Below are 125,036 nucleotides of genomic sequence, written 5' to 3' on the forward strand. Positions count from 1 at the left end.
TCATTCTGCCTTCTATTAGGCTTTTATTTTCCTTCCATAAAACTCAAAAGTGAGAAAAATACTGTGATCTTGGTGGGGGATTTAGAAAGTGTAGGATATAAATGATGACATGCAGCATATGGCTTTGTTCTCACTATCTAGTCAACTCTGCAATCCCTGCAAATACACATGGGAATTTTCACACCTACCATGGAGTGAGGACACCTGAAAGAAAACAGGGAGATTCCTCTCGTGGAAGGTTAGTGGGGTCTAAGCTTTCCTTGAGCTGATGTTCTCACAGCTCTTGCACTTCCCTGACCTCGCTGTGCATGGCAGACACCACATTTCCCCTTGCAAGTCTGCAGGTGTTGGAGCCGTCCTTGCATAAAGCAGCTGGGTTGGGGAAAGAGACTCGTGTTCAGCATCTTCCTAGTTTCTAGTGCACTCCTCTGCAAACATTTGTTCTATTCCCCAGTCCGTGCCTTGGTTTTCCCTTCACTGGCAGCTCAGGCATGTGACGTGTGCTAATTTTGTTCAGACAAAATCCAAAAATCAAGTCAGTAGATTTACCAGAAACATTACGCTGTGGGGAAGAGACACTTGATAGGCAGCCTCCACTCCAGGGGATGGGAAACGCAAAAGATCTTCCTGACAGGCAATGACATTTGCAAGTGTTGCCAAACTTGAGTAGCTGAAGGAGAAGCAATAATCCTTGGTATTTCAAGGGAATATTTAGACACCTTCAGTCCAGTCCCATTCGCTGCCAAGACCAAAATCCAAACGCTCAAAGGAGCATGGAGGTGGGCACCAGCAAAGTGGCCGGTGGCTCCCAGCACCCCAGTTTCTGTATATTTGCCCCATTGCTTATAAATTGGGAACTGCAATGCACTGATCCAAGCATGAGTGTACACACGGATGGGTGTGCAAACAGTGTGCATACACATCGTCATCTAGTCCTGCCAGACCTGATGGACAGGGCATGTTTCGCTCCCTGCATTCCTCGTTGACTTTCCTGCCCAAATCCCATACACCTTCTTTTAAGGAAGTTCATCATTGTACCCAGGTGTCTTCCACATAACTCTAACAGTCAAATCTGGTAGCTGGGGGTGTGTAGGAAACTTTTATTTCTAGCATTGAGATCTACTGGGCTTAATGGTTTTGCCTGATGAATATATTTGGGAAGTTTTTAGCTCCTTTCATTTTCCTTCCTCTGAGGATTTAGTTCAGTTGAAGTGCACTGATTTCTCTGAAAACACATACATCATGAGGATACGAACAGAACAAAGAAAGACCCCAAGTTCAAAGAGAATTATCACGTCTCCTTTTCATGCCTTGGTCAATCGTAGATGAATTCTACCCAAATTTATATGCAGTTTCAGTCAAATTTACGTAGCCTTTTTCCTAGAAAGACATTTTCTTGAAAGCTCCAACTAATAAGAGCTAAAACCCTGGGTAAGAGACACGGTGACCTTGATGGAAAGCAAACAAAAGAAACGTGAAACGGAAACACCCAAAGTCCTCTGTGGCATCCTTCGGTGACGTTGGCTATCTCAGGTGTGGAAAGTGTCACCTCTGGCAAGCAGGTGGCATGATGGAAAACTGGTTTCTAGGAAAGAGGGAAAGGAAAGGAAAGGAAAGGAAAGGAAAGGAAAGGAAAGGAAAGGAAAGGAAAGGAAAGGAAAGGAAAGGAAAGGAAAGGAAAGGAAAGGAAAGGAAAGGAAAGGAAAGGAAAGGAAAGGAAAGGAAAGGAAAGGAAAGGAAAGGAAAGGAAAGGAAAGGAAAGGAAAGGAAAGGAAAGGAAAGGAAAGGAAAGGAAAGGAAAGGAAAGGAAAGGAAAGGAAAGGAAAGGAAAGGAAAGGAAAGGAAAGGAAAGGGAGAGACAAAGAAAGAATGAAAGAACAAAAGAACGAACAAAAGAAAGAAAAAGAAAGAAAGAAAGAAAGAAAGAAAGAAAGAAAGAAAGAAAGAAAGAAAGAAAGAAAGAAAGAAAGAAAGAAAGAAAGAAAGAAAGAAAGAGAAAGAAAGAAAGAAAGAAAGAAAGAAAGAAAGAAAGAAAGAAAGAAAGAAAGAAAGAAAGAAAGAAAGAAAGAAAGAAAGAAAGAAAGAAAGAAAGAAAGAAAGAAAGAAAGAAAGAAAGAAAGAAAGAAAGAAGGAAAGAAAGAAAGAAAGAAGGAAAGAAGGAAAAAAGAAAGAATACCATGGCCCTGCATGATGAGAGCTCTCGAGAGGCAGCCACAGATTTGGGAGTGCTCAAACCATTTCTGGCAGCTGCAGAGGCCAGCAGTAAACACGTGCTGTGTTAAAAATGAGCCCTGCTAGCACTGCAATAAACACGCACAGCAGTGACCTCCAGCTTCTTCCCCCTGCACGTCTACACTCATCCACCTCTTCCCAGCCCACGTGCAGCCACCGCTCGCTTTGTGCAGCGGGGTTCTCCCTCTGTGCGGGTCTGCCAGCGCCGTCCTGCCTCTTCCTCCCACCCCAAAATGACACAAGGGAGCTTCGTCATCCTCAGCAGTCCCCCTGCCACTCCTGAGCCTCCGCCAGGGGTGCACCCACGTGCCAGGCGGCTCTCTGCTTCTTCACAGCTCTCGGTGTATTTAAAAGGTACGGAAGACCCTGAGGAAGGCAAATCGGTAATACACAACCACGAGCCCTCTCGTTGAGTCATTCTCACCCCTTCTGACATCCTTGAGCCTGCCCTAAGAAGCCAGCCCCAAGCCTTGGAGCTCCCCGTTAAAATTTTGCAAGGGCAGAATCTACTCATTAGCCCCAATTTGCCACCCTGGAGCTCACCTACCCCTAGAGAAGAGCACCGATTTACCTGGGACTCCTCCGAGGGCTTCAGACAGGGATGCAGATGCCCAGAATCACATCTTGGGGTCACACACTGCCCCCAGCCCTCCTGAGGGACATCTCCAAGCTTTTCCCACCCCAGCCAGGTAGCCGCTGCTTTCCCTCACCTTGTTATCCTTCCCCTCAAGGGCATTTTGTGCCTGAAAAGTGCCATGCATCTTTTTTTTTTTTTCCCTTTCTTTTTTTCTGGGTAACTCCATTTTTTTTCTTTTATGTGTGAAGTGAATCTCGCCCAGCTCTGAATCATAGCCTCCTGCTCTCCCTCCCAGATTCCTGTCTTTCAGCAAGAGCAGCGCACAAGTCTCAAGGTTATTCTTCACATCACGCATTCGTTTGGCTATGGGCTGAATATTTAGATGGACTGTTCAGAGGATTTCATCCTGAGATGTTTACATGCAAGTGCATAAATACAGCTCCTAATTTTTCTTCTTTTTTTGTTTTCTTTTAATGAAAACCGTAATTTCTGGGGACAGCTGTTGTCCCCACGACTGACCCATTTTGAGAGTACAGCTGTATTTTCCTGGCCTGTGTTCTTTCTTTTTCCTCCCCATGCAATATTTGTTTCCTGAGAGAAAACAACAGATCAATTTTGCTTCATTATGCTCACTGCACATTTTTAGAGATTTCTTACAAAATTCACCACACTGTTCCACCCTGTTTATCCGAGAGGTTGCAGGAACTTTAAGCATCATTAGGTCCTTGACAGGAATTATTTTTTGCCTGCAATTTACCAGCCCTGCTTGGAGAAAAGCCTGGAATCAAAGGCAGATGAGCTGCCCTGGAGCTTGTTAGCGGTGTGAGCCTAAGCCCTCTGTGCACATCACATCACCGAGGGCTCCTGAACCCTCCTGGTGTGCTGTGAAAGAAGCCCCCAGCCCAAGCCATGCTACAGGACAGTCCTTGCTTTGCTGCCCACGGTCTTCTCCAGACCATTTCCTCCCAGCTCACAGCTCTTGGTGCTTTTTTTTCCAGCACCAAAGTCCTGGTGGGAAAATCTTTCTTTTACCTCTTGGCACGCTCCATTTTTCACATAAAAGCTCCCCAAAACCAACTGGATGTGAGCACGGCCAATACCATTGCTGAAAAACGAGTCCTATTTTGCATCGATTCCTCCTTTTCCCAATCCTCTCCCTTTTGCTTTAATTTCAGCCTCTTTGAGGCACGTCCTGCTGCTCAGTTTGTCTTTGTGCAGCATCCTTCATGGGGTGGCTGGGGATGGCCTTCTGAGTGCTGCCACACCACAAAAAAACACTGGGAGCTGTGTCCCAGCACCTTGGCTTCCCGCACCACTTCACCCTTCCCTTCAAGGGGAACAGCTCGAAAACACCACGCTTGGTAATTCCTTCTGCTTGGCCAGAGCATGTCACTGAAACAAGTTTCCCTTTTCTTTGTAATATGTTCTTAACAGAGAGCACTCAGGCATTAAAATCATCAGCTACCATGGACTAAAATATCTCCTGTTTGTCATCTTGGAAGAAATGACCTTAAAAGACTCGTTCATTGATTCACTCCTACTATCACTGGGTCACTGCCAAAACAGCATTTAACCTGAAATAACGTTACATGGGAAACCGGAGGGAAGATAAACCAGACAACTTTTTTTTACATTATGCTATAACTAGGTTTAACTTGAGAAATTAATTAAGATCCTTGAAAACCTACAGAAATGTCACAAGCACTTGGTTGCACACCCAGAAGGGTCAATGCCTGCTCCCCAGTCCCAGCTCCTCTTGGCATGGGTCTCTTCACCTTCTGCCCTTATCTTCCTCTCCCCATCTTTATGGCCAGGACATGAAGGGCTTCTCCACTCTTTAGGGACAGCCCCAAAAAATTCAGGCGAGGTCTCTGATGGCCAGCTGAAGAGCGTTGGCCAACTTCTTGCTATCATTGAGCTTGTGGGACACGAGCAGCTCCACCGTGGGGTGGTGTGTCCTGAGCTGAGCACCTCCAAGGTGGCTCCTGCCTCTCTGGGCCACCCCCAGTGGGAATAACAAACCCTCAGGTGTTTCAGGCCTGCCTAATAACCATGACTAAGCTAACGAATTCAGACTTCTAAAGACCCATGTCTCACAGACCCATTAGCTTTATTCCTAGCTTTGAATTGTTCATCAATTGAATTCGCTTTCACCTGTCCTATTATTTTGTCCATGATTACTAGCCTGTAGTTATCTGGGTCATAATAACAGCCTTTTTTAAATATAAACTAGCCTTTTCCCAGCTTTTCTGTTGTTGATTAAAAATGAACATCTGCAGACCTCAATCTTCTGAGCCAGCTCTTCTGAGACTCTCAAATACAAGTTATATAGACACTGATTTCTAAGTGTACCCCCTGACAACACAGATATAATTTACTACTCTGCTGATTAAGGATAGAATGGGAAAGATTTTATTGCCCATTAGAGATATAAAGCACTTTGTTCTGTCTTTCCAAATGCCACAAAGAAATACTGACCGAATATTATTGCACTGATTGAACTGTGTCATCCAGTGATAAACCCACCAAATGGTACCTTTTTTTTTTTTTAATCTTCAAGGGTATTTAAAGTTTTTGTCCTTACCCTTGATAGCCAGTTTCCATGTTCTTTTAATAATTGTCCTTCATCAGCTGGCTAAGCTTCATAATTTCTGATACACATCATTTGCTCTCTAGTCCCTTTTTCACACCACTGCTTTTCTCTTATCTTTTTAATACCTGCTCTGACTTGGCTCCTGAATCTGGGAGATCTCTAGGCAAAGACTTCTTTGTGATGAAGTCCAAGGGCTTGCACACATGATGATCTCTGCCTAAAAATTCCCAATATTCGCCCACCCTTCCTGCCCAGATCTTTGCTCCCACCCAGCTCCAAGCAGAGTTTCCTCAGCCCTGCAGATTTGTCCCTTTGGAAGCAGCCGTAGGACCATATGGCTGTAACAATGACGATATTGATGAAAATGCACACGAAGCTGCCCTTTGTCAGCCTGTATTGGATGTAATCAGGCTCCGATCAGCAGTTCCTAGGCAACCACAAAATTCCTGTCCAACACCGAGGTCCAGAACAGGCTTGGGGCTTGTTTTGGTCAAAATACCTTTTGTGTTAGAAAATTATTAGCTATTGTTATGAGAAATACCGACGGTGTTTTAATTACTGGATGCATAGGGCTTCCAGAATAAGTCACCCTCAGCACCCCCGCAATGATGCTTTATTTCTTTCTGCAGATCAGCAGCCAGACCAGCAGAGCCTCCACATCTCTGGGGCACAGGACCCCTCACTCGGGGGTCCTCGCTGGGTTCATTAGGCAGCACATGGATGCATGTTCATTCTTCAGTCCCCCAGCATAATGCTGGGGATCTCACAAAGCCACAGCAAAAGCAACCCCTGCTGCTGGATGTGGCAATCTCCATTCCCAAGCAAGTGGTTCCCAAATTTCCTGCTTCCCAGCATTTCCCATCACTTTTCTGAGCAAACAGTTCTTCACAGGGGTTGGATCTCCGGAGGTTTCTGCACCACTCTGCCTGTCTTAAGCCATTCGTAATTTCTCCCCAGATAGAAATTAAATCTGAATAAGGAATTTTTCAGTGCTTGCTGCTTTTTCAGCCCAGCAGGCAAAAAGCAGGACAAAATATCCCTGCTATAGCCCCATTGAACCAAAACTCTGTGTGATATTCCAGGTCGGTGACAAGCCCCGAAGTCCTTCGCACTGAACACCCCAAAGCTTTGTCTGTTTGTAAAGGACTCAGTCCCAAAGTGGAGATGTGAAGATTTTTCTGCGACGCCTGAGAGCACTTCCCACTATTAGAGCCGTGCGTTTGGAAGGCAAAAGCCTGTGCGCTTTTGAATTCAGCACAATGTTATTTATCTAAGCAGAGAGCAGTAATAACACGGCAGAGATTTCATTTCCTTTCAGCACATAAGAACGCTGCTGAGCGAAGGTGAGATTAAATAATACAACAGAAAGAAAGAGAGCTAGGCAAAGGGAGGTTTTAAAGGTGTTTTTTTTTTTTTCTCCTTTGCCAGGAGTTATGAAAACCTTGCAGCAGCCTTCACAGCTGGGCTCAAGGCAGGACCTTGCCTCACACCTAATGGAGCTAATAAAATGCAATATGGACTGCTTGGGGTTTTGCCACCCAAACCGTTCACCCAGCTTCTTCATTATCCTGAAAAGTTGCTTTTTTTTTTAAATTTTCTTGTCTTATAAAGGATTCCAAATCCTTCATGCTGTTCCCTGCTGCCATGGGCTTTGTGGGCGCAGGACATGGCCCATGAGCCTCAAGGAATTTGAGTTGAACAAAGCACTTAGATATGTGCTGAAGCACATTTCTATGCAGAAAAAAAAAAAAAAAAAAAAAAAAAAAAGTGAGATTTAAGCATGTTTAAGCAAGCTTTGCCAGAGAGGGCGGGCAGCTGAGTCCACGCAGGGCTGACAAACCACGAAGCAACTGATGCACACAGAAGGGGAAGGAATATGCAAGCAAGAAGCACAGAAGGAGGAGTGACATTTTGGCACTTCATTGCAATCAGAAAGCTGGGTTTTGGCTGTGCATCACGGCTTTACTTTCAGCCAATACAACAGAAAATGCCATGCCTCCTGTGCGAGCTGTGGCAAGGGCCCATCAGTCTTATTTGAAGCCAAAATGCTCCTTATCGCCAAAGACTTCTTGAGATCTGAATGCGAGCCAAGAGCTGCAATGAAATGTAGGACTTAATTATGTCTGACAAAAGCAAATCAATTAAAGGCTGCTTCACATCTGTGTCATTTGATCAGGGCTTCTGCTTTGTCATTTCTTCTCTGCTCCCTTGCAGAAATCTGAATATTTATGGCCAGGAATTAGGTCAAAACCCAGGAATGAGTAAATGTTTGTTGCTCTGTGCAGGAGACAAGGAAAAATTTGGATTGCTAAACATGAAGCAAATAACACTTTCTCTCTCCAAATGGGCAGGTAAAACCTCCACCAGTAAAGAAAGCAGCTGAGCAGAGTGTGTGCAGTACCTGGGTGGGCTGAGCTCTGTGGAAGCAGTGGGACCAAGCCAGAAAACCCCCAGAGGAAAGCTGTTTTAATGCACAGAGCCATTGCCTGTCTTTGGGTGTTTTATTTCTCCGCCATCCATTCGATTTGTTTTTAAAACTGCTGTTAGAAATGGCCCTCCTAGAGGAGCCCGGGGACTCTGCAATTCTCTGGTTTGGAAGTTCCCAGCTTCAGAGCTCAGGAAGCTGCGTTTTGGTTTGGGCAGTGAGAGCTCTTCCCTGCTGCAGGGCTTGTGTGCAACGAAATCCCTCTGCTCCCATCTCTCCGTCCTTCCCGAGAGCTCCTCTCACTTCAGCATCCTTTGACCCCCATCGTCCAGACAAAGGAATAGAAAACTGCACAACTCAATGAGCAGTTTTTTTACTGGGCCCTGAAACAACCAGAATTGGTTTAATGTACAGCAGTGGTAAAATTTGGGTGTTTAGGGCAGGAGCTCATCCAGCACATGGCCCTGACCACGTGCAAGGTGTCGTGGGGATCAGGATCGTGTCTTCAGCCCCCACCTGCTATGTTCCCTATTGATCCACATCCAGACCTCCTCGCTACTTTTGCAAATTCAGAGGTAAAAAGTGAAAAAACAACTTTTTTTTTGATGACTTGCAGCTATTATTTCCCTACATACCTAACCACAGGTGCTGAATTAAATTTGGCAGAATCCTTTTAAATGAATGTATTGAAATATAATATTTATTACTCCTCATACCATTCAGGGACTGTCTTTCTCATATGCTTTTGCTTGACACTTCAATATTTACGCTTGCATTAAACTATTTACACTGCTTTTATGGGATCTTCTGCCATCACTCAATCTTTAATAACTTGCTCGCAACAAAATTGTTTCCAGTGCAGTTTTTAATCCTACAGCATGGACTCCAGTGCAAAGTACTAAAAGCTGACACTAACAGTTGAAACTTCGGACCCATAAGTCCAGCAGGAAGGATCATCATGCCCTGAAGGAATTTTAGGACCTCACATAAATACAGATCAAACCCAAATCACACTCTGTCTCCTGGCTTTTATCTTCAGCGAGGAGCTGATGGCAGGAACCCTGTGGTCATGCTGCTGCCAAGACACTCTCAAAGGAAAGGAGAGCAGCATCTTGCAACACCCCAGCCCCGTGTCCCAAATATACCGCCAAAATCACCCAGCGAAGGCGGTATTTTCTGCCTTGTTAGGGGTTGTAATGCACAGAAGATGCTGGCTTTTTGAAGCCATCTCCTTGCTAAGGTTATTCTTTCACGTTACATAAGGAAAAAGCAGCCGAAACTTCAGAAAACCTACCTTTGTAAATGAACCTCAAATGAAATTAGCACTCAGTCCTTCTGGAGCCACACATAAAGTCGGGAAAAAATCAATTTTTCGTGTGGCTTTAATTCCAGCTCCTCCGAGCTGAGGTCACCTTATATTAATCACAAATGGTCCCTGCATTACACAATGGGCTAAGAAGTAAAAGCTATGTTGCCTGCTACTTTTTCTGTCGTCCTTTGGAAAAAGCAAAGATAAACAAAACCCTTTTAGTACCCCTGGCTGTAAGAGCAGCTGTGTCCTGCCTGACAGCCCGCAGCAGCCTGGGGGGAGATGCTCCAGGCTCTCCAAAATCGGCCACTTCAGAGCTGTCTCTCTCTGCTCAGCGCATGTTTCTGACCACCTGCCTTAAAGCACATCCATTTTGTAATATTCTTTTTAAATTACATTTCTCTTCTCAGTAAATAGCTCAAGTCACGGCAGGAGAAAGAAGGAAACTAAGTGCTGGGGGCTCAGTTAGAAACGCCGCTGGCTGGAGCCTCTGGTGTAAATCAGAGCCACTTCCCTGGCTGTTCCCATGCTGGGAGATGCCTGATTGCTGGGTTTAGCTTGTATTTTTGTGATTATTTCAAGAGTTTTCCATTCACCCGGCTATTCATTCCTGATGCTCCTGGGGGACAAGATCCCCGCAGGACGCATCATCCCCGTAAGTGCCACCTCCATCGAGGTCCTGCTGCCAGGCACCACCAGCCCCTGGGGTGCTGGCCCCCCACTGACAGCCCCCATGGACATGGGGGAAATAAACACACCAAATGTCCCAGACACAGCAAACAGAGCTGAGATACCTTGGCAGATCCCAGCTCCACAGGTGACTGCATCCCCTCTGCCCTACTGCCCCCTGGAAGCCCCTTTTTGTGCCCACTTTGCTCTTTCTTGATTTTTTTTTTTAGCAAATGATTTCATCAAAAAGCTGTGGCCGATGCATGAGCTAATGCTGAGGAGGAGGCAGTGGAACGCGTTACACCAAAAAGGAACCAGGAGTGGGGAAATAAAGGCAAAGGTTTTTCTCTTTCTCAGGTGTACATCAGCGATAAGGGGTGCCTGCTTTATTTGTGCCAACAGCAAGTGAGCAGTCACGGAATACAAGTAAGGTGGTTGGTCCTTTTTTAGCTCCAAGCTAAAAGGTCTCTTTTATATCACTCGAAATCTTTCAAGGGAAGAAACCAATTTTTTCCCCTCTATTCATCTCTCTATTGTGGCATTTTCCAGCCCTCGTAATTTACAGCTTTCTCCATCCCAGCGGGATCGAAAATTAGCTCTGCCACCTTGTCCGTCCGAAAGCATTGTGCAGCTGGCAGCAACACCAATTGCCCAATTTTCTTCAATAGTTAACTCCTCTGCCAAGAGGAGCAGAGTGATTTGTGGCCGTGCTGCCTATGTATTTTCTGAGTTTATGTGTTTCTCTGTCCTTGTCTAGCACTGTCCTGAACAAATGGGAGCTGGTCCCTAACTGGTGGTGCTGTCTCCTGCAAGAAAGGCTCCGCAGCCCCACGGTGACACCGGGGGGAAATGTTTGTGAAAAGGGTTAGGCAGGAGTATGTCAAGGTTTTGGAAGGGGACCAAAGAGTAGCTCATAGGGGCTGGGAAAGGAAAGGCTGAACAGGCTTAACCCTAGAAAAAAATATAGCAAGGAGGAGCCAAATAGCCATGGGTACCAACGTGCTGCTATTTCGGGCTCCTTCCTGCTCCCAAAGCCATCTGCAGCCTGAAGCACTGCACCCAGAAGGCCATTTTAAGCTTGCATACAGTAAGGCCATTTCAGCTAATTAATCCCCTTTAGAATCTGAATTAACAGCCTTTAGTAAAAACGAATCACTTCTGATTCCTGCTCGCTGATAAACAACCTGCCAGGGACCCCAAGAGTGCTGCGGCCCCACCGAGCCTCCAGCTTCTCCTGGGATTTGCCTGCCCCGGACACGAGACAGCTTTAGGAAACTGCTGCTGCTGGCAGGAGGGAAATCAGACCCATTTTAATCCCCAGGAGGCAAGAGGCAATATTTATGGCACTACCCGTAATTAAACTCTTCGTGATTTATCCCAGCTTCCCCTTCCATAGATCTGACAGATCTTTACAGACACGTTTAAGGGATGCACCAGCACCAGGAGGACCAAGGGTCTCCGCTGCCCCCAGCCTCCTGGGCAGGAACGGGCACCCAGCTCCAGCCCCGTGCAGCCGCTGCCTCCCTCTTCACAGCATCTGATGCCTTTTTGTCTAAACCTTTTAATCTCTCCTCCCTGCTGCTCTAATCTAATTGCCTCACTCTTATTTAATTCTGAAAATTGCTTTCGGAAGTCTTTGTATGTAAAAACCCGAAGTTACGTTCCCTTCTGCTCAGCGAGCTGTTTCCCTGCACAAAACCTGCTCCTGCTCCCACGTCGGGAACATCGAGGGGCTGCTCCTACCCCACAAAGGGCTGGGCAGCAGCGAGCTTACAGGGCTCTGCTGTGCTGGGCACCAGAAAAAGCATCCTTTAAAGCTTTTGTTTCTATTTAGCCATCCCTGGCACCAAATCATCACGTAAATGGACATTTCTGAGGCTGTAGACCCTCTCCAAGCCCTGCTTTCCCCATCACATCACAGGGCTGAGCTCTACCTGGATGTCCTCTCTGCCTCCCCACCACCGGTGGATTTTTTAAGTAAACCAGTCCCTGCGACTGGATTTTTTTCTGTTTTCGAAAACGGCAACAAACAGTGCCACAAAACCCAGCTCTGTAATTACAGCAACACTTGACTGTTAATCACAGCTTAATTGTTTTGTACCTTTTGTTAAGTCCTGAACTACTCAGATGGTGATAATTCTTGTCATTAATGTACGAACCTCGGGGCAATATTATTCTAACATCTTAACATTTGCGCGCTCTCGGTTGAGAACAGCATCAAATATGCAGAAGAGAAGCCAGGGTGGAAATGAAAAGCCTCATTGGAATAGCAAATGTCCTAATCAGGGCTAACGATCTCCCTCCCACCGCAGCACGAGGACAACTCCGGAGCCGGGGCTGGCACCGCTTTGCCCAGGGCGCTCAGCCAAGCAACATCTGCACATCTCCTTCCCCAAAATCCCACAACCAACACCCTCTAACACCAGCACCATCCTCCAGCACCCATGGGGAAAGGTGAGCCCCCCACCAGTCACCCCACGGGGGGAATATCACTGCCCCGGGCTTTGCTTCGCCTGCTGGAGTGGTGTTCACAGGCTGTGGCTCAGAGCAATTTGCAGCCAGAGGGAAAATAACAACGCCAGGCTTTGGTGCAGAGCATCCAGCAGCCCTCTGGAAAGGTGCCGGAGCTTTTTAACCCAGCTCTTGTTACGTTTTTGGGATGATCGGGTAGCACAGCTCAGCCCACGGGGCCGCACGGACCACACCATCTGCAGAAACCCAACGCAGGGATCCAGCAGGATTTCTCTCTGTTAAAACGTGCAAACAGCAATGCCCTTGAACTACAGCTGGCAGCAGCTTGCTTTAAGTCTGCGGGCTGAGCAGGCAACTCTGGGCCCCTGCATCTGATCCGAAAATGTGCTCCCGATGCTCTCCTGTGCGTCTGTTGGAGTCCGAGCAGGCTGCGAGCCTGCCTCCTGTTATCGGGGGCATTTCAGCAGCCCTCATGCCAGGGCAGGACAGCATCCAGGAGTTGTTTACTTGGTCTTCCATCAGCAAGGACCAGCTGCACCACAAAATTTGGGTTGGAAGCAATGAAGGAGGAAAGCCAAGCTACAAAACACCCAGCAAGGAGGTGGGACGGGGACGTCTGCCAGCAGGACAGCTCTGTGGTCACCACATCACGCCCTCTTCCCTTTTAAGATGGAAAAAAAAAAAAAACAGAAAGATCCAGGTGAGACATCTTTTTGCCCTCAATCCAGCCGTTTTCCCTCCCCACGTGAGTCGCTCAAAAGCTTCGAGGCCGCAATGTTCTCCCCCAGCCCCACCACCCACAGACAAGAGCCACCTACAAGCCAGAGATCCCCGCGGGCACCGGTGTCCCTGCAGGTCTCCAGCATCGTGCCAAACAGATGACACTGCCAGACCAAAGGCCTTTCCTTCAGCAACTTCCCTCGCCCTTGCTGGGGATGTATTTTCAGCTGCCCTTGTACTCGCTCTCCCTTTCTGCAAAGCAATCGGCGGCCGCTTTTATCGGAAAAATCTGCAGGGCATGTATGGTCAATGGCTCCTTAATAACATTTTTAGCATTATGTTCCCAAAGGCTCGTGTAAAAAAAATAATAAATAAATAAAATAAAAAGAGTGGGGAAAAAAATAGAGCAAAACAAATGGCTTGTGCATGGGCTGCTTGGATTGCTTAATAATTCCCCCGGTGAAAGGCACCGCGGGGGAGAGGCAGGAGCAGCGCTCCCAATTACACCCCGCCTGTCCTAATAAACCTGAAAAATGAGGCTGTTGCTGGTAGTCGCCAATCCTAATGCTGCTCAACTACCTGTATTTGCTCTCGGTGGTTGTTATCGTGGTTTCAAAGGCCGGCCCCTGGCTCAGGTGAAGGCACACGGGAGGGTGAAGTCCTTCCCATGCCGCTGTTTCCATTGGGGCTTTCGGTTGCTTCCAGAAACCAAGCAGCCGACTCTGCCTCCCGAGGTTTTGCCAAGGGGAAGCCTGGATCTGTCCCAAATCAGCAAAACCTGCAGCTGACCCTGTGTTGGCTCCCTTCAGCCGCAGGGAAAGCTGGCACGTTGGGATGTTTCCAAGCAAAAAGTGAAACCTCTCCAACCCGCTGATGCAGCACCAGGACACGGCTGCTTCTGGCCACCAAATCTCCGTCCCTGGCCCCAAAATGTCCCAGCTCGGGCAGAAACATCGTGGTGGGCTCTTGGCAGCCTGTCCCAGCGGGACCTGACAGCTTTGATCCCGTTTGGCAGGACCTGAAGGGGAGACACCGACATTTTCATTGCTCTTTTGATTCATGCCATGGTCTCCGTGGGAAGGCCACACAGCAGTGCACAAATAAAGTTTATTGCAGCTGATTTCTCCCCCGATTACCATAAAAATCCTGCAGATGTGGCTCTCTGCACCTCACATCTTGGGGCTCATTCACGCAAATTTTAGTGCTCCAAATATTTTTAGTTTGCAATCCCTTAGCCTGGGTCCGGAGATATGAGAGGGGATAATGAAGAAAAAATGTCAGTTTGTTGGAAAATAACTTCAAGCTTCCCTTGGAAAGGAGTTATCGATCATTTGTAGTGGACTAAGCGAGCAAGGCTTTGTGTTACACGGACCTTTTAGGAAAATTAAAGTGCTTTTGCTCCTCCAGCCCTCTGCAGTGAAAGCTGACACCGTTACTTGCTAATAAGCTTAAGGGATTTCACAATTGCGTTGCAGCTCCCTCAATACCTGGATGTTTCCCCAGTCTCAGTCCCAGGTACATGCCAGAGTTACTTCACGCAACCGAGAAGGGGAAAATTAATTTGCAAATTGAATGAAAGCCCAGAAAGCTGCCAGGAAGAGCTCCCCTGGGCCCGGCTGCTGGTGGTGCTGAGCAGAGGAGCTCCCCAGCCTGCCCTAATCCTGCTCCCCGTGCTGCCCACTTTGTCAGCCCTTCAGCTGCTTATTCAAACAGGAATATATATTTTTATTTAAAAAAAAAAAAAAGGTTATTTTTGTTCCGTGCTGCTCCAGCACTGGGAAAAAAAAAAAAAAGGGCACGGGGGAACTGATTTGCCACGGCACATCACTTGTTTTAAAGCAGCTCGTGGTGTGTCTCAGTCTTACCCCAGCCAGGGAGAAAACCCCTTCCTTCAGCAAAAAGCACTTGGAAAAGAAGCGTAAAGGATCTGCACCAAAGCAGGACCGTTTGCTGCATTTGTTGGGCTTTTTTTTTTTTTTTGGAAGCAAGGACACATCGTGCCCTGCACGGCCCCTGGCATCTGCCAAGCATCTCTCGCTGTCACCCCCAAGGCTCCTGCAGCAAATCCTGCCGCCTGCTCCCACCCCACAGCCTGGGGGCTGCTAATTGCAGGGCGGCAGGGAGCTCGCCCAATTAGCTAATTCTGTTAATTCAAAACATCTCAGCAAGGGGAGCCATACCGTATAATTCGACCTGCCCTCACTTTGGCGACTTTTATGGATTCACTGATTTGTTTTCCAGGGAGATTGGAAGCAAGAACCACCCAAGAAAACCAACAATTGCCTCCCCCTCGCCAGGGTGCGTGTGCTTCGCTGCCTTAAACACTTGTGAAGTCCAAGAAGTTAGAAAAATAGGTGAGACTGGCAAAAAACTCTTGAGTGGCAGCTTGTTTTTGGTGCCTCTCCGCTATGCATTTTGGGCCGTCCTTATTTATATCTCACAGATCCGTGCAGTGCTATAAATAGTAATTTTTTCCCATTATGTCCCTGCAACACGCAGGTATTTGGCAGAAGGACCCCGTGTATGTGTCAGGTACTAATGGGAGGGATGGTTAATGCTGGCCAGGCTGCAGACCTCAGGACAGAGCTTCTACATCCCAACTAAAAGAGGATTTTTTAAATTGAAATAGAATATTTTTTCTATAGAAAGAAGAAAAAAGAAAAAAGAAAAAAAGAAAAAAGAAAAAAAGAAAAAAAGAAAAAAGAAAAATGCAGCCTTGAGCTGGGAGGCTGGGAGTGTGGCACTGTTGCCCAGCCAAGGAGCAAATCTGAGATCCTGCGCTGATAGCAGAGACAAAACTTGGGAGCCGGCAGCTCTCCGAGTGGCTGCTTTCATCTGTCTCGCAGTAGGCCTGGAATTTAAATCAGGTATTGCAGCCCGCTCCTGCTTTGGAGCTGTAATTGCATCAGAGAGCATCTCACGCCTGCTACATCAAACGCCAAGCGAGAAGAATTGCCAAAAGAGAATTAAGGTGGAATTAGAGCCGTAAGCCAGCACACGGACGAGTAGCTCAGGCAAAGATCTCTTTCCCAGACCCATTTCTCACCCCGGAGCCACACCTCACCCGTGCATGAGCCAGGGCTCCAGGGGTGGAAAACGTCCCTAAAACCTCTCCTCCCCAGCATCAGCTCTTCCCATTTATTCACACAGTCCCCAGCTCAGAAAAGCAACAGGTGGGACAGACTCATCCTCCCCCCATGGGAATTTGCCAGCCAGGTCCACACGACTGGCTCTTTTTTTGCCCTATTTCAGCTATTTCAGGTCTTTTGGACTTTGCTCAAGTAATACCCAGCGACTTCCTTACTGCCTAAACAGGAACATGAGATTCGTGCTGTTGGGTCACTTGGTTTGATGTTTTTTTCCCCCGATTCTTGTCGCTTTGGAGAAATGCTATTTCATTTACAGATCCACGTTAAAATAACCTTTTGGAAGGCTGTGATTTACTTGGATGCGTGAAGCTATTGGCATCACAGGCTATTTATCAGCTCTTGGCAAGAAAATACTTTCCGTGTGATGAATTCATCCCTTCCATATGAGCCAGGACAGCTCGGTGCCACTTCACTCACATTCCTAAGAAAACCCTGTTTAAAGTAAATTCATTTCATTAAGCCTGAAGGAAAAAAAGCTGAGGAATGGCCACGGTGTCCCCTCCAGGCCCCAGGTGAGGAGCAGGATCTGGCTCGCCCCACCAGCACCTCCCTGCCTGGGGCTGGGAGCACGGAGAGCTAGGAACAACATTTCCACGCAGCACCAACGGAGGAGATAAAATATTAATGCCAGGCAGCAGATTCCATCACTTTTAAGTGCTTTCCCTTCCCAACTGCTGCTGCTGGCAGAGGGGAGCGTTTGGGGATGTTCCCAGCTCGCTCATAGTAAATAAATCCCTCGCCTCTCCATCTGCCGTGCTGCCACCGAGCCCCCCCCCCCCTTGCAAGAAGCCCCCGTGGGCAGGACACGGAGCCAGCTCACGGTGAGCACAGGGCTGGCAGGGGTTAGGGCATCCCCAACGCCCTATATCCAATATCCAGACACATTTGGGGACGCACAGCCACGTCCTCCTTCAGCAGGGACATCAATCTGCCCTGTGCCCCAGCCTGGCTCTGAGAGCGATGTCACGATCTCAGAAACATGAATATGCAAAAAAATAAGCAGACAACCCAAACGTCAGTCCCTTACACGCCTCTTTGGTAGGTGCACTGCTCTCCATCCCATCCCTCCTAGCTCTCAGCCTACGCTGCAGCCTTGGAGCTCTCTGCCCAGACCTCCCCGAATTTCAGACCTGCCTTCTGCAGCCACCATCTGCTCCCTGGCTGCAGCACAGGCTGTGCTGCTCTAGCCACAGGAATTAATTTCTAGGAGATAACGGGGTGGTCAGAGAGGCCAGGGCCCCAATTTGGGCAGCTGCACCCAGCCACCAGCTCCCTGTGTCTTCTCTCGGTCCCAGCAGCGCGTCCCCATGTCCCTAAGGCAGCCAGAAGCAGGGTGGTGATTCCCACATCCCCAGCCATAAACTTCAGGATTTCACAGCCATTTTCCTGCGTTGGTCTATTCTGGAGAAACTAGGATATTTTTCTCCTCTGGAGGAATTTTTGAGCCCATCTGCAGCAAGTTTCCAAGCCCTGCTGAGCCGTGAGCAGTGCAGGTGTACCCGCAGCACGGCTTGGCAGGGGGACGCACGAGCTGCTCACCACAGCTCCTTTCCTAACGCTTACAGAACACTTGGAGGCTCCTCCAGATGCAGAAAACAACCCCTGAGAGGGCCAAAAACAGCTCAGCCCCAAGCCCAGCATTGCTGGCAGCAGGGGTGGGTGTCTGGCAGCTGGCATCCCCTGCACACAGCGCAGAGGAAGACTTCTGCTGCTCACTTCATCATCACAACGGGAAAACAGAGGAAAGGCAGCATGGAAAGTGCCCACAGAATCACCAGAAGCAGCTCTGGGTGCCAGAAGCCTCCTTTCTGCAGAGCTCTTTCTCCCAGGGAGAGCTCCTCTCTGCACCCTGCTTTTGGTGCGGAGGGCACCGCAGGGCTCCACGTGGGCGCTCAGCCTCCGATCCGGGCAGCAGGTGCACGGGGGCAATTACCTGTCCCCGTCTGAGAGCAACCCTCCTTGCTAATTGGTCTGGGAGAAGAATTTCAATTAAAAAAAAATCAAGTCCGAGAAGGTTTAAGCGTGGTGTCTCTGAAGTACAAGGCAGGAGACCTTTATCCAGCAGAAAACACGGTGTTTGTGCAGCATCCCTGGGAGCCACGGGCTGCCTGGTGGAAATTAAAGGTCATCCTTTTTTATATGTTTTTTTTTTTTTATATAGGTGCAGCAGAAATATAGGATTTTGAGAACAGAGGAGTGATAAAACCACAAAACTACACAAGCTGCAGTGCTCAAAACACACCTTGTTCCTCGGTGCTCCTCCTCACCATAAATACAGGGAGGCAGCACAGCTCGTGCAGGGGCTGGAAAGGGACCGAGACCCAGGAGCTTCATCTCGGTGGCCCTGGGGACCACAAGGTCTATTTTTCAGGGCCAGGATTTCCAAGGCCATGGAAGCAACAGGGCAGTGCTGGGGGCTGGGGGCAACCCTGCCCCGCGCCCCCCTGCTCTCCCCACGTGCCCGCTGCATCTCCTCGCCTCCTCCGCCGGCTCCCACCTGCGCTGTGTTTGCAGGAAAACTATTTTCTGCAATCCGTCTGCCACTCCAGGGCCATTAGCATCCTCCCACAATTTGGGCTGTCATTTTCCCTAATGATGTATTTAAAGGAAATGATACCGCAGGCACAGCATTTCTCGCTGCTCACAACACATGGCAAGTAACAGCACCAGGCGTGAGTCAGCCGCCGCGGCTCTGTTTCACTGCTGGCTGCTCCTCCTGGAAGGCATTGCAGGGCACAGCCGTGCTCACCACGCCACAGCAATCAGCCCAGGGCAGCCCGTGCAGGGATTCTCCCCAAAACCCACAGATTTGGGTGGATCCAGCCCCGTGCAGGGCTCCCACAGGTGCACCCAGCCCGAATTTCTGCACCAACAGGAGATACAGCTCGAGCCTGGGTGGGATGGGTGCTGCAGGGAAACTGCTGCCTGGTTAAACGAGGGCAGGGCTTATGTGCAGTGACGTCTGGTGAGGGTTTTATATACGGCACAGCTACGGCTGGTGCGTTTGCTAGATAGTTTTTTTTTATTTTATTTCTCCCTTTATGGCTAAGCTATAGCAATTGCACGGTGAAGCCCAGGGACTGGATTGCGCATCGAACCCATCCATCCTCGGAGCTGCAGGGCAAACAGAGGCTATTTTAAACCTGAACGCCAAGAAAAAAAAATAAAAAAATAAAAAGAGAAGATAACTCCAGCTCCCCAAATAGCTCCCAAGCAGAAATACATCCCAGAGACGCCGTTAAAAACACCTGGGAGTTCATTTATTGCCATTAAGTTGATGAGCAGCAGCATGAAAAGCAGAGACAGACAGCTGTCATGCGCACCTCTCATTCAAAACCGGCTTTTCTCAATGGCAGCTCCCCTCCAGAGAGCTGCCAAACGCTCCGTGCTTGTCGTGAGCATTTCATGTAAAATACAGGGAAGGACAAAACGCTGCCTCGCGTCCCAGCGGCAGCAGGGAGCCCACCGGAGCAGACAGCTCCATGTGGAAAGCTCAGCACATCCCCTGCCTTCAAGCTCACAGCTTCCCAGGCTGCTTCACCACCTCCTGCCATGCACATTCCTGCAGCTCCAAGGATGGCATCCTCTTCGATGGCACGGTTTTTGTCCCTGCAGGTGAATCCTGGTGCAATTTGCTGCTGAGCTCGATGCACCGGGCAAGACCAGAGCCAAGCTTTTGTGAGCACACCTTGTAGTTCCTCACAGCTCGCCCATTTGGGTGAAAAACCTCACCATTGATTAGAAAAGAGGAAAAACCTCTCCAGTTCCTCGTGGCATTTCTCACCAAGAGGTACATTTTAACTGTGAAATGACAAAACCCGTCAGGATCAAACCCGCTGCACCCAGCGCGGATGGGAACCAGGCAGCTGCACACGCTGAGGGTGAGAGCTGGCAGCATCCCCGCCTGCAAGCTTCCAGATGGGAGCAATCTGGGAGGAAACAGCTTCCCTTCCACCCGAAACCCTGCAGGCAGCCCGGGCTGCTGCATCCCTGTGTCCTGGCACGAGCACCGCTCCCCTTGTCATACAAATTATTGCACCGCAGCTTGTACAAGCAGGAGTGGAGACACGTTTATTGCTACCCATCAGTGGGCATTTCCCTCTCCATAAGTGATGCAGAGCAGAAAAGAGGAGCAGGGGGGACACACGAGGCAGCTTCTGGAAGCCCAGGGACAGAAGCAAAGTGCCCAGAGCCTTTGAGACCTGCTTGTGCCCAGCTCATCTCAGCCCCACAGGCACCCCTGGTTGTACCATCGAAGCACTGGTGGCACCAGAAACCCACCAGCTTGAAGGCAAACAGGTGGGCAAGAAGGACCTGCGTCTGCTTAGATGTAGGATCCTGCGGGGGGACACAAGGAGGAGCTGGGGGAGATCTACCCCAGCTGGGGAATATCGTGGGAGAGAAGACTGCAGAGCAAGTGGTTGCCATTCAGTTTACAGGATGCGTACCGAGCCTCCTGTCCGCTTTCCAGCACAGGTCCAACAAGCCTTCCTCTTGATTAATCTTGCCTTCTGTCGCCTTGGCGAGCTTGGGATGCCACATTGCACGAGGAGGATGGGAAGAGACCCCCAGGCTCTCCCCAGCGCAGATGGAGGGGGGCTCTCCACCACTCATCCCCCACGTTACAAAAGCCCAGATGATCTGAAAAGCAGTTTTCCTTCCCTGCTCCCCGTGGTTTTGCAACCTCAAACTGCCACGGAGGGTAAAGCATCGCTCAACACTTTGCTGCCCTCCCCTTTAATTCCCAAAGTTCTTAATTACCAAAGGGGGTGGCAGCGAACTCTCGATCCATCGGCACGCTGAGTATTTGCCCTTCTCAGGCATTAATTTCTAATACGTGAGTAATTTAGAAATTTCAAACGTACCAGGTGTGTAATTTGGAGCAGTGTGTCACTAAATAGAGAGCTCGTAGCCGGGTGGATTTCAATCAGATCGGAGCAATTTAACTTGCAAAATACAGGTTGCAGCTCTGGGAGGAATGGAAACGCCGCCTTTTGTCTGAAACGCCAAGCTCGTGTCTCTCACCAGGAGAGGCTGTTGTCAGTCACTCTGATTCCAGCAGGCATTGTTATTGCTAAACTCTGTCTTCGCTATTTCTGGAAGAAAAAGCAGAATTTCCATCAGGCTCTGCATTGCTCCGTTTATGAATGCTGGCAAAACAGGCTGGGGAGCGGGAGCGTGGTTTGCACCAGGCAGTCTCCAAGCCAGGAGACAAATTTCCCTCCATGCACCGTGACACAGCCCTGACCTCATCCCGGCTCCATCACCAATGCAAAGTAAAATCTTGGCCAGAATCTAAGATTTGCCCCCAAACCAGCCATGCAGCCCCTGGGGACCCAGCTGAAGGCAGGGGCCGCAGCCAGGCGCACGTCCCCGGGGAGATGCTGCTCCTGCTGATAACAGCACAGGCAGGTTTGGAAGCATGATAATGAGGCAGGCCAAGGCTGTTTTGCATTTCTATGGCCTTGTTTGGATCAACTTGAATTTTATACACTGTGTTTACGCCGATAAGCGTGTGCGTGCACCCATGCACGACTCCGTAACGCCCCGTCTCCCTTTGCTTTCCCTCAATCAAGCTGTCTGAGAGACAAAGCCAAGCTCCAAGAGCTCCTAATGATCTCCAGAAATAGCACCGAGACGACTCCGCTAGAAGCTAAGAAAAGCATCCACCACCAAGACGAATGGCAGAAGCGAAGGCTGGCGGCCTCTTGCAGTGGGCTGGGGGCTTGGGGGGGCTCCCAGCAGCCACAATTTGCTCGGTGAGAAGCCCCCCTCATCGCATGGCTCCCCCCAGCTCTCCATCCTGGGGTGATCCTGCAAATAACCCATTTTCCCATTGCTCTGCCTTGCTGTTTCCCATAGCATTCCTGCGGATGCAGCAACCAACCTCAGGAAAGGCTATTTTCACGTAGGAATAAGACAAGGATGCCAGGAGTTGTTTGCAGAGCCACGCAGAAGCAGGAGGACCTTCTCCATGTCCCACCTTCAGCCCAAGGAGAGGCTGCAGGCACATCAAGGGGGTGCTCACCTACAGCAGGCAGCAAAGGGTGGCACTCGCTGGGGCCCGCAGGCACATCTTTTTGCTCTCTGCCTCCATCAGGCTGTAAATATCCTAAAGGAGCCAAGAAAACGCTTCTCTGGGCTTTATTAGGGCAAGCCATGAAAAAATAAAAAAAATAAAAAAAATCCAAACTGGTTGCTTAGGAGCTCTGGAGTTTAGGATTAAAGACAACGGGGCGATCCTGCCCACTGGCAGTGCACCAGCAGCATCCCAGAGCACAGAGATGATTTTTTACCACCATCTGGTTGCTGGGGGGCATTTCACAACCAAAACCTGGATTTGGCAGCCCAGCACCATCACCCGGTGCTGCTCCGCCAACTCAGCCCACCTGCAGCACCTTCGAACTCTCAGTTAGGAGGAATTTAGGGCATTTTAAGGGAGAATCCCCCCTTGTGGGACAGCCTCTGCACCTTCAGCATCCCCCAGAGCTCCCGGCAGCAGCCCCATCCCCTGTGGCACAGCCACTGCAAGTCTGCACGTGTGGCACCGCAGGTCCCAGCACAGGGAAAGATGACGATGTGCCTTCTAGCTCCAGGAGCACAAAGCTTCTTTTCTTCTTGTGGAAAGGGTAATATATACAGCGAGGCTTTCTTATCAGCTCTGCAAGCCAGCCACGCCGCCGCAATAAAGGCTGCTCGAAAAACCGAGGACAAGGTTCTGAGGCAGGAGCTGTTGTAAATCCAGAAATAAGCTATCTTATTTCTGTCCCCAGCAGACAGATTCATGGCTGGTTCGGGCCAGGAGGTGCCCTTCCCTACCTGCCAGGAACAGCTTTAAAGCCAGATCCCCCTCTTTTTTTTTTTTTTTTCAGATCTCATTCAGAGCCAGCTGCTGCTTTCTGCCCTCGACCCCCCGTGAATATTTCCTTGCCACTCACATTCACTCCTAGCCCTGATCCCGCTGCTGGCATGGAGTTTATCCCGCTTTGGATAATCACCAGGCGAGTGACATGTTCTGTTCTCGGTTTTGTTTGCGAGGCTGACTACAGGAGTGAAATCACGTAGCTGTCATGCCGAATGCCAACAGGTTTAGCACAAGTGCTTCTCCCCAGAGCTACCAGCAGAGCTCATTTCTAATCCGCTGCGTGCTCACGCCTCCCCAGGGATGCGGGGTGGCTTTTAAATCCCTGCTTCCAGGGCTCCTTTTCCCTGTGTCAAAATTGGGTGGAATAATTTGATTTTGATATCCTTGAAGTTACCCGTTACTTGCTTCCACCTCCAGGTCCCACGTCCAGCCCCTGGGCTCCACCGCTGGGTGATGTTCTACCCTGACACGCCGTGATGGATGGCAGGAAGGAAAAAAAAATTCAATTCCCTTGAATATTTAATATTAATTGAGGAAGTGGATGGGAAAAATCGGGTACACTCTGCACAAACACTTAATAGGCCAGATGGGTTGGAGTAATTCTAAGCAATGGTTTAGTAAATGTCTTAAGAAGCAAATGAATGCAGCCACAGAGCTGCATAAGTGGCATTCAATAAATACTTCAATCAACATGCATTAAAGACCAGAATAAAGGCTATTTACAATTTTCAGTAGGTAAAGAAACCACTATGATTTTAATGAGACACGAGGGCTAATTAGTAACCGGTACTTAATAAGACAGCAATAGCTGAAGGAAAAGAAAAAAAATAAAAATGGAAAGCACCCATTCCTGTTTGAAAGCATTTTTCTTTTAGCATCGTTCTTGAACAGTTTCCACCAGGAAAATTGGCAGACAGATGGGTTTTAGTCGTTTAAGTGGCAACGAGGAGCAGCCAGGTTGAAGCTGCACGGGGGCAGGGGTCGCCTGCTCAGCACCACGTGCGGATGGCCGGAGACACGAGGGGTGTTTGCACCCTGCAGCCCCTGGGCAAACCCAGCCTTCCTGCAGCAAAAAGAGAGGGCAGGCATCGCCAGCCTAGAGACACTTCTCCTTTCCGTGGTAGGCAACCTGATTTTCTCAGCCTCGCTGCCTTTGAAGCTCAGCCTCATGTGTCCGAGGATGGAAGCGGGTGCTGAGAAAGCAAAGTCTCTCTCCAAACTAATGGGCTCCGTGCCATTTCCCATCATTTTCTGCATTCGGCTGTGCAAACAATTGAACTCCTGGTTCGATTTCGGACCGCAGCGTTGCCGTGCTGCAGATCTCCTCCGTGGCAGCAGCGCTCCACGTGGAGGAGAAGCCACCTGTGGCTCCAGCAGGAGGACATCTCCTCCGTCTTCTAGTTATAAACAGCCCACACGGGGGGGAAAAATATTCTAGGGGATACAAGGCAGACACAGCTCTTGCTCAGATGTTTCTTCAAGCAAAGCCAGCCCCTGTGTGCATCCTTTTGGGGTCCTGTTCCCATATCAGGGGGCCCCAGGAGGACTTTGTGCTCTGCAGGTCACCTTGCCAGGGCAGCCCTGGGCTCACCACGGGTCCGACCCCGCTGCTCAAGAGCTTTAGGGGAAGGACATCACAACCTCTGAGAATCAGCAGCCTCCCCAAAAACCCTGTGGGAAACAAATGAATCATTTAAATGAGAAGAAATAAGGACTACAAAAGCTGTCACTTAGGCAAATCTGTGATCTAATCCCATGAGTCACAGCAGCTGTGCCTGGAAAGCAGCACAGGCGCTGCCTCGGCTCCTGGCGAGGCTCTGCTTCCTTTTACCACTCATCCCATTGACCTCCCAAAATCCTAACGAAGCCCTGGGAGGTGCAACCACCCATCCCTCCTGCCCTTTCAGCCAGAAATTGGCACCAGTGGGTAGCAAGACGAGAGCGCACGGGGGTAAATCACCACCTGCATCCTTCCCACGTACAAACCATTACCCAAAAAGTCACCCATCCTTCTCTGCCGCACAGACACGATGCTGCAGGAGAGATGCTCCGCCAGCAGATAGCAGCTGCCCACGTGCTTTATCCCCCTTTGGGATAACGGAACAGAAATTGTTAATTCCAGCGTGCAGAAGCAAAACGAGCACCAGGGTTTCCATTTGCACCTTTAGGAAGCGGCGCTGCAGAACGGCGAGGATTTGCACGACACGGGGAAATGTGAAAGGGAGAAAAACCTGTCAGAGGGAGCGCCCGTGGGGTGCCAGCGTTCCTGGCAGTTCGGCAAGGGTGGAGGATCAGCCTTCAAGAAAAGGTTAAAATTAACATCCCGATTAACTTACAGCTCATAGATATCGGCACACAGAAACAGGGAGAAGAGAATTTGAGGATGAACGGAGTAAATGTTAGATATCTCTTGCCTCTTCCAGGAAAAGGGGATATTCAACTGACCTCGGTATGGGATCCCAGCCACTTGGTGGACAAATATCTTCAGAGCTGAGATGGGAAAAAAAAATAAAATAAAAGTCTTTTAACCAGATGGAAGCAGAGGAACGTGTCAGCAAGACACTACACCATTTTCCTAGGCTCCATCCTCCAGCCTCTTCCATTTGCTTACAATATGACGGTTTTGGAGCAAATCATCCTGGATTGTCGGATGTTTTTAGGGTTGCACATGGGGAGCTCTCGAGGCGAGGCGATGCATTGGTGCTGTAACAACCCCAGTTTTTTGGGATAACCGGTCTCATGAACCATTCTGGGAGACTCACAGAAAACAAACATGTCTTCAGCAGAATTAAATCGCCTCCTTCTGTGGAGCATCGCTTACGGAAAACGCCCTCCCAAAATCTGCAGCAGGGCACTCAGTCCCAGCGAGGGACCCCCACAGGTTTTAATCATCGCTCATGATGGGACGCAGCACACAGGATCGCGTTCCCAAACAATTTACTCAGGATATTCTAATAAGGAGCAAATCTTCGGTGGCGTTCATGATCAGAAAACAGATCAGGGATGCTGCGCAGGAGGGAGGAGGAACTGGGGGAGAGAGAGGAATAAAGAGAAGGAGAATTGCTTTAGAGCCTAGCACAGCTCTCTCCGATGCCAGTAATTAGCACAGGGTTATGATTATCATCGCGAACAGATCATACGGTGGGATCGTTCCACAAAAGCACTCGAGGGCTCACGGTAAAATTTAATATCAAATTGCAGCGTGGAGAGGAACAGCTGCACAAGGCAGGCCAAAGAAGAACTGCCAGAGGATGCGCAGATATTAAATAAGCCCTGTGGAAACAGTCAGAGGGACTACGGGTACAGTAAATCCTGGAGCAGAACCTCTCTCTCACACACACAAGAATAAAAACAGCAAGATAAGAAATAAAAAAAAATAATAAAAAATCTCCTTTAGCCTAATCCCCGTGGAGCACAAGGGCAGGCAGCAGCACTTTGCTCAAGGAGTCTTCTCAGCATCACCTCCGCTGCGTTTCCCCTCGTCTAGACATCTGCTCTCTGCATGCAGAGCGAGCGCTGCTTACGACAGAGGGGAGATCTGCCTTGCATTCCCCATCCCCGTTTGCAGGCATTTTGCAGAGACACAGCCGATGACGCACGTTATGAGCCTGGGAGGGAGGGGGTCGGGGCTTGCTTCACGTTTTGCTGCAGAGACGTGCCCCGAAATCGCTGCAGCCCTTGTAAAGACCCCTGTGAGCAACCAGGCAAGGCAAAGCTCAGCAGTGAGAGAGGATCTGAGCCCCACAGGAATGCAGATGGGGGGGTGAATGGGCTCTGTACCTGGGGAATTGAGCAAAAGACATCCCTGGGGATACGTTTCCCCCTTGCAAGTTGTGCTGCAAAGGTGGAGAGGGGCAACAAGAGAGGGGGGAGATCAGTGGGTCTGCAGGGACCCCCAAAGGGGCAGAGCAGCTTGCTCCGAGCTGCACATCCTCACCCAGCTGGGAGCCCCGGGCTCAGGAGCAACAGCAAACAGACAGACAAGAAATATCTCCCCTTGGGGTATTAGGGGTGCCAGCCCTGCTCCCTTCTCCCCATTTTTCCTGCATCACATTACGAACATGGCAAATCCCCGAGGAGAGGCAGGAGCACTTGTGCTAATCAGATTCCAGCAGCCGCCAGCGCATCGCAGCAAGCTACGGGCAGCAGAGAGGGGATGGCACCCCCCTCCTGGTGGAAAAAAAAAACCCTACAAGGACCAAGCCCCTCTGCATAGACCGTTTTCTCACCAGGTGAGCACCAAAATCCTCTCCGCAGCCCAACCAGCTCACGTGCACATCAGGGAGAGTTTGGGTTAAATGAGAATTAATGCGAGATTAGGCACATGGGTGACTGAAGGGGAGAGCAGAGGGGATGTGTCTGCAGGTCCCTCAAGCCCTGCCCAACCTGCAGCATGGGCTCCAGGCTGGAAAACCTCAATTCGGCACAGGGCTGGGGGGCACAAAGCCCCTGGGGGGGTCCTGAAGAGCCCAGGACACCTGCAGACAGCAGCTGCTGCAGATGAAATCAGCACCATATCTGCAAGACTGCAGGCTTACAGGAAGGACAGCGCTCTGCTCCCACGGGGGATGAGATTTCCCCAAAATCTGGGCTCTGTGCACTCCCCAGGGTCAAGTCTCTGCTCCTCACATCTGCCACCGTGCTTGCAGAGAGCCCAGAGCATCACCTCCCATCCATCCCAGAGGGTCCGCAGCATCCTCACGGCGTTCACCAGCCCTCGGGGGAAAAAAGGGGCAGAGGAAAGGGCCCCCGTGAGGCTGAGACACTGCAGCAGCCTCAGCACATCACAGGAATGCTGCAGGTGCTATTGATTCCCGGAGGCAGAACAAGACATCAGCTAAACAGCGACGCAGCAGCCCTAATGAGGTGGGGAAGAAACAGAGGGAAAAGCAAAGCAGGCTGAAGACTGCAAGGGGTGGCTGGGGCTTGGCACAAATCCGGGATGTTCGCAATGCCCAGCAGCACCAACTGATGCCCAGAGCATCCCAAAATCTCCCCAGAAACCCAAATGATTCTGGGACACTCCAGAAGCAGAGGAAGCCACCACGAGTTATTGGCACCATGGTTATTGTGCATCACTCAGCCTTGAAATTAAGACCCAAGATATGCAAGAGCTCGAAGAGAAGCAGGCTTGGGGCCACGGCTCGTGGGAGGCCGGATTCGATCGGCTCCGATCCCTCCTCGCTCCAAAGCCACCGAGTTTCCTCACCCGTGTCACATCAGCCGAGCTCAGCAGAGCACAAACCCCGTGAAATTAAACCAGATCAGGGCTTTCTGAACAGAAACGCTTTCATCTAGCCCAATTTAACACCAGCTGCCCTTCCGTGCAGATCCGCAGCCTGCACCCGAAGCCCTGCGCATCCCCTCCTCGCCTCGGTGCCCGCACGCAGAGGGACAGGACCAGACGTATCGGGTCTCCTGGATAACAGGAGACACGAAATATGGAACCTGGTTTTTAAAAGAAAAGTTAACAGGCATTAAAAAAAAGCACAAGACAAGTCCAGGTGCCTGCGGTGACAGCGTACACGTGTTTTTGCTGACAGAGCCCCGACCCAGCACTATTCAAAATTGCCATCAGCTGCATCTGGGCTTGCAGGAGGAAATCCAATTAGGCTCCAGCTCCTTGTCACCCCAAATAAGAAATATTGGCATCCTGCACCCCCCAAATCATCCCAGCACAGTGGACAAGCCCCCCCCCCCCCCCCTTCCCATGCCCAGTGCCCCTCCAGACTGAGGGCGAGCTGCCATGAGATGTCCACGGGGTTTGCATCGCTCCTGCAATACAGGGCTGTGACTGCAGAGCTCCTGATTTATGGGAATAATAGGAAATTAAACCGATATATCACCTGGTATCTAGTGGCATCGTATACTGTTAATCCTATAAGCACCAAGCAAGGAGAAGATGCGGCTGCGCGCAGCCAGCCCATAGCCCAGCGATCCCTCAGCCCTGGTGATTGCATTTACCCCAAGCATTAAATGGGCTGAGAAAAACTGTGTGAAAATAAGAGTTCTGCAAACTCACCTGCCCTGCTTTGTCTAGCTTTCAGCCTGCCCAGAGTAACTACTTACGGCCACCAGAATTATTTATCTTCAGCAAAACCCACCTGCATTGGGGCTGGGGTGCCCCCAGTGCCATACAGATGTACCCCAAGATGCCCGTGGTGGATTATCCTCACCCACACAGCAGAAAAGATGGAAAAGCGTGCAAGGCTCAACCCTAAAATCTTCCACTTCTCAGCCAGAGCTTTTTGCATGACCTGGGCCCAAATCCAGGCTGTGGTTTGGTGCAGAGATTTAACCCAGCCCCAGGAGCCACGGTGGCCGTGCCCCTCTCCAAGCTCACCCAAAGCCTCCAGGGAGCCTGGGGCACCCTCAGGACCTGGAGAAGTCCCCAGATAAATTTCAGCAGGTGCCACAAGCACTCAGCTTGTGTGACAGTCACTCTCAGCCTAGGTATTCTCCAGGCTTTCCAAGCAATTCCCCACGAATTCTTCATATCTCTTCCTGGTCACTTGGGGACACTGCATTCACCCAGTTCAGCTCAGTAATAGGATTTGCTTTGTTTCCTCTATTCAGGGGATCCAAGTACATTTTATACATTAACCTGAGCCTTTCATCAGCGCAATTAATTCAGCAGGCTGGGCTATTCATAGGGCCATTGTTAGTGAAAGATATGCAATATGAGCTAATAAAATATATAAACAACAACATATGGGATTGCAGAGCGGATCAGCAGAAAGTAATTAAGTGAGCTGGAAACTGGCCAGGACAGTAAAATGAGTTATTTTATTTTGATTTTTTTTTTTTTTTAATGGACAGAAGCAGTGCAGACATCATGTTTCTCCCCAGCTCTGTGTACGAGCTGTGGGATCTGGACCTTCTTGCTGATGGCCCTGGCAGAGCCTAGATGGGGTAATAGGAACTTTATAAAGGCAGCAGAGCATCAACCCTATACACCCAAGAGGCCAGAATCCATGGCAAACAGAAACAAATGACCCCACTGACCATGACCCCATGGTCCACCCCATCAGGTTACTAAATCACCCCAGGAGCTCCTGCAGTAATTCCCTGACCTTTGTTCTGCTCAGCATCCCAGGGAAGCACTTTTATCTTCAGAGCTCCAGCCTCTTCCTCACCAAAAAATAATAAATAAATAGATAAAAATCAAAGATGAGCCAGTGCCAAAGCTCTGCCCCCAAGAGACCCTCACCCTCCAAAACCAGCTCCTCTTCCCCCTCTGGGTTTTATTAGGGGGCGGTTGCTGCGTGATTGGGCTCCTGCAGCTCCACCTTCTCCACAGCTGCACCCAGGGTCAATCAGCCCTTAGAGGACCTTCCACGACCCCATAACAAGTCCTGGGGGATGTCCCTGCCCCGTGGTGATGCTGGACCATGCTGCAGCCCCATCCTGCCCTGTCCCCGTCCCCATCGCCCCGCTTGGCCACCTGGTCCCGGAGCTGCACCCTGACCTGGGCTGCTCCCACCCCTCCTCCAAGCACCTGCAATCATTTTTGCATCAGCTTGTCCTGGGCTGGGGGAAGCAAACAACCCACGCTACAACACGAGAGGCCAAAAACGCCCAGAGATTGCCGTTGATGTGGGAAATAAACAGCCGCAAAGAGCAGCGAGGTCACGGTGAAGCACGGAGCCGGGGAGAGCGAGCCACTTCTTGACTCCTTCTGCCTCTAGAGAGCATTGTTGCATTTTCTTCCCAGCGAGAGACAAGAGCAGAGGCATCTCCCCGCTCCGCGAGCAGAAGCACTTGAAATGCTGCAGTGGCACGGCACAGCCTCCCTGCAAACCCCCGCACGTCTCTCTCGCAGGCTCCGAGGACTCACAAAGCCTCGCCGAGAAGGTCGAGCTGGAGGTTTGGATCCAGCTCGTTTTTCATCAAAATGCTTCGGTGGCTCTGAGCAAAACACTTCTGGGGAAAGGGCGAGCATTCCTTCCCGAGCAGGGCGAAACGGCTCCACGGAGAGGCACGGTGCAGGCAGGGCATGGAGAGGGAGCTGCGGGCACAGGGAGGAGGAGGAGGAGGTGGAGGAAGGAGAGCCTTCGTGCACATGAGCCCTGCTCTGCTCACACGTGGATACAGCCCTTATTCAGGCACTGAGAGAGAGAAGAAATCCCTGAGGGGACCCACAGGGAGCCCCATCACTGCCCCTGCCCTGCCCTGTCCGCAGGATTTGGCCCCCCGTGCCCTCTCCATGGGACCCCGGTGCCACCTCTGCTCCCCTTCCTGCCCTCATCCCTCCACTGCCAAGCCCAGCTCGTTCTCCACGATCAATTAAAACATATTTTTAAAAGAGCATCGTTACTGTCATGGGGAGAAAGGTCAGGGCTGGGCTGCAATAATGCCTTTCTCCCCCACAGCCTGAGTCAGGAGCCTCGGCCGCCGCGACGAGGTGCGGTGCCCGCCGGCAGCTGCAGGGCGATCTGTTGGGGCTGATGGCCTGATAAGAGGGCAGCAGAAATTGGTGAGAACACGTTGTAATGAGCTGGGCTCGCTCAACCACTCGCTGCTCGGGTAGAGCTTTTCGAGGCTGATGTTTCTCGCATGGTTTTCTTCCAAGCAGGAGCGCAGCGGGGCAGGGAGGCTGCAGAGGACGGGAAGGAAAGCAGAGGGACAAGAGGGAGGGTGAATAAAAATAGCATTTTGCATTAGCTCAGCTACTGCAGAAGCCTTTAGAAAGCTCCCGTTTGCACACCCAGCAGGTCAAGGGGTGGCAGGAGCAGAACTTGGGCTCCTCCAGGTCGCGGCCACTTGGGCAGACGAGGAGGATCTGGGCTGAGCACATTTTGTGCCTGGCTGGTGCCTGGGCAGCCAAGAGCTGATATAAACGGCACTGACCGGCCTGATTCTGCACTTGAAAAGGAAAGAGGAGCAGGGAATGGCCCAGTGCTACGGCCCAAAGCTGCTGCCCAGCCCCTGCCCCCTGCCCAAGCTCTGGCTGCACAGCTCAGGACCGAGCTCCCTGGGGCTGCTGCTGCAGGCGAGCAGCAGAGCCCGAGCACACGCCACTTCTGCACTGCTGGGAGCAGGATTTGCCCTGGAAAGGCTGTGCCCTTCACAAACCAGTGGTGTTCAGGGAGTGGGAAGTACCAGCAGCTCCCCTGGGTGTCGGCAAGCATCCTCCGAGCCCGTTGAGGGAGCAGGCTGTGATTTTGGGGCTGCCCGGGGAGCCAGCACCTTCCTTGCAATGAAAACCAGCTCCCTGAAACCTTTGGCAGCTTTGGAAATCTCAGCTCAGAGGGACACGGTGCTGACAACAGGGGTAGTGGGGGTCTGGGTGCTTTAGCCCCAGCTGCTTCCAGGTGAAGGCAAAGCAAAACCCAGGCCAGGACGTGGGTAGGACTGGCAGAAGAGACAAAGTCCTTTGTTTTTTTTTTCCCCTATCCCCTTCCATCTCCAAGGCATTCGAGAGACACGAAAGGTCCCACCTCGGTGGCATTGGGTTTGCTCTGGAAGCACCGATCAGCCCGTCTGGACGTGGGCTGTGAGCTCCTGGTGGCTCCTGGAGGTGACACTGGCACGGGGGGAGCCCCTGCTCCATCGTGTCCCAGTCCCTGCAGGCAGCGGCACCGGCCTGGCCGTTCCTGGAAATCCCCCCCCCCCGATGTCAAAACACGGGCAGGAAGGAGGCTGATTCGGAGGCTGTTTTTGTGACTTTTGTTCTGTTATTTTTTTGCGGTGGCCCTTCTCCAAGTATGAAACAATTGGCCAGCCGCGGGATCCTGCTATGAAGTCAGGAGTTATATTTAATTTTCGGCTTCCCCAGCGGGGCTGGGGTTTACCAAAGAAGCAGGAAAGGGTCGGGCACCTCTCGCCTTGCAGGAGGCTGTAACGGAGCGCATGGACACTGCTGCACAGCCTGGTGCTGCTCTGGGGCTTTCCTGATGCTTTATGGATGATTGCAACAGAGAAAAGCCAGAAAATCAACCTGCACTGCACATTTAGGTGGCCAGGCTCTAGAACAGGGTTATTTTTAGCCAGAAAATGGAAGATATTTCGTTCTGCTAAACCGCCCTCTGGTAAGCATTGAAAACCCCACAGCCCCCGCGAGCAGAGCAGGAGGAGCAGGGCAAATCCTTTGTCCTTTGCCTTCGTTTGATGCTGGACTCGGTAGGAGAGACTTTCCTCGGCGCTGCGCAGGTTTTGGCAGGCTCTCAGTTTTCACACCCACTCAAGCAAAAGTGTATTTTCTAGCACAGCAAAGTATGTCAGGCCATTGATTTCTTGGGCAACGGCACTGCAGAACAGGCAGAGCTAAACTCGGTGATGCATTAGGCTGTTGGCTGCAAACCAAACACCTAGTAAAAATTGCTTTAAAAACAAAAAGATGCTTTTTTTTTTTTTTTTTTCCCCATTTTGCTGGTGCGCTTGGAGAACAACCTGCTGGCTTTTAGCTTTCCCCTTCTGTCCTTGGTTACCCTGTGCCGAGCAGGAGGGAGCGCATCCCTCGGGCTCCCAAAGAAGATAACATCAGCTCTGGCTCTGAAAAGCAGCGAAGTATCAATAGGAAAGCACCGTGTTTAATCACCTGCCTTGATAATTTGGCATCTGGCAGCGGCAGGCAATGAGACGAGCAGCCCTGAGCGATGGGAGCTGCCAGGAGCCACCAACCAAACCTCCAGCTCCTGCTCCCGCGGAGCATCTCGTTCCTGCCACCATGCTCCCAGCTGCTCCGTATGGACCAGCGAGGGCTGAACAAGCACCGTGCCTTCTCTTTAAGCAGCATTTAATTCGGAGATGTTCGCTGCTTTGCCTCGCCTCCGATGGAGGACGAAGCTCGTGGGAGCACCGGGCGCAGCGAGCAGCTGAAGCCTCCCCCAGCTCTTCCCCCGCCGCGTTCCCCGGAGCTCGCGGCGCCCCGGGATTTCGGCTGCTTTGATGACGAGCGCAGCGAGTTTCTCCTTCTGGCCTCCAATCCCTTCTGACAGGTTCGGCCAGATGGGGAGCCGTGATTACGGGAGCGTCGGCTGGCACCGCTTCCACCCGCTCCGCTTCGCTTTGCGCATGCTGGATAACGGGAAGCCCTCGGCTCTCAAGGCTTGGCCACCGCGGGCTCCACGTGCAAACAGCGGCACCTAAAAAGCCCCCATCCTTCAAAAAAAGCCTGATATCTCCTTCTGCTGCTGATCTGCAGCACACTGGCTGAGTTAGCTCCAGATATGCAGGGGTTGAACTCAACCGTGTCCCTCCCCACCTTGCTAATCCCTTCCCAAAACACCCGTGGGGACCGCGAGGATCCGCTCGGCTGGGGGCAGGAGGAATTGCTCGCTGCCATCACCACGCAGCTCTGCCGTGGAGATCTTAAGGCGCTCGTAATTCCTCTGGAGAACATTTCCAGGCGTGCCCGGATGAATTATTCACCAAGAATAAGAGATGAACCCATCTGGAAGGAAGAGAAAAGGCCACTGGAATCGGGCCAGCAGCTCTTTGCTGTGATGCTCTTGCCAGTTTGCAAAGTTTGTGTTTGCTCCGAGGAAGAATACAGCAATTATTTATATTGGGTTAATGGAAGGGGGGGGAGTCACGGCGTGAAATAGAGCGTGAGAGGACTGGGAAGCAGAGCACAACCCCATCATCCTGGGTAGGAGGAAGGGGGGAACCCACCTCAGCCTTGCAAGAATTAAAAAAAAAATAAATCTCAGAACCACCCTGGCTCATTTTTACCCCATTCACATGGCAGCGCCGGGAACGCTCGAGCCCTGCTGCAATTTTTAGAGGAGGAAACATATTTCAGTAGTGTTTGCTGGAAAGATCGTTAGGATAACAGTCACCCCCGCAATGTTTTATTGCAGGCATTTACTTCCATGCTTCCATTTGCGGTGATTACTCCCCAAATTACTTCTAAACATCCAAACTACAAAGGGAAGGGCTTAGTCTAGGGCCGGGATTGATTGCTGCGTTTTCTCTTGCAGGACTAATAATAAAATATCTGTTCCTTTTGCAGCATTTTGCTTAAAGAGCTGCTGGAGCTCGTGGCTGCTGCCCCTCCGCGCCAGGGGGGCTGGGGCAGGGACCTCCAGAACACCGACCCACAAGAGGCATTTCCCCAGATTGAATCTACTTTAAAAGGGTGGAAAAAACAAGGAAAAGAGACAAAAAAATGAAATTTGCATAAGGTGGTTTGAGAGCACATCTCAGAGCAGTGTTGGGTAACAAACACCTGGGATTTCAGCTTCTTTAATCAACATTTAGCGCAGATTTAATAATGTGTATTAGGAGCAGGCAGGCAAAAGGAGTTTGGGAAGCGACAGGAAAATAAAGCAGATAAATGCACTAATTGCAGCTTATCTGACAGCTCCGCTTTCCCCTCTACAGCTGAGTCTCCGGGTCTGATGTTTATACATTAGGCAGGATTGATTCCCCGGGATGGAGGGCGGCGGCAGCTGATGGATGGGCATCACCTCGCCAAATACCGGCGGGTTGCTCTGTCCAGGTACCACAAATTGAACAAAAAAGCTTCCAGCAGCAGAGAGCAGGGATGGCTCCATCCGTCTGATGTCTCCACGCATTGGAGCAGGGCTGCTTTACGCTCTGAAACAGCAACAGCTTCTTTTTTTTTTTTTTTCTTTTTTTTTTTCCTGTATTTGTGTGCTTTGGAGGGGGCGGATGGGCTCCTATCCTCCTGGGAAACTCCTGCCCAAGCCATCTGCGGATAAATAAGAAGCTCCGGGCTGGAAATCTCTATCTCGACCACATCCCTTGAAGAAATAAAAAGAGCTAAATACGGAGAAGGAGAATGACGACGGATCCGGCCCCACAGAGGGCAGGAGGCATCTCTGCGGCTCGGGTTTTTGGGTGGCTCCATCAGTTTGGCCAAAAGAGTTCCCCACAGGGCTCAGCCGAGCCCACCTCCCCGCATGAGGCCAGACAACGTGTGTTTCACCAGCCTCGGGGCTTTCCTGCCCCGTTTCTCCCCGAGCAGCATCCCAGAAGGGGCTCGCCCAAATATTCGCTTCCACTTTGCGCTTGTGCCGAGGAGTGGGCCAAATCCGGGGTGGCCTCGGCTGGTTGTGCAACGCGAAGGGGGAGGCTTTGGGGGGGCGAACCCCGGGCAGATGGCATCTCCGTGGGCCGCAGAAAGCAGCTCCCCACTGCTCGGTGCAACCGCAGCATCTGCAGCCCCTTTCACAACGCCATCAATCACCGGGGTGCCAGAGCCCGAGCTCACGCACTGCTGCCGAGGGCAGGGCTGCATGGGGGGAGCACGGATTGAAAAAGCCAATGGCAGCCGGAGTGCTGACCCAGCAGATCGAAAGAAAAGCTTCTGCTGTGTTTTTTTCTGTTTGGTTTTGGTGGGATTTTTTCCTCTTGTTTTGTTTTTTTTTTTTCTTCTGTGAGAGAGAGAGAGAGAGGGAGGAGAGAGTCCTGAAAGCATCGCTCCTGCAGCTCCGCAGATCGACACCAGAAAGTTCAGCACGGGTGCTGCCAGTCCCTCACTGATGAAAAAAAAGAGGTGAAAACATGAGAGTGAGATCACTTTGCTCCTCCGGGCTTTGGGCTGTGCCTCGCAGAGGATTTGTCAGTGGCTGAGGACCGAGCCTGGTTAATTCTCCGGGGCAGGTCCTGAGCCAAATCCGGAGAGCGCAGCCCCCTGCCCGTCCTCGTGGTCCCTTCTCTGCTTTGGCACAGCTGTGCCCACCCCCTGGGCACAGCAAACAAGCAGGGCACTGCCAGAGCAGTTCTGCTTTTTTTATAAAAGAGATCTATATTTTTTATAAGAGACACCTCATTTATATTAACTCAGCTCTGCCAGACCCACCGTGCTGCTGCCCCCAGACCGAGGAAAGCCTCAGCCCGGGCTGAGCCTCAGCTCCTCTCCAGCAGAACTAGCCCTCATTTTCAGGAGCATTAATTTCACAGCAGGAGCCAAACGATCTGAAATGTAATTACAGCCCCGTGTCCACCCGTGCCTGCAGCGCCGCGGAGGCAGGGATGCTCTCCACGGCGCAGGCTTCCCCTCCCGAGGGCCTGGCAAGCCCTGCAGATGGAGTTTTGCTGCTGGACTCTGAGCCAAAGGGCTCCAATAAATCCTCTGCTTACTGGGCCTGCCCTCCTTGGGGCACACAGGGGTTAGGGATGTGTGGGTATGGGGCTGGGAACCAGGCACGGTGGTCCCAGCGCGCTGCAGGGACTCATCGGTCTTGCAGGGCTTTGCAGGGGGTGCTCAGCCCATCTGCAACCCTTCCCCTTACCCAGCCCTACCCCAGCCCCAAAACCAATCTCCTCTGCCCAACCACGGGCTCACCAGTGCTCCCAGTTTGAGGAGCAGGAACCTGGTCCGGAGGCTGCCAGCTGCACCCCAGAAGGATTTCCATGACTTCTGTCCCAAAGGCACAGAGGGGGACTGGCCACACAGGCTCTGAGCAGCCCCGGGGCTGCTGGAGGCAGAAAAAAAATGAGGCAGAGCCACGCTCATGGAGTTAATTGGAAACAAGCGGTGCCTGGCGGAGCAGCCGGGGTGCCACGGTGACAGCCAGCGTTTCCCGAGGACACCGCGGAGCTGAGATGCTCGCAGGGTGGGGAGAGCAAAAGGCTCGCTCAAAACATTTGGGCAGTGACTTCCAGAGCTCCAGGCACACGAGGATGGGCTCTGGGAGTGTGCAGGGCTCTGGGTAGGGCAGGGGGAGCCTGGAGAGCACCGGGGAGCCCCCAAAGCTCATGTGGAGAAAGCTCAACCTCTCCCGAGGGCAGCAAGCCGTGGCATCTTACCCCGGGTATTGCTGTGATTAAACACGCGTCTCCACCGCTCTCATTTTGCGCCTAATTAATGGAGCTTGATTGTTTTGTGCAATGCGATAGCTGCAGCCAAGAAGCAATTACTCTGGTTGGAACTTGAGCTCAGGAAACAAATGTATCTGAGGACAAGCGGGACACGGCTCGCCCGGAGTGGCTGCCCGAGGAGCATCCGGAGGCGGCGGGGACAGGGCGCAGAGGCAGGGCTGGGGCAAGCGGGCACCCGGCTGCTGGTCAGGGCAGATGTGGGAGTGATTTCTGGCTTAAACAGCCAGGAACAGAGGCACGAAGCAGCACACGAGGGGCTGGGAAACACCGCAGGCTCCTGGGCCAGCATGTCAAAGCGGAGTAATGGAGATGGAAGGTTTGGGTCTGCTGGGCTGGCAAAAGGCAGAGCCAAAAACCAGCAGGACCCATGAAAGGTGAGCAGCATCTGCACAGTAAAATGCATTTTTCCAGCATCTCTCCTGCTTCCTTCGGCTCTGCTCACCCAGCTCCCCAGCTGGGCACGGACACATCCTCACGCCAGGCGGTTAAATCACCTCTCACGACGCTCGGTGCAGAGTGTGGAAGGTTTCAGCATGGGGCAGGAGGAAGCAAAGCCTCCCGGGAGCATTGCCGTGTCCATCCCTGCCAGGACACAACCCAGGGCACCCGGCACATCCCAGCCCCTCGCTGCTACTCGCCCTGGGTGGCAGCAGCAGCACACGAGGGAATCCCCGGGGCTGCCGCAGTTGGCTCGCACCCACCGGCCCCACCAGCTGCTTGGAATTTTCCCCAAAAAAATAATAAATAAATGGCTTTTTAATACTTATTCAGCATCTCTCTGAAGGCTTTTTTGGCTGAACTGGAACGTATCCCCGATTTGCCTCCTCGGTTTGCGCTCACAGCCCCAAGGGGAGCCCACGCTGGCTCCTGTGCCCTGCGCCCCGGGAGGGCTGGTGTGAAGAGGGCAGGTTTGTGCTGTGAGGCCAGCCCTAGCGGGGTGTAAGGAGCCTGTGTAAGGTGCAGGACGGTCACAGCTCAGTGCCGTGTCCCTCACAGCCTGGCACAGCAGCAGGACCCAGCGCCCAGAGCCACACGAGTGCTCCTGAACCGCGGCGAGGTGACGGCGCTCACCGGGCTCCGCTCGCCCAGCGTCCTCCTGCCATCTGGGCTCAGCCTCTCAATCCTCCTCCCAGGCTTTGTCAGGTTTAATTAAAATTCCTAGACATGGCTCGTTCCTTCTCTCGGTCTCTTATCTTCCATGTGCTCCACTGATTGCCTCGCTGAGCTCGTCTCATTAGGAACCCATCCCTGGGTGAAAGGAGACACGCTGGTGTCTGGCTGGGGCTATTTGCGCATCCCAAGGCAAGGCAGGGGTCCCAGGGACCCACCTGCAGCATTTCCCAGGATAAATCAGGTCTCGGGGGAGAGGAATGCCAGCTATGTGTTTATTTCCATTCGCTTTGCTGCAGGAAATTACATCTGGGAACGAGGGAGGAATGGGGGGAGCCTGCCCTGCCCGTGCCCTGAGTGCTCCGGGGGCTGCAGGTCACCGTGCCCCCCGGGGCAGGCACCCACCCAGCGAGTGCCTGCTGAGCATCTCCTCTCCTTGCCCCCCAGAAAATTAAATCCCACATGGAGACAGCATTTGATGCTGCTGGGGCTTCTTCACAGCGCCTCTCAGACCCGCAGGCTCAAAGCAGGGGCAGGGGGGGCTGCAGTGGGGCAGGAGCCTTGGTGATGGGGGACCCATGGGGCTGGTGGCAGGGCTGAGGCAGCTCTGCAGCTCCTGGAGGTGTTTGTCTGACTCCAGGAGCTTCCTCAGCGCACCAAGGGCAGCTCTGCCCATGCTTCCATCCCTCCAAAAAGCCAAGGCTGGGCCCCAGCAGTCCAGGCAGGGTTCTGCAACGGGAGCCCGGTGCCTCCTGCAGACTCCCAGGGGCACTGCAGAGAAGCTGGGTTGAGGTCCCCAACCAGCTCAGGCTCTCCCAGAGCCTTCAGCTTCTCTTCAGAAACAGCAAAATCCTCCTGGCACCCCACAGGCACCGAGCAGAGGTGGCCCTGCCCCAGGCAGCCAGGGAAGATTTGGCCCCAGGGGCACCAGAATCAACCTCCTGGTTCATCAGGAGCCAGGCATGGCCTTGAAACACATTTATTCTGAAATGATCTTTCTCATTAAAAAAAAAATAGTTGTCTATTTAATGGACAAGAGGGAGGCAAAGGGCCCCTATCACCCCATGAGTGGAGCAAGAGGCATCCTTTGGAGAGCCGGGGGCTGCTGTGAGTTGTGACCTTTTCTTTCTCCCTTTTTTTCCCCTGAACTTTTTTCCAGGTGCCTGCAAAGCCCAAAGCCCAGCAGACAGACCCCAGCTCGACCCCAAATGGATTTTTCCCTGAGCATTTTCAGCTCAGCCTCCGAAGGGGGATGCCTGCTCTTTGCTCAGCTCTGCTATTCCCAAGATGACGAGCACAAAAATCCCCTCCGACGCCGACTCCAGCACCCACGGGACCTGTGCTGCGTTGGCAAAAAGTGGGGCAGAGCTGGACACAGCACCGAAGCAGCAAAGGGGCAGCAGTTCCTCTTCATCCTCATCCTCTCCCCACCCTCCCCATCTTTTTTTGGGGACGCTGCTCCTTTGGCTGAGACTTCCCAGCCCCCTGCACCCCCCGTGCGCTCCCCTCTGCTCGCAGCTTCTCCTTTTGGCCCCTCGCTGCCGGTTCTCATCCCACAAATTCCCTTCCATTTAGAGATTGTCAGATGAGAGTCGGAGCTCAGATGTTTGTTATTCCTAACGCAGCTCCTCTCCAAAACCCCAGCAGCCCTCCTGAGCCCTGCCCTGAGCCAGCACCGTGCCCTGCCCTGCGTTCCCCAGGGACCGACGGCAGACCCTAAACTCGAGCAGCTCCCCGGTGTTTTTGCTGCCTATGGCTTTTTCCCCCTTGTTTCTTTCCCGAGCTGAAAGGAGCAGAGTGATGGCAGAAAGAAACCTCCCACGGAGCGTTGCATCAGAAGGCAGAACCCCACAAGGATTTATTTCAGTGCAAATGCCTTCGGTTTTGGCACGGCTGAGCCCCGGCCCCCCAAGCACGGCCGAGCTGAGGTCTCGTGCTCAGCACCTCCAGCATCCCAGCCCTCCACCACGCTTGGTCTGGTTTTGGGAAACCTTCCCGAAGCTCTCCACGTCCATCCCTGGCCATCCTCCCCCAAGGAGCAGGCTCTGGCCACTGCAAACCGCCCGGCAAGGGGACCCAGCAAGCTGCTCCCTGCCCTCACGTTGCTTCTCCTGCACACGCAGCCCGAGAGAGCCCCTGCCTGCAGAGCGCGGTGCCCTTTCCCAGAAGATAATGTAATGCTCGACAAGGAATCCTCCTTTTTCATCATTATTAAATTTGTTATGTTTCTGGAGAGCCGGCTCAGCTTTGACTCACTCTAATGCCCCGAGCATCAGAGCCGGCTCCTGCGACTGATGAATATTTCCTGCTTAGCGCTCGCATCTGCGGCTGAGGTGCTAATGCAAAGTAAAATCCTGCAGCAAATGGGGCATTAGGAAGTTGGGGAACATTAGCAGAAACTTCCCCACTGTTTTCTCCAGCAAGGGAAGGGCCTTGACAGGCTGGGACAGAAATGAGAGCCCATTAGCCCAATTCTGCTTCACCTGAGAGAGAAAAAGGGTGGCTGGGGGCTCTTTGGAGGAGAAAACGTAGGTGTTTTGAGGCACAACCAGGGGATCTTGATGATTTAGAGCATCAATCAGCCTGGGGAGAGCGCAGCACATCAGACAGCCCCGGACATCCCATCCACATGTGGCTGAGCATCACCAGCACCCGGCTGAGAAGAGCCCACCCGCAGCACCCAGGGACGTGTGGGGATTTCCCGGCCAACATTTTTACTGCTTTCTGGGGAAATGTCACGTAGCCCAAAGCCAAATTCTCCAAAATTGGGGTTGCATCACCGATTTGGGTCTCCCAGGTATGGCAAAGCGAGCTGCCCAGGGCCCGGCGGGGATTTTACCCCAGGACAGACCACGTCCATCGGGTGGGTTCCCAGGAAAAACAAACTCCTGGTGCTGCTTTTGCAGTGCCGCATCTAAAACCCACCCAGGACAGAGCAAAAATGGAGAAATCCCAGCTGGGAGGACCTGGAGAATGAAGAAAGCGCGCAGCCAGGCAGCAGGGAGGGTGTGCTACTGCTTCCATCCCTAAATCACCCAAGATGTCCAAGATGTCCAAGGAAGCTGGTGAGATAATGAATAAAGACAGCCACCTCTGGCCCCAAATGTGTACAACTGAGAGGTAAAATGAGCAAAAAACGGCAAGAAACAGCTGGGAGGCACCAAGACAAGGGCTGAAGCAGACAGGCACCCGTGGGAAGCAGGGGAGGCAGTGGTGGCGATGGTTCCATAAAGCCTGGAGATGGCTGGGATGTGAAGGCACAGGAGGAGGCAGGAGACGAGGACGGCACTGGGATGCTGGCAGAGGAGCCGTGTCCTGGTGCTGCTGAGCTCAGGGAAACACCAGGCTGAAACGGAGAGGTTAAAAGCTCCGAGATTGCCACGCTGTGCTCGAGCGGGTGGGGAGATATTTGGGAGATGCTCCTCAGAGATATGGATTTGGCCAGGGAGAGGAGAGCCTCTGAGTGCCTCTGAGTCATCACCATAGCGATGGTATCTGAGCGAAGCTGCAATGAGATTACCCAGGGACAGCGCAGGAGGGACACGGCTCCGAGCTCCCGCAGCAGGAGAGCCTCCCACAGCCCTGCTGCACCGAGGGGAACAGCGGGTGGCCAAAACGGGGGGGGCATGAAGGCAAAGCTCCGAGCTTGCTGGTGGAGGTTTGGCTCATCCCCAGGGGATGCCCGTCTCCTCTCCATCAGATCTGGGTCCCTACGAGCCTGCCATCTCCTCCCATCCCACAGGCAGGAGGCTGGGGGGGGACGGAGGGTGAACACAGCACCCCAAGCATCCCACCCCCAGCATTTTGCCCCCAGCATCACGCCCCGAGCCCTGCTCAGTGCTGGAAAATCTGGCCAGAAGGTGGCAGGCACAACTCGTCCACGGCCCATGGCTCTTCCCAGGGTCTGGCCTTGGGACAAAAGTGCTGGTAATGCAGTTCGAACCCATCACCTCAAAAGGAAGCCAGAGCACCGAAGCACTGGAGGAAGAGGAGGAAAGGAGGCGGTTTGAGCTTCTCTGAGAAGCAACCACAGCTCGGGAGAGGCGTTCCTGCAACCGATGCCGATGCGAGGGACAAAGCCACGCTCGACGCCGGGGCTGGAGCGAGGAGAAGAGCCACGCTGGCATCGTAGGAGACGGTTTCTCTCCGCTCCCGTTTCAGATAAATAAGATGAATCAATGGAGATGAGAGAAAGACGTCTGCGTTTCCAGCCGCGGCTCCCCACCCCCTGCATTCAGGTCCCTGGGAGAGCATTTGAAAAGTTGCAATCGCTATAATTAGAAGTAACACTCACTTTCCAAGAGGAAACTGTGCAAAAGGTTGACTTCCTCTTTTAATGCCATTTCGACTCGTTAGCAGCTACAGATCTGCAGCTCCAACGGCAAGGGGGTTTGCTGAGCAGCAGGCTGGATTGCTAGCAAGAAAGAGGAGTTTCCTCCCATTTCAGCGGGGATTTCTCCTCCGGGCAGAAGACACCAGGTCCTCGGACGCTGAGCAGAGCGTGACACTGCTCCTTCCCCTTGCAAGGAGGGATCGTAGGGATCCTTGCATCTTTCAGCTACCCGTTATCATCTCACTATTGCCTCGCTCCCCAGGCTAATTAACGCTGCTGCATATATCACTGCCTTGGGAATGCCAAAGACATTGGGAACCTCGTCGCCGGAGCTTTCACCAGAGCTCCAAGTCACAGGCGAGCTCCCTGTTATTCCATACAAGGAAATATTCACAACATACAACAAAAATAGCCTCCATCACTACACGTTATAATCACATCGGGGAGTTTCCAATCTCTGCAGCACTAAATGATGCCCTCCCTCCTCACCGAGGCACTCGCCCGGCGCTCTGCAGCCCCGTTAACCCTCCCGACACCCCGAGGACCGCTCAGTGTAAGCAGCGAGGCAGAGCAAAGCCCGGCCAGAGATCACTCTTCTCTCCTCTGGTGGTCTCACGAGGCAAATTTACAGAGCAGCTCACCCTTCCTAACCTTTCTGAGACCCGGAGGCCAAAAGAAACCATGGCATTTTCTCTGCAGGTTTCCCCCTTCAGGGTTATTTTTGCGCTGAGCCCAGGAACTCGTGCTGGGTAAAAGCTCCTCCAGAGGGGTTCAGAGGGGTAAATCTCTCCCCAAAATGCTTGCCTTGTTGCTAATTTGAACTCTCCTGCACTCGACACCCAGATGTTGGTCCCTGCTAAGCCTTCCTGTGCCACCTTAGAGCAGCACCTACAGCAGGGAGTTGGGATTAGGTGATTTTTAGGTCCCTTCCAACCCCAACCTTTCCATGTTTCTACACCTACTCTCCCGCATCTTTATTCCCATGCCATAATCATACAGTCACTGATAAGCTAAAATCAAAGGGCATTTCCATCCTTTGTTGCAGGCAGACACCAGACTCGTCGCTGGAAATGCTCCTCAGGCCCCAGCAGCTCGCACAGACGGAGCCTCGGCAATTTCTGGAACAAATTTTCTCGTCCACATTCCCCAGTCCCTCGTTAAACGCACCAAATAAACCCAGGTTCTCGTGCAAAACCACTGCCAACACGAAGGGCATTTCAGCAGTCAGCCCCGGCACGCTTTTCCCCGAACAGAATTCGGCCCCGTTCATTTCTCCCTAAAAACCCCTTAAACACAATTTTCCCAAACTTCTTCAGAGCGCCTTTTTTTGCAACTCGTTTAGATCCAGCCTTGGAAGTCAGAGGTGCCATTCCCGCGTCGTCCGTCGCCTTTGACCTCCCCTGCAGTGCCCGAATTAGACCCGTGTGTGCCGGCCCCATCCCCTCCTGCTCCCCACAAACATCTGCAAGGGCGGCAGCGGGTTTCTATGGAAGCCGTGGCTCCCATACAAGGCAACCGCTCCCCGGCCGGCGAAGGACAGCTGGAAATGTTTGACCAAGTAAGAGGTTTATTTGGCTGAGCATCATTTAATTCCCTGCAACGGAGGGCAAGGGGGGGCGGGGGGTGGAGGCAAAATACTAGAGGGTCACCTAAAAAAGCAAAATATCATCCTTGTTTCCGAAGGATGCTTGAGTTTCTGTGAACGTCAGGCTTACCCCCAGACAAAAGAGGGGAGAAATGGGTGGCAAGTTAAAGGCCATCCCTTCTGCCGCTCGTTTCAGCCTGTTCCTCCCTGCGATCTGCTGGGATCTGCTCAGAGGTGGCCCCCTCACAGCAGGGTGGTCCCGGGGGGGGGCTCGGGTCACGCCGCACGCGCCTCTGCAGACCTGGCCCTGCGGTGTTTTGAAAGAGAAAGCCGACTGCACGCGTCGGGCAGATTAGAAGGTGATAGATAGACGGACAGGCAGGCAGGCAGCCTTTTAAATGCTCTTCATATTTTTCCCATGACATCTGTCTGCGAGAGTTTAAATTACGAGTCTTACTTACAGCTTTGAAAGGATTTAAAATGCTTAAATCCCTGTTAAAAACTAAACTAACAAAGCCTGGCCGGATCCTACATTTGTAATCCGCAATGAGAGCCGCGCGCTGTATTTTAAGGGCTGCTGAGCTCTCGTGGAAATGCCCTGCAAACGCTGAGCTCCTCCTGACCACCAACCTGTTACAGAAGGGCTTTGGTGCCAGACTCAGACCCCAGCCACATCGCGGCTGTGCCGAATTGCCTCCAAGGAAACAGGGAGCTAAATATTTGCAGCAGGGCAAGCTGCTGCTGCCCACCAAGAAATGCAGCCCCTGTGCCCTGCTTCCCCTCCCCAGACCCTGCTGAGATGCCCAGCGCTGTCGGGGTGCCCTCCAGGTGCTGGGACAGAGGGGTCTTCACCTCTCCAAGCCAGATTTTGCCCCCCCGCACCCAGACATGAGCAGGATGCTGCAGGCAATGCAGGTTCACCAAGGGCATCGCCAGCCCAAGCCCTCGGGAAAGCCCACTCATAGCAGAACCCACAGACTACAAAAGGTCCGGGGGAGTTCAGTTCTCGTTAACCTTTATTTATCATCCTCTTTAAGACAGACACTTCAGCTTCCACCTTCCCATGCTGAGCGCAGCCCGCTGACCACAGGAACTGCACTGCTTTGCAGACAAGCCCCAAATTCCCCCTACTGCTGGCCCAAACCCAAAAACGGCCCGAGCATGAGCAAGCACGACATGGCTGGGGAAAGACAGAGGTGGATCCACCAAGGAGGGTGAAAAAAGGGACAGGGATCACCGCTGCCACCAGGACTGCCTTGGGTGGCCCTTGGGGACACCCTGGCCATGGGGACATCCCTGCCGGAGGGACATGATCGCTGCCAGATGCAGCTCCCCATCCAGCCTGCAGCTGGATCTCATTGCCAGTTCAAGGCTTGTGACTCCTGACTGTTCTGTTTGTTCTGCCGAAGCCCGTAATCATCTTGCTAATTGTTTGGGTTTGTTTGGGCTGTTTTCTTCGAGCTCTCCTATTTTTGTCAGCCCGTGTGCTGCGCTCCCTCTGCTGGCAGGCTCACTTGGGCTGTGGGAAAGGCTGCTGGGGAAGGGGAAAAAGCAGCTCCTGCTCCGACATCCTGCCAAAAACCATCCCACAACCCTTCCCAGGCCCTGCCTTGGCTTGGTCTGAGCTTAAGACCTGAGACTGGCCTTATTCTGCCAGCTTTCTTCCTCACAGCCTGGCTATTCTGAGACTTATCAACAAAAAAAAAGAAGCGTGGGTCTTGGTAAAACTCAAGTAATCCGGGCTTTAGATGGAGACGCTCTTACACTTGAAAGTCACGTCCACAGCAAGGAGGCAGGCGTGTCTTGCTGCCGATGGTTTTGAGCTGTGGTTTTCAGCAGAGCACCAGCTCAACCCTCAGCATCAGCAATTACACCCGTGACAAATCGTGAGCAAAAACATGAAAGCAGAGCTTGACAGCCTTGACTGTAGAAAAGGGCAGGAAGCATCACCTGAAGAGGAGCAAGGAGATGCTTCGGCAGCTCGCCTTTCTGAGCCCAGCACCGGGAAAATCCTGCTCCCGAGCATGATTTTAATGGGGTGTTCCCCTCCTTCTGTCTGCATTTGTGTTTCCTTACTTTGTGCACCTGATAGACATCCATGAAACAGGCCCCGACGTGGCCTGGCCAGCTCATGGCCACTGCAGGCAGTGGTGCTGCTGGGGGCAATGCCGCAGTTCAAAGCTGTGCACATGGGGAGCATTAGAAAATGGAGGATTAAAGGATATCTGGGGGACGGCACAGGACCCGGGGGTCAAAACCTGCCCGGGGGCTCATTCAGCCTTAGGCTCACGGCATTATGCTACCCTACAAATGACCCCGCAGCATCCTGTTTCCCTGTGGGGTCCTGTTTTCTTGGATAACTTGAGTGAAGCCCGGCGCAAGAAAATCCCTTCCGCTTCAGAGGCCGTTTCTCACACATGGAACAGCTATAAAGCCCTCGGTGCCGCCTCCTCTTTCTGGAAATGCCATGAATGGGATTAAGCCCAGGGTCTTGCAGCATTTACAGTGCTACTTTCATCATCAGAGCAGCAGAGAAAGTCTTTTGATGGACACGAGTATAAGCCAGCAGCCAAGTCATTAACCTAAAAGTAGGGGAGTTTTTCATCAACCCTATTCAGGAGGAAAGTTAGGAAATGGTAAGAACGCTCTTAAAATCAGCCAAATAAAAGGCAAGACATCCCCCCATATAGACACTTTCTTGCTAAAACTATTAATAAACATTGCACTTTACGTCAATCCCTGAAGGTCAAAGCAATCTTTTTCCCTAGTGGAGGCTCTTATAGAGATTTTTAGAGCTGCGTTTTCTGCCTAAATGTACTTCCTTAATGAGTGCAATTTTACATCTGCTCAAGTGAAACAGGTTGTTGTGCATTTGCTTTCTTCCAAGGTTTTATTACACCTACTTGGCTGATGATGGCCAGCCAAAAGAAGTGAAAGATGCTGGGAAATAAAAATGGAGTTACTGAAAGTATTTGTCTTTAAAAAAAAAAAGAAAAAAGCATATGAAGCAGTGTCCAGTACCTGTTTACAGAGATTTTACTGTACAGCTTTCCTATTGAAAAAAATAATAATAATAGATGTTAACTATCATATAAAGCTTAATTCTTCTAGACAAGCCTTTTGCTTGCAACCCTAATATTCGAAGAAAAAAAAAAAAAAAAAAACACAAGATGGCTGTGAACTGCCAAAAAGGGCATAAAAGGGCACAAAGGCTACTTGCCACAAACCCCTTGCTCTGGAGCCTGCTCATGCAGAGACCCCAGCGCTGGGCCAGGACCATGAAATAAGCTCAGCCATACGTGCAGAAATCGCTCATGGAAAACTCTCTAAAAAACTCCAGCACGCAGTAAATTAAATCACGCGGAGCAGCTCCTATCTCTGCTGGCGCTGAGAGGAAAAGATGAGAAAAATTCAAACGCCTGTGAGAACGCTGAGGCTTATGAATTATTACTGTGAAGTGCCAAGAGGCCCGTGGGGAGCAGGGCCGCCACGCTGGGGCCAGTGTAGTGCTGAGGGGCAGGCAGGTGATGATTCTGTGATTTTGTGATTATGCAATTTTGTGATTCTGTGATTTTGTGATTCTGCTTGTTACTGTTATTGGGCTGTTCGTTGCTGTTATTGGGGTGACGGCAGGGCTCTGGGGGAGCACAGGGGCTGGGCTGGGGTGCTGGGGACAGAGCAGGATGAGGACAGGGACGGGGATGGGGACAGGGACATCCAGGGCCAGGGCCTACTGCCCACCACCCCTGGCGGCCGCCATTTTCCCCCCGTGCCCCTAGCAACCGCCCCATAGCAACGCCGAGCCACGCCCCCTTTTCTCAAGCCACGCCCACTCCGCGTTTAGCCCCGCCCCGAGCCGCTCGGTGCCGCGCCCTCTTCCCGGGCTCGGGCCGCTGTCACGTGACCGCGTTGCCTGGCAGCGCCGTTGCCATGGCGACGGCCGTACGCGGGTGGCGGGAACGGGCCTGAGGGAAGGGGAAGGGGGACGGGGAATGGCGACTGCAGGGAGGGCCAAACCGCTGAGAGGGTGACAGAGCGGCCAGGAGGGGATCCCGGCAGGCTGTGGGTGCTGCTACGGGTCCTGTGCCCCAGCCCCAGCACCCCACGAGCTTCATTTTTGTCTCTCAGGATCCTCGCGAGGGCAGGGAAGGGCCTTGAGGCCACGCTGAGGTGCCTCAGCCCAGCTCTGGTGGCAGGGAGAGGTCCCTGAGGTCGCATCTGCAGGACACCGAGCTTGGGGGTGTGAGGGTTTTTTCAAAAAATTTGAAAAAATTTGCAAAAGGCAATTCCCTGCAGATGTATGTGGTGCCAGGCTCTGTTCCTCCATCTGTGCTGTCTCCTGAGGAAATTGTAATAAAAATACTAATAATATTAATAATAAAACATCTCCTGTGTCCAATAAAAATCAGATTCCTGGTGTTTGAACCCGAATGTGTGGTATTGGGGCACCTCTGACCCAGAGCTGGCACCATCTGAGCCCATGGACAGGCCAGCTCCAGCAATGTGCTGGTTACTGAGGGCTTTGCTGTGGTGTGGTGGTTTTTTTTGTTTGTTTTTATTAATTTTTCTTTTGAGAATTGATGAGTTTTAGCACGTTTTATTTAGACACTTACTCCAAAAGTTTCATGAGCTGGAAGGGGCTTTTTGCTGTCAAGGGCAACATCACAAAAACCCTGTCTCTGCAGCTCTCTCCTCATGCCCCATTCCCTTTGTTTTATTGGGAATTACGTAACGCCTGAAGAACCTGAAGCAGAAGATGTAGGAAGACACAATCTCTGCCCCCAAAACCTGCCGTTCTGAGTTACAGAAACAACCGTGGCAAATGACAGGCTGGGGAGAAGGATAAAGAGATCTCTAATTCTATCAATTTAATGAGGTCTTTCCTTATCAGCCCTCAGCCCTCGTCCATATCTGCTAAGTGGCTTTCCTTAGAGATTGAATGACTACGATTTAGCATGTGGGAGCTTCTTTTGTTACACAGCTGACCAGATTTTCGCCGGCTCAATCTCCGAAGAGCTGAGCTGTTTCCAAAGCTGAAGCCAGCGTGCAGATGGCAGCTGAGCTCCTCTGAAAATCAAGGTCCGGGCAGGGCTGCCACCCACCCAGGCCTCGCAGGGTGATACCGTGCTGGGGGAATTCAGCCTTTCCTTCAATTAATGAAGCAGTCGTCATCTGGGAGCACAGTGCACTGAAATGATCCCTGCTCTGGACCCTTCTGTCCAGCCCAGGCAGTAGCAGGGGATGGATTTCGCTCAGGAGAGGCAGCAGTGGGAATAGCCTTAGCCCAGGGTTTTCCTGCTCCAGGGATGGTGATATTCTCATCCCTGTAATTCCCTAGAAATTGTCTCATTTCTACCATCGTGGAAACCGATGCTGTTTTACCCTGGACCACACTACCACCAGGGCTGAGCTCCTCCTGAGAAACTGGCTAAGCTCTAAACCTCGATGAGGGACCGTTTGTAGAGCTTTAACCCACACCAAGGCCACTTCCAGCAGCAGAGAGGAACCTTGAAACGAAAAGGCCAGACTGCAGGTGGTCCTTGCTTATTAGGCAAGGAGGCTTTTTTGTTTTCAGCAGAGCTGAAATTGTTATACAAATTGCAAATTTAAAAGGTGACTATACTTGATCCTACACATCTTTTCCATCATATTTTCTTAATGCACATTTCCCGTGCATGAGGACAGGTAGGGCAGGGGCTTTTTGAGCCACGCACCAGTGGGGTTTCCCCCTCTTCGACTCAGATAACATCCCTCCGGCAATCTGGGGACACTTAGCAGGAAAATACCGCCTTAAAGCAGGAGCTGACAGCACTGGTGCTGCTTTGGGAGAGTTAAGAGACACGAACAGACAGCCGCATCTGCACTGCCTCTGATTAGATTAAGGGCTGTGGAGGCAGTCTCCTGAATCGCTGTTTGCTGGGAACAAATAGCACGGAGGTGAAAGCCTGTGCCTTGTTACAGGCTCACGGTGCTATAACCAATATTGTATTTTAATGAACCATTTCGGAGCAAGCCTTACAAATGGCTATTTTACTCTGAGTTTGGATTTATTTAAGGGCACCGACTTAAGATTTTTTTAAGCTATTGACCTGAACATTACCTGCTTAAAAGCTATATATACTAGCTGAAAATAATCAGAACTCCATTTTCAGTGTAGTAAAAAATCCATGTACACTGAATCCGTGCAGAAATAGGCAGCTCCACTGAAAATATGCTAAGCGTATTTATATATACACAAACACACACAAAACCCGTAGGCGCAACCGCTTGCATTACTGGTGCGTGCAGTTATTTTCGAGCGCCTTCAAAACCGTAGCAAGCGACTAGCTAGAACTGAAACTCTTTTCGTCTGCAGCTAGAGGGGCTGCAGGAGCTATTGCAGCCATCACACGAGGCTGTCCTCAGGCAGGCAGCCTTCTCCAAAACTGTCTCGCATAGCACGGAGGTGCCATGCTGACAGGCAGCTCCGCCAGGCAGCTCCGGGTGGCTTCACGACTTTCGGTTCCTGGGCAGGTTTTGTAAGAACGACACCCCAAAGCCAGAAAGTATGGTTTGGCTGCATTGAGACACAAGCCCGAGAGGCTTCGAGCAGAGCTAGCCCGGTTTGTCGTGCCATGCCCGGCTCCTCTGGCAGCAGGAGAGGAGAAAGCAGAAGCAGTCGAGGTGCAGCAGCCGGTGGAAGGACGTGTGCTGCGATGTGCCTGACATCCCGCTCGCAGAGTCCAATGTCATCCTTACAACCACTTCCTCCTTCTCGTCAGCAGCATCCTGTGTGATTTCCTGCCTCGTTTTGTAAGAGCAGTACGAATGAAAGGATTCCTCGCTTACAGAAAGCCATTTTCTGTCTTTAGCAGCTATTTTTTTTCAATTCTACTTACAAAATCCCCTTTAAAATCAATTTCCTATCAGGTTTTCCTTTGTTGTTTTTTTTTAATTCACATTATCTCTCTACAGCCCAAATCCTTTTCCTGACTTTTTGTTTTAATACAGTTAAGATTAACACAGAGACCTCCAAACTTGCTATTTCTGTTACAAAATGTGTTTTCTGAGCTACAGCACAGCAAAGTTTTTACTGCATGCACAAGAGCTAATTTTTCACTTAAATCACTTAGCGATCTTAATAGCTACAAATGTCTTGGGCTTTGTTTCGTAAAGAAATTAATTTCCCTTCCATCCCCATCCAAAATCCACTGTGAAGAGCAAATGTATTCAGAGTAATTTGCATGCACCGTGCACCATTCCTACTATTGTTAGGATATCACTCCCTCCCACAGACACTAAAGCTGCTTACTCAGTGCTTAAGGCCAAACTCTAATACTACTTTGATGGATTCTAAATTGAGGTAAGTTGGCATCTTCTGGCAGCTCCCGAAACTGAGCTTTCGCAGAAATTTAACCTCCTTTATACTCAATTAGATGCTTCTAGTCTCACTTAAACTGCCACCCACCTTCCATTGTGTGTTACAAGCCCTCCAAACACCCTAAACTTTCTTCTTCTGTATTAACATGTAAATTAAATCAATTTACCTTCCTGCTAGTCATCTTCATCTGGGTACACATTAATCTAGGGAGAACCCAGTTGAGGCAAAGGCAGGCTGAAAATATTCCACCATACCCCTCTGCTCTGAGCGTGTTTTTTCCATGCCTTGTTGGCTTGTCTGCTTAAACTCGAGCCAATTTACTTGATCTCTGTTGTTTTTAAGAGCACTCAATGAACTAAACGGATGAAGTCTAAGACTCGTTAGCGTTGTGGGGACCAAACGCCTTCGTCGCTCCTGACCAACAGCGTTTCCTGTGATAAGAATAGTTTCTGGTTACCACAGGCTGTCACATACTTAATGCACAAATTCCAGTTTCTGAGAACTAAACCAGCATGCCTTGGGCTGCCCTTCGTGTGAAACTCGGCAGGTTTGGTTCACACAGCTTGGTGATAGCGATCTCGACTCCCGTAGCTCGTCCATGGGCTTGTCCTCATTCTCCCCAGGCCTTCCAGCTCTGGCAAGCAGCTCGCAGCATTTCACCCATACTATCTGCATTCAATCCACCTTTAATATAATTTTCACCTGCAGCCACTAACCACCTTGCGTTGATGGTACAGTCAGCTATGTTTTACACCGAGGGCTGAAACCAGGAGCTAGACTTCAGGTTTCATTACAGAACACCGCTATGACTCCGAGGAACCTGTTTCGGTAGCAACAAGCTAAATTCAACAGTAGTTTCTGTTTTATGCAGGCTGTTTTCAGACGTTTTTTACCTAACCCTGCCTGCCTGGGCTTCTCTGTTGTGACGACATCCCAGCCGTGAGAGCCCCTTGTTGGTGTGGCCGTCAAAATTGAGACTGAGATGTCCCAGTCACACGGCTATTTGGTGTCCAGAGGCTTGCACCTCCTTGCTTTCAGCCAAAAGGAACCAGCAGAGCAGATAAAAGGCAGCATCGAGCATCTTTGCACTTTTTACACTTGGCAAGGCCGCAGGAGCCTTTCACGGCCTTGCCTCATGCCCTCAGCTCCTGCTGCAGCTGCCATGGCCGCTGAGGGCCTCAGCGCTTGGACCGAGCCCCAAAAGCGGTTCCAGGAAGGCCACCAGGCCCCATTCCCCTGCTGATGGGGACTGGGGGTGCTCCAGCTCCTCATTGAATCCAATTTTGGTTTGTTCACAGGCTGCCTTGGAGGGCTGAGTGTCTCTCGAAGCACACTTGACAGGCTGCCATGGCCTGAGCTACTAAAAAAAACACTGGCCGTGACAGACTTTTCCCTGCCTTTTTTTCCCAGATATTTACAATCTTCCTCGTTCACTGTGCAGGTGAAACAATTTCCTGTTGCGTTTCTTCGGCAGCTGTTCTGCTTCCATCCAGAGACATCTTCTCTAAGGGCTTGAGAATATCGTTCTTTAATCAGCTGAATTGGGCGTTGGGCCTCGCGAAGTGGCAGGGACTAAGCACGGTGTCTGCAATGCCCCATCTGTCTTCTAAGAAGCCGTGCAGAGCGCAGCCAGAAGACCTTTGGGCTCATCTGAAAACACTACAACTCGAATGAAAACGGAACTAAAAATAGGAGTTACTGGAAAACAAAGGGGACAACCTGACCCCACATTTGGCAGACTTCGTGCAGCAGCAGCGATATGCAGTTGTCTGCATATTTCTAAACTATGCTTGAGAACAGCTTCCAGGAGCTTCCAAGCAGAGATGCATACACAGCTCTGACAGATGGTTTATCTTTACAGGAGAGAGGGCTCCTCGGGCTAGCCAGGCCCCATCCCAAATACAGACCTGGCTGTTTGGCCTATTGCAGCTCACAGATCTGCAAAACCTCTCAGATGGCCCAGACCTGAATCTTTGCCCTGACAGCAGAAGATTTGAAGAAAACAGTGAAGCTGTAAATAACCATAAGTAATCATGATTAAACACTGAGCCAGGGGTCATTTTACAGTAAGAGTGATGCCCTATGCTGTGGTGGTACGTAGAAATCCCAGAATAGTTCAGGATCCTGTATGATAAACAATGCACACGTGCCCTGGAATCAAGGTGGATAAAATGAGAATTAGCAAGGATTTGAGCTTGCTAGGGTTAAAGGGCAGGTCAGCATCAAAGCTGCAAGCAAGCTCTGTATTTTCCAATCCTGAAAGCAATACTCATATTCGCTGGCCACACTGAAGAAACCTGTGGTGCCATAAATGAGTACTAATGTCAGCAAGATCTGCTCTAACCACTCCCTTGTCCAGATGGCCTCTATGTTTTTTCATGTCAAGTACACCAGCTAACACAAGGAACCCCATATATATAAGGAACAAATATAATTCTCCCGCACTCTTCCTCTTTTCCCCCTGTAGGTTGCTTTGCAATTCACAGCTGAAAGAAAGATGACTCCAAGGCAAGAGAGATTCACGCACACCGAAGATTATTCCTCACACCAGAAGCATCCCTCCATTTAATGCAGCCCAAGAGAGGACAAAGTGCCTGGTATTCCCTGAGCCAGCCCATTGATAAGAAAATGAAAACCTCACTGGCCTCCTAAGTCTTCGTGATGGATAATAGCTACTTCAAGGAAGCCAAGCCTAGCATAGACAAAGAGCAAAAGAAAGAGGCCGCGGTCTTCAGGCTGATCAGGGCTGCAGAAACCTGCAATCATTTCAAAACCTGAGGCTGCTCTATCAGGAGCTGAGGGTACGTTAACCACCAGCAGATCTCTCAGCAGGGATCAGGCCAGAGCAGCGAGAGGCAGGGCTAATGAATGCAGCGTACCAGCCTTACTCAGCCTATTCCAAAATGTCACTTTTCAGCTGTTTTCTCTATGATTAGAACCAGGAAAAGAAGAAAAAAGTGCATTTTTATTTTTTTTTCCTTCATGTGTTCAGGTTTCTCCTCTGCTTTTCACAGGGCAGCCTCTGATCTGTGCTGGGAAATGGCATTAAGCTGAGGGAAAGCATTCCAGAAATTATCACAGACATCTGCATGTGGCAAACTTTTCCTGCCTTACGTTAGATGTGAAATTTGGACTGGAAGCCTGGACCACAGTTCTGTGGTCATTTATACCAGGTTTGAGCACTACTGGATCATTTAGCATGACAAATTCAATCCAGATCCTGGGCACACAAGCACGTTTCTGTTGAATTAGCCAGAGCACATAACGTGGTGTTATGCTGGCTTTACGCCGGCAGCAGGAAAAAAGACAATATCTAATCTGGCATAAAGCCTGCCGATACAGATTTAATGCCGTAACTTTTTTTTTGAACGATTTTGTATGGGATCAGTGCTTTGGGTTGCATGGTCAAGTATTTTATAATCAGGAGCCCTAGGGCCAGATTTCCTCTACTAGCAACCTATGGCCATTTTTGCAGTGTTGAGAGTTTCTCCATATTTTTTTTTTCTCTTGTTATCCCTCCACATAAGCTCCTTGTCCCATTTGAGGTTATTGTTGTAGTCCATTACAGCACCATAAATATAAATAACAAGTATTTAGGATCCATCTCGAAACACAACAGCCTTTTACCCTTGCTCCCAGCATCCTGCAGAATTGTGTGTAAATTTTCTAATACAAATATCAGTTCTTTGACAGGAGCAGTGGATGCACACTGTCATTTGCTTGCAGTTACTCTACCACTGCCCATGCAGCCATGGGAACTGTCACTGCTGAGCCCTCCATCCGTCTCTAATGGTCATTAGCAGCGCCTGATTTCCAAAAGGACCTGTGCTGCTGCATGGCTCCACGTTGCTGGACTTGGGCTGGAAAAGACCCCGCTTGCTTTCCTTCACAGAAGGTGCTGTTTTCTGAGCAAACCATCACAAAACTTGTCACTCACTGAGAAACTTGGAAGAATTTACCCTCTGTGCTGCTTTACCTGCTGCCGCTTCCCACCCAGCCAGTGTCACCAAAGTAATCCTTCTCACAACTACCGCCTGGAGTTTTCTCTTTGGAAGCAAACCCACTCTGGAAAAGTTGCTTATTTTAGAAGCCACAGCCTCAAGGAAGATATTTTTCCCTAATCCCAAACTAAATGATATCATACTTGGCTAGCGCTGTAACCATGGCACTGAAGTTATTTATGACTGAAATTAATGCTATAGTTAGCAACACTGGAACAGGGTTTCTTCTATGCTACTGTCCAACTGCCTCCCTCCCCCAGCCCCAGGCTACACTGGAAAGCAAGACCGGGTGTCTCCAGAGGGTCTTTAATTTGGGGGTAAACAATGTCAGCCCTCGCCGATCCCCAAAACTTGGCAACACACGACGGGATATGCACAAAGACGCGTCTCCTAAACAAAAACAAAACACTTGGCTGGGCTTTCATTGATCTTATTTTGTTAGATTTATCTGGTTCTGTTTATTTTAGCTCTTAAAGTAAATGTTAATTTCCACGAAGGGACCTGGGGCTGCCGTGGGCAGAGCCAGGGCTGGCAGCAGCAGGGAGAGCTCAGCTGAACGCAGCTCTGAGCTCGGGGAATCACCGTGAAGGCGAAGAGGGGAGGTCAACTTTTTGTGCCTGGGGACACTGAAAAAATCCCCTTGGAGAAGTGGATGGCCTCTGTATACAAGGTACTGGGAACCAGACCAACATTATTCCAGTCCGGTCCCTCCGCAAAGATCCCAGAGCAGGTGGGGAAGAGTGCAGCAAAGCAGAGAAGAACAGAAAAAATGCAGAAAACCACAGAGTGATGAGTCTGTCCTGGTCAAAGATTAGGCAGCTCTCTGCTTCCACAAGGGAAATCACAGAGAGAACAGCTCCCAGCCCCGTCCTGAGCTTCGTATCACAGCACAGACACCAGGGCACCTGTGCTCTCCTGGGGCATCCACACCAGCTCCTTGCACAGCAAATCACCTTGACTCTGAGAATCATGAAACAGGACCGTGATAAAGGCACTGCAAGCAGAAAAATAAAAGGTGAAACAAAAAAAAAAAAAGGAGAAACAAGAGACAAGCGGTATGAGGAAGTGACGGGATGCTGGGAAGCAAGTGTACGAGGATATCAGCCCATCGCTGATCCACAAAGGGCAGCTGGAGGGAATTTAGGCATCACCTGTAGCAAAGGCTGGCCCCCTCAGCCACGCCACCACCGTGGTTCTGCCGGATGGAGCAATGACTTCGTGTCCATTCTGCTACCTGGAGAAACCTTTCAACACCTTTCTTTGGCACAGCAGCCTCTCTGTTCGCCCCAGGAACAACGAAAAGCCAAACCCCTACCCCATGGGTCAGGTCCTCTGACCTGGGCCCGATCCAATTAATAACTGAAGCCAACAGAAAAACTCCTAAGGGCTCTGCTGAGAGGTAGATAAGGCATCCTGGGAATTTTTACTTGGGGCATAACACAGCATTTATTTGGTGTTTCATTTTTTTACAGCCTAAAGCTCTGATTCCCAGAGCCACGATTCTCCCATTGCCCTCATGGAATTTACACTGGAGTCACTTGACTGGGTTTTGCTATGTCTAACATGATCACCGCCTTTATTTTTTGCTCTTTTTGTTTTTAGTTTTTCTTCTTTTGACCACAGGCGAAAGAAATAAATCATCTGATACCCTGCCAGCAAACTGCCATAGGCATTTCGAGACTGGAGGCATTTCTCCTGCCCCAAAAGAGCTTTAAAAAAAAAGAAAAAGCTGATAACTTGGACAGAATTCAGGTATGTTTGTGCGCATACCAGCAGTTAAACTGATTTCTTCCACTATCTTATCTGTCCATTTCTGGTTTTGAAGGAGAGGAAGTTTGGCAGCCAAGTTGCTGCTGGAATGCGCTCAGTAAACCATGGACAGGAGAAGCGAAGAGCATAAATAGAAATAACCATAGGTAGAGCAGCTGGGAGCCTGGCTTCTGGCTTCTATTCCCAGCTTTACCCATGACTCACTTGGTGACCTTGGAAAGCCACTTCACCTCTCCCTGCTCCAGCCTTCTGGAAGGCAAAAAAAAAAATCACCCACTGCACAGGGCACACCCCAGGTGGAGAGCCCCAGCTGCTCCCAGCTGGGTGGCTTTGGAGGAAAAGCCTCGTCCTGCTCCCTCCATCAACCCCAGGCTGTCCCCTCCACGCAGGGTCAGGGCACGGAGCCTCTCTCCCCACCCCGGGGGAAGCCGACAGATTTAACCGAGTGCATTTTGTGAAGCTTTTTGGGACCCGTCAAAGAAAGGAAAAGCGCTATAACAAAACGCTGCTAATTATAGCATGACAGCGTACAACACATTCCTGCCCTGGATGGAGCTCTGCTATCAGCCAATTTAATTATACATTATCTCTGCCCAATTCCCTCCTTATTAATTGTGGCCAAAGCACTGAGCGAAGCCAAATTGCGGCTTGCTCTCCATTTCTCCTTATTCAAGACCAGTTCCTTGACGGGGACAGCCAGGTTGGGAGGGCTGCGGCTGCTCCCCTGCTCCCTGCCCCCTCTGCCAGCAGTCGTAAACATCTCTCCACTTGATTCCTGCCTGCCCAGAGCAGATTCCTGGGATGTCAGTGCCAGATACAGCTGTGGCCTTGGACGGGCATTCCCGTGGCTGGAGCAGGATGGAGCCACGCTGCTGCTCCAGGCACCTGCGAACACCCAGCTGGGGGGCTCTGAAAAAGCAAAACCTATTTCTGAAAGCCTCGTAGCGGGGTTTCGCAGCCTCCTGCTCGGCTGGAGGGGTGGCTCCGGGCACGTGGGTGCTTGGTTTGCTGCGGCATCGCCCACATGCACTGCTCGCCCCTCCACGCAGCGGGGAGCAGCAGCAGAACGAAGGCATCCCGGATTAATTGCAGCAATTACAGCCGCATAAAAACAGGAAACTGCCCCTCCCTTCACCAAGGCAGAGGAAGAGCTGCTGCATCTGCACTGCTGAGAAACGGGGCAGGAGCAAACAACTCACCCCAGCTTATCCCAGAGAGAGGACGCCTTGGTGAATTCCTTCTGGAGATGCAGAGCTTGTGCGAGCATTTCACATTTCTGGGGTGCAAGCATTGCACATGGAGATTCCGCCTTTGTGTCACTTCTGTGTTGACAAACATCTTTAGAGTGCAGGGACATCAAGCAGCACCTACCTGCTGTCCCACAGCCACTACAAAAAGAAGAGGGGGAAAAAATATCCATGTTCTACTTGTTGCCTTCATTGCTCTGGACAGAAGTGGCTACCACTGGCACTTCACTTGGGATCTGAGCACCTGAGCTAGAGGAGCAGGCAGGCCAGCCACATGAGGTAGCCCACAATGCCTTAAAGCAAATCCTGGGAGCTGTTCGCTCTGGAATTGCACATGTATAAATCAGGCCTTAATCAGAACTTCCCCATTTCGGTATCACCTGATCTGCTAGAAATAGGGATTGTACAGCGTGAAGCCAGAAATCACGCACAGGAACAGCTGCTCTGCATGTAAGAGTGGTCGGCTGGGCGCATGTGAGAAACCTCAAGGTCATGAGTGCTGCTCCTGACAGCAAGCCCTGGACCTGGCTATGTCAGAACAGAAATACCAGAATGATGCTTCGAGTCACCAGCCATCATCTGCTTTGTCTGCTGCCTCGTAGCCAGCAGCTCACGCACGCTTGTTTAGATGCGTCCACGTGGGAATCCAGCCTACAAATAAAGAACTGCGACAGAAGCTGTGGTTTTGTTATTACTGCTCAAGACCCGGCCTGTATGAGAAAGACACTTTCCAGCTCAGACGGAGGAAATGGAAAGCACAAAGGCTCATTAGTTTGTTGTGCAGCAGGGCAGATTTCTAATGAACTGCATCTACCAAATCACTTCGAGATGAGGAAGCAATGGGGAGAGGTGCTTTTCTTGCAAGTAGAATAAAAATCAGAGTACTTTTAGTGGGCTTGATTACACAGGTACCTTCACCTTCCCATCTTGTGCTAATTATTTCATTGTAGGCACTTGGCCTTCACCCCAAGGACACCCTTCCCATCGCTGATCATTTTCCCCTCCAACCAAAGAGCAGAGAGCTCCCACCAGCTCTCCAACACCTTCGGGAGCTGCTCCAGCTATCTGTGGACTTCCACAGAGACCAGACCAAGCCACGCTTCTGGACACAGATGAAAGATTTCCACAGTGGTTTTCAATTCCTCCCACATATTAAAAGTTTTTGAACTATCACAGCAGACAGGTTGGAGCAGGCCTGACGTGGTCCAGCTTTTCTGCCTGGTAGTCAAGAGGAGGGCACAGACACCCAGGTGCCTCCTGCCTGCCTTGATTCCAGCCAAAAAGAAGAAGCCCAAGAACGCATCTGCCTCAGCTTCGTCCCTGCTGTTGCCACTTCCCACTTCTTTCTGACACCGCATTACAACCATGCTGCTATCTCTCACACAGTGATGAGAGCTTGAAAGAAAGTCTACCATTAGCTGGCACAGGGGGAAATCATAATGCTAATAGGGAATGTTATTCACCAACACTACAACAAGTAGTAAAGTCAATAACTAAATGAGTACTGCTCTGTGAAAAGGCCCATGCCTGGCTTCCATGCTATAGGAGTCCCCAGGTCAGGATCAGGTCTGGTGCCTGCTGAGCAGCTTCGTGGTGGCAAGGCAGGGCTGTGGTCATGAAGCCAACCTCCAGATTTGGGTTGTGCCCACCCATGAGACCCTGCTGAGCTGGACTCCAGCACTGCTGCAGTATGGCATAAGTAAGAGCTGAATGTTTTAGGCTGAGCTTAAATAAAGCTCCTGGCCTGTGAGAAAGGGGTGTGGATGGAGGCCCCAGGTGAGGCTGCTCAGGACCCTTAAGGATTATTTGTGCCCCTTGTCAGCAGTGCCGATAAATTGCAGCGATTTCTCCAAGGAGGACACCTCTGCAATGCCAAAGCCTTTGGGGCTGCAGCCCCAGCGCTGGTTTGATCCCATTACTGAGCAGCAGCACTATCCCCCTGGCTTCCTCCTGAAGCTCAGCACTCAAAAGCAAACAAACAGCCCTGCGAAGCTGGGCTCTCAGCAGGCTGGCGTCTCTTGGGGGACCGACCTGGGTGCCTGAGAGGGCACAAGCTCCGACTGAAGCTTTTCCCACGCTTCGGGCATCAATCAAACGTCAGGGCCGCGTGGATTCTCCGCTGTCTAATAGGGGCTGACAGCCTGTCTTGGTCTTTCTCACAGCTGCAGCCCTGGCAGGGTCACTCCTTGTCCGATCGTAAATGGAGGAGTTGAGCTCTGCGCCGCCGCTGGTTTGGGCTCAAGCTGGAAAAAAGGGTTAACAAGTTTTTAAAGAGAGGAATTTGGAAGAATACGAATGCACTGATATACGATGTGATTGCATAAGCTCTGTTACATTAAGAAATCAAACTAATCAACCCCCCCTTTTTTTTTCTTCCCCCTAAACATGATAGAATTTATACTTGTGTCGCTCTTGGTGGTGCAAAAGCCCCTTTTAAACTTTGCTCTACAACCTGCGGAGAGCCCCAGCCCAGAACTTCACATTGCTGCTTTATCTTCGAGCTCCGGGGCCTTAAAAGAGCACAGCGGCTGTGAAGGGTGCCCGGGGTATTTCTGAGAAGGGAATAAATTAACTGTGATGACAGTGCACAGCCTGAGCTGAGCATTCTGCAAAGACAGAGGGGGAACCAAGACACACGGATGGGTTTTTGCCCTGGGGCAGGGGTGCTGTTGGGGGCAGCTCTGCTTCCTCCTGCCCACAGCACCTTGATTAACTCATTTAATCCCTCGAAACTCCAAAACTCCGGTCCCAAAGTGCCTTTTTTTGGTCCTTCCACTCAAATTTCCCTCTGCTGCCTGCAAAGCCCAGGTCGGGGCGGGGGGAGAAGGAGGCCCTTCCAACACAAAGCCTCGCCAAGCAGCCTCCGAAAATCCCGTCCCATTGCCTGCCAGCTTTTTTTTGGGGGGGTGTGCAGAAGCTGGAAACACCACGGGAGGACTCAGCCCCACTGCTATTGCCCAGTGCTTTGGCGATGGGTGTTGAGCAACCGCTGGCAGGATTGCTCCATCAAATGGGGCTTTGCGAACCCACCGGGGAGCCTTGCAGACCTGACACAGGCCGCCTCCTCTCAGATATTCATCAAAAGAGCTCCATAGGCTGCCTGGAGGTACCGGAGCTCTGCTTTTTGGGGCGGAAAATGGACTTTGCAGGTGTTTGCTTCATGCCCACTCGCAGTCCCCGCTGCCCCCGCTCTCCGGGCAGCGATCACCCAACGCTCACCCCACACTACCCAGCAAGAATCCCACGGGCAATGCCAAAAAAAACAGAGGCAGCCCCACCAAAAAACCCCACTGTGTGCTTTGGGGACACTCTCCAGGCTGCGAGAAGGGGACCGTGAGGCGGCTGCCTGAGCACCCCGGGGCTGAGGCGCCTCAACCCCGGGGGTCGAAGCAGCTCAACCCCGGGGTCGAAGCAGCTCAGCCCCACACCGGGACACCTCAGCCCCATGCTGGGACACCTCAGCCCCATACCGGGACACCTCAGCCCCACACCGGGACACCACAGCCCCAGCCCGGCCGCCACCGAGGGCCCAGGCCCGGGCCTCGCCGCCCCTCAGAGCCGCTCCCGGCGGAGTCGGGCGGCACCTGCGGGCGGGCCCCGCTACTGCAACGGCCCCGGGGAGCCTCGGAGGAGGAAAAAATAATATAAATCTGTGGGGTTTAGGGGCATTGCTCGAGGCTGAGGCACGGCAGGGGGATGCAGCAGAGCCCCCCGGGGCTGTACTGGGAGCTGCCACCGGGAAGGGCTGGAGCCAGGCCCTGGTGGAGCTCATCGTGGGCTGGCTGGGTTGGAGGGGGACATAAAGGTCTCCCAGTTCCAAAGCCTTGTTGTAAAAGGGATGCCACCCGCTACATCAGGTTGCTCTGGGCTTCATCCAGCCTGGTCTTGAATGCCTCAAGGGATGGGGCATCCAAAACCTCTCAGGGCAGCCTTCCCCGGGGTGGTGGTGGCCTTGCCCTGCTCCCATCCCCGCTTCTCAGCCCTGGGGGAAGAAACTCGGACCAGAATCCAAGCAGGGATCCTGGTTGTTTGCTGGAGCTTTTGGCAATTGCTGGAAAAGATGCATTTCCCCTTCCCTGGGTGTGTTTAAAGAGGTGTCTGGCACTGTGAGCTATTCATTGACCAGGCCACTTCGCTGGTGGTTTGGGAGCTCCCCACATCTCCCCATTCACATTTCCAAGAGGAGACCTGGCTTTGTCACCAAAAGGGACACATCTGGCCCAAGAATCACAAAGATTCGCAAGCCCAAATATGCACGGGGATTTCTAAAAATCCCAAACACACACTCTAAAGCAGTTCCTGGAGACGTGGGAGGCTTTTACAGGCGCTTGCAAGCTCCCAGCTAAATGAACCGCTGAAGCAAAGCCGGGAGCTGGCAGCCCCACACAGCACGAGGGAGCAGCCACCCGGCTCTGGAGCTGCTCGGAACAAAGATTTGGGAAAGTTACAACTGGAAGGGCCCGTGCCCAGGTCCGCCCTGAGCAAACGCTTTGTAGTGAGTGTGCTGGAGGGGTAAAAACAGGAAAATCCAAAGAGAATGCTGAAATGGCAGCAGGAGATACAGTGGGATCGTGCAACCTGCCTGCACAGGGGCAGGGGTCTCGGCTCCGGGATGCTGCTCGCATGGGAAGGGGTCAGGATTGGGGTTTTCAGCTCGGCAGTCAGATGTAAAGGCCTATTTTAAACGCTTTCCCCACGTAGCAGAGTGCACGTCTCAGGGATTGAAATAGACGGTGGTTTGATCATTGTCTCTCCCAGGGAAATGGGTTTTAATGAGGTTTTAAATAATAAAGTGGGATAATTTCCCTGGCTGGCACGATCATGAAATTTTTATGCTTCTTTTCTCTCCCAAAGTTTTATCACACTTTATTTTTAGCGATGCATAATCCCCCTTAAAAAAAAATAGAAGAAAAAAAAAAGCAGAGAAACCACTGATTTAGGGAAAGCCGCTCCTTGGCAGGGACTCAGCCAGGGAAGCAGCCTCTGGGGCAGCTCCACTTCCAGCAGCCCCTTTTACGGGGACCCCACAGGACCCCACAGAGGCGGGGGGACCTCCAGCACCTTCCCATCCCCATGCATTTGGGGGAAGAGTGCGGAGGGGACACCTCCCTCCTTGTGCCCCCATGGGGAGGCACAGTGTGGGGCCGGCTGGGTGCTGGGGCAGGGGATGATGCTGGGTCCAGCCTGCAGGGAGCTGGTGCTGGGCACCAATACTGGGTGCTGGGCACCAATACTGGGTGCAGGGCACCTATACTGGGTGCTGGGCACCTATACTGGGTTCTGGGCACCTATACTGGGTGCTGCTGCAGAGCACCAGGTGCTGAGTGCATGTGGGTGGGTGCTGGTGCAGGGTGCTGGTATTGGGATCATGGTGCTGGGTAGGGTGCCAGTTTGGGGATCATGGTGCTGGGTAGGGTGCAAGTTTGGGATTATGGTGCCGGGTAGGGTGCCAGTTTGGGGATCACAGTGCCAAGTAGGGTGCTAGTTTGGGGATTATGGTGCCAGGTAGGGTGCCAGTTTTGGGATCACGGTGCTGGGTGCCGGTGCAAGTGTGCTGGTGAGGGGTCCCAGCACCATGTCCTGGCACAGGACCCCAGCACCGGGTGTGCGCTGCTGGGTGCTGGCTGCGGGTACTGGGTGCACGGTGCTGCTGCAGGATCCCAGTCCGGCTTCTCGTGCAGCACACCAGTCCGGCTGCACGGCACTGGTGCGTACTGGGAGCTGGCTGCTGGGTGCTGGGAGCTGGATACAAGCTGCCTGTACCAGCTGCGCACCCCCCAGCACCTTTCAGGAGCAAAACCCAACCCCTGGTGTGCCTCTGCCCGCTGCCCTCTCCATCCCGGCGTGTCCGCGCGGCTGTGTTTTGACGCGAGGAAGTGCCGGAGCTGCAATTGCTTTAGGAAGTCAATCGCAGGGGCCGGGAAACGCGTGCGCAGTGCCTCGGCTCGGCTCGGCTCCGCTCCGCTCCCGCTGCCTCTCCCTCTCCCCCCGGTGCCGAGCCCGGCGGCGGCGGCAGCGCAGCGGCGGCGGGGGCCGGGGGCAGCGGGGCAGCGGCGGCAGCGAACGGCGCTGCTGGGCGGTGGCAGCGCGGATGCCCGGCCCGTGAGTACCCCCCCCCCCTCCCCGGGTTGGGTTTGGGGTGTATTTGTTGTTTTTTTTTTGGAGGGGGGGCTGGAAAAAATAAAAATAAAAAGGATGGGGGGGCACGGATACGCGCGCACGGGCCCCGCCGCGCTCCCCTCCCTCGTGTATTGGCGCGGTGCGTGCCAAAAATCGGTGACCCCCCCCCTCCCCTCCGCTTTTCCTGCCCTCCACCCCTCCGTGCGCGCTCCCCCCTTAACGTGCATCCTCCCTTCTCCTCCTCCTCTTCCTCCTCCTCCTCCTCCTCCTCCTCCTCCTCCTCCCAAGCCCCGGCCACATGCACGGCGGGGCGCTGGGGCTGATGGAGAGCTCGGGCTGCTGGCCGTGCGTCCTGCTGGCCGTGTGTCCGGCTGTCCTGCTGTCCATCTGTCCGGCTGTCACCAAGCCCCCCCCCTCCTCCCGGGGGGCCGAGGGGGCTGCTGTCCGTAGCGGGGTGCTCCGTGGGGACCGAGCAAAATGGGGAGGGGGGGGGGGCTTCCCTCTGCATCGCCCCCGGGGAAGGGCAGGGCCCCTGCGAGGAGGAGGAAGAGGAGGATAGAAGAGGAAGGAGGGGGCCCCCAGCTGCAGGGCCGGCTGCACCAGGGCTTGCCCAGCCTTGGAGGGGGGGCTGCTTGCTTGCCTTGGGTTTCCCCCCCCTTTGGAGGCCTCCCTGCACCCACAGGTGTGCACCCGGGCAGCGTTGGAGCATCCTGGGCAGGGTGCCTGGGTCCTTGCGTGCTCCCTAATGCAGAGGGGTGCAGAATGGGTGTAGAAGGGGTGCAGGAGGGGTGCAGGGGGGGTCCACAGCCCCACCACAGACAGCAGCAGCACCGGGGAGCCCCGACCTCGCTGGCTGGGGCCACGGCTCGGCGAGGTTGGCTGAGGTCAAGGCGACCGCGGGTCCCCCCAGCACCACGCAGGAGCTCAGGGCAAGGGGGAACCTGGCTCGGCAGTGCCCAGGACGTGTCCCCATCATGGGGATGTGACATCTCCCCGTCACCCAACACGTGTGTGATGTGGCAGCGGGGTGCCACCGCTTGGCACCGCGTCCCCGTGGCCGAGGAGGGATGGAGAGGGTCAAGGCGGCACATGGGGGGGCGCGGAGAGGTTCCCCCCCACCCCGGGAAGCTCCCTCTCTCTCTCCCCGCCGCTGCCATGAGGCTGCTCTGGCACGGATCCACGGCCTTATTTAAGAAACTAAACACACACACACACACACACACAAAAAAAAAGTGTTAAGTGAGTGGGAGGGATTTCCCCCGCCGCGAGGGGAGTTCGCTCCCCTCTGGATGCGTCCCGCTCGTCCCGTGGCGCGCCGGATGCGCCGAGCCCGTGGCGTTGGCTGTCCTGGTGGATATCGTGCTCGTTGGGAACACGGGTCGCCCCAGTGGGCACATATTTCAGAATGTCTCCCAGGGGAGAGCGCCACATCAGATTTCCCTACAAGGATTTTAGCTCCTCCGCGTCAGCCCTTCCCCACAAATGACTCAAGCCGCTAATCAAAATACAGTCGTGCTCTTCGGCAATTAAACAAACTCCACCTCATAAGATTATAGTGGGGAAGCAGGAATTTAGCGACTCGAATCTATTTCAATCAGGGTCTGTGCGCCCGTTTTGATATTGTTATTAAACAACAACAACCAAAAAAAAAAAGGAACCGAAGGGAGATAATCTGATAATGCTACTCAAACCCGCAGAGAGCAAGGGAGAAAAATACCTCGGCGGGGCAGTTAATGCTGAGCTGCCCACGGTACAGGAGCAGCACGTCCCTGCCACCTCCCAAAGTGCATCCTCTGCTGTCTTTGCTTCTCTTTGGTTCTAATCTCACTTCTAGGCTCAGCTCAGGCTACAGGATCTTGAGTTTCGACAGGGCCCATGTGGGCACGGGTTGCGCCGCGCTCCCAGTGCAATCCGGAGCCCCCCAGGTACGGAGTGGAGGAGCAGCGCCGTGCCCCTGGCACTTGCTGGTGCTTTTGGCCCATCCAGGCCAGAAGCTCCTCAACTTTTTCAGGGAACGTGCAGGTTTGCCATGACTTTTCTTCCTTCCCTCCAAGCTTTTATCCTCTGGATAAAATGCTTTTGGAAAGGCGACTCCAACAGAGGTGGGATCACCGCGCACGCGCTTCTGGCTCTGATCTCCAGCCATCCAGAGGGGACCCTGCCTTCCCCGCCAGCTCCTGCAGCTCCTCGGGCTGGTTTTTCTCACCGACCCCCCCAGCCAGGAGTCAGCACCCCAAAAACAGAGCAGCCACCACGGACGGGCCGTGCCAGAGGCGGTATCGCCGCGGGGCGCAGCGCTTCGGGCTTCGCCCGGGATCGCAGACGCTTCCGGGTTACCCCGTGCCCGCGGCCTCGCCGAGACTTCCTATTACTCAGTTCCTCGTTCGTCTCTGCACATCTCTGTGCGTTTCCATTACAGAAGCTGTTCGGAGGGGTGGGGGGGAGGATCTAAAGCCGGTTGTTTATGGGCGTTATTTAATCGCCACTTCTTAATTTGGGGGAAGAAAGGAGATTGGATGTTGCCACCGGGTATTTTTTTGCCCTCTAACTTGTTCCAGCAATGATTTTCGGCCGTGTGGAGAGCAGAGGATGGGGGAACGGTGGCCAGAACTTTGCGTGGTGCAAGAGGGGAAGGTGCTGAGCCCGCTGGCAGCTCCGTGGGGACATCACCACCCCCTGCTCCACCAGGCTCAGCGCACGGCGTCAGCCCCACGAGCATCTCGCCCCGTGCCCCAGCCGCTGAGCTCTACATGAGCCTCTTCCAGCTCATTTCCATCACAGCTGGGTTTGCCCAGGCCATTTATTTCCCCGTTTACTTCACCACGTGCCACCCCATGCTGCAGTCCCTCCTGCTCCCCCCCTATCATTCGGGGACACCCGAGCAGTTTTAATTCTTCTGTTTTCTTCCATTATCCTTCACCGAAAGCTGGGCCCGGCCAGCGTTGGGGACCCCCGAGCTTTTTAGCTGTTGCAGTGAGCCTGTTTGGGGCATCCCATGGTGCCAGGGCCGCTCTCCGTGCCTTTTTGGGACACCCACAACCTCCTGTAGGGGTCGGATGCCTCCAATCCAGCTGCGCGTGCGTGCTGGGGGCGAGCGTGCCCGTGCCTTGGGTGCGCCCAGGTGCTGCGTGGCACCCGGGGACCCAGCAGGGGGTGGCTTTGGGGTAAAAACACAGAGAAAACAAAAGCCTGGTGGATGCCGAGGCACACAGGGAGGGGAGAGCCCACGCTGTCAGCTCTGCCGGGTGCACAGCACCGTGGAGCTCAGCATCGAGGCAGGGGTCGCTCTGCTTTCCCCCCGTCCCGCACAGCCTCCTGCAGGAGCAGGGCCACAACCCCGGGGAGGGTGGAGCAGCAGCAGCCAGGAGAACTACAAAGTCCTTTGGGGTTCGGCTTGAATATTCATCTCGGGCATGGAAAAAAGGGGGTTTCCTGACGGCGGGGAAGCGCATGGGAGCGTTTTCGGCACAAGCGGCCCTTCCAGTTCTCTAACCACCCTTGGAAGCAGCCTGGCCTGCTCTCGGCTGGCCTGCTGAGGGCTCCTCGCTCAGGATCTGCTCGCTCCTCGCCCAGATCTGCTCGCTCTGGGGACGAGGCTTTTCCACGCTCCCACCTCGCTTGTCAGCACTCGCCCGGGCACAAGGCAGGGGAGGCTGCGGCCGGCGGGACGGGCGCAGGAGCCCTCCCCCGAGCCAAATTTGCTGCTGGCCCTATAAAGAGGGGACTCGGGGAGCTGGCAAAGCTGTCTGGGGCTGAGGGTTTGAGTTTTTTTCCCGTGGCTCCCCCCTCCTGAAGATGTGAAGCCGATGGGGGCTTGGGGAGTTTCCTCGAGCGGGAGGAGGAATGCCCGAGCAGCGCGTCAGTGCAAAGGGCAGGAGAAGAGCAAACAGCCCCAGATTGGCATTAGCGGGCAGCAACCCCGGAAAAGGAAGGGAGAGCTTCGTGCCAGCCTTGGAAAACAAAGAAGAAACGAGGAAAGACACCGCTCGTGAGCCCGGCGTGGCTTTCTCCACGAGGAGGGAGCTTGTAGAAGGGATTTGGTGCTGGGTATTGCCGTGACAGCTGAGCCCTGCAGCATCCCCTGGGCCTCCCTCGCCTCCAGGGCTCCAAAAAAGGACCAGGGTGGCCTGTCACATCAGGGGACTCACTGAGGTCCCCAGCAAGGGCCACCCCTCACCGTGCCCAGGCTGCCCCGGTGCCGGCGGTGCCTGCACGGAAAGCAGCGGCCGTGGGCTGTCCCCGTGGCACAGGGTGACAGCGCTTCCTTCCTCTGCCGCTGCCAGCTCCTCCCCGGGGGTGGCCGAGCCGAACCCCGCCACCTTTCTTCCCCTTTGGTTTGGGTTTTTAAATAACCCCCGGGGCTGCAGACAGACGGAGGAGGAGAGCCGCTCGCTGAGCTCCCCGGTGCTCAGCAGGGACGGGGCTGAGCATCACCGCTGTGTGGGGGTCACCTCTGTCCCCTGGGGTGCTCCGGAGCTGGGGCAAGGAGCCAGGTCACCAAAATCTCCCCTGCCTGAGGTGTCAGCCCGCAGGACGCTCTCCTGGGGGGTGTCCCTTGGATGGGGGGGAGCAGAGGGCCTGGCAGGAGCCTGCAGGGCAGGGGTCTGCTGGGTTCTAGCAGCCGAGTTGAGCTGACACCTCTCGTGTGCAGCATTTGGGAGGTGTTTCCCTGAGCCCCCGGCCACGGGGCTGGCGTGGCCCTGGCCGGTCCCTGTGCCAGGCGAGCGGCCGCTGGGCTCTGCCCTGCCCTGACCACATCAATGGGAGCGGGGCCGGACACGTCCTCGGTGTGTCCAGAGCCACCTCCTGCCTGTGCCAGCTCAGGAGCCCAAACCACCGGGTGTGGGTCCCCGGATGAGGCTGTTGGGATCCCAACAGGGTTTTGGTCTCGTCCTGGGGCTGGGGGGGATGTCACCTGTCTCATCCTGGGGCTGGGGGGGACGGCGCCCATCGGTGAGCGCGCGGAGCCACGGTAAGCGAGCCCTTTGATCCAGCGCTCCCCGGCACGCAGGGGTTTTCCCCATCCTTTCACCTCGCTCCCGGGTTTATTCTCCTTTAGTTCCTCATTTCCTCGGAAAGGCCAATTCCTCCTCTTCTCCTCCTTGCTTCTCTTGGACTCCCCAAGCCCCCAAATAACTCCGAATCCCAGGAGGAGCCGTGCCAGCGCTCCCGCCTGCGTGTGGATGGGGTCGGGCAGCGTCCCCTGCACACCTCACCTGGGCTCCTGCAGGACAAAACGAGGCAGGATCAGATCCTCGCCGTGCTCTCCTCTCCCAGGGGGGGTTACCCATGGCTGGATCCCTCCGATGGAGGCGTTTCGGTGCACGGTGCAGGGGCCGGGGACGCTGTGGCCGTGGCACAGGGTGCTGCCAGCCCGGCTCTGCCTGCTCGAGGTGCCCGACCAGTCCTGCCGCCTCCCGCTGCAAAACGGGGCTGGAGCTACGGCCACACCGAGCATTTTCCCTCCCTTCCCTCCTTCCCTCTCTCCTCTCAGCCTCTGGGCTCGGTCCGTGCGTTTTAGCCCCTGCTTGGTATTGATTATTGGGACCTTTCTCCTCTCGCATGGATCATTCCCGAGCGCTTAATGGGAGCCGGCCTTAACGCCGCCACGGTGCCTCTCCTAATAGAATCGGAATTGCCAGGGCTTGCCTTATTAAATCCCCCGGCTGATTGTGCTATTTTTACGCCGCGGAATAATTAACCACGTTTCTGTGCAGGAGCCGGGGCCTGGAGGGGAAGGCCGCCGGCTGCAAGGGGGTCCCCTCGGGGCGTGTCGGCTGGGGTTGTTTTGGGGAGAATAGCGGGGGGTTTGGGCTCGGAGGATGCTCGCTGCAGAAAGACCCGGTGCTAAAGACGAGGGAGGTGCCGGGACGAACCAAACGCCGCGTGCAGCATCTCCTCCTTCCTGTCGGCAGGCCCTGCCTCTCTCCCCGCCGTAGCGGGTGGCAGAAAAATCACAGCCGGGCTCCCCCCAGAAGGCATCCGCTCGCCGCCGCCACCTCCGCCACGTGCGCGGGTGCCTCTGCGGGTGCTCGGGGAGCCAGCAGCGGGCAGGGCGGGGTGGAGGTGCAGATGTGGGAGCATCACCTCCGCCCTCATCCCCACGGGGCCGAGGGGGTCCCCGGATCCGGCCGGTGCCCGGCTGTGGTTGTAGGAGGCGCTGGCACCTCCTGGTAGCACCCCAGGGTCAGCCTTGCTCTGTGCCCACGGGGCACCAGGATGGTGAGGGGGGGGGGCTCGAGCCCAGCCTTTTTAAGGCCTTTTCTAATTGTTGAAGGAAAAAAAAAAAAAGAAAAAAAACAACAAAAAAAACAGTGTCTAAGAATAGCTCCTAAAACTTCCTGTGCGCCGGCAGGTGGCTGGGGCAGGCAGCGGGGGCGGGAGGCAGCTGCGGGGCTCGGCGGCGCCGTGTGCCCATGGGGTGAGGGGGTCCCGGGGGTCCCGGCCCCACTGCCACCAACGAGGGCCGATTCTAGCCCAATTTGGCAAGTTTGGCAGAGGTCGGAGGTGCTGAGGTTGTGCGTGCCCGAAGCTGGAAGGGCTGAGGGTGGCAGGGTGAGGACGAGCCCCGCGGTGTCCCCGCAGCGTCCCGTGGGGATACTTCCACGGGTGGCAGTGGGGGGCACGAGCTCCGGGTGTTTTTGCAGCCCTGCTGGGGCACGGAGAGGCAGCAGAGCTCGTGTGGCTGTGGGTCCAGCTTGGCCTTCTGTTTTTGACCCCTAAAATACAAGGGGATGCTCCCTCCTGTGGCAGAAAGCCAACACCCATGGTGGAAAACAAAAATACCCGCGGTGCCCAGCGAGCTGGGGGTGCTGGGGGCTCCCACGCGGGGCTGGGAAATGGAAAAGGGAAACCCCAGGGAAAATAAACGAGTTTCGGGTGCCTGGAGAAACAAAACGTCCCAAAAGAGCCCCAAAAGCCCCCAGGAGAGCGGCGCCACTCGGCTGCTGCACGGAGAGGCAGGATGAGGCCGGGTGGTGAAGCCCCAGCTGGGCTGGGTGCACTGGGAAATGCAGGTGCCCGGTGGGAATCCTGGCCCCACAGCATCCCCACCCGGTGCCGTACCCCTCCGTGGGGCCAAGGTGCAGGAAAAGGAGCCGCTAAAACGTGGGGGGACTTTGCAGGGGGCTCCCCCCTTGCTGCGGTGCGCACTCGGCCCTTGTTTTTGGGTGCTGGGGTGCACGGCGTGGGAGATAACAGCCAGCATCCTCTGGGGAAGGCGAGGTAGCAAAAAGGGCACTGGGCCGGGCTGATAACGGGCACGTGCTGCGGCCAGGGCTCGGAGCTGCCCCGGGGTGGCCACGGTGCCGTCACCACGGCCCCTTGGCTCTGGTGGCAGGAGCGGGGCCGTGCCCGGCGTCTGCACCCGAGGCCGGGGGTGGAGCCCCCTCCACCCACAGCGCTGCCGAGGGCAAATTCAATCAAGGAAGCTGAGGTCGCGCGTCTGATTTTTCTCTCTCGTGTTGTTGTTTTTTTTTTTTCTCTTCAAAAAAAAAAGCCAAACAACTTTGTTTGTGAGTCACTCTTGGCCGAGGGAGTTCAGCTCCACTCTGCATGTCAAGCAGGCTGGCGCATCCCTGTTTCGCACAGATGCTGCTGGAAGGCACCGTGCGAGGCTCTGACTCAGCCCGCCCGGAGTCACCGGCCCCGCTCGCCCGCTGCCAAATTCCTCGCCCCGCGGGCAGAGCCCTGGGAGGCTCTGGAGACCCGAAAAATCCTGGGGCACGGCGCGGTGAAAACCACAGGCTCTTCGAAGTGCTCAGGACACATCCTTGCATCACTTGGGATCACTCGGATCCTCGTGGTGGCTCTTTCCTCGGCTGCGGGGCTGCTCCAGCACCGGCACACCCTGGTGCTGTCCCCATGCCCAAAACGCCCGGCACCGCGGTGGGCACCCGGCACCGCCGGGACAGCCCTGTCCCCACGCTGCTCTCACGCTTACAGCATCGACAGGAGGCAGCCGAGGGGAGGAAGCAGGAAGAAAGCACGGCCCCGCCGCCACCAGCGGGCTCCCCGTAACCCCCGGGCTGCCCGGTGCCCGTGGCACTGCCCTCCCGTGCCACCCGAGCGGGCGCCCTCGGCTCTTGGCCGGCACGGAGCAGCGGCGGGGAGAGCAGCCGGGCCTTGGCGGGGCTTTCCCAAAAAAGGTCTGAACTCTTCGTTTGAGTTTGCCACTTCCCTTACCACTCCCTTTCCTGTGAGAGGATGTGTTCGGCTTCTTTTCTTTTCTCTTACTTTCTTCTTTTCTCTCCCGTCTCCCTGCCCGCCGAGCCGGGCGATGCCACGCTCCCGCCGCTGAGGCTGCCGGGCCGAGCCCAGCCGGGTGCCGGCGGCGGCGTGGCGATGGCCGGAGCGCAGGTAGGGACGGATGCGCTGCGGTGCTGGCCCTTTGGGGACGTCGGGGCTGCCCCTGGGACGTCCCAACGGGGGCCGGGTGGGTGCAGGGGGGCTCGGCGAGGCGGGGCCGGGGCGGGCGCGGGGCGCGGCGCTCGGTTGCGCCCCGATTTGTGGCCGGAGGAGGAGGAAGAGGAGGATGAGGAGGATGCCCCGGCGCTGCCACGGTGGCTGCAGGCACCGTGCCCAGCTCAGGGAGCACGGGGTGCGTGCGGGGGCATCGCCCCCACCGCTTGGGTCAGCGCTCGCCGTGGCTTTGCTGCGTGGTGTCGGGGTGCGTGGGGCCTCTTGCAGCCGCTGTGGGGCGGTTTTGGTGCCTTTGGCCAGGGCCAGCAGTGCCACATGGTGCCTGGGGGCCGAGCCGACACCATGACGGCCCCAATAAGGAGGCAGCCAGCCTGGGGAAGGGGACATTTCCCTTCCAAAGCGATTTTGGGGCAGCTTCCGTCGTGCGCAGCCAAAAAGGGGGCTTGGAGCTATGAAAGGCACCGGGGTGGCACGGCCACGGCCCCGCCGTTGGTGCGCTCTGCGTTGGGATGGGGAGAGCTGCGGGGCGGCACCGGGCGAAGCCCCCGGGGAGCTCGGGGAGCTGCCTGGGTGGGGACGAGGGTGGCTGTCGGGGCGTCTCTTGCCTCTGCTTGGGAAACGTCCCCTTTTCGGCCGCCTTCCTCTTTTCGCAGCCTCGTGCGCGCCCGCGCCTCCCCTCCGGCACCGCGCGGCCCCGCTTCCTGATCCGCCGGCCCCGGTGGCCCCATCCCTGCGGCCCCGTCCCCCTGTCCCCAACCCTCGGGCACCCCACGGCCTCCTGCTCTTTGCCCCGGGGCCGCCTGGATCAGGGTGTTCCCAGCACCCGGTTTTCCCCCGTGTTTGCCCCGTCCCCGCAGCCCCCTTGCTGTAATTCGCGCCCCGGTCACTGCCGGTTTGCTGTGGGATTTTGCTGCCTGCGGGCAGGGGGGAGAGCGGCTGGGGGGAGTGAAGGGGGTGGGTCTGGGAGAAGCAAAGCCAAGGGGGAAATAAAAAAAAAAAGGAAAAAAAAGAAAAAACACCAAAAAAAAAAGGAGGATTTTGAAATGCACCTGACAGCAGCGCTGTCTGAGGGCGCAGAGCCCGCTGCCGAGCCGGGTGACAAGGTCACAGCCGTCCTGCCAGCACTCGGGTCTATAAATAGGGACAATTGGGAGAGAAACACAGCCTCGCTCCTTTTTAGTTCCTGTGGGAGCGAGGGGAGCCAGCGGGAGGGTTCCAAGGGCCGGGGCCAGGAGCTCGCTGAAGGCTCTGCCATGGGGTGGCCGTGCCCGGGGAGGGGGCGACCGCAGCCCCCGGTCCTTGCAGCCTTGGTGCACGGCTCTGAGCGCCTGCCACCAGCATCATCCTGCTCAGCCTGTCCCCAAAACCCCGGACCCGTGGCAGGATGTTGACCCAGGGGGATGAGACGAGGGGTAATGGGGTCGGGGCTGCTTCAGGCCAGGGCTGCCGGGGGCTGTGGGGTGGGCGAGCGGGGTGAGCCGTGATGGAGAGCTCTGGGCTCAGTCAGCGTTTGGCACCCCTCAGGTCTGGTTTGGTGCCGGGAGCTCGGAGAACTTCCCCCCCTGTTTCCTTCCACTCACATGATGCCGCAGAGCAGCTCTGACTTCCCCATCCCCAAAATGTGGCTCCCTGGGGCCCAGCCATGGCACGGGGCACGGCTGGGGGCGGGTGAGGCTCAGCCCCACTCCCTGCCTGGCCCCACTGCTGCGTGCAAGGCTCAGCACCCCCAATCCCCTTGCTGTAAGCCAAACACAGCATTGCAGAGCCAAAATTTGGGGGCATCGAGCCTGGGGCCAGCCCAGAACAGCCCCCAGGAGCCCTGCACCCATGGGTGCCTGGCAGGGCGCAGCCATCACCCTGCCAGCAAAGCACCAGAGGGGTCCCAGCGTGGCGTGGAGCGCACCCACTGCCTCGCTTTCCCCTCCTCCTTTCCTTTTCACTTCCTTTTCTTGCCCCGTTTCTGCCCGCCGTGCCCCAACCCGCAGCGTGCCAAGGGCCCTTCCCAGCATGGAGCAGCCCTGCCCGAGCTGCTTCCCTCGGGGATGGGTGCTGGCCGCGGGGGTAACGCGGTGCCCCCCCTCTGGCTTCCCACAGGCTCCATCCAGGAGGCTGCAGGGACGCTAGCGGGGCTGTGCCGGCGCCACGGGTGACGACCCGCAGCCTGGGAGGAGCGGCGAGCAGCAGAAGGGCCCCCGCAGCACGACCCCCCCACGTCCACCGTGTATGAGGCTGGGACGCAGGTGAGACAGAGACCGGGGCCGGGGGGGTGGCTGATGGTGAGCGGGAGCCCAAAATAAATCACGGTGCTGGGGTCCCGCGTTCAGCTCCGTGCTTGTACCGGTGGTGGCACCCACAGCACGGACCCAAAAACTGCTTTTTTTTTTTTTGGGGGGGGGAAACTGGTGCCGGTGTCCTGCCCGCAGCTCGCTCACCCCCCTCTCCATGTGCCCCCCAGTACGCAGGACCCGCGTCCGCAGAGACACCCCTTCCGATGTCCCGGCATGAGACTTCTCCGACAACGGTGCAACCCGCCAGCAACCACCGCCCCAACGCCTGCTGCTTCTGCTGGTGCTGCTGCTGCAGTTGCTCGTGGTACGTGTGTGGCCCCCCCCCTCTCACCTCTGGGATGTTTCTGTGCGCGTGGGGTTTGTAGGGGGGTGTTTGGACCTGGAGGGGACCAGGAAATCAGCCGGGCTGTTGTGGGGAGGGGTACACACGTTGCTGGCGTCTACGCAGAGCCTGGGGAGCTCCGCTGCCCTTCTGCTTCATCCCAAATCTTGGCCCCCCCTCCTGGGGCACCCGGCTGCTCCGGGCAGGTCTCATGGCCAGGAGCAGGAGCTCTGTGCGTGGTGCTGTGCGGAGCTGGGCCCAGGTGCTGCCCGAAGCCAGGCCACCACCAGCTGCTCGCCGTCGGCTGCGCCTCCCCTCCTCTCCGAGGATTCCCAGCTCTGTTTTCTCGCTGGATGAACGGATTTTGGGGAGCCCGCCTGCTCTTCTCCATCCTCCGTGTCAGCCTGCTGAGATCCCTGATGTGGCCACCGACAGCATCAAGCCCGGAGGAGCATCCAGACCTGGAGCTGAGCCCTGTGCACCCCCACGGCACACCCCAGCGCTGGCACGGCAGCACTCTGTCACTCCACAGCACTGCCACACCGCGGCCCCAAAAGCCTCTGCTGTGTCCTTGGGGCCCCAGCTCCTCGCCAGCTCCGTTTCCTCCACCTCCCAACACGGCGAGGCCCCGGAGCAGCTCCCAGCTCCCCTCACTGCCAGCCCCAGGCTCGGGCACGGGCAGCGTGCCACCTCCCTGCCTCCCTCCTCGGTGTCCGCGAGAGCTCACGAGCAGAGATGGGACAGAAAAACCCCACAGAAAGCAAGAAAGGACCGGGATGAGCCATCCCCGGGCTCGGCAGGGCCGGGTGACAAACCCTTTGGGGACAGCGTGGGCAGGGACGTGCCCGCAGCCGCAGCCACCGCGCCACGGCTTCGCCCACCCTCCCGCTGCCGAGGGGGGGGGAGAAGTTTGCAGGGCCGACGTTGTGCGAGCGCCGAGGGGCAGTGTCGCAAGCAGGAAGCTCTGTGGTTGGCGCCGGGCTCCGAAATTCGCGGGGGGAAGTTGGCTGGAGGCCGCTTTCCTCTCGCAGCGTGGGGGCGAGGAGCGGAGAGCGCAGGGGGGACGCCGGTGCCCCGGTGTCTCCGTCGTGCGTGCGCTCCGGATCCGGGTTGGGGCATCCCCGGCGCAGCAAGAGCGCAGGGTTCAGCCCATTGCCATCCCAAATTTATCCCTGCTGCGTGCTTCCTGCACAAACCGGGACCCGCTGGCAGCTGGAGAGGGTGATAACCCAGCCCAGCACCCTGCCCACAGCGTCCTGCAGCCACTTTTTGGTGGCGTGGTGCACGCCGGCTGCACCTGGCTGCTGATCTCTGCAGGTGCTGCTGCCCGGCCCCGGTTCAGCCCCGGTTCAGCGGTGCCCCGAGCGCAGGAAATCATTGCACGAGCGGGGTGGAATTGCACAAGAAGGGAGCCGGGGTGCTGGGGGCGGGCAGGGTGCTGCTGCACCCAGGGAAGAGCCGGGGGTGTGGGCTGTGGGTGCCCACGGAGGAAATTTCTCATCCAGGAGTTATCGGGGATGGGGTGGGGGCAGCAGCCCCGGCCCCTGCCGCCCGTTTCTACCTTTCCGTCTCCCCGTTAGGAACGAGGACCGGGAGCGAGCATGGAGGGCGTCTCGGGAGACCAAACTGGAGACCATCCCAAACTGTGAAGCGTGGTGAGTGCAGGGGCAGCGCCGGGGGCACGGCACAATTCGGCACGGCACAGCACAATTTGGCACGGCACGGCACAGGGAGCTGTGCGCCGAGCCTCCTGTGGCACCCACGGGGGTCAGGACGGGGGTGCCAGCACCAAGCCCCTGCTCCCTTGGGCATGGGATGGACCCCTCAGCACACAGCCCACCCGTGGGTGCTCTGTGCAGCACCTGGTGCAGCACCCAGGGGTCAGGTGTGTTAATTAGCCAACAGTAATTACTGCCCCTGCCTTGCTGTAGCGGGGAGGGTTTGCAGGGAGCAGCCGTGCCCTGAGCCTGGTTTCTCCCCGAGTGGCTCGGACCCGCCAGCAGTGCAGCTCGGCACTGTGCTCCCTCCTGTCTTAGTGCAAAACCAGCAGCAAAATGGGTAAAATTTGGGGAAATTCAGCTTAAAGCGAGCCCAGGGTCCAGCCTGGCCGAACAGAGCCCGGACAAACCCCGTGAGCGCTTCTGGGGAGCTCCAGGAGCCCTGCAATGAGCGGAGCCTGAGCAGCAGGTGCACAAGGGGTGCATTTGGGGTGGTTTGGGGGTCCCCAGGGACCCTCCCTGTTGTAGGGGATGCGCACGGAGCCACGGGTGGGGAATCCCCAGCCCTCCAGCCCCATCCCACATCCCGCTCCAGCGGTAATGCTTTTCCCTTTGCCTCCCCCCTATCCCGGCGACCCCGCAGCGCCAAACCCACGCCCGAGGAGGTGCGGGGCTGGGCACAGTCCTTCGACAAGCTGATGAAGAGCCCGGCGGGCCGCAACGTCTTCCGGGAGTTCTTGCGGACTGAGTACAGCGAGGAGAACATGCTCTTCTGGCTGGCGTGCGAGGAGCTCAAAACCGAGTGCAACAAACACACCATCGACGAGAAGGCCAGGATGATCTACGAGGACTACATCTCCATCCTCTCGCCCAAGGAGGTACGGGGCAGGGCCCCTCCAGAGCACGGGAAGGGGTCGTGCGGGGTAAAAGTGAGGGTTTTGGGGCGGTTTTGTTAGGGAAAAAGCACCCACGGGGCTGTTTGGGGTGTCGGGGACGCGCTGGGGACCCTGGTTCAGCAGGAGGAGAGCAGGGGTGTGAAGGGATCGTGCCAAACCCCTGCGACAGCACAGGGTGAAGGCTTTGCCCCCTGCTGGTGCACAGCAGTGTCCCCAACCCCATCCCAATCCCGATCCCAATCCCAAAGCTCCTCACAGCGCTGGCCCATGGCTCAGCCAGGCTGTGCTGCGGGGCCGGAGCCTCACGAGGGCACCAGCGCGCCGAGGAGATGCTGCAGCAGCACCGGGTGGGGACACCCTGAGCTGCATCCCAGCACCCAGCGAAGAACAGCACCACCCCAAAACCATCCCCGTGTGAGCCCATTTTACACCCTGTCCCCAGGAATTTACCAGGGATGGAGCCATCCTGCCAGCACGTTTGTGCACGGCACCGGGGTGGTCCCCAAATTCTCGCCACGGGGCCACCGTTTGGTGCTGCCCCACGAGGTTTTCACCCAGGGTTTGGTCTCGGGGTTGGGGTTTTTCGGTGCTGGGCTTCCCCAATGATAACCCTAATTTCTCTCTGTGATGCCCAGGTGAGCCTGGACTCGCGGGTGCGGGAGGTGATCAACCGCAAGATGCAGGAGCCGTCCTCGCACACCTTCGACGACGCGCAGCTGCAGATTTACACCCTGATGCACAGAGACTCCTACCCTCGCTTCCTGAACTCTGCCATATACAAATCGCTGCTCCAGAGCGTCTCCCGCTCCTCCTCCGAGTCCTAAAAGGGAGGGGGGACACACCTGCGGGGAATGCGGCACCCCCGGGAGGGTTTGGGGACCCGCCAGCCTCCCGAATCCTCCCCCCCCCTGAGTTTTTAGCTTTTTACCTACGAACCCTCAGGCCGGTTTCTGGGTCCCCCCCAGGGCCACCCTCCAGGATTATCCTCCATGGGGGGGGGTCGTGGCACCGCAGCCCCCCCCGGGGTGGCTCCGTACTACTGAACCCTGCCCCGGCCCCGTTGAGCTGGGGAAGCACCCGGGGCTCCCCCCCGCGCCCCTCCTCGCCCCCCGTTTTGAAGAGGTCACTTTATCCCCTCTCCGCCACCCCTGGGGACACAGCACATCCCCGTTTCCCACCTGAGACCCATTTGGGGACTGTTTTTTGGGGTTTTTCTTTATGGGGGGGGAGGTGTTGGGAAGGGAAGGTCAATTGTCGGTTGTTTTTTTTTTTTTTTTTAAATCTTTTTATTTTAAATGCTTTTTTTTTTTTTCGTTGGCTTTTACGAGGAGGGCGGGGGGTTTCGTCTGGAGGGGTGGGAGGGGGGTTTGACAGACGTCTGTGTACATATAAAAACTTGTCAGGTTTACCTCGCTCCGTCTGTTTGAAGTGGCCGACGGGGGGGGGGAGCAGTCCTGCAGCCCCTTTGGGTCCCCAAAAAGGTCCGGGGGACATCACGGGGCTGGAAAAGGGGACAGGAGAGGACAAAATCCCACATCCTGCTGGGGGAGAGCTGCTCCGGGGGGGGCAGAGGGAGGCAGCCCGAGGGGCTCAGCCTCCAGAAGGACCCCAGCAGTAGGGATTTGGCCCCAAAGATGCACTCGGAGAGCGGGGAGGGGGCGTCCTGGAGCTGCCCCCTTTGCCAGCCCCATCCAACACCCCAGGGCTCCACAGTCATCCCCTCCCTTTTCAAAAAGCAAAAAGAAAAAAAAAAGAAAAGAAAAAAAAAAAAAAAAAGAAAAAAAGCCCTGGTTCTTTTTACTGAAGGTATTTTTTAAGCAAACAAAAAAAGTTCCCAGCTTTTTTTTTTTTATATTATTATTATTATTTTTTGGTTCTGTTTCCTTCCTTCCCAGTGGTGTGACTGGGTGGAAATTCAGCTCCGTGAACGCGGTGCTGTTTGCCAAGCTGGAAACGCAGCTGGAGCAAAGGGATTTTTTGAGAGAGCCCAGAGTTGGGCTGTTTGCTCAGGAATGTTGGGGTTTTGGGTGCTCGGTTCGGTGGCAGGCAGCTCCCCTCCTGCTCCCAGCAGCCGTATAAAACCCAAGGTAAGGTTTATGGTGGGTAGGAGAGCAGCAAAGCAGCAGCCTCGCTGCCCGGGGCTTTCCCTGCTCGTGCTCGGGAGTGATGAGGGCTTGGGCCAAGGGAGCGCAGCAGGGCAGAGCTCGGACCCCAAACTGGAGAGATTTTACCTCTGAGTCTGGGTTTGCCTCCTTGCCTTGCTTCCCAAAATCTGTTTGGTGCAAGGTTTGGAGGCTGAGCAGCCCTAAAACTGTTTTAAAGGCACGGCAGGGGGTCGGACCCTCTCCACTTACCCCAACAGACCCCAATTCCTCCCCAGCTCCCACTCCTGCTGCTTTTAAGCTTCTTTTAGGGGAACCTCTCCCGCTGAGATACCTCTACCCAACAGCTTCCCCCTCCCGGACTGCCATGGGGGAACAGCCCCCAGCTTTTGAGGATCTCCTCCTGTTTTTGCAGCTCCTTTTGCAACTGGGGGCTGTCAGCAAACTGCACCCGAGCTCAACTCCCCCCGTACAGGGAGACGAGAAGAAAAAGCAACAGCAACTGGTAACGAGCTGGCTCCCGTTCACAGCGCACGAGCCAGAGCGCCTTGGCCAGCTTTGGGTTTAGATCCTGAAGCTTTTTTCTTTTTTTTTTTTAAAGCATTACTGTGAGGACACTGTTCCCTCACAAGCCTGGCTCGAATAATCCCATCCGCCGCAAGACTCGTGAGGCTTAACAAGTTGTCAGCATCTTTGAATCTTTTTCCTTCTTGGGAGACTTGGCTGCACCCCGCGAAGTGAAAGCCCTGAGCAAAGGATCCTGTTGGGATCGCTGCCTCGAGAGGAACACAGCCCTCAAAGGGCCTGCGAGCACGTTTTCCGTGGCTTTCATGTGGCTGCTTACTCCCCTCGAAGCATCTCCAAGGTCTCTGGTGAATGTCTGCTGTCTGGCATGCTGAAAAGCCCGTGGAAATTCTTGTTTTTCACTCCGGAACGGGGCAGCGAGGCTGTAAGATGTTGCTGCAAACGCTCCTGTGCTGCTGAAGCGCAGGGGAGAGCTCCACAGTGCTCAGAGAGCTCGTGGGGGTCCCCTGAGCGCTGCACCACCCCGGCCAAAAGCGAGGAAAGAAGAGAAGGGAAGAGGAGTTAAGCCTCAGACCAAAAGCTATCGTGAGGGAAGAGTTTCCCCAGCAGGTTGTGGTTACCCCCCACCACCAGCCCGATCCCGCAGGTCCCCGCAAGGTCCCCACAGAGCTCTTGGCTACGAGATCTCCCTTCCACAGAGGGATGGAGCTCTAGGAAATGCAAAATTTTGCTGGGCTGTGCGCACCTTCCTCCCTTCCCTGCTCCTCTAAACTTCCAACGTGTTTTTTTTTGGTGACTGGTGTCCCTGTTTTCAGGCTGCTGCGATGTGGAGAGCGATGTTCTCGACCTTTGTGCAGCAATCCCATGCCGTGGGCATCGAAAGGCGTGAGATCACAAGGTCTGCATCACCTGAATGCCACGGGTACCCAGCAGAGCTCCTCGCTGCCCCAAAAGCTCTGTTCCATCACCTCAGCCGGGTGAGGAAGGCCAGCGCTGCCCCCCAGTGCCCCAGGAGGGGGCCCGATGGTTTTATGGGCTGACTGGAAGCACCGAGGGCGCAGCCACGAGCAGCTTCTTGCTTTCTGGTGCTCCAAGCAACGAGAGCAGCTCCCGGCCCTCCGGCCACCGCCTCCCCGCCACGCTTCCAGGCGGCTCCGCGGCGCGAAGGCAAAGCGCTGCACCCACAGGGTTGAAATAAAAAAAGTCAGAAACTGACAAATGTTTAATATTAGTTTTTGAAGAAAACGTGACCGGACTCGCTTAAAGATGAGAAAATAACAGCTAAGTGTGTTTAGTGAGCTTCTCCTGCCACGCCGTCAGCCCACAAGAGCGGCTTTTTTCCAGCACGGCCCGAGCAGAGAGGCAGGCAGGCCTCCCCGCGGCTGCTCGCAGCGCGTGACAATGCAAACTCACTCGGGACACAAAACACAATTGCCGTGGGAGCTGGCGGATGGAGGTTGCGCTCTCGTTTGGCTGCCGCTCGCGGGCCATGGCACATATCAGCAGAACTGCAAGAGAAGGGAGTTTAAACCCTGATTAGAAAGCCTCACTACCAAGGGGAGGTGCAGGTCATGCGCTCGCTGCCTAGAAGATGGGGATCCGGATGATGGTTCTTGTTTCGGAAGCTGGCAAGGGCTCGGGGGCTGCGCGGAGGCAGCGCTCAGCCCCCTGCAGCAGGGGGTAAACAGAGCTCCCCTTGGAATCTCTCAGCTGTGGCTCTGGCACTTTGTAGCGGTGCCAATTCTGCTCACCATCAACGGGGAGATTTCTGCTCACATCCAAGCTCTGCACACAGTATAAAAGAGCTTTTTTTTTTTAAATCCTACACGATGTCATCACCGCCATCTCTTGGGTGGCGGAGGGAGCGAGAAAAGCGCTGTGGAGTTGGTCGTGGCAGCAGCAGGGATGTGAGGAAGGAGATGGGGAAGGTGGAAGTGAGACATGGCCCCAGCTGGTCGGCAGAGATGGGATGAACCCGGGAGTTCTTGCCTCTGTGCTGGGAGGAAAGATCACTCGCTAGAGCCAGGCAGCGTTTGGCAAGCACCTCTGAGGACAGCAGCTAAGCATCTGCAGCATCGCGGGTACGGCTACCCTATCACACCCCTCAGTGCCAGTAATATCCTTGGTGTGCTACCTTCCAGCGATTCCCACACTCGTTGCACACGACGAAGGTGGTCATGGGCTCGTCGGAGCTGCGGGTCTGCACCTGGGAAAGGAGAAATGGAAAGGAGAGCTGAGCACCGCCGGTGGCCTCGGCGCGGGGCTCACAGAGCAGCTCCTTGATGGCCACCGAGGGTTTCTGCTGGCCATCTGGTCACACCGGCAGAAATCATCGAGACTCCGAGGCCTGGGAGAGCACAGGGAGCCTCCCTGCGAAACGGATCTGGTTATTGTTTTACACACGAGTTTCCACATGCACACACACGCTCTCCGACCCCTTGGAGGATTCCCAATCCTGCAGCTAAGCCAAGCTCCCCGTTCTAGTGGAAACGCCCGGATAAATCACGACCTATTAAGCCAGTGTCAGCAACAGCCGCCTGCCAGCGTGCCCAGGGTACAGCGGGCACAGAGCAGAGCAGTTTAAACGTCTGGTGCTGAAAGACCACGGGTAGGAAGCAGAGAGCTACCCCACCAGGCACAAAACACACCCACGAAGGGCACCAGGACACACACCTACAGCACACAAACTGCTCCCCTTGGCTTGGAGCATCCTCAAGGATTTGCACTGCTGCCAGAGCCCTGCATCTCCCCAAAGAATCACACAACGGAGCAGCTCGGGCTCTGATCTCCCTTTACAGCCACCTTTTCTTTGTGCTTGTGACCAAGGCAGCACCAAAAAAAAAAAAATGATCCCACCAGCGTTCAGCAGCAGCTGCTTTAAGAGATTCTTGCCTAAAGACCCCTCGCTATCTGAGCGACTCGTTTGGGGCAGCAACTTCCCTGCTCAGCCCTGTGCTGCCCATTTTTTGTGGGTGGCTCTGGCAGTACCCACAGCCCCACGCAGGGATGGATGCAGCTGGCTGGGAGGCTGCAAAGCCCTCGGCCCATCAAGCACTCGCTCCACGGGAACACATAAAAAAGCACTCAAAGCCATTCCTCCCGTTTACAGACCCAGTCCCAGGTCCTGGCCTCCCAGAAACAGACTCCGGGTTACCAGGTTCTGCACATTTCTCGTCTGGTTTGTGTTTGAGCCATTAAGGAACTCTGATATTTAACCCAGATGTGACGGCTGCCTCTGGCTGGCTCGCGCCAGAAACACATGGTTTGCTAAAAATCCGATTTTCATGGCATTTGAGTACCACAAGACACCAGGTCTGTGCTCAAAATCCTGGCACTCCCTGCGCGAATCAGACAGCAGAGCTATGCCGAGGGTAATTACGGTGATCTACATGTGTAATTACCCAGCGTGCAAGAGCCATAGCATTTGCATGATGCAAACTAAACATGTTTTGCAAGCACGCTGGATGGCTAAATTCTGTAATTCCCACCCGATGTTACTGCCTGGCTCTGGCTGCTTTCACAAATGCCAGTTCACCTACTTGAAATGTAGAACATGTCAGTACCAGCGATTGTTTCTTCTCTGGAAAAACTAATAAAAAAAAAGCTTTTTGTTTTTTTTTTTTTCTTCTGATATTTCTGCTGAGAAGATGCTGCCGTGACCTGCCCCAGCTCCGAGCAGTCGGACTCCAGCCCACGACAAGCGGAGCTCGGGGCCCACGTGCTGCTGAGGGGAGCAGCAGAGCTCAGGCAGGGAATTCCCGGGGCACGCTGTGGGCTGCAGGACTGCTGCTGAGCCCGGGGCACGCCCTGGCTCTCCTCTGTGTTTGCACATCGCATCCAAGCACGTCAAGGGGCTTGCACGAGCGTTTCAGGCGCGCCCACTCGGCAAAGGCAGTAGCAATCGCGTGGTTGCTGGTGCATTTTTGGGTATCTGCACATTCTGCAGCACTGACTCACAGCAGAGGCACATCTATCTCCAGATGCCTGGCACCAACACGGGAACTAAAACGCGCCGGCAACGTACGAGGCTTCCAGCAGCCGTCCACCAAGGGGAAGGAACTGCCGCTGCCTGCTCACACCACTTCATTTATTCCTTATTGATATTTCACCTGCTTCGTGTTTTAGTTTAAAGGAGTTGGGATCTGTCCAGCTGCAGCTTATCTACGTTCCTAATTTGCGCTTTTAATACCATCGCCGTGCCTGCCTCGGTTTCTGCAGCCTCTCTCCTCTACACTACCCACTCCTTACTCCTCTGAACCGTCACACCCCCAGCACCTGCTTTCAGCTCTCCCAGGCTGCTCTTGAAATCTTCCTCGGTGCTGCACAAATCCCTGCTCTTCCAGATGCAAAACAGCATTTGTACAAACGAACCAAGAAACTCACACAAGCTCCAACGAAAGGTGTATGCAGAAGCATCAGCGCTGTGTTTTAGAGGGCCCCAAGCATGCAAAAAGCTTCTCTCTACCAGCAGCAAAATTTCTGCCACGCTGCGGGGCCTGTCCAGGAGCTGTAAGAGCTCAGGACCGTGACAGATCCTGTGCTGGGCAGTGCTGGGGAGGCTGGAGGAGCAGGAGGACAAACCTGGGTGTAGGTGCAGTTCTTCTTCTTGCACTTCCCACAGGTGAAGAGGTCGGTCTGCGTCCCTCCTGTCTTGGCCATCTGATGCTCCCGGATCGCTTCTTTCGTCATGGCTTTCCTGATCTCTTTCAGCTCGTTACTGGCCATTTCCTTTCAAAAAAAAAAAAAAAAAAAGCAATAAAATCGCATCTGCCCAGTTTTACCGCCGCACCCGCCGCAGGGGAAGGAACCAAGGGGACAGAAGGGGCTTACAGATGGCTGTTAAGCCAGAAAGCCTTTCGGTTTTGGTTACTGGCCCGTGTGTAGACCCCTGTGATGAGCTGACATCCCAACAGACTCTCTACACTGCAATCCCCATGGCTAGCTTCCTCCCCATGCACTGGGGCAGCAGCTGCTGAGAAATCTGCAGTCCTGGCAGTTCCCTGTCCGAAACCAACCCCGCTCGGGCTTCCTCACCTCCGAGGTCATCACTGCAATCTGCTCGGGGGTGATGGCCCCGCACAGCACGTTCTTTTTCAGCTCGGGATTTTTGGAGTCCTTCAGATTGGAGATGCGGCTCCTCACGCGGTTTTTGTACTTCATGTCAGTGTTCTTGATGTCCTGGTATATGCGTACAGGGCAGTCAAGGACTTTCCAGCCAACCCCGAAGCCTCCAAGCACATCCTACACCTACAGGGAGCGTTACTGCTGCCAGGACACAGACCACGGTGCTGGAAGCAAAAGGCAGGCTCCGCTCTGGGAAATTCACACTGTGTTTGAGAACAGGCTTAGGTGATCCCGGAGACCAGGGGCTTTGGCACTGTGCTACAAATAATCTGTATTTTTAGTCATGCTCTGGTTCTTCAACCTGCTCTCCCTCGCAGCAAGGCAGGCACAAAATGCTCCAGAGAGAGCCCAGCTGCACCCCACAGCCACCACGCCAAGGCAAGCTCCAAAATTATCCCCATCGACACCCAACTCTACACTTGCTGCTCCATCTTCCCTGCTTATTTTACCCCCTGTGAGCACACTGCTCTCAAGAGCGAGGCGCAGGACAGATGCTAAGCCTTTGGAAGCAGAGCTGGGAGCAGGAAATAGCGTTTTGACAGGAAGGAGAACTTGGGCCATGCAAGCCCACGATGGTGTGAACAGGAAGGAAATCTCTGTGCCAATCACACCAGCAAGGGCTCTGCCCTGAGCTCCCAGCACCGCTGGTGGCTCCTGCGTGCCCCAGGACACAGCCGAGCTGGAACCTGACAGCCCCGACAAGCAGAGCTGCATCAGAACCTTTCCACAAAGCCAGAGCGCCCCGTTTCTCCTCTCAGCTCGTTAAATTCATGGCCTGGAGACACGCAGGCCCTCGAGGAAGCCCAGCACAGCAAGGATATATTCTTCAATCTGGGCTGCTATGTGCTCGCAGTCAGCGCCGATGGCAACATAGTCATCTGTAAGGCAAGAAAACAGAAGGTCAGCGCTTTCCAACCAGGCACGGGGTCCCTGGGCTCAGTATTTGGGAGATACAAAGCCAGAGAGCTTGCTGTTCTGATTTACGTGCTCTTTCCATCAAAAGGCATCGCGGCCTTTGCTTTAGGCACCCCTCTGACCCTTTTGAAAAGAGCAGGGATGAGAACAAGCAAATCCAGCCAGTTTGTGCCCTCCGCCTCTCCACCAGGACTCCACAAAGCTAACAAGAACCTGCCCCGCAGAAGGAGTTTTCCCATATCCAATGTGGTTTTTTCCCCATATCCCACGTGTTTTTTCCCATATCCAATGTGTTTTTGCCACAGTTGCAATCAACCAGGAAGGAACTGATTCTCACCAGATATTGGTGTCAACCAGAAGTGGCTCCACTCAGAGCAGATCTGACAGAGCCTGAGGACAGGCAGCATCGAAATCAAGCCTTCGTTTTTTGCTCTCAGCTCAGGGTTCCATCTGCCCTTTTCTTTCCCGTGCTGCTTCTCGCCAATTAAACAGCAGCAGAGTGCAAAAACCTGTTCTGAGCTGGGACACTGGGTATGGCAACCACCACCACAAAGCAGAGGAAAGCGGCACAGAACCGGGCTGAGCTTAGCAGCAGCCTTGAGGGGACTAATTCCCAGGCTTCCTACAGAAAGGGTTTTTCTAGGAGTTGCACAGAGCACTTAATGCAGCACACACACACACACAGAGCAAGGCTAGAAAGAACGACTCTGTGACCTTCTCCATCTGCTGCCTCCGTTCCTTGGCTTCGAATTAATCAAAGTCTGCAGTTCTTGGGCAGATCCCCCTTTTTCCAAGAGGACCTGCAACTTGGACTCAAGCACGTGTCTGGCTCGAGGCGCTCAAAATCAGCCTGTCGGAGACACTGAGTACCTGCAGCTGCCTCTCTTTTAGGTGGCACGGCACGAGTGCAAGCAGAACCCAGATCCACAGAGGACCCCGGTGTTTAAGCAGCTCCAGCCTGCGTGGGCAGGGGGAATCTGAGTGCAGGAGGGGACTGGCACGAGCACCGTTACCGACAAATCCCTCACAGCGAGTTACGGCTTCGCTCTGTGCCCCAGGGGTGAGCAGAGATGCCAGCTTCGCTCTACAGCAACCAGGCAAGACTGAGACCTGGAAAGGGAAGCAAATACCTGCACACCTGGAGATCAAACTGCTGGCCAGACCCGCCCACCGCAGGCTGCGGAACAGAAGCCCAAATGTGACCCCGTGTTCTTAATTACCATGCTAATTAGTTACCAGGTCTGTATCCGTGTATCTATAGGTGCTGCGGTGCCAGCCAGCCTGACAAAAGGGTGATGAGGGGGGCTAAACCGAGCTGATAGCAATAATCCTTCCACAAGGCAGCTCCAGAAGAGCCTAGCTAAGAGGTGCCGAACTTGGCACTGACCCTAAGTGCGGAGGATTCTGGCAGAACGCACCAGGAGCTGTGAAATATTTAAAATATTTTTAATATTTTAAATATTTTGAATGTTTTAGGCAACGCAGGGTTTCCCCCAGCACTCACCGTCAGCCTGTAGAGCCGTTGTCAGCATCTCCCTGCATTTGTTGCGGACAGCATCGCAGGTGACGGGCGCCGGAGGGAAGGTGGTGATTTTGGGAGTGGTCGGGGTCTTCGGAGGCTCCTGCCTTTTGTTGGAGCTAAAAGAGAAACTTCAGCGGTCAGAATGCCTCAGCTCGGGTCGCCGAGGGCAGAGGAGGGATCAGTGGGCACACGGCCAAGCATCCTGTTAATTACAACCCAAAACCAGAGGAAAACAGTGCAGGTGTGTGCCCCAAACCAGCAAGGCGGTGCCATCGAAGCAGATTCCAGCTCTCCTGTGGAATCTGCCGGCTGTAACCGGAGCTTTAATCCACGAAGCAGGCCTGCGAACCAATTCCTGTTACTGAACAGCGAGCACATCTGCCAGACCACTGGGCATCAAGGGAAAATGTTAAGAAGCCATCGGACACCACCAGGAAATCAATCAAACGTGCTCAGGACTCCTGAGAGCATCGCACACCCTCTGTCAGCCTGCAGCACCCAGCTCACGGTGCTGGATTCCTCTCTTACTTTGCAGGACCCCATCCTTAAATGCTTCCAGCAGAAAGCAAGCAGAAGCCACCCTAAAGTTCATCTCAGCAGGTGCCAGAATTGGTTCCTCGTCTCACACCCTTCTCTGTTGATGTCAGCAGCAGGAAGAGGAGAACAAACCCCCTTGGTGCTCTCTAACCACCGAGAAGGGCAGCGTGCAGAAATCAGAGAAGCCTCCCCAGCACAAGGGGCTTCTGTGCAAAGGGAAACAAAGCTAATGGCTTTTTCCTTGCAAAAAAGAACTTCATTTTCTGCCTGCAAGCACTCGTAAGCACAGGCAGGGGAACGCAAACATCGCCTGCTGTGCCCACATCGCTCGGGTCACCTGCCAGGAGAGACAGAGGGCACAGAGCCACCGCCTGATGCAGCAGGTTGACGAGGCACGGGCCCAGCTCGGGATGCCAGAGGGGTAATTTCACCCCGCAGCTCAGCCTGGTGAATACCCACGATGCTGAAACATCCTGCCCGTAAAAGCCTAACATCTGCACGTCGGGTTAGTCAGCCCTGCAACTGCTGCAGATAAAAAAAATCTGGGCTGTTATGATTCCCAGATGATTTTATAGAGCTTTCCTCCCCCCCCAGCCCTAAATCTAGGCAGTAGAACAGCCAATTTTTCAGCTGAGATTGCTCTGACTTTGGTGTTTGGGCCATAAAATGCAGGTTATTTATTGCCAGCGTCTGGGTAACATCAGCACAGCAGGAGACAAACAGGGGGAAGAAGAAAGAAGCCCTGATATTCCTCTCACCCATGCCATAGGGGCAACATCTCCTTAAGACACAAGTGGCTGTACAGCTGCTGTGAAGCTGGGGCATTGCCTCCAGCTCTTTGCCATCAAAAATAAATCTCTCGTGAGCAGGGACTTCCAGTGGGGAAGTCCCAGAAGGGATTAGCTAGCCTGCAGCACAGCAGTGCTAAGCTGGAAGCCTTCTGAACGTGCAGGTGGACAAAGTGAGCCAGACAACCTCAGGGACAGCCCCGGAGCCCCTGCTGCTGCCAAGCTCAAATCCAGGCTGGCTCGGGGTGCCTCAAAGCCCTCAGATCATCGTTAGCACTGCTGGATTTTCACAGCTCCAAACCTCGTCGGGCTCTTTGCAGAAGCATTCAGCAGAGCACCTTCAGCAAATTGCTCGGGTCAGACCACAGCTAGAGGATTAATTTCTTGCTCAGATGAAACAGAAAGGCTCCAAGGGAGGGTAACCCCAGCACCTGAAGACTTGTTGCCATCCAATTTTACTGGCCAGCCCTGCATGAGGCTGTTACACAGATTTACTCAGGTGTCCAAACAGCTAAAAACATTCAATAGGATTTACATCACGCGCATTACAAGAAAGTAAACTTAGCCTGCAAGTAATCAATTAGATGCTGATCTCGTCTGGATCAGACAAATTGCTGCCAGGGATGTTTGTGCCTAGGGATCTACGCACAGCTCAGGGCTGGTGGTGGTGCACACGGGGTGAACACAGCAAATCCCACCCAAATCAGGAAGAGTCATCTGAAAACGCTGGCTGATCTCCTACAAAAGAGTTGGGAAAAATGAAACTTCCCGAGGGCAAAGGCAAAAAGCCCAGAAAACACCTACAACAAAAGGAGGCGCTGAAAGGATTAGAGTGGTTTACAGCAGGGGAGACTTGGAGGAGACAAGTGCTGAAACTGTTGAAGGCTTGTTCCAAAGGAGGAGTGCAGGGAAAACCCTCTGCATCCGTAAAAATTTTACAAGAAGCAAAGGTCTTCAGCAAGACAGGTTTTGATCAAGAGGAAGTTTCAAATTGTAAAGGTGAGTTATGAATTAGAAGAGACTGCCAAAGGCAACTCTGGAAACACCTTACCCTGATGGTTTTTTGGGACTGTCAATAAAACAGCTTAGAAAAAGACCATTTGGGAGCAGCTTGGGCAGAGAGCATGTTGTCCTAGGAAGGGGTGAAGAAACTTCCCTGAGAGCTCTTCCAGCTTTACGTTTGTCCCATTCTCCAGGCAGTGCCACGAAGGTTTCCCAGAGTAAAATACTGGTGTCAACTCTTGGAAGTGTCAGAGGTAATATGGGGTGAAGGTCAATGAATGTTTAAAAAAAGCAGCACCAACCAGCCAGCGCTCTGACATGCAGGAAAATAAAGCCAGGACACTAACTTTCAATGCTTAAAGTCAGGTTTTTAAACCACTGTTTCCACACCTGACTTTCAGGAAGGTTCCATCTGCAACTGCTGTTGACTTAAATATCCCTAAAATTGATATCTCTTAAAATTGACTTAAATCAATCCCATATTGATTTAAATATTAAATGGTCATTCCCTGGAGGAGGGAAAAAAAAAAAAAGCTAGAGCAGTTGCGTGGTTATTCCACTTCTGTTAGCTGATGAGTAAAGGAATTTGCCTCCATGCCCCTACGTGCCCCAAGATGACAACTGATCACTCGTGAATTAGATGAAAGACTCCTGAGACATTCCAACAGCTGTACTGAAAGTTATTTATTAAGTTTCAGAAGTTGGTTTATTATTAGCATCGTTGGGAAATAGACCTCAAACGCACCTAAGAAGACTTATTTCAGGAAATCCTTGTGGTTCACACTGTTCCTGTTCGACAAGAGAAGGAGCTTGTAAATCTATCCAGACAACAAAAGATCACACACACACCAAAAAACAATAAAATAAAAATAAAAATGCTGGAACAAAATGGTGGCAGAGTGAGAGCCACAGGCTACAAAGAGAACTCAGGGCTGCGCTGGAAGAAAATCTCACCGAAGAGCCGAATTCAGGCCACGGATCCAAAACCGCCTAATAAAATCTTCAGAGAACATTGGAAAAGGGAAATTTCCTGCTGTCAGGCACAGAGACATCAGACACAGCCCATTAAAACGGGCTGCGCTAATGGTCTAACTCAGAGCCCCCCCATCACAGAGCAAAGCCAAAAAGCTTTGCTGCTAATATATTTATTTGTTTTTTTCAGGGCAGATTAGCAGCTCGTTCTGTAGCACTGGAGGATAACCGCTTCGGGCTGCGAGGAGAACCTGGCTCAGCCTAGCAGCAGAACGAGCCCCTTCTGCTGGATCCATCCTAAAATCACCCCCTTGGCTGCTGTTTATCCTTCATGACCAGGGGGATGCTCTCAAACTCAGAAGATGCTGGAGGGATGAATATGTGGAAAGCATCAAGGGAAAAACTGCAGCACGCCCTCAAGGCACAGCGGAAGGGTAGCACAAGCCAGAAAGCTCGTTGCTTCCACCCCACAGCCCCCCTGCTGTCTGCCTAAAAAAAGAGTGGGTTTTTTGCCTCTCTGCCTACAGCCAGGACCCCGTTGAGGAAAATTACTTCACGTCTCCTCGCAGACCCCCCTCGTTTTGCTCGTGATGTGGCTGCTGCCACTGCACCCAGGGGATGCACCACGCTTCCTTCCCTCCCGGCTCCGCGCTCCCCAGGGTCAGTCCTGCAGAGGTTAAATCAGGAGCTTCCCTTTCCCTTTGAAGTGCAGCGCAGCTTCCTGGCTCCAGCACTATCAGCCAGATTTGTAATGCTTGCCCTTTCCTTTCCCCAGCAGGAACAGCTCACGAGTGCTTCCACGCCAGCTTCTGGCCTCAGGCTGGAGGGAAAGCTGCTCCCTTTCCCAGTAAGGACAGCTCGGAGGCTCTCACCCCAGCATCTGACTCAGTTTTCACCCTCCTTAGTCACACAACGAATCTTTCCTGCCTGCACCCTGGGGAAGGGAGCACTAGTCTGCAATTTTATGGGATATAAGGATCATAAAGAGAAGGTATTTGCATCACAAAGCTCAGACTAATTAGCTTACAAAGCATCCCCTTCTCAGCTATCACCGGCTGCTTTGTGGCCTCCAAGCTTTGAGTCCTGGACGAGAGGAAACAACAGGATGAGAGGAAACAGCACCTCAGAAATCCCATCCCACTGCTCTTACATCAGTCCTGCCACTGGATGCATTATCCCACAGATCTATCCTGCTCCCATGCTGCACCATGTCATTACAAGGCTCAGCTCTTCCAGCTGTGAAGTCTCCTTCATTAAATCTCTCATGGCAACACCTCGCGATTCCCTTTTCACATTTTACAGAGGTGAGGTGGCCAAAGATGCACCTAAATTAAAGTTTCATAGCTCAGCAGCAGTAGCTTTCTCCGTCACCTGCCCCGTGCAGAGCTGTGAAGGGTGAGAAGGCTCACACCAAAACAAGCCTTGGGAGATGTGAGTGAAAAAGCAAAAGGAGAATCGAAGCACAGAGTGGCAAGAAAGCGACCAGCAGGGGACAGGCTGCGGACATGGAAGTCTGCAAACCAGAAAGGAAATCCTTAATACCCTAAATCTTCTGACAAACTCATAAAACTAGCTAAATATTCTAGTGCCAAACCTCCTAAGGACCCACCCTCCTGGGATCTGAGGCTGAGGGAAGCCTCTTGCCTCTGGAAGAGGTGCAGAGGAAAGGTTTAAATCGCGTTTTGCCCTCTCCCCTTTGATCCCACTGCCTCCACTCAAGAGCTTAGCACGTACAGGACGGTGGAAAAGAGGATGCAACACTCAAGGCATGGCAAGGAACAAGCATGCAGCAGACCTGCTAGAGGGGTGGACACCAGTCCAGAGTGAAAAGAGGACTTCTGCTGGGACTCGCTGAGGAGAGGACAGAGAAATGGAAGTTTGATAATAGCGATGCATGAGTCAATGCCATCCATCACTCGACATTGCAAAGGCCAAAAATAATCTTCATTCTAAAGGGCTCAAAGTTAGAAACAGGCAAAAAAAAAATATAAAAATGCAACCAAAAAAATGTTTTATTAATAAAAAAATTAACACAAAACAATAGAAAAAACAAAAACAAAACAAAAAGTCATGAATAAAAGCAAAAAAATCACCAAAGCCACCATCTTTTCTGATGTTTATTTCTGCATTACAGCTCAGTTTATTAAGAACACCATGCAGCTCACCCCTGAAGCAGCCTAGACTCCTGGTGCTTCTGACCAGGAATTTGAGTACACAACCCCCCCAGCTCAGACACTTAAAAGTTTTTAAAAATTAATGTAAGATGGCAGCAGAAAATTCAGGTTAGCTAACGGTATCATCTTTGGCTAAAAGGAAGCTTTACCTTTGGTCTTTTGAATTACCAGTGTCCTTTGAGGAAGAAGTTGGCAAGGACAGGTTTTTCTTTTTCTCCTCACTCTTCTCCTCAGAAGCATCTACGTTCAAAAGAAAGAAAAAGCAAGCTCAGATCCTGAAGGGTTCAGAACTGTTTTTTTATCCCACAACCCTGCATGCACTGAACAGTGTCTTAAAACCACAGATTTGGCGTAAGGTAAATTATTAATCTACAAAAAGAATCAGGAGAAGGCCTTCAGGGCCTCCCATGCTTTCCAACAGACCTTTTACTTGCCCCTAAGTAGAAACTAAATCAAATAAAAGCTTTCTCCATCAAACCAGAGAGCAGCGAGCAATCACCTTCCCTCCTTAGGAGATAAGCTTCCTCACAAGACAGGCCTCATCACAAAAGTTCCTTTCAGAGCCCCTGGCTGCCGAGCACAAATTGGATCGAGTTCTGTAAAGCGTCACTAAACGCAGTGCTTCAAGCCAGCACCATCTGAAGGGCCAGTAAGGGCTGCTCCTTCTGGGAATACAATTTCTTGCATGTCTCAAGCGCTGCCAATAGAAATGGGGAGCCCTAGGTGCAGACAGATTGCACTCAGCCTCAAACACTTCATCCCGTGTCTTTGTTACACGCAGCTGCCCAAGCAGTCAGCGTGAAGAGCATCTGAATTTCACCTGGGGGCACTTGCCACTGGCACAGACTGGAAGATACGTGTGCAGGACACACGTATGGCTGTGCTTCCAGACTGCCAATACCTCACTCTTTTACCACAAACGTAACCACAAAGACAAGAATTGTAAGCCCTCTATTGATAATTTTGACATTTGGTGCTGTATAAGCACAAGATTACTGACAGAGTTACAAGCTTCTGTTTATTGATGTCAAAGCCTCCTCAGCAGAGAACAGGCAACGTGAATGTGTCTGCAAGTTGTAAAATTAAGGCCCTTCTCCAACTCATCACCCAAAACACATTCCAGCTTCTCTCTTCCTAAGCTGATGCACACGGTGACAGTGCATGCTGTGTTAATACCACGTAGCACACAAGTCGGGGTGGAGGGTGCAGAGTACAGGTATTGTTTCTACAATTAATGCTACTAATTATTCTATAATCAGGTATGTGTTAAGAGTAGCCCTAAGCTTTCAATGCTCTGTCCAGGAAAAGCTAGCCATTGGGTTGGCAACAGGAATTCAATCTCGAGGAATCCCTGGTTGTAGCTGAAACTCAAAAGACAGTGCAATTTTACAGGCTGATTTGCTAGAATGTTCTATGCAGATCAATCCCTACGTTCTCCTGAGAAACCCAGCGCCTCTGCAAGTTGAATGTGACAGGAACACGATGATTTCCTTACCTAGAAGCTTTTTCCAAGACTTGATGAGCGATTTGGCAAGCGCTATCACTTCTTCATCTGTGCTCTGCTTTCTCAGTGCGTTTACTGACATGCCGATGCGGGTGGACTGCAAGCGAACACTCACATGAATCATTCCAGAACAGATTCGTTACTTGTTACTAACTGGAATCAGAAATAACCACAACACAGGCAAAGCAACGACCGAGATATGTAGCATCCGAGCATTTTCCAGAGTGATTAGATCCTTCCAGCTCTGGAAGGAGATGACTGACTCTGGCTTGCTAAAACTGATGCCAAGCAAGGCATGCCATCACCCACAGACACCTCCTCCACACACCTGGAAGTAACACTCTAGTTTAGAGTGAAAAAATCCCAGATTCCTATCTTAATCTCCGAATTGTTATTCTCCTCACGCCTCCCCAGCGTCCTGGATATCACATCACCATCACAAAGACTTCAAGAACTTCCCCCAGCTGCCCTTTGTGTTCGCTACTTTAATCTGGTCTTCCCTTTTGGAGATCCCTGGAAGGATTTGAACAGATATCCACAAATCTGATCAACTGCAATCAAATTCAGGCAGCACGTTGTGGCCCAAAGCTATTTAACTGCCAGCCCAAAGCGCAGGTTCAGTACTATTTCTAGATTTAATGCTTATTTTGATGTTTTGAGAGAGGCAAAGAGTCAGGGGACATCTATTAAGCCCACATAAACAGCATGGTGTGCTCGTCCAGACTTCAGCTTCATACCCTAACCGTGCAACTCACCTGCAGCAAGTCCAAAGTCATGGGCATGCCTTTCAGCTCTTTCAGTAAATCCATTGCACCATCCTGGAGAGGGAAAGAGATACCGGGAGTGAGTGCCTCAGCTTTTCATTAAGAAATTTAACATGATGGGAATAATTTCAGAAAGGTGAAATCAAAGCAAAACCAGAAAACCTTCCTTAAAATATCTTCAAGACTACTGAGCATCAAGCCATTACCTTCATGTGACAAGTTTGTTTTCTTTAACACCTGAAAAATACGCCCTGAATCAGAGCCGTCCCCTCAGCACTAGGAGTGATAACGGGAGCAAAGCCCTCGAGCAGCAAAGCTGAGGAGCTGCTCACTCCAAACTCCCCACACGAGGCCTCCTCGCAGCAGCTCTGCCTCCAGGAACCCAGATGCAGAACGTATCCAACTGGGCAACGTGTGGGTCCCTAAAATCGGTACTCAGAGACCAACAGCAGCAAACGGGGGGTCCGCACAAAAACTAGAGCAACAAGCGGGTTCTCCAGGCAACCATCCTTTCCTATTCCAGTGACAGCACCAAAAACCCACTGTGGACAGGAGCAGTCAGCACAGGCTGCTCCTGAGCCCCAGCGTGTGTCCCTGGGACCTTACAACAGTGCCCGTGCTCCCCTGCTCTGCAGCCCAGCAGCCAGAAACTCACCTAAACCACAGCCACACCTGGCACACCATAACCCAAACACCACATTCCCTAATCACAAACCTCAGGATTTCCTGCAGGGAACAACTCATCCCCTGGGGGAGATGCACAAGGGTCCCCCCACTCGAGGTGATGGGGAGGGAGGGCTGGGGATGCTCCCCAGGGTGCTGAGCTGGGGGTGGGTGAGACCTGGGGGTGCAACGTGGGGCAGAGGGGATCCCACAGCCCCCTATGGGGGAGCCCAACCCCAGCAGGAGGCAGCAAACAGCACGGTGGCAGAGATGGGGGTGAGGGGGGCACCCCCTGCAGCCAGTTTGGGGAGGGGGAACCCCATGGTTATGGGGTAACAGGGGGGGGGTCTGTGCCCCTACGGTATTGGGGTAACAGGGGGGGCTCCACCCCTATGGTAATGGGATTAAGGGGGTCTCCTGCAGCCCCACAGTAATGGGGTTACAGGGGGGGGTCTGCATCCCTATGGTAATGGGGTAGCAAGGGGGGGGGGGTCTGCATCCCTATGGTAATGGGGGGGGTCCTGCACCCCTGGGGTAATGGGGGGGGGGTCTGTGCCCCAGGGTAATGGGGTAACAGGGGGGTCCCGTGCCCCCACAGTAATGGGGTAACAGAGTGGGTGGGGGGTCTGTGTCCCCACAGTAATGGGGTAACGAGGGGGTCTTCACCACCACAGTAATGGGATAATGGGGGGGGGAAGGGTCTGTGCTCCCCCCCCATCACCCCAGGGCTCGCAGCGCAGAGAGGGCCCCCAAAACCCAGCGGGGGCGTGGCTGTTGGGGCCGGGGGGCTGCCCTGAGGCAGACAACGGGGACGGGGACGGCTCCCGGCCCCTCAGGACAGCCGCCCCCCGCCCCAAAACCCGCACAGGCCCCGAGGGGGGGGAGGAAGGGAGGAGGCTGAGGCGAGGCTGGGGGCCAGCCGCCGCCACTCACCGCGCTCTTCTTGGCCACCATCTTGTCCAGCCGCCGGGCGATCTTCACGATCTCCTCCTCCCCTCCCATCGCTCCACAGCGGCCGGGACCGGGAGGGGGGGGGGGACAGGGACCGGGGATGAGGTGGGGGGAGGCTGGAGGCGGCGGCGGAGCCCCGCTGCCCACCTCAGCCCCGGTACCGCAGTGTGGAGAGGGCGGGCGGCGCGCGGGGCACGCCGGGATTTGTAGTCCCCGTGGCGGCCGCCCCGCCTCTTCCCCCGCTTGCGGCTGTGTGCGTGGGGACTACAACTCCCAGCACACCCCGCGCCCACCTCCCTGCTTTGGGAGGGGCATGCTGGGAGTTGTAGTCCTCCCCGCTTCCGCGGGCTGAGGAAGGCCCCATGGGGGAGGGAGCCTCGCGGTGTCTCCCCCGCCGCCATTTCAGGGCTGAGCGGGCGAACGGGGACCGAGCGCGTTTGTTTTGGGGCTGTGCCGGCCGCTTGGCCTGGCTCGGGTGTGAACCCGGCCCTCAGGAGCCCCTTAGGGCTGTGGCAACAGTTCCACCACGTCCTACACCTCCTACACCCCCATCACCTCCATCACCCCCATCACCTCCATCACCCCCTCCACCACCACCCCAACGCCCTCAGGGCCGTGTAACCCCCACCCCGTGGTTACAAGCAGACATTTTGGGGGCTTCAGGGCACAACACGACCCCTTGGGGTCCGTGGATGGGCTCCGGAGCCCCCCTGTAGGTGGCACTCGCACGCTGCGCAGCGCCCGGGTGTGGAGCCGGCTCCTGGGGCTGCCAGAAAGTTGTCGCTGTCCCCAGGAGGCTCCCGGCAGGAGGAGAAGTTGCTTGGCCTCCTCCACAGCTGGGAAAAAGGGTTTGGAGAAGGGGCGAGGGGAAAGGAAAGAGCCCCAGGCAGCGCTGGGTGCTGCCCGCTGCCTGTCAATGGGTGCTGGGTGCTGCCCCAGCGGGCTGGGATGGGCTGAAGGAGCGGGTATTTGGGGGGATAAACTGCAGGATTAGCTGCTGGGAACCAGGAATCCCTGAGCTCAGCCCCACAGGACCACAAAATCACAAAATCACAGGTCACAGAATCACAAAATCACAGAATTGTCTAGGTGGGAAGAGCCCTCCAAGGTCACCCAGCCCAACCTCTGCCCTGCCAGTAACCAGTCCTCCACTAAACCTCCACAGCTCGACATCTAAACGTCTTCTAAAAACCTCCAGGGATGGGGACACAACCACTTCCCTCAGCCCTGCAAGTCACGGAGTTTAGGGCATTACACCGAGGCGGGGAGCGCTGAACAGCCTGGTGCTAAAACTGCAGGGTGGCCGTGCCCCAAATCTGCCTTTTCGGTACCCAAAGCCGCTGCTTACGCTGTTCTTTACAGCAGCTCCCGCTGAGTTGGACAAATGTCTGGGATCCCCTGGAGCAAGAGCTGCTCCCCAGATGTGTGAGACGAACGTTCAGCTTCATCCACAAAGCAGCGGCGGTGGCCCCGGACCAAACCTGAGCTACTCAGGGCCCTCTCCCTGGCGTGACGCTTGGCGCTACCTTGAAACTTTTTGGCTTGGCCCCATGTTTGCAGACGCGCTCCAACCCACAGTCTGGAGCCTTCACAGCGTCTGGAAAGCCTCCATCCCTTGGCAGGGTCTGGCCAGGGAGCGAGGGGATGCCATTTTGGAGAGGCCCAGCTCTGCTCGGGAGGAGGAGGAGGCGAGGGGACCTTTTTGGAGGTCCCTGGGAGCGGGCGGCCGCCTGTCCCCTGTGTGGGGTCGGGTCACGCCGGTCCTTGGCGTCAGCGGAGCGTTGGAGAGGCACTGCTGCCACTGTAAATGTGGTTTGTATCACTGCGAGGCGAACATGGTTCCCGACCACAAGTATGGCCCGGGACATGTCTCGGATTCCAGAGCTCTCAGTCACGCCGAGCGCCATCGCCTCGGCGCTCCTCGCCTCGGAGCGAGAAGCCCGTCACCCTGCTGGAGCCCACCGCCGGCAAACACCGGCCTCCCACCGGCCTCCCAGCACGGTGGCCATCCTCAGCGAGCCTCCACGGCTTCCCGATGGCAGCGGGACCCGCAGGGATGTGACTGCACAAAACGCTCGCACGCGGGTGGCCCCATCCGCTGCCCGCCGAGCTGGAGAGCAAAACGCACGCGTGGAGGGCACGGAGCAGCTCCACAGCCAAGCCTTGACCCTTCCACCCTCTTCTTTTTCTCTCCCCAAGGGTTAACAGGACAGGCGTTAGCGGCGCGGGGAGGGTTTTTGGCTGACCTTGGCTGGGAAGCAGCGCGGCGTCGCTCAGCCCAGCCCTCCCCGAGCGCGAGCCGGTGGCCGGAGCGCTCCCCGAGCTTGGGTGGAGGTAGATGCAGAGGAAACTCCACCTCCGCGGGAGCCAACCTGCTATTGCAGGAATTCCCAGAGAAATTCCCGCTTCGGGCCGATCTGTCAACGGAGCCGTGAACTTTCCTTTACCCCTTGTGAAAGCAGCGACTTCAATGCGCTAAAAACGGAGCAGGGGCGAGCCCGGCGCTGGAGCCCGGCTCGGGGAAAAGGCTGGGAGGGGGCTCGAGTTGACCCCTGTACGCCTGGGGGGGCTCCCGGAGAGTCTCCACGTGTGGTTCCTTGCTTGCAGGCTCCCGGAGGAAGAATTTGCTGTGAAAAAAAAAAAAAGCAAACCCTGCGATACCTCGCCTGGTTTTGCCCCCGGGTTACCGCATTTCCCGAGTGGCTCTCAGCAGATTTGGGACCTGGCGGGTGGCTCGGGTGGCTCGGGTCACTCATTTGGAGGTCAGCTGCCCCAAAATCGCCTTTTCTCTTGCTCCCGACCACGGTGGCCCCATCTGGTTAAAGCCCACAGAGGCTCAGCCTGGTGCATTTTTGGAGGTGCAGATGAGCCCCTCCTGGGCCCAGCCTTGCCCCCCTGCCCCTACAAACCCCACAGGGAAGCTCTGACCCCAAACACCCCTTCCTTCAGGTGTGCCCGGGTCTGTGGGATCTCAGCCTTGGGGTCACAGCCACACAGCGAGGAGCTGATTGACCCCAAATCCTCACCCAGCACCGTAAGCACCAGTAGGGAGATGGGAACAGCTGCTGGAGGCTTTACCAACACAGCAGCAATTTGGGGAATGAGCCCTGCAGAGAGCGGCTCTGTGATTCCTCCCCGAGCCCAGGGCAGCTCACATTTGGGAGAGGAAGAGGAGAGAGGTGGAGGAAGCAGTCCCTTAGACATGAGATCATTGCAACCCCAAACTAGAGGCAGGGATCCTGCCTTTTGCCCCCCTCCTTGCTGCAGATGTCTAGCCCTGATGCTAGGGACATCTGACCCTGGAGACCGAAATTCTCTATCCAAACACTTCAGAAAACCAGAGAATTTGGCCCAGCTTCCATTTCTGCCATGCAGAATCTCCTGATTTCTCCTCTGGGGAGCCAAGGGATTTCTCCACACCTCGTCTGGTGGGGAGCAGCCGAGGAGGGGACACATGGCCAGGACCACCCCGCGTGGCAACCCAGCCTCTGCCCCGCTGTGAAACGGGGAGCGTGGAAGGGGGGACACGGAGGAGCTGAGGGCTCCCCCAGGCCCTGCTCATTTCCAGGGTGGAGCTGGGACCTCCAGCTTTGCAGATGCTCTTCCCTAAATCTCCTCCTTCGAACCTCTGCAGTTATCCTGGCTGCTGCTCAAAATAATAGTGATGGGGGGGAGGAAGAAGTGCAGAGCAGCAGCCCGTCGTGCCCCGAGAGGGACGATCCCAAAAGAGCCGTGCCCACCAGGTGGGTGCAAGCCACCACCGATGGCACCCACCGGGGCTCCTGGCCGGCTCTGTGTGTGCGTGCAAGAGTTTGCAAACCCTCGGGGGCTCCCTTCTCTCCCCGTCTCTCTGTCTGCTTGCAGTCTCCTCCATAAAACATCGGAAGTTGGAGCCATTCATTTGGCTATTTGTGGCTCGCTCCCCACGCCCCGGCTCCCTCCCCTGCCCCCTGCAGCCTCCCCGGCTCGCTGCTCGCCCAGCATCCTTGACCCCGAGGAGTCTGGTGTGTCTGCACTTCCCTTTTGGCCCACGGAAAGCACCACTCCGAGCGGGTGCCTTGATAAATCCGCTGTGGGAAGGCAGGGGCTCCTGGGCTCTCACACAGGGCTTTCCCATGGCGCGTTTCCTATATTGTCCCCGCTCGCCAGCGCGAGCTCCAGACCGGGGCGGTGGGGAAGCTCTCCGGGTGGCGGTGCCCCTCCACGGCACCAGGTCTGGCCCTCCTCAGGCTCTCGTGGCTCGCTCTGCACCAAAAAAACATGGTGCGTGGAGGAAGGCGAGGAGGAGGAGGAGGAGGGTTGGATTCGCATCACCAAGCTGGTGGGTGACGGTGGCATCCCTCGGCTCACCCACGGCTTTGACCCCACGGCCCCTTCGTCACCCCGGTTTGCAAACGGGGCTCTGGGGTTGCCTCCGCAGAATTTGGGGTGGGACTGGGACCACCGAGGGGCTGGAGACAGGGACAGGCTGGCAGAGAGGGAGGACAGCTCGGTGGATTTGAAGCTGAGCGAGGAGGTCCAGGGTGGCACAGAGGGAAATAGCAGAAATAGCTCCGAAATGGCTTCTCCTGAGCTGCCCTGCCAAAGTGTAACATCCTCAGGGTTTTGGCCCTGGGTTGGGGACCACCACCATGGGGACACGGGGACGGTGCCTGCACAGGGCTGCACGGCCACAAACCTCCCAGCAGCAGCAGCAGGAGGCAGAGATGCAACCCCGGCAGCGTTTGGCCTCCTCCAGTCACACCAGGAGCAAAATCCCCTTTTGGCATGGCAGGTTCCCCCCACGGAGACCTGAAAGCCATCGGGGCTGGGTTGGGGCTGCATTTTGGGGCTGATGGGTGAACTGGGGGTCAGTGGGAAGAAAAAACTTTATGTCCCCACGGGAAGGCCACAGCCAGGGCACAGCAGAGCCCTGGGGTGAAGGCAGCACCCTCCCCACCTCACCGTTTGCTCCCTTTATCTGAAAAAAAAAAAAAACAATTCTCCTCCTGCCTCATTTTAACCACGCCACGAGGCCGAACAGAGCGGGGTCACCGGGATTTCTCCACGTCCCCTTGCCCTCCAGCTCTCCCCGCAGCGATGGCCCCGCGGATGAGCCCATCTCCCCGCTCATCGCCCCGTCGGGCAGCCGGCTCAGCTGCCCCTCCGGCGAGCAGCGAGCCCTGATCTCATCAGCGCGCCGCACACTTGCAGCTCGAACAATAACCTCCTTCCCTGCCCGACACAATTCCCAGAAATGCACAGCCTCCTGCTAGAGCCTCCCTGGGGGGAAAGCATGCCAGCCGGCCTGTCGGCACCAGCGCGAGCGGCGCTGCCAGCCGCTGGCAAACGCAGCCTGGTGCCTCCCCGGAGCAGGGGGGCACCTCGTGCTGCTGCCCTGCTGCGAAAACAAGGGCGTGCAGGGCAGGGCGGAGGAGCGGAGAGGGAGAGGCCGAGCCCTCGGGGCCATCCTTCAGCCGCCGTGCTCAGGAAATCCCTCTCCCGACGGGCGCCGTGCCCCCGGCACCGCTGGCTCTCCGGGAGCGCACATCGGTCGCCTTCGCCCTGCCGGCCCCAAGCATCTGCTGGGGTCTGGGGGGCTGCGAGGGGCTGGGAGGCAAAGCCCAGCCCTAACTGGGAGGGCTGGGAGGGCAGAAATGGGGTTCTTGCCCCCTGTACCCCAGCAGAGCCTCAGCAGCAGCAGTTCTGTGCCTCGCGGCATCCCGAAGTGTCTGGGAGTGCCGGAGCTTTCTCTCTGCACCCTTGGGTGCTCGCTGCTGCCTCGCCCCGATGTGAAAGGCAGCTGCAGGCGAGGCTGGGTGCTCAGGGTGGGTGTTTGCACTGCCACAACCAAGCCGGGAAGGCGAAACCACCAGGCCAGCAGCCAGCACGGCTCTCCTTTCTCCAAGGGTTTTTTTGGGGAGGCTCGCCAGCCCGTTTTGGGGCTCGCCAGCCCATTTTGGGGCTCACCAACCTGTTTGGGGCTCTCCAACCTGTTTTGGGCTCTCCAACCTTTCTCCCCCACACACATGCCCTCTGCCCCACTGCACCACGGCAGCCCCATGCGCCCAGCAGCGCCACGGTGCCAGCTGCAGCCCCCCGGGGGCTCCTCCCCACCTCCCCCCCGACCCCGCAGCGAGGCAGCAGACCCCGCGCGGAGGGCACGGGGCCAACCCCATCCCGTAGCCCACCCCGCTGGGCTCCCGGCTGGCGCGGGAGGGCCAGGCTGGCGGGGAGCATTGTTCACTAAACCACATGGGGAGGCCGAGGAGGACAGACTCGCTGGCTGCGGGGAGCTTCCTGCCTCGCGGCGCGGCCGCCGCCTGACATCATTGCGCCCGGTGGGAACGGCGGTCCCGGCCCCGCTGATGGCAGAGATAAGCTCCTGACCTCCTGCCCCGCTTTCCAGCCCCCCGCAGCCCCGTGGAGGGGGGTTTGTCACGCCCGTTGTTCCCCTGTCACCATGGCAGAGCTGCCTGATCCTCCTCGGTGGCATGGGCACGGCCGAGGTGATGTGCCCCGACGCCGTGCCGCCCACCTCTGAGGGTGCAGGATGGCACCGGGACATTTTTTGGATGCCAAGGGGGGGACCGAGCAAGATTCCACGTCCTTCTGCCCCAGTTTGCAACCCAGGGTGAGATTTTTTTGTCCTGGTGGGGACCGTGACCTGTTTGGCATCTCTGGTAGCACCCAGAGAGGGGCACCTGAAGGGCTGCCCGTCCTCACACTGACTTTATGGGAGTAAAACCCTTCTCCTCCTTCACCTGGAGAGAGCGTTTCCAAGCCAGTGGCAGGCAAAACCTACCAAAACCAGACCCCAAAGCATCCGTGTGGGCTGCAAAATCCCTGAGGACAGAGGGTGGCCCCATCACCACCATCCTGGTGCACCCCAAAGGGGACCCCCGCAGGAACGGGCTCCTGACCCCATGGGCAGCCCCCTGCCCTGGGGACGGGGTGCCATGGGGTGGAGGCACCCGGGAGACACAGGGCTTGAATTTCACCCCGCTTTGGATCCCCAACCAAGCTTACTTTTATTTTGTGCCCTTCTTCACGGCGGTGCAAAGGCAACAGGTTATGGGATGCGGAGCCCAGGACACAAAGCGCAGCCTCTGGCTGCTGTCCATCACCATGGGGGTCTCCCCCCATGCCCCCCGTGTCCCCCCAGCCCCAGCCAGGCTTTTCCCTGGGTAATTTCTCCCGATCCAGGGGCTGACACGCTGCGGGGCTGCCTCCTGCCCTCATCCAAACCTGCTGCGGTCAGCATTTCGCTGCGGCTGCTGCCAGGGCTGCTCGGAGGGGTTTTCCTTGCAGCCTGACCCCCGCCCCCCCCCCCCCGGCTCCATCCTCCTGGCTCCAGCCCACGTGGGATGGAAGCTTTCTCCTCCCTGAATAAAAATATAATCTGCTCAGCCCTGCTGTTGATCCCGACTGCATCCTCTCGTCCTGAGCTTTCATACCGCGTGCCTTTTATACCGGTAATAGCACCAGGCTCCTTCTCCCATCATTGTTGACTCGACAATGAAAACTGTTTGTATTATTGTGTCCCCGAAGCTTTGCCAATAGCACATGTGTCCTGAGCTGATAGCAACAGGCTTTGGCAAGGCTGAGGCTCCATCAGATAAGAGCCTTTACCCTTATTTCTCCAGCCCGAGCACGCCTCGAAGGCTGCCCTGGCTCCGATTGTTGCTGATCCGTCCCCGGTGCTCGCAGACAGGGGCGAGGTGGCCGGGCAGGGGGCGAGGATTTGGGGACGAGCAGGGCAGGGACGCGGACACCGGGGTCGGGTGGCCTGGGAAAGGGCGTCGGGCAGGGCGACGGAGGAGCCCTGGAGGGAGATGCCAAGATAGAGCGACTTTTCCCAGGCAAGCAGAGGGCTCGATGCGTGGCCGTCCCCCGCCGTGCTGTCCTCGGGGACCTGCCCCACCTCCCCGATCTGGCCGGGCTCCCGACACAGCAGGGTTTGAGCAGAGGAGAAGCGCTCGGACCCGGCGGCCCTCGGGCGCACTGCCGGCTGGCGCGGGAACAAAGCCGTGCGCTTCCCCGTGCCTCACTCCATGGGGAGCCCCGCTTCATCCAGCCACCATCACCCGTACGGCCTTCATCCTGCTGCTCCCTGGGGGCTGCACCCTCCTCCTCCTCCCACCCCGCAGCCCTGCGCCCAAAACCCCATGGCCGAGGCAGCTCGCGGCATCGCCGAGCCCCAGCTCCGCCACCGCGGCCACCCCCGTTGGTGTTTTCCCCGAGCTGCAGCATGAGGCTGTGAAATCAGAGAGGGGAGAAAAAGCTTTGAAATCGCATTTTTAAGACAGTTTACGGCGTGTAAAAGAGGTTCTTGGGGTTTTGAGCTGCCATCGTGGTGCGTTTGTGCTCTGATTTCCCTTCCCTTTGTGTCCCTGGTGCAGCACCAAAAAGGAAAAATTGCTCTTCTGCTCAGAGTGTGCAGGGAAAGAAAGCTCCCAGGCCCTTTTTTAAAAAATATATAAAATTTATTATTATTATTTATCTCCCTGCACACTCTGAGCAGAGAGGCAGCCACGATGCCGTGGTGGGTGATGAGGTGGCTCCGAGCACCGGGTGGGCTTGCTGCAAAGCTGCTGCCAAGCGCTAGAAATTCCCCAGCCGGGCTGGTGCGGTGCTCCCAACCCGGGCGCACGCTTCCCCGGTGATCAAATCGGGCAGGGGATGGAAAATGCGAGCGGAAAGTGCTCGGTCCAGGGGCTGCAGACGGAGCGGGGAGAGGGGAGAGGAGCGCGGCGCAGCCAGCAGCCATCTGCGCCGGGCGGTGAGGTAATGCCTGCGCTAAGTTAAACCATGTCGGGAGCCCTGCACAGCGGCAAAACCTTTCCCAGATGCAGGCTCTGCTGGCTCGTGGGGACGAGGCTGTCAGCTGGGGGGGCTTGGTGGGTGCCCCAGGAGCTGGTCCCGGTGGAGCTGTGGGGTCAGGGTGCGCCCTGCTCCCCCCCCGGGTGCTCACCTGCTGCCTGGTTTTAGGGAGCGGAGGGGCAGTGGTGGGCTAAGGAGCTCCCAAGGGCGAAGAGCTGAAGGTGTGATCGCTGTTTTCTTGCTTAATTCCCCTCCTTTCCCCTGATTGAAGGTGGTACCCTGAGCCGTGGGGTGGCACAACCCCATTTCTCCATGATGCTTTCACTCGAGTGATGCTCGAGGAGCAGGGGATGAGCAAATGCCCGGAGAGGAGAGCAGGGACCCACAGAGCAGAGCCCCAGAGGGTTTCTGCTACAGCGTGGCTGCACTTGTGTCCCAGACCCACCCCCCCTCCCCAAAAAAGCAGGCTCTCAAGTCCTCCTCATCACAATTTTCCCCTCATTTCCTTTCCTCCAGCACCCAAGAAGGGGCCAGCCAGCCCGGAGCAGCGCGCCCAGGCTCTCGGAGAGCGGGATCCAGGTTCTTGGCTGCGCCTCCTGCCGAGCTGCCCGCGCGCTGTGCTTTCTGCCAGCTCGGGTGATGGGAGCAGAGAAAAACCCCCACGTGCCCGGGTTTCGCAGAGCCCAACTGTCGGCCAGCTGCTTGTTCCTGGGAGGAGGACGCGGTGCCACAGGCAGAGCGAGCGTTTTGCTGGCTATAATCAAGAAAAGAAATTGCGCCGATCGGAGCAGCTGAATGGCAGCCAAATCTGCTTCTCGGCGGCTTTTCCACACTCTGCGTTCATGTATTTGGCATGAGCAGCTCCGCATTGAGGTAATTCATTAATGCTGAACCAAAAATGTGTTTATGGGAGTCTTGGAATAGTTGGTAGAAGTGTAAGACTTTCCTTCCTAAAAGCCTGCTCGCTCTCCGGGATGGGAACCCGGCACCGAGGCCGCCGGCACGGTCGGCTGCCGGGGAAGCCCACGTGTGCCCAGCACCCTGAACACGCGGGGGGGGGGGATTTTTTGCAGCGTTTTCCCTCGTTTTGGAGCATGGGAGCTGCATTTTGATGTCCTGGGGAGTGGGTCCGGGCTCACAGATGTGGCCATGGCTCGGCGCGATGGGAAAGAGCCCCTCCAGGAGGTGGTCCCCGGACAGGGATGCCCCCAGCCACCCCCCATGCGCCTGCTGCATCCTTTGCTGCCCCCAGGAGCGGGGCTGCCCTGCTAGGGGTGCCCTGATGGGGTCTCCTCTGCTTTTCTCCCCCAAAATCACCACCTCCCACCCCACAAACCCCTTGGTGCACACTACACGGGCACATCCTCGGGTGTGCACACCCAGAGGCGCACACAGGACCCGGTGGCTCTCTCATCCCCTCGGGGACATCCCTACGAGGGAACAAGGGCTGAGCAAGAAGGGGCTGAGACCAGGAGCCAGGGATGCAGGACCAAGGGGCTCCGGCCGGGACTGCGCCCGTGCAGAGCGACAGCTTTTTTGGGTTAGCCGCGGGTTTCGCTCCCCAGACAATGGGCACCGCTGTTGTCGTTCTGGTCGTGATCCTGCGTAAACAAGGCTGACCTCTGTTTATTGAAACGAGCTGAAGGAGAAAGACGACTTTCTCTGCTTCCTCGGATGCGGGGCACAGATGCTGGCTCGGCCGGCACAGCCCATGCTCGCCCCCAGCTCCGTCCCCTCGTGCCAGCGTGGCCAGGATATGGGATCCTGCTTGATGGGGGGCAGGCGGCCCCCCCACAAAGCCTGGACCCCCGTTAGGGCTGTGGCAGTGGGGACAGACTGCCCTGGGAACAGAAGCAAAGTCCCAGCCCAGCTGAGCCTATTCCATTTTTCCAGCTTAGCTCCATCGTGGGTGCCTCGGGCAAGTGGGAAAGCTCCTGCCAAGGGGTTGGGGACTTGCGCATGTGGGTGGCAGCAGGGACAATGCAGGGTACCCAGTCCCGGGGCAGAAAGCCCCTGTGGCCCAGGGCGCATCTCCCCAGCATCATCCGTGCTGGTCTCTGGTCAGATTGACCTGGAAGAGAAGAAAAGGAGCAAATGAGCCAAAACAGCAGCTTTCCCCACGGGGAGACCTTCCTGGGCTCATCCTTCCCCATCCATCTCCCCTTTAGGGGCGGGAAGGGGTCCAGCCCTTTGCCTCGGGGACTTCTCTGGGGTTTCTTTTCAGCGGGGTCAGGACGCACGACGGTGCCACGGGCTCCTGGGGCCAAGCAGCCGCGGGGAGCTTGGTGCTTGCAACCCCAATGCAGGGCTCAGCCGGGCTCTGCGTGACTCAGGGGAGCGTTGATCTGCGAGGAAACCTGGCCCTCGAGAAAGGGAGTCTCCACCGAAACCCGAAGCGTTTCCCAGCAGCCGCCTCCAGCGTCCTCCAGGGCTCTCACGCAGCCCCGGCCGCGCGTCCTTTGCCCCGCAGGAAGCGCCTTTGTTCCACGCCGGCTGCAGCAGCCACGGCCCCCGGGGAGCCCACGGGACCTGCAGGCACCGGGGGGCAGCTCTGGGGGTGCCGGGGGTGGCACGGGGTGGCCCTGGTCCTGTGGTGGCCCCACACCCTTCGGGCATCTTCGTCCCTGCCCAGTGGCACAGCTCCGTGCACAGCGCGCCTCGGATCCCACGGGGCACCAAGGTGTGGCCTGATGCTAATTAATAGCTATAATTGATCATCAATATCTTCCCGTGAAATATTCTGAGCCCTGTCCACAAAAAAAAAAAATAGAATAAAAATTGATTTGCTGGGCACGGTTCAGTTCCTTGCTCTGGCTACACCTTGGGGGGGGGCCCTGCCAGCACCCACCTGCCACCTCCAGAACCTGGGTGCAAATTTTGGGGACAAATCCTTTGCATTTGCTTGCACAGCATCAATTTTCCGGGGTCCTGCATGCACCCCTAGCCACAAGCAGCAGAAATAACGCTGGGCTCATCCAGCAATGCTCCTTCCTACCTGCTCACGCCCTCCCCAGAGCCCCCCCGAGCCCCCTGTGCATGGATCCCATCTTTTTTTAGGTGGGTGGGAGCTCGGGGCAGCCCTGGCGAGGAGGAATAAGCAGCAGCAGGAGGCGCAGGCTGGGGGCGGGGAGGGAAAATGCTTTTGTGCCACGGGGGGAGCGGAGGCTGCCGGCCCCCGCCACGCTTCCTCTGCGAGGTGTGGGACGCTAGGAAGGGAAACGGGGAGCTGGGGTGGGGGCCGTGAGCCGCCAGCCCAATAAAAGTGGGAAAAAAAAAGGGAAAAGGGATAAAAAAGCAACCCCCAGCCCGGGCGCCAGGCTGGGGTCCGGCTCGTCCGACGCCAGGGGTGGAGAGGAGGGCGCGGGGAGAGGTCACCCGGCTGGGTGCGCCGATCTTCTCGATCTTATCGCTGCCCCGGGGACATCCAACGCCTCCTCCCCGTGCTGCCATGATGATTTGGAGCCGGGGTTGGAGGGGTGGCAGCGCCCTGTGCCCCCCAAAACTCCCCGTGGGGACGCTGGGCTGGGGACTGGCACTTTGCCCCCGCTCTGGGATTTCGCTCCAGGGCAGATGCTGGCTGTGGGCACCGGTTTGGAGCAGTGACCCTGACCCCATAACCAAGCCAGCGGGTGCCCTCACACCCTCATGGACATCCCCAAGCCTCTCTGTCCCCTTTTTGTGCCAGTTCAGGTGGTTTTGGGTGTCCTGCCCACTGCTGTATCCCCCTTTGCAGCTCTCTGTCCCTTCCCGAGGACACCTGTGCTGGTGCCAGGCTCTGCGTCCTTCTCCCCCTGGGGGGGCTCAACTTTGATTCTGGAGGCAGGGGACAGCCGAGCTGCTCCTGCTACCACCCACCAGCTCCCAAATGCCATCGGTGGCACCAGGTCCAGCCCCAGCACCAGGGGCGCTTGGCCAAACCCAGGAGGGTGGCCAAAGACCCAAAAGGAAGGGTCCTGGCACAGCCCCGCACACATCCTGCCCTTCACCCCACCAGCAGCCACAGGGCACGAGCTGGGGGTCCCCAGCTCCCCCCAGCACCTCCTGGGGCAGAAACAAAAGGGCAAAAGCCCTTTTTTGGGGAGTTTTGCAGTACCTGGCTGCTGCTCCAGCACGGTGCTGCTCCAGGAGCCTGCTGGCTGCGCTGCTGGAGCAGGACGGGGCAGAGCAGAGAGGAGGCTCCGTGCGGCCGCCCGGCTCTCCTGCGCACTGGTGCTGATCCGCTCTCGCAAAACATTAATAAAAGCCCTCCAGGAATGTGAAGGAAATCTAGCCTGAAACCTCTGTTCACTCCTGGCTAGCGACTGAAGAATAAGCGAGACGAGATTTTTTTTTAATTTTTTTTTTTTTTAAAGGCCTTTGTTTTGTTTAGGGTTAAACGGCAGATTGGCTTTTCCAAATCACTTCCAGACGCACTGAAACCATGGCATGCAACACCCCGCTGCCGGCAGCCTGGCAGCTGGGCTCTTGCGCAAGCCGGTGCCCCACATCTCCCTCACCCCACGTTGCACATTTCGGGGCTGGGGGCTCGGCCACATCCCCTCGGAGTGGGGCTCGGAGCCGGGTACCCGTGGCCGTGGGCACCTTTCGCACCCAGCCTGGGGGTGCCGGGGAGCACGGAGAGATCCCCGTGCTCGCAAGCTGCTCCCGCAGAGCTCACAGCTCCCCCGTGCCAAGGGCAGGAGGAGATTTCAGACCACCTAGCCTGGCTCTTGGCACATCTCTGACAAATATCCGTGGGCTGGCAGGGGGGGGAACAAGCAGCCGGGAGGCAGCGTGCCACGGGCACGGCGTGTGCGGCCGCAGCGTGGCCGTGCCAGCCCCGAGCAGAGCAGCTCAGGGCAGGTTTCGGGTGCTGTCATCCTGCCGGTGATGCCACCGTTCCTCAAAAGTGCCTAAGCCACCAGGGATGCGTTTCTTTGGATGTGAAGGGATCTGAAAATCAAGGGGAAATTTCTCCAGCCATCCCCGAGAGCCCCACCGGGGTATTGCTGGGGGAAGAGGGCTCGCCCCTGCCTCCAGCCCAAGGCTGCTCCTGACCCCGAGCGGTGAAGGCTGGCCAAAACACACACACGAAAGGAGTCGTAAGAAAAATAAACGCCAAGCCCCAGGCATCCCCGTCCCCCTGCAAACACGCAGCAAATCTAAACACATCCCCGGGGCTGCGGGAGGCTCTGGCAGACTTCAAGTAGCCAGGAAAGGGGCTTGAAAGAAAAAAAATTAAAAAAAAGAAGGAAAAAAATAAAAAAAGATGGAAAAAAAATAAAGAAAAGAAAGAAAAAGAAGGAAAAGGAGGGAGACAAAAAAAAATGAATAGCCCTCCTCCTTGGGAGGAAGGGAACCGGGTAGCGGCGTCCACACCGGTCCCAACCCAGCCCTCCCCAGGCGGCTTCTTCCTGCCTGTGCCTGGGGACGCCCCCCTTCCTCTTCCTCCTCCTCCTCCTCCTCCCCCTCATCGCCTCCTCCTCCTCCTCCTCCTCCCCCTCATCGCCTCCTCCTCCTCCTCCTCTTCTCCCTCTCCCTCTCCTCCTCCTCCTCCTCCTCCTCCTCCTCCCCTTCGCCCCGCTGATTGGTCCAGCCCGGCTATATTTTGCCCCTTCCAGCCCAGCATCATCCCAAAAGTTTTTTTGGGGGGGAAAGGGGGAAAAAAAAAAAAAAAAAAAAGAACAAGAAACAAAACAAAAAAAAAGGGCAAAAGAAAAGAAACCAAAACAAAACAAGGCGACCCCCAAATCCCCCCCTGAAGGCGAGGGAAGCGAGCGGCGGCGCTCCTTGCTCGGCGGCTGCTGGAGGCGGTGGGACGCAGCGGGACTCGATTCTCTCTCCGGCACCCGCTCGGGTCGGACACAAAGTGCTGTCCAGCTGGAATGAATATATCTGAGTCAAACTACTGCCGAGAGGAGATATCGCAACCCCGGGGCGACTGTTCATGGGTCACCGCCGCCGTGCCGGCCGCTGAGCCCGGGCTCGCCTTCGCGCGCCCCCCGGGAGCTGCATCACCCTCCAGCCGCACGCCCAGCCCCGAGCCAAATTTCACCTTTGGCCCCGGTGCTACGGCTCCCGGTGCGGCCCCCGGCGCGGCCCCCAGCCGTACGCCCAGTCCCGAACCGGGCTATGGATACAGCCCCCCGGCGGGTCGCACCGAAGGCAAGGCCGGCGAGGATTCCCGTATCCGCCGGCCCATGAACGCCTTCATGGTCTGGGCGAAGGATGAGCGCAAGCGGCTGGCGCAGCAGAACCCCGACCTGCACAACGCCGTGCTCAGCAAGATGCTGGGTGAGCGGGATGGGGTTTCGGGGAGAGGGGGAGATGGGGATGGGGTTGGTGGGGTGTGGGGTTGGGGGTGTGGGTTGCTGGTTTGGGGTAGCGGGATGCTGTGATGGAGGGATGGGGGTGTGGGGTGCCAGGGAACGGGGCTGGGGATGTGGGACTCATAGATACGGGGTATGGGGGTGTAGGATTTGAGGGTGTTGGACTCGTAGATATAGGGCTGGGGGTGTGGGATGCCAGGGAACGGGGCTGAGGATGTGGGTTGCAGAGGTATGGGGTATGGGGATGTAGGATTTGAGGCTGTGGGACTCATAGATACAGGGCTGGGGGTGTGGGATGCCAGGGAACGGGGCTGGGGATGTGAGCTGGGGAGGTAATGGGGTATGGGGATGTAGGATTTGAGGCTGTGGGAGTCACAGATATGGGGCTGGGGGTGTGGGATGCCAGGGAACGGGGCTGGGGATGTGGGTGGCAGAGTTACGGGGTATGGGGATGTAGGATTTGAGGCTGTGGGACTCATAGATACAGGGCTGGGGGTGTGGGATGCCAAGGTATGAGGCTGGGGATGTGGGCTGCAAAGGTGTTGGGGAATGGGGATGTAGGATGTGGAGCTGCAGGACTCACAGATAAAGGGCTGGGGTTGTGGGGTGCCAGGGTACGGGGCTGAGGATGTGGGCTGTGGAGGTACGGGGTATCAGAATGTAGGATTTGAGGCTGTGAGGCACTCAGACACAGGTCTGGGGTTGTAGGATGCCGGGGTACGGGGCTGAGGATGTGGGCTGCAGAGGTACGGGGTATGGGGATGTAGGATGTGGGGCTGTGGGACGCACAGATATGGGGCTGGGCGTGTGGAATACATGGGTATGGGGCTGGGGATGAAGGGGTGCAGGGCTGGGGACACAGGCTCCAGGGGTGTGGGGCAGTGGGATGCACAGATACAGGGCTGGGGGTGTAGGTTGCTGGGGTATGGGGCTGAGGATGTGGGCTGCAAAGGTTTAGGGCTGCAGGACGCAGGGATACGGGGCTGGGAATGTGCATTACAAGGTATGGGGCTGGGATGCACAGATACAGGGGTATGGGGCAGTGGGATGCAAAGATACGGGGCTGGGGATGTAGTTTGGTGGGGTAAAGGGCTAAGAATGTGGGCTGTGAATGTATAGGGCTGCAGGATGCAGGGATACGGGGCTGGGGATGTGGGGTACACAGCTATGGGGCTGGGGGCATGAGCTGCAAGAGTGTGGGGCTGCAGGATACAGGGGCACGGAGCTGACAGTGGATGGCAGGGGTATGGGGCAGCGGGATGTAGGAATACGGGGCTGGGGATGCAGGCTGTAGGGTATGGGGTGTTGGGATGTGGGGTGCGAGAGAACGGGGCTGTGGAGTGCAGGCTGCGAGGAGACGAGGCAGTGGGATTAGGGCAAGGACAGGGGAGAGGCTGGAAGGGGACAGGACTGCGGGATGGCGACTGAGGATATAGGGCTGCAGGGACGGGGAGCTGCGGGATGTGGGCTGTGAGGTTTGTGGCAGGCAGCCCCTGAGGATATGGGACCGAAGGATGCAGGGATGTCGGGCTGTGGGACCAAGGGCTGCGGGGCGCAGCGCTAACAGTCTGTGGGATTTGGTGTTGTAGGATGCGGGACAACGAGGCTGTGGGATGCGGGGATGCAGGGAAGGCTGTGGGATGTGGGAACACGCAGCTGGGGAGATGCAGGATACGGGAATACGGGGCTGCAGGATGCGGGGTACACGAGCATAGGATGCGGGATGTGGGAACACGGGAAGCAGGATATGGGTAGATGGAGCCGCAGGATGCGGGGCTACGGGAAGCAGGATATGGCCAGCTGGGGCAGCAGGATGCGGGGACACGGGGCTGCGGGATGCAGGGACGGGGGGTTCGGGATATGGGGCTGCAGGGCATGGATTTGGGGACAGGATTTTGGGCTGCAGAGGTGCAGGGTTGTGGGGTGGGATGCAGGGAATCGGACACCCCAGGAGGCACAATCTGGTCCCACATTTCCCCGGGGTTTTGCACCCCCGTTCCCGTCTGCACCAAAGCACCGGGCACGCGGGGACAACCCCGTTTTGGGGACCCGCTCCCCGTCCCCAATTTGTGCCCGCACCGGGACCCAGCTCAGGCACGGAGGTGGTCGAGGGACCCCCAAACACCCCGTGTGCCCCCTCCTCGTGTGCCCCCTCTCACAGAGCTTCGTTTCCCCCCTTTCCAGGCCAGTCGTGGAAGGCGCTGAGCGCCAGCGACAAGCGTCCCTTCGTGGAAGAGGCCGAGCGGCTGCGAATCCAGCACCTCCAGGATCACCCCAACTACAAGTACCGCCCGAGGAGAAAGAAGCAAGCCAAGAAAATCAAGAGGATGGAACCCAATATCCTCCTCCATAACCTTTCCCAGCCTTGCAGTGACAACTTCAGCATGAGTCACCACGGCGGCAGCCAGCCGGGCCACCCCCAGCCTCCCCCACTTAACCACTTCAGAGAACTCCACTCCATGGGGTCGGATATTGAAAACTATGGCTTGCCAACTCCCGAGATGTCTCCCTTGGATGTCTTGGAACAAACCGAGCCGGCGTTTTTCCCTCCTCACATGCAGGATGACTGCAACATGATGCCCTTTCGCGGCTACCACCACCATCACCAGCTGGAGTTTCCCCAGGAGAAGTGCATGGGGCGGGACGTGGCCGTGCCCTATGCGCAGACCCCGGCGCACTTGGCCGACGCCATGAGGACTCCCCATCCCTCCAGCATATACTACAACCAGATGTGCTCGGGGACTCAGAACGGGCTTTCCGCCCACCTGGGCCAGCTCTCGCCCCCTCCCGAAGCCCACCACATGGAGAGCGTGGATCACTTGAACCAAAGCGAGCTGTGGACGGACGTTGACCGCAACGAGTTCGATCAATATTTGAACATGAGCAGGACTCGTCCCGACGCCTCGGGACTCCCTTACCACGTCTCCCTCTCCAAAGTGACTCCTAGAAGCATCTCCTGCGAGGAGAGCAGCTTGATATCCGCCCTGTCCGACGCCAGCAGCGCCGTTTATTACAGCCCCTGCATCACCGGTTAGCTTCGGTTCGCTTCGCCCCACCGTGCGCCCGCTCTCCATCCGAACCGAGAAGCCATCCTCCTTTAACCACGAGCTCCGTAATATTTAGAGTATCTCATTAAATGCATCGCTTTCTTTTTTTTTCTCTTTTTTTTTTGTTTTTTTTTTAAAAGAAAAACGATCAATCATGCTGAACTCACCGATATACCGTATGCCTATATAACACATATTCGCCTTTCCAAAGCAAGGTTAACGCACGCACTAAGCCTGCCCGCTGCTCTCCCTGCCCTCTCGGCGGGGCTCAGCTGCAGCTCCCGACCAGTTCGGGGGCGTTTTTAGGCGAACTACAGTGAATCCTGCCTGAAACAACTACTAAAAGGACAACCAGAGCCGCCTGCCCCACTATCTAACCCCATAGCAGGCGAACTCACGCAGGGGGGGAGACTTTAGGAAGCCTTTGCAGGGGCCGTGGAAGACTCGGTGCCCAGTAGTGGTGGTCTTTAGGACAGTTTTTACTGTATTCTCAGCAATATATTTTAATTGGGCAACAAAACTATATTTTTACTAAGCATTTTTTTATATATAAAATGATATTTAATGTCTTCATGTCTTCGTTGTTGTTTTTTTTTTTTTTTTTATTATTAGACTTTTAAAAAAATAAATCAAGGGATATCCACGAGATCTAAAGCATTTATGTAGCAAAGCTGGATTTAAAAAAAGAAAAAAAAATGAAAAAAAAAATGAAGAAAAATAAAAATGGGGGGGGGGGAAGGAGATATTTTGTGAAAAGGGAATGACAATGTAAATATTGTGGAACAATCGACTGGAATTTTGTACAAAAGAAAAATACGACTGCAAACACTTTTATTGTCTAGGACTGTAAGGAGAGCAAACTGTTTGATACTGGTTAATTATTAAAACATCTTCGGCTAATTGCTCCCATCTTGTGCGCTTGTTGTGTGAACACATATTTTCCGCAAATCCATGTTGTCCCAACCATTTCCAGATTGCTGTATCCGTTGATGAATGTTCTGACAACCTGGCAGGCTGCGCGGATTCGGGGGCTGCCGCCAGCCGCCTCGGGCTTGGGCGCGGGGCCGCGGCACCGGCAGCGCCCTACGGGGGTCGGGGGGGTGCTCGCGGCCGACCCCGTGCCCACCGATGCGGGAGAAAGCAGCTGTTCTCAGATACACGGCATCTAATAAAACCTGCGATATCCTCCTCTCGAGCCATGCCTTCGTGTGGTTATTACCCCGAGCCGGCGGGGACGTGGGGAGGGGGAAGGCGTCGCCGCGCGCTCGCCACGTTTTCCTGCGAAACTGCCCCAAAACCGAGTCCGTTCTCTCCAAACTCTCAACGCAGTCGCTCACAGCATCCTCAGAGCAGCTCCCAAACCCTCCCAGCTGCCTTCCTGCCCAGGTAACCGAGGGTCCTCCCTTCTCCCGTCCCCACCAAGCACCCCTGTCCCGTCCCGGCCCTGCTCGCCCCGTTGCGCACGGCTCTTGGTGCCAAAGGCGGCGTTTGCGACCCCCAGGTTGGAGGAGCAGAGCTGACAATCTGTTGCATAAAACGCTGGTGGCATCCGTTCCTTGAACGATGAGTGATTTAAACCAGGCTGATATAGCCAAAAAAGGCTATTAAAAAAAAAAAAAAAATGAATAGAAGAAGAGTTTTTTTGTTGTTGTTGTTGGCAAAGAATTGCCTTTTAGGGGAAATGGATATTTAACAAATGACATTAATTTTCGAGCTTCTCCTAAATTAAATTCACATTAGTGTTAACAGGACTAAATCCTGACTCACTTTTTTTTTATGTGAAGTGCTAATAAAACGAACCCGTTTGGGGGCTGGCGATGCGTTCCCATTAAACGGCAGAAACGAACCTCATTGTGTTGCCATATACAGTATGTAAAAAGGGGGAATACATGGAAAAATGACATCATTACCTACACGGGAGGGCTGGCGGCCGGCCGCGAGTGGTGTGTCCGACGTGTGCCAGAATCGGAGCTGAAACAAACAAACAAAACACGAAATGAGAAGCATCCTGTGCCGCCGCCGATGACTATGAAAGGAAGCAGCCTTCTATAGGCTCCGTCCCGCGCCGGTCCCAGCAGCAGCCCGAGAGGAAGGAGACGAGGGATAAAAAAGAAAAACCCTGACTTCTTTTCCAGGTACCTTCCCCGCGAGCATGCGATCATTTCCTGCGATTAAGGGAGCATCGCTCCAGACGCCCTGTGCCCCTCTGCCCGCAGCGCCCGGGGGGAAGGCGGCGGCGTGGCAGAGCGCAGAGGAAGCCTCGGGTGATTTTTTCTGCAGCAGAAATCCCCTGATTTCCCCGCCGCTGGCTCCTCGGGCTGTGCCAGGCTCCCAGCTCGCAGGGCTGGGAGCCCCGGGGTGGTTTTCAGCTGCTGCTCTTTGCTCTGGAGACGCTGGGATCCGACGTGCCCTCGTTTTAGGGGTGCCCAGGGCTGGGTGTGCGCTGGTTTCCCAAAGCACCTGTGCTGTAAAATTGTTGAAAATGTGACCCTGTCGTGAGCTGGAGGGAGTGGGGTGTCCCCGCTCTGTGCCCAAGGATGCTCCACAAAGTCAGGGCAGGTACCAGCAGGCAGGAACCCGCATTAAGGTGTTGTTTATCCCGTTATCCCCATCCCTTCCCCAGCATCACCCCACAAATACATCACTCAGGTACAAACACGGGTCCCCAGCACCAAAATCCCTGCCCTGCACACCCCCAGGTGGCACCCGGGGTTCCCACCTTGCCGAATGCCCACGGCCAGCAGCGAGCACAGCACCCTGCACCGGAGACACAACGCGGTGCCATCGCTGCTGCGGCGCTCTGAACGCACACAGTGGGGCTGGGACAATTTGTGGTGGTGCTGGAGCAATTTGTGGTGCTGGAGGAATTCGTGGTGGTGCTGGGGTGATTTGTAGCAGCCAGAGCTGTCCCTGGACGGAGAGACAACCAGCCCAGGACACCTCGCTGGTGGCTCTGGCTCTGCATCCAGCCAAGCTCCCCGTGCCATGCTCCCACACCGCTCCACAGCTCCCAGCAAAACCTTCTCCTCCTCCTGCACAGCGCCCTGCCAACCCCCCGCCGCCCCGAGCCGGGTGTTTTTATTAATAATAAAGCCTAATTGCAAGCGAGCCCGTGAACAATGCTCCACTCCCCCCCGTCCCGCTGGCCAGCCCTACGCCAGGTCGCGGCCAGCGGGGAAACGAGAAAGAAGGAAAATGAGCGAGGAAGAAAACAGGAGCCCAGGTTTGGGTCAGATAACAGGAGGCAGAAGGGCTGGTGCCAGACGATGGTTTCTGGCCAGACCCTGCGGTGATGTTGCTCACTGTTTTTTGCAGCCTTTTTCACCTAACCCTGCCTTTTTGGGTGTAAAACACATCAAGAAGCATCCTCAGCGGCTGGACCGGGACCTGCCCTCCAGCCTGGTGCCTCTGTGGGCAGCCTGGTCCCAAACCACCGGTGGTTTTGGCAGCTCTGGGGAGGTTTCAGCCCCCCCAGCCCCGTTTTTGGCACGAGGCAGGAGGGCTGCTTGGCACCCAGGCTGCTCCGGCCCCGTTAGCACAGGCGCTCGCTCCAGCCACTCGTTGCGTTAGGACCGATGGCAAAACCACCTCCTGCGTTCCCCTGGCATCAGCCCTTTGGATTTGTGTGGGTTTGCTCAGTTTTGGGGCCAGATAACGGAGCCACGATGGGGGCAGCTCAAGAGGGAGGCAATCTGTGTCCCGCAGCACCCGGGGGGCTCAGCCTGGCCGCCCCCATCACCTCCCTCTGTCCTGCGGGCGCATCCTGTGCCGCTCGCTGGGGCCGGCGGCGCACATGGGGCGAGCGCTTTTATTTTTAACATCCTCTCCTTCCCTGCCCCCAGCCCCTTCTGGCCCAGCCGAGGCCAGGAAACAACAGGCGGGCGTTTTATTTCGCTGAGAGCCGGCCGAGGGGTGGTCAGGTGTTGCATGGAAATGGAAATGGACTTTTTGCTGGAATAGTTTGGGGATGATTTCACTGCTGTTATGGCTCAGGCTGGGGCTGTTACCACGCAGCCCCTTTCTGATTTTATGACTTAATCTCTCCAAAGCTCCGTGCCTGATGGCTTCGGACTGGGGAGGAGGAGCGAGGGGCTCTTAGCAGGTCGTTACCGCAGAGATGCAGGGGGAAGAATTTGACAGGTATATCTAAAAACTGACAGGCGCATCCTGCCGCCTTGCCTGGGGACGGCTGCGGGGTCGGGGAGGGGAGGCAGCCCCAGGACCTGCGTGGCTGTGGGCTGGTGGTGGCTGCTCCGCATCCCCTGGGGCTCTGGGGCTGTGGCTCCCCCTGGACTCGCTGCCCCCATGCACCAGGGTTGCTTCTGTGCAGGTCCCCCGTGCCGTGATGTTTGTGCAAGTGCCACCAGCCCCAGGGCCACGTGTGCACCGCGCTCTGCTCTCCCTGTGCCACCTGCCACGGTGCTGCGGTGTGGTCATGAGTGTGTGTGCATCCAAAAAAACGTGTGTGCAAGCACGTGTGTGCACCAACACGTGTGCATCCGTGTGTAGACGCATTGCTGCGTGCGCCCACATGTGCGCAAACGTGTGCGCATCCCCGTGTTTTGGCGTGCATGCAGCTGAGCGTGTGTGTGCGCAATGCACGTCTCCATTTTATTCTTTATTTTTTTTTTAATCTATTTTTTCTATCTGCACATGTGTGAATCTGCACGTGCATCCATGCGTGTGCCTCTGTGTGTGTGTCTGTGCGCACACCCATGCGTGTGCACGCATCTGTAGCCATGTGCACCCCCGTGTGTGTGTGTGTGTGTGCATGTGTGTTCTCCTGGAGGCTCGCTGGTCAGGTTTATAGCCCTTCTGTTTTTTTTTTTATGGCATTATAGAGTGCTCGATGACATCACCCAAATATTAAAACAGCATGTGCCAGCCGGACCGTCCCGGCAACGCGCAGCTCCGGGCTCGGCGCTCCCCAGGCTGAAGCCAGCAGCGGCCCCGGGGCACCCGCGGGCGGCCGGAGCCGTCCTCGGTGGAGAGCACCAGGGGAGGGAACGGTGGCACGCGCCCGGGGACGCGCAGCCTGGATGAAGTCATCCCTGCTGGGACTCGGAGGGGGAGTTTGAGCCTCCCAGTCCATGCCGAGTCCCGCATCAGGGCCCCAAGCCCCTGCAGCAGGCAGGGGCACCCTTATTTTGGGTGCTCAGAGCCTCCCGTCGCTGCGTCGGAGGGAAGAGGATGCGGTGCCGCGGGTCCCTGTCCCACCCCGTGGCACAAGGCGGCTGCTCCGGAGGTTTTGACGCAGAAAAAGGTCCACCGAAAAAAAAAAATAATAATAATAATGAAATGAAGATTTATCAAAACCAAACCTGTTTGTGGGAAATGGCTCCAAAACATTTCCTGACTGCTCGAGAAAACGAGCGCTGGAAAAAGAAAAAAAAAAAAGAAAAAAAAAAGTTTCCAGTTTTTTTAGATTGGAGGCAAGTTACTCGGAACTGTAACTGCGGTACGCGCCGTAAAGGTTAACCAAAGGGAAAAGGTTGAAGTGTGAAGAGAGGTTTAAAATGTTCCCAGCACAGCCTTTCCCGACCGAGCTGAAGAAAAGGTTGTCTCCGTTTCTCAGCTCCCAAACTTTCCCAAACTTTTTTGCTTTGCAGCCCAGTTTGGGAAAGGAAATGTTTTAAAATCTCAACACTTCTTGCAGGACAGGAAAGCCACGGCTTCCTCCGCGGCCCCGATGAGTGGTGCTGAGCTGCAGCTCCTGCCCATCCCCAGCCCACCCGAACCCCCCCCAGGAGCTCTCCCGGGCAATATTCCCTAAATTCTGCCCGTTTCGGTGGGTGTGGGCTCAGCTCCTGGGGCTGAGCTCAGCAGGGAGAGGAAGGCTCAGCAGAGGCTGAGGTTTGCTCGTGGATTTCTGAGCCTTCTTCCTGAAAAACAGCAAGAGCAAGGTTTTTTTTTTTCTCCCCATTGCTCTGCTGGCTGTGGTGGGCAGATGGGGGCAGCTGCCAGCAGAAAAACGGGTCCATGGCGTCAAAAAACCTTCAGCCTTTGCAAAAGAAAAAGAAAAGAAGTCAGCAAGGAGTCCTTAAGCCTGTCCTTGAAAGGCTTTGCAGCCTGGCCAACACCTCCTAACCCAAGCTTAACCAGCCCTAACCAACCCAACGCAACCAGCACAACACAACGAACTTACCCCAACTAAATCAATCCACCTAACCCAACCCAAACTAACCTGACCTAAAATAACCTACAAAACCCAGCCTAACCAACCCAACCAACCTAACTCAACCCAACCTAACCTAATCCAACCTAACCTAACCTGCTTAACCCGTGCTAACCAACCCAACCAACCTAACTCGACCCAACCCAACCAACTCAACCTAGCCTACTGAGCCCAACCTAACCTAACTAACCTAACCTAACCTAACCTAACCTAATCAACTTAACCCAGCCTAACCAACCTAACTCGACCCAACCCGACCAACTCAACCTAGCCTACTGAACCCAACCTAACCTAACCTAATCTAACCTAACTAACCTAACCTAACCTAGCCTAACCTAATCAACTTAATCCATCCCAACCCACCTAACTCAACCCAAGCCAACCAACTCAACCTAACTCAACCCAACCCAACCTAACCTAACCTAACCTAATCTAATCAACTTAACCCAGACTAACCAACCTAAATCGACCCAACCCAACCAACTCAACCTAGCCTACTGAGCCCAACCTAACCTAACCTAATCTAACCTAACTAACCTAACCTAACCTAGCCTAACCTAATCAACTTAACCCAGCCTAACCAACCTAACTCGACCCAACCCAACCTAGCCTACTGAACCTAACCTAACCTAACCTAACCTAACCTAATTAACTTAACCCAGCCTAATCAACCCAACCAACCTAACTCAACCCAACCCAACCAACTCAGCCTAGCCTACTGAGCCCAACCTAACCTAACTAACCTAACCTAACCAACTTAACCCAGCCTAACCAACCCAACCAACCTACCTCAACCCAATCAACTCAACCTACCCAACCCAACCCAACCCAACCCAACCCAACCCCATCTCCCACACAGACCACGTCCACCCATCTCCTTCCGCGCAGCCCTCCCGGGGCCCAGCGAAGGGTCTCGGTGGACACCTCTCCCTCCTCGTGCCCACCGGCCCTGGGGCGTGAGGTTGGTGGGGAGCTGAATCACGTCGTCCCCCCCCCGCCGGGGCGGGAGCGTCACAGACTGTCTGAGGCTCGTCAGGAGAGTCAGGCCAGGCCGCGCGGGGCCGCTCTGGGAAGCCATCCAGCCATCCGCTGGAGAGAGAGGGAGTCTGCCTAAAAATGACTCTCCTGGCTCCTCTCCACACTCCGACCGTCCCATATGGAACGAATGTACATTTTCCATCAATTGTTTGTATTTTTCATTTAAAGAAAGAAGGGGGGGGGGGGGGAGACAGAAAGAAAAGGGGCTCTACATATATGCGAAGCATCAGTGACAGCAGATAGGCCCCATCGCAGAGAGGGAGAAACACTGGCCGGCGTTCAAGAGACTCAAACGTATGGTATGAAACAATAAATTTTAAGTGTGTTTTGACATATTTGGTGGTCTCTGCCTCGCGCTTAATGAGCGTTGGTCCATGCTACAGGGGAGCTGAGCAGCTCGGGGTGGTTGGCAGGCCGCGAGGAAGGGCCGGCGGCCAGCTAGGCCGGAGGTGGACGTCGAGGTGGTCCCAGCGTGTGTGCCCTGAGGGGATGGGGCACGGGGACAGGGCACGGGGATGGGGATTGGGAACAGGGCACGGGGACGAGGCACGGGGATGGGGCACAGGGACTGCACCGGCTGAACTGGGGGAGGTGATGCTGTAGGAACCGACACATCTTGGTACCCACGGGGGATGAGCTCCATCCTAGCGATGCCAATTTGCAAAAAAACAGCATCGGGAGGTGGATCAGGGTTAAAATTGATGGGCAGGGTTGCTGCTCAGTGATGTATCCGGGCCGAGCAGCATGCACGGCACAGCGGGGCACGCTCCGGCCCTGCCCCACTGTGCTGCTTGGCTTTTTGGGGACCTGGCTCGTGTCTCCGCCGGCTCAGCCCCAACCTCTCCGCACCGCTGCAGCAGGAGCACGGGCTCCCACGTCGAGGTGGCTGCGAGGAGCCGGAGAGGAGCTGCAGAGGAGCGGGGAGCTCAGGGCTGCATGCAGCGCGTCCCCCGCGCCGCCCGGCCGCTGTGCCAGGGCTGCCCGGCTCCCCCCCCGGTGATGGGGTTTGATCAGAAAGATGGACATGAAAGTGGAGCTTGGCTCTGTTTTCTCTCTCATTCAGAACATTCAAAAACTATTAACTGTGGTGGGGGTAAAAAAGCAGCTGGTTTTAATATCGTGCTCTTCCAATTGTGTTTCTCTCTTTT

General features: G+C 55.0%; 3 protein-coding genes and 2 long non-coding RNA genes across 7 annotated transcripts; 2 read left to right on the forward strand and 3 right to left on the reverse strand.

Moving 5' to 3' along the window:
• Nucleotides 1–22,911: 22,911 nt before the first annotated feature.
• LOC106016730 (uncharacterized) lies at nucleotides 22,912–30,426 on the reverse strand. The gene is made up of 3 exons (XR_001189644.5): nucleotides 30,085–30,426; nucleotides 25,348–25,501; nucleotides 22,912–24,682 (listed from the first exon to the last, which is right to left on the reverse strand). It is a non-coding gene; the product is annotated as an uncharacterized lncRNA (long non-coding RNA).
• A 34,728-nt stretch (nucleotides 30,427–65,154) lies between these two features.
• RGS19 (regulator of G protein signaling 19) lies at nucleotides 65,155–80,309 on the forward strand. 3 transcript variants are annotated; one of them, XM_072026306.1, is made up of 6 exons: nucleotides 65,155–65,312; nucleotides 75,846–75,991; nucleotides 76,207–76,343; nucleotides 77,942–78,016; nucleotides 78,723–78,957; nucleotides 79,611–80,309. In XM_072026306.1, exons 3-6 carry the CDS (start codon nucleotides 76,243–76,245, stop codon nucleotides 79,797–79,799), a joined length of 600 nt encoding a protein of 199 aa, XP_071882407.1. In that variant the 5' UTR covers nucleotides 65,155–65,312; nucleotides 75,846–75,991; nucleotides 76,207–76,242; the 3' UTR covers nucleotides 79,800–80,309. The 3 variants fall into 3 exon arrangements, with proteins under 3 accessions (XP_071882407.1, XP_027328776.1, XP_027328777.1); XM_027472975.3 differs by lacking the exon at nucleotides 65,155–65,312 and adding an exon at nucleotides 73,532–73,688; XM_027472976.3 differs by lacking the exon at nucleotides 65,155–65,312 and adding an exon at nucleotides 73,803–73,929.
• Nucleotides 80,310–82,791: 2,482 nt separating this feature from the next.
• Nucleotides 82,792–98,728, reverse strand: TCEA2 (transcription elongation factor A2). Its single transcript, XM_027472972.3, has 10 exons — nucleotides 98,501–98,728; nucleotides 96,896–96,958; nucleotides 96,132–96,237; nucleotides 94,786–94,876; nucleotides 89,146–89,279; nucleotides 87,548–87,604; nucleotides 86,637–86,791; nucleotides 86,184–86,330; nucleotides 83,737–83,808; nucleotides 82,792–83,110 (listed from the first exon to the last, which is right to left on the reverse strand). Exons 1-10 carry the CDS (start codon nucleotides 98,567–98,569, stop codon nucleotides 83,102–83,104), a joined length of 903 nt encoding a protein of 300 aa, XP_027328773.1. The 5' UTR covers nucleotides 98,570–98,728; the 3' UTR covers nucleotides 82,792–83,101.
• Nucleotides 98,729–108,907: 10,179 nt separating this feature from the next.
• LOC139999203 (uncharacterized) lies at nucleotides 108,908–111,834 on the reverse strand. Its single transcript, XR_011804427.1, has 2 exons — nucleotides 111,414–111,834; nucleotides 108,908–109,391 (listed from the first exon to the last, which is right to left on the reverse strand). It is a non-coding gene; the product is annotated as an uncharacterized lncRNA (long non-coding RNA).
• Nucleotides 111,835–112,934: 1,100 nt separating this feature from the next.
• Nucleotides 112,935–117,870, forward strand: SOX18 (SRY-box transcription factor 18). The gene is made up of 2 exons (XM_027473122.3): nucleotides 112,935–113,593; nucleotides 115,813–117,870. Exons 1-2 carry the CDS (start codon nucleotides 113,185–113,187, stop codon nucleotides 116,661–116,663), a joined length of 1,260 nt encoding a protein of 419 aa, XP_027328923.1. The 5' UTR covers nucleotides 112,935–113,184; the 3' UTR covers nucleotides 116,664–117,870.
• Nucleotides 117,871–125,036: the final 7,166 nt, after the last annotated feature.

This window comes from Anas platyrhynchos, chromosome 21 (genome assembly GCF_047663525.1).
Source record: "Anas platyrhynchos isolate ZD024472 breed Pekin duck chromosome 21, IASCAAS_PekinDuck_T2T, whole genome shotgun sequence".
Lineage (NCBI taxonomy): Eukaryota > Metazoa > Chordata > Aves > Anseriformes > Anatidae > Anas > Anas platyrhynchos.

What these genes read in the sequence shown, in the direction of transcription:
- TCEA2 (XM_027472972.3), bottom strand. Translation starts at nt 98,569, where the DNA reads ATGGGAGGGGAGGAGGAGATCGTGAAGATCGCCCGGCGGCTGGACAAG. An exon ending in GGTAATTCAAAAGACCAAAG is followed by an intron (nt 89,280 to 94,785) that starts GTAAAGCTTCCT and finishes TTTCTCTTTTAG; the next exon opens with CTCCAACAAAAGGCAGGAGC. An exon ending in AGCAGCCCAGATTGAAGAAT is followed by an intron (nt 86,792 to 87,547) that starts ATATCCTTGCTG and finishes ACTGCCCTGTAC; the next exon opens with GCATATACCAGGACATCAAG.
- SOX18 (XM_027473122.3), top strand. Translation starts at nt 113,185, where the DNA reads ATGAATATATCTGAGTCAAACTACTGCCGAGAGGAGATATCGCAACCC. An exon ending in CGTGCTCAGCAAGATGCTGG is followed by an intron (nt 113,594 to 115,812) that starts GTGAGCGGGATG and finishes CCCCCTTTCCAG; the next exon opens with GCCAGTCGTGGAAGGCGCTG.
- RGS19 (XM_072026306.1), top strand. Translation starts at nt 76,243, where the DNA reads ATGTCCCGGCATGAGACTTCTCCGACAACGGTGCAACCCGCCAGCAAC. An exon ending in TGCTGCTGCAGTTGCTCGTG is followed by an intron (nt 76,344 to 77,941) that starts GTACGTGTGTGG and finishes TCTCCCCGTTAG; the next exon opens with GAACGAGGACCGGGAGCGAG. An exon ending in ATCCCAAACTGTGAAGCGTG is followed by an intron (nt 78,017 to 78,722) that starts GTGAGTGCAGGG and finishes GCGACCCCGCAG; the next exon opens with CGCCAAACCCACGCCCGAGG.